Source organism: Anser brachyrhynchus, assembly GCF_964034855.1.
Source record: "Anser brachyrhynchus genome assembly, chromosome: 5".
Lineage (NCBI taxonomy): Eukaryota > Metazoa > Chordata > Aves > Anseriformes > Anatidae > Anser > Anser brachyrhynchus.
The window spans coordinates 29,826,420-29,948,315 of record NC_137699.1 but is presented as its reverse complement, the minus strand read 5'-3'; the positions used below and the strand labels follow the sequence as shown (position 1 = coordinate 29,948,315).

The 121,896-nt window shown below is 43.6% G+C and overlaps 2 protein-coding genes across 16 annotated transcripts; one reads left to right on the top strand and one right to left on the bottom strand.

The window, feature by feature from the left end:
- Nucleotides 1–1,919: 1,919 nt before the first annotated feature.
- On the top strand, nt 1,920–81,034 carry MAP3K9 (mitogen-activated protein kinase kinase kinase 9). 15 transcript variants are annotated; one of them, XR_013952211.1, is made up of 16 exons: nt 1,920–2,229; nt 6,202–6,615; nt 27,791–27,971; nt 34,842–34,990; nt 38,444–38,619; nt 41,060–41,300; nt 42,072–42,194; nt 42,926–43,079; nt 46,727–46,839; nt 47,490–48,305; nt 49,504–49,841; nt 53,904–54,023; nt 60,411–60,524; nt 64,656–64,999; nt 77,110–77,209; nt 79,291–81,034. XR_013952211.1 is itself a non-coding variant. In XM_080595409.1 (12 exons), the coding sequence occupies exons 1-12, from the start codon at nt 1,923–1,925 to the stop codon at nt 53,913–53,915; spliced, it is 3,024 nt and encodes a 1,007-aa protein (XP_080451535.1). In that variant the 5' UTR covers nt 1,920–1,922; the 3' UTR covers nt 53,916–59,792. The 15 variants fall into 15 exon arrangements, 2 of the variants coding, with proteins under 2 accessions (XP_080451535.1, XP_080451536.1); XR_013952214.1 differs by lacking the exon at nt 64,656–64,999 and adding an exon at nt 74,023–74,098 and having other exon boundaries at nt 49,504–50,297; XR_013952215.1 differs by having other exon boundaries at nt 49,504–50,297.
- Nucleotides 81,035–82,094: 1,060 nt separating this feature from the next.
- On the bottom strand, nt 82,095–109,157 carry TTC9 (tetratricopeptide repeat domain 9). Its single transcript, XM_080595464.1, has 3 exons — nt 108,691–109,157; nt 87,896–88,078; nt 82,095–83,247 (listed from the first exon to the last, which is right to left on the bottom strand). The coding sequence occupies exons 1-3, from the start codon at nt 109,049–109,051 to the stop codon at nt 83,168–83,170; spliced, it is 624 nt and encodes a 207-aa protein (XP_080451590.1). The 5' UTR covers nt 109,052–109,157; the 3' UTR covers nt 82,095–83,167.
- Between the last annotated feature and the right edge of the window lie 12,739 nt (nt 109,158–121,896).

Here is a 121,896-nt window from a genome sequence, read left to right as displayed (position 1 = left end):
TTTTAAAGCACAATATCCACTTTGAACTATATTTGTATGCTTTTTTTAAAAAACAACAAAAAAATTATTTTTCCTTAAATATAATTGCACAGAAAAGTATTGCATGCAACTGGGGCTGTTTTTAAATAGGGACATTAAAATCAGCCCTTCAGATTTCATCTCAATCATCTGTTATTTGAACTCCAAAAATTAAAATACAGTTATTTGCTAACCCTCAGCTTCAAAATGCAGGCTGTTGCTGAAAGGGAGAGGACTGCTGCCCCTTCCCCATCCCATCCTACTTCCCCACGTTGTGCTGGCTTTACTGATCGTGTGTATGTACAGTCCTAAAGTGAGTCAGATCAACCTGAAAAGCTGATTGAAATCTCACTGCCTTTCCTTGGTGGCTTAGCTTTCAGCTAGATAAATGAGCTGAAACGACTCTAGAGCCACGCAGTCACTACTGGTGGAATCAGGAAAGCAGGTCAAGCATGACACGGGACGGGGAAGTTCCTTTCAGCATCAGCATCTGAATATGAGGGAACACTTCTCTACCATGAGGGTGACAGAGCACTGGCACAGCCTGCCCAGAGAGGCTGTGGAGTCTCCTTCTCTGGAGATACCCCTAACCCGCCGGGATGCCATCCTGTGCAGCCTGCTCTAGGTGGCCCCGCTTGGCAGGGGGAGGCCAGGTGATCTCCGGAGGTACCTTCCAACCTTGGCCATTCTGTGACTGGGCTCAGTAATATGGGATAAGCTTACACTAATTAGACAAGTCTAATTTGGAAACTAGTATTGAAACATGCCTAAATCCTACATGTCACATTGAAGTGTTCTGAACTCGAGCATATATACTTTTTGCTTTTCAATTCATTTGTAAAATAAGGATATCGATACGTCTGCTTTCTAGGCAAGGTGTATTTGCTTTCTGTCAGAAATAAAGCCTGTTTATTTTGTGAAAAAAAGAAAGGCACTTGAAAATCTACAGTTCCATGCAAGGTTCTCTGAAGTACTTGTTACTAAGTTTCAGTGGATGGACGTGCTTTCCCAGAAAACAGGACTAGCCAATTTATGTATTTTACAGGCACCAATAAGGATTCTGAGTGACATCGCTAACTCAGAGCACGCTCTTCTTAAGGCCCCCATCACTCTGTCAGCGTCAGAGCAGTCGCGGCGCCTCACGGCGCAAGATGGCGGCGGGGGCGAACCACGGCCGCTCGCCCGCCCCCTGCCGGGCGGCCGCCCACCCCCGTGAACCCCCGCCGCGCGCAGGTCCGGCCCCGCCCCACCGCCAAGACCGCCCTGCCATTGGCCAGCGGCGCCGGCGGCCGGAGAAGGTGGCCCCGCCCCCTCGGGGCGCTCCGCCTTCAGCCCTCCCCGCGTCGTGCTCCCCTCCGCAGCCAATGAGAAGCGGCGGGGTGGGCGGGCCTCGGGCCGCTTAACTGACAAGGGCCGCGCGGCCAATCGGAAGCGACGGCTGACGGGGCGGGGGCCAATCGCGAGGCCGCCGGTGAGTGCGAGACTCCGGCGCGAGGGGGGTGGGTGGGCGTGGCCGAGCGGGCGAAGACCCCCCCCCAATCGGCCGCGAGGAAGCGTTGACGGGCGGCGGCGGCGCCCAATAGCGGCGAGGAGCCGGAGCGGCCCCTCCCCTCCGTCCGCCGAAGCTGCCAGAGAGTCAGGTGGCTCCGGGATGCGCGGCGGCGGCGGGCGGCGGCGGCGGCGGCCGGGGCGGGGGACGCGGCCGCGGTGGCGGCGGCCCGGCGGCAGGCGCTGCCCGGCCTCGCCTCTCCCCGCGCTGGGCTGAGGCGGCCCCGCGCCGGGCCCCCGACCCCCGGCAGTCGGCGGCGCCGGGGCCGCATGAACAATAGGCGGCCCGCCCGGCCCCGCCGCCCCCCGCCGCGCCCGGCTGCCGCGGGCGGCCCCCCCTATGGAGCAGCCTGGCCATGGAGCCCCTGAGAGCGCCGGGCGCGGAGGGCGCGGGCGGCGGCGGCGGGGAGGCGGCGGGCGGCGGGCCGCTCTGGACGGCCGTCTTCGAGTACGAGGCGTGCGGCGAGGACGAGCTGAGCCTGCGGCCGGGGGACGTGGTGCAGGTGCTGTCCCGGGACTCGCAGGTGTCCGGCGACGAGGGCTGGTGGACGGGCAAGATCGACCAGCGCGTCGGCATCTTCCCCAGCAACTACGTGAGCAGCGGCGTGCAGGGGGCCGGCCCCGAGCTGCGGGCCCGATACCCGCCGCCCCCCGCCATACAGCGTAAGGAGGACGGGCACCGGGAGCACCGGGGGGGGGTGGTCCCCGTGTGGCCCTAACGGGAGTCGCGGTGGGAGCGGGGGAGGCCCCGGCCTGGCCCTGCCGCGGGCCCTGGGGAGCCCGGCACCAGCACGGCGGGGAAGGCCCGGCCCTTTTCCCACCCCTCCGGCGCCCTCCTGTCTTCCAGGCTCGCCGGTCTCTCCGGGGAGAGCAAAGCTAGATCGCCGTGGTAGCGTTCCGTTGGTGCCAGGAGCTGTTTCCCTTGGTTAAGCGCTGCGTTTCTAGGGACTGGTGAATTTTCACGAAATGAATGAAGCTTCGTGGTTAGGCAGTGGTGGAGGCTCCGGGGGCTCTCCCTTCAAGAACATCCTTAAGGAGACGTTGCTGGATAGGACATGGTTGCTTTCTGCGGTGTTGATTCACTGCTAGTACTTGTACAATATGTTCCTTGCTCCTAATCAAAAGTCATTGTTTTTTTATGTAAAAGAGACCCTATGTTAATTTGTGTTATCAGGTTCCCACTTGACATTTACGTCCTTAAAAAATCTGTTCTAAAACATACCCGAATGAGTCTTATATGAAATTGGATTTTTGGGCCTGACAGTTGCTTGATTAAGGTGTGATGCTGAAGGCATGAAGGGGTTGGCTTGTTCCTAATTTCAGTGTTGTTTTGAAGCCTTTGGAGCCAGGCTTCAAGCCATTTCATCTCTGCTTATTTTAGGTGCTGTGTACAGTTGTGGAAAGAGAAACAGTAAGGAATGACTGTTACTAAATCCTGTTTCTCTATCAATATTGACAATTCAGGCAAGAATAAAGCTTGGGGGGGGGCGAAGATAAATCATCAGATTAATAGGTGGTTCTAGAAAGTGAAAAGAGTAAAAAGATGCTTTGTCCTATCTAGGACATATCTCCAAGGAATACAGCTAATACCTTCTTTTCTCATTATTTGTCTCCTTGAAAGCATTTAAGTAAAAAACTCAGTAATTCATAGCATTGCCCTTGGAACTGTGAAGGGACTAGGTTGGGCAGTGGGGGTGCTATCCTTCCTGCTGGAACAGCACAGATTTTCCTTCCCCCACATGCAGAAAACACCGCAAATGTTTAATGGGTTTTGCCTTTGAGGTAGTTGTGAAGAACCATTTCTTCAGAAATTCTTGAAGCCTCAGCTTCCCTCCTGTTTTGTCTGGTTTTTTTTTTGCCTGCTTTTGCACAGCCTTTGTAAATACAACCTTCCTGCCCTATTACGTTTCTCTTGGCCGGGGATGGTTCAGGAGCAGTTACGGAGTTGCACCTTTCCCCTTTACCCTTGTCTTACCCTTCTGCTGCACTAACAGGAGCGCACTACCTTTGTTCTCTCAAGTCAGCAACCATATGTTCGTGACGGAATAGAACTTGTTCCCCTGCAGTGAGTTTTTAATATGCTAAAGGGCTGTGGTGTTGGTTTTGTTTTTGTTTTTTATAGAAGCAATAATTTGGACAGGTGGTAAGGCTGGTTGCTGTTGAATTGAATTTCCAAGTTTAACGTTATAAACCTCTCTGCCCTTTGCAAGGATTGAGGCTCACTTTAGACCTAGTGTTGTTAGTTTGAAAGCTGTTTGGAGTAACAATCTGCTTGCTCACTGGACTACAGAATAAGAGTCTTCTGTGGCAGTAGTGCAGGGTGTAACTCCAGAGATGTACACCTCTGTGGAGATGCTATTTTTAGTTGCTTACCTAAAGTTTATCTTCATGTCTCATGACGGTGTTGGAGTGCAAGTCCTTGAGATTTTGTTTCCGCTGAGAGCTGTGATAGCAAGTAACGGCGTGCTGTCTTTCTACCATCGGGGTAGCACGCTTGAATCTTCCCTCAAGGGTACCCTGACGGTACAAGTGTGCTCTCCCTGCAGTGCCTGTCGAGGCTGTCAGCAATGGGCCCATTTGGAGGACCCTCATCTGCACTGTGGGCTCTTACGCACTGCAGACCGAGTTAAATAGCTTAATCATACAGTATAATAAATAGCAATTAAATAGCTACTTCGCAGTTGGGTGATGAGGCACTGGAACAGGTTGCCCGGAGAGGTTGTGGGGGTTGTGGATGCCCCATCTGTGGAGGTGTTCAGGGCCAGGTTAGATGAGGCCCTGGGCAACCCGGTTTGGTGGGTGGCGTCCCTGCCCATGGCAGGGGGTTGCAACCAGGTGAGCTTTGAGACCCCTTCCGACTTGAGCCATTTTATGATGTGGCCTCTGGTTCATGGCTGTGATTCCTTATAAGTCCCCAGAGGAGTCATAGCACTTCACTTAAATTCTACGGCAATAAAACCAGCGTGTTAAATGTTCCCATTGCCTGGACAGTTTAGTGCAGCATGTCCGACAAATGAAACTTGAGTTTAGGAAAAGGGTTTTAGTGCTTAGAAATGTGAGGAAAATGAGTTTTTTGTGCGCTAGGGTAGCTGTGAAGATAAAGAAACTAACTTAACATGAAATACCGTAAAAAAAAAACCAAAACACACACACAAACAAAAACAAACAAACAAAAAAAACTTGTCTGCAGATGGCCTGCTTTCCTGATGAAGCTACCCGTGAAGGTGAGGTAGCTGGTCTGCGTTAAAGAAACATATTCAAGCTGAAGCAAAGGGCATGCTTGCATATGAAAGAAATTTTAGAATCATTGCATGCGTTGCAGTGCAACATATCCGACCTCACTTGGAAGCGTAAACCTCTGGCCTTGTGCCCAGGAGTGACTGGGGTTCCTGCGTGCACCCAGCAGGGGAGCGGTGCTCCTGAGGTCCGGTTTGTCCGGGGCTGCTCCCGGAGTGGCTCCCGGCGCTGTGCCCGGAGCCGTGCCCGGAGCTGTCCGTTCAGCACCGCGGGAGGCGGCGGGAGAGCACGCCGTGTCCTCGGAGCCTGTTTCGCCCGGGACTGCCAGCTCCTTTCCCGTGTTTTCGGCGACACGGTCCTCTGGTGTCTGTAGTTACTGTCGACATAGTCTTGTTCTAAAATTTCTGCGCTTCTGGTCAGAACTTAACGCCTTTGTCTTTGCTCAGCTGTAGCTCCTGAGATTTTGAACACCAGGACTCTTATTGTAGGAGCGAAACCTTCTTTGGCTTTAAATCAGTGTGTGTAAATCCTCGGAGTTCAAAATCTTAACCAAAAGATGCCTTCAAGTAGTGGACAAAAAGTGTTCTGGATGGGAAAGGAAGGGTCTTTCCCCTTTTGGAAGACATTCCTGGTCAGTTTTCTACCTTGTTTCCCACCAACCTGTTGTTCGTGGAACACTAAAAGAACATAGGCATCCTTATTATCCACTATATATAATATGTATTAGTCAAAAATGTTTTTCTTATTGCTAGCCCAGAATACTCAGTATGCGCAGTCTGATCCATCTGTTTGTTGCACTATCGTAAGTAATGTCAGAGCTGGCTGACAGATCTCATGGGGAACAAGTCTGCACAGCTTGTACAAGTGTGGAAGAATAAGCTTGGTTTGGGAAAGACTAAAAGATCGTTAGTGACAGTTGAAAAAAAATTAAAATACAGAACAAATGCAGAAGATACTTTTGGGGTCAACTTTCAGCTCTATTGTATTAGGTGCTGTAGTCCTGTCAGTGAAGATTAGATTGTGGGTGTCTCTGGTTTTATTTTTCCGAGTCTTGTGCTGTCGAGGGCAAAAAACTAGGGTTTATCCTTAACAGAGTTTCAGCGTGTTAAAATGATGATATTTGAAGTGTATCATTGACCACTGTGATGTCAAAGCCATCACCATTCACAAGGAATGCTTTGTACTGTTTTTTATGATACTGCAGGATCTGTTTTACCACACTATTTCTTAATGAAAGATCGCCAGAAGGGACGTTTACTTTCATTTCTATTATTTTGAATAAAAATTGGCCCTTCTTCTAAGGGTAAGGGTGAGGTTGGGCAACGCAGACCTTGAGCTGATCTTCAGGCTGCACAGTTGCTAAATGTTTACGTCTTTTTCTTCTCTCTCTTTTTCTAGTCCTGGAGATCGACTTCTCAGAGCTTGTTCTGGAGGAAATCATTGGCATAGGGGGCTTTGGAAAAGTATATCGAGCTGTGTGGATAGGAGATGAGGTTGCCGTCAAGGCAGCTCGCTATGACCCTGACGAGGACATCAGCCAGACCATTGAGAACGTCCGCCAAGAGGCCAAGCTCTTTGCCATGTTAAAGCATCCGAACATCATCGCCCTCCGGGGTGTATGTTTGAAGGAACCGAACCTTTGCTTGATCATGGAGTTTGCCCGTGGAGGATCGCTAAATAGAGTGTTGTCTGGTAAAAGGATACCTCCTGACATATTGGTGAACTGGGCAGTACAGATTGCAAGGGGAATGAACTACCTGCACGAGGAAGCGATTGTTCCCATAATTCACCGTGACCTGAAGTCCAGCAACAGTAAGTGCTACACAGTGAACAGCCGGGGTGCTGGGGCAGGGTTTCAGAAAGAAATAGTACGTAGCAAAGAGGAGAATAATGTTAATTTCACAGTCCTTTCTTGTGAACCACTGTATCCTCTAATTCAATCCCAGAGGGGTTTAGCCCTGTAAAATACGGTGCTATAGACCACAGAAAACAGACAAATGCTTGCACTTCATAGAAGCAACTTTTAAATGACTGGATGCAAAAGGAGCTATAATTGGAGCATGCTTCTGTCATAGTTCTCATATTTATGATGTCTCAGTTTTATTGGCATTTCAACAGACTCTGGTATGTTGGAACATGCTGTTGAAATTAAAATGTGCATCCTCTTTTTACTTTTTGGAAGGATGAGGGCTCCTTTTGGGAAGATGAACGCTCCCAAGCTTTTATTTTACTTGCTAGATTTTGCTGTCTAGATGAGATATAAGCCTGATCTCCTTCTGGGAGATGTTATGCCATATCTGCCAAATGGCAGCTTCTCCCTGTCCCTCATAGAACTGGTGTTGACAGAAACGTTAATTCAGGTAAATTAAATGAACCAGTACACCTATGTCTTGAGCTGATGTTTGTGGTGCTTTACATGGGATGAAGCTGACCCATGAGAGTGTGGGGCCTAAAGCTCTGGTGCTTTTGATTCTGGATTCCACTACATGATTGTAATAGCATTGTTGTCTTCGATCTGAGTATTTTTGGTAATGTATCTATTTTTTCCAAGCTTAAAACTGCCTTGAAGTCAGATGCATGCACAGAACCACTGTGAGTGTGGGAACAAACTGCTGCAGTGACTTAAAGATCATCTCCCTTCCTGATGCTTGCGTGCAGCTGTTTGGACTTTCTTTCTGCTTGTCTCTGTCTAGACGGCAAGAGAAAACAGATCCCTGCATTTTAGTTGCAGTGTGTAGTAGGTGTGCTAGTGAGAACTCATTTTTATTTATGGCTTGAGTTAATAAGAAGTGCTATGAACTTGGGTGGCTGAGATGCAGGCACATGCCCTCCTTAGCTTTGAGGGCAGTAACATCTAGCAAAGAGGTCTGACAGATGGGAATTTTAATATCTTAAATAGATTTGCCAGAGCTAGCATTAACCATTACAATGCTATAAATTTTCGGTCCTTGTAGACTCTCCCTACGTTTTTTTGGCATCAGGTCTTGTGGCAGTGAATTTACGTGGTTTGTTGTGAAGGAAAAAATAAGTATTATTAACTGCAGTTAGTGAGTTTGAAAATAGGAACTCTTGAGTTTTCAAGTTGGTTTGTATATTATTATTTTTATACTGCTAAAGTTTCCCTTTTCATTAAAAAGTCAAGGCAATCTCAATATCTATAAAGATTTCCTGATATCTAACCTTTCTCCTTCCCTTACAAATGACAGTACATATGAGTCTATTGATAAATTGAGAAGAGGGAATGATTGATTGGCTTGATTAATGGAGGTCAGGCTTCATCTGTGAATAAGAAGTAATTGACTGAAGAATGGGGCCTCCTACCCTTACCTAAGTAAATATTTACTGGCTTTTTTCCCTAATAGGCTGTTAAGAGCTTATTGCTAAACGTTTTTGAGGTTTAGAACAAAAGCTATTTCTGAAATAAAGTGCTGTTAGTTCCAGGCATTGCACTGTTTCATTCAAACTAGAGACTGCTAGTTGTAGGAGGGACACGTACCAAGCAGAGTACTAGGCAAACCAAAGGGACACCAGTGCACAGTGTCGCCAACCAAACCCACGTATGGGTGCTAGAAAACATCTGTTTTGGCAGTAACAAGAGTAAATGTCTCTTGTCACGGTGATTCAGCAGTACGTGGTTTGTGCTGCACTGTAAATCCTCAGTGAGAAGTGGAGGGCTTTGCGAAATATATTACTGGAAGTTTTCTCATTTGGGAAGAATCGATAGGAAAAGAAGAGGAACAGTGAGTGGGAATGTCCATGGGAGAATTCAAAGACCTGTGTTTGGAGCAGAGAGGAGAATTGTGTCATTAGATCACAGCGGTGGTGTGGAACTTTTTGGGCTGGCTGTTGGTTTTTTTTTGTTTTTTTTTTGGTGGGGAATTGCACCGTAAGTATATATTACCTATATGTTCAGGTAGGCTTAACTCATGGTTATCTGTAGGATAAACAGCTTTGGACTTCCAACTCTCGTCTTTCCTGAATACCATGTTACTGCAGTGCTAATGTTCCTTTTCCACTGTATATAATGCACATCGTAGGAATTGCTCTGCCTTGTTTGCTTTTTGCAAGTTTTGTAAAGATTAGTGGACCATGTTATTGCATATTATATGTGCTTTGCATTTTATTTGTTCTTCTAATGTACTTATTTTTTTTTCCATTACTGTGGATAATCAAGAACAAATTAGGTTGTTAGCTTTGTGGCTGTAGAATTACAAGCCTGTAGCGTTTTCTTTGGCCAAGTTACCACCTGCCGACTGATAGACACTAATGTGTCTCTGGAGAAGGAACAGCTTCTGCTTGCAAGAACTTGGAAAAGATTCTTGCAGACAACTTCTGTCACATACTGAACATCTACAAGTGCTGCAGAGCTGTCATGGGAACATCAGCTGCATTGGTCTACTGATTTGTACTGCCTAGGTTTGGTAATAGGCACTTGTGTGACTGATACATCTCATCTCCAAGAATCAGCTGGTAGCTGGGACTTGAGCAGTCTGCCTGAAGCTGCGGGAGGAGTCAGCCTGAGAGTTAGGGAACAAGATGGAGGAGTGGGAAAGAACAGCTGCCTTATTTAAAATCAAATTTTCTACTGGAATAGGAGAAAATGAGAGAATGGCTTGCTTTCAGAAGTCTACTTGCATTCAGGCAGATACAGATTGCATAAGGACAGTACTTCGTGCTGAACCTTCTAAAAATATGTTACGTTTTGAACAGTGAAATAAATTAAGTGGGCGCCTTAATGGAAGTCTGAGAAATTACCCCACTATATACATAGTAGGATTTGAAAAAATCCTTTTTAACCTGAACTACTGCAGCTTTATCTGTGGACTCAACTAGTAGGTGCCCAAAAAAGTCTCTGAATAGTTCTCAACTTTTTGGATGGCAGACTATATAACAAGGTTTTGATTGACTTTGGGAAGTAAGTTCCACTTGTATAGAGGCTGAATATTGTGGGGTTATTTGAATATTCCAGGAGGTGTCTATTCCTTGAGCCTTTCTCAGTCAAAAAACACTTTCCAAACTGATTGTCTCTTTCTTCTGTTAATCAAAAATGTGAGCATCTTATTTCTGTTCCACAATTTTTTTTCTTCATTTTTTTCTCCTTTTTATTATCTTGGCTTTCTAAAGGTAATGCATTTACGGTGTAGGAAGTGTCCTGAAAGTTTTAAATGCAGTGTTATTTTGAGGCAGATTTTTAATGTAAACTTTGGAGGTTCTGAGCTGCCTGTTTTCATTGCTTTGTGGATGTTATCAGGAAATGAGTATGTGAAATCTTTACGGAACAAATTGCACACCTGCGATTTATTTTATTACAGAGAACTGAAATTCTTTTGCTGTGTGTCAGTTCAGTTGGCAGCGAGTCTGGCAGTTCCAGTGGAATTACCATTTCACATGTTACTGATATAACTGCAAAAGGGAAAGAGGATAACCCAGGAAAGCTGTTTAGTTCTGCTGTGAGGAGATGATTTTTTTTTTCCTTGGCATTTGATTCAAGAGACTCAATTCTTTTCATGTAAGAAATGAATCTGTCAACAGATTAAAATAGATTAATGTCTGGCTTCTTTCTTCTTTTCATCTGGTGATATTGCTAACCTTTGCCTCTTCACCTGCGTTTCGGTGCTCCACTGAGCATCTGCTACAGAATTGGTAGTAGACCTCTCCCAGTGCAGAGGCTCCTAAATAATGTAAATACTGAACTACAGGAGGGCAAAAAAGAAAGGCAACTGGGAATACCTGCTGAAGTCAGCATCATTGTGTTTAGAGCAGCTCTTGGAGTTCCCTTTTCTTCTCTCATCCGATTTGAATCTCATTTCTGGCCAGTGGAAGGTGTTGCTTAGGATCAGAAAGGGCAGTCCTGTTGGTTTTAGTGAAGTATTGTAAATAGCAAAGCTGGTTCTGTTTGTTTCTGTTTGTCTGTCAACGTTAGATGTGCCAGCATTGCTTTAGGAATAATGCCAGTTAACTAATGCTGCAGAGAACTAGCAAGAACATTTGCTTTTTTTTTTTTTCGGTTGGCTCAGCAAAACATGTTTATTCTTTGCACTACATGGAAAGATTTTGCTGAGGGTGTTCATGCCAGTTAGCAAAATGCATTATAAAAGCCTCTGTTTGTGTTACTCAAAGTGGCACAGAAGATTAGCAGAAAAGTGACATGGCCAAGGTCAAAGAAAGAGGTAAAGACAGAGCTCAAAAGAAAGTCCAACAGTGCTGATTCAGTCAAGTTAGTAGTTTTTCCCTTCTAGTTCTTTGAAGGTGTTTACTTCTATGATTTCTTGGAGCACCAAGGGTAAGTCTGTGGTAGCTCAAGAGTCGAAGCTCAAGCTTTCTAAAGGTCTTCTAAGTCCACTATAGCTTTGCCTATTTCTTTTAAGCAGCTTAAGCCCTTTTCTGTTTGTAAAATGCTGATAGAATTGACTCTCTTATGGTCTCTGGACAGTTGTTCCCAAGTCTTAAAATATTCCTTGTTCTTTTTTACTAGTTCAAATCCAACCCCAGGACAACAGGACTTGAATATCACAAAGCAGTCTTGCTAATGTGAGTAGTTATGTCATTCCTCTCTGCAGCATTTGGATCCCAATCCATTCATAAATGACATTGCTCTTGTTGGTCTTTTCTGAGAAGGAAGAGTGCTTAATGTAAACTTCTTCGTTCTGACAGAAGAGAGGTTTCACGGGGTCAGGTTAAAGTGTGTTGGTAGAGCAGTTTGCGCTCCTGTCGCTGCTGCTAGTACTTGAGTGTAACTTGCTGACTAACTCTCTAATGTTGTACCTTCTACCAGAAAGGATTTCCTTTGTCAGTGCAATTAAATGAGTGTGAGTAATGCTTCATGTAAATCATAGTGAAACTATTTTAAGGGCATCTAAGTGCATTATACTAGGTGCATTATTGATCTGGCTGTAGTTGGTTGATCCATTCTGTGAGAGGAAAGAGAATGTAATTTTTTGGACAACACCAAGGAGATTATGCAAACGTTCTCAGGTTTAGTTCAGGGAGCATAGAAGTCAAGTTTTTTTTTAAGATTAAGAAAGTACATGCAGTAGAAATCAAGCCTTTCAAACAGTCAGAATACACTCGTAAAGGTGACTTGGATGACTTTTCAGGTTCTGCACTTCAGCAATTACCAGGTTCTGTGGACACGCTCCGTGATATTGCTAATGGTGCATAACTCCTAGTTCTGGCTTCCGTGTTCCTTTCTCTGACTCCCCAGAGCATCAGCTGTTGTGCTGACATTCTGCTCGCTTGTATTGTGGTTAACAAATTCCAGAGAACGGGGTACCTGCTGCACGCACTCATACAATGCAATTCATGCCAGTAATATTACAACTTTCTGTCGAACAGAATGCAGTAAAGTATTTCAATTTCATGTGTTATTAGCTCAGAAGATGTAAATTATACTTGAAGGCAATGCTAACTCTTAAGCTATTGAGACATTGAGAATTCACAAAAATAGGGAGACAGTTTACTTTTTTTCTTAGCTTGTCTAAATTAGTGCAACTACTTTTTTCTGAGAGATTTGACAGATGTTTTCATGCTGCAGACTTCTTTCAGTATGTGTTAGCAGGTTTCTGAGTTACAGGATGTGTTTTCATGTTGGAAATGTTTTATTTTAGTTGAATATTAATTGCTGTCTTCACTGTGAATTGCAGTTCAGAAAAGGAGTGATTTTTTTTTGAAATAACTGTAACATCTGCAAGAACACTGTGGGATACTCCTGCCCCACCATGCAGCAAAAAATCAAATTTATAAGTGGAATCCCCTATTTTTGTAGACAAGAATGGAGTTTGTCATTTTTAGAAGTGAAATTCTGCTCCTTTAAAAAAGAAGTCTCAAGGTCCTTTCCGTGTCTCTGTGCCACTGTGTGTATTTTTCTGCAGGGTTCTTTTTCCTGCAAAGGAAAATTTAGCCACATGTTGTGTACCAAGCACTTTCTCCAAATTGTTGGAACCATAGAGCAGATAGGAACAGACTTAACCCCCATCATGTGGGAAGTGTACCTAGGCATCTGTGTGCTGATCCCTTGGCTTCGCATCTGACCATCTGTGACAGCTATGATAAATCCGGTTTTCTGAAATTTCTTTCTAAGCAGTAAGTCAAGAATGAGAACAGCTTTGTGGCATTTCAGGGAAACTAGAATAACTTTTTCAGCTGCATCATTTTGTGTTGCTTCAACATCAATAAACTTGATTTGAATTTTGAGAGACTTCTGTCAGCAGCTTTATTTTGCTTTTCTCATCAAACAATTCTTTCAGAATTTCAACATATTCAAGGCAAACAAACTCACTTTTAAAGGATCAAAAGTTAAGCATGGGTTTGCTTTTTGAAGTGATGAATCATCACTGAAGACGATTCCTTAATTTTGGCAATATCCCATTTTAGAGATGGTGTGTCTTCTATGATGAGCCTAGAAAAGCCTTAAGTTGTTGGGAAGATCACAGGATGTAGCATGTGCTTTAGGTAGTTTCTTTTTGTTACATGCTTGCTTTCTGAGTCTAAGATAGTTTGTTAGATTGGTGTGTCCTTGATTTCCAAAAGGTTGTTGAAGTTAACTGGGATACCTGATAATTACTTATTGTCAGTCTACTAATGGCAAGCTAAATTCAGCCTCCCTAGGCTTTTTCCAGATATGAAAAAGTAATAACAAAAGCATGCACTAAGAGGAGAAATTATCACAATGTATCAGGATTTATAATTACATTGTGTGGTTTCATCCCTGTTTCTTGAATCAGGGAGAAGAATGCTTACTTGCTTAATAGTAAGTCTTTGGATCCCAGCCTGCAGAATAATCGTTACAGCGTTAATGGCAGCATGGTGCAGCATCGTTTCCTCATCTTTTCAAAAGGAATTAGTCAAAGGACAGATAGCCTTCCTGTGATCTGCATGTGTTACAAACTTTCCACCCCCCTTTCTAAAAATTTTCTTATATTACTCCAGCATTTTTTTGTAACACCACTTAGGAGAAAAAAATATTTAAAAAGCTTCTCTGAACATCAAACTTCAGCTTATGAGTATATAGATATCAAGTAAGTTCTGAAATCCTGTGTGTGCTTTGAATACTGTAGTGAAGTCCAGGGTGATACTTTGGAGGTACAAGCCAGGCTCCTAGTTGGCTGTGCCACATCTTCCTCAGATCCTTCCTCGGACAGGCTTCTGGAGTTTGCTTTGGCTGTTGAGAAATGTTAATGGATTAGCTGTGTTTGTTACAACTGGAAATGTTCACTTAAAATCTGAGCATGACTTCAGCCTTGTTGACTTAAGGACTTGCGGTTTGTGTAGCAAATGATAGCATTGAATTGCTCTATGTTACAGTGGCTGCAGGAAGTATTTCTGCCACTATGGTTTTGCTTATTGCAACGCTTGGGGATTGAACTGGGGGTTCCTGCAGCACACCGGGGCGCTGCAAAGAACTGCTGGTACGGATAACGGTAAAAGGGCTGAAAAGCATGAGCTATGAAGAAAGGCTGTGGACACTTGGTCCCTCTAATTTGGAGAAACGGGCCAAGAGACCACGTGATCCATCTGCCTCAACAATATTAAAGGATTTCTATTGTTCTCCTGCTTGGGTATGTGCCTAGGAAAAGATGTTAGAGAGAATAGCCTTTAGTTGCCTTTGACTTTACGTCATTAAATGATGCTGAAAATAAGAAAAATTCTGTAACTTTGATTATAAGTAGAATTTGATGTGCCTAATTCTACTTAAGTGTTATCAATCTTGCCTTTGGATTTATTGATTGTATTTTTTTTTTTTTGCTCCATTCACATAATGTGTGGCTTTGATACGGTTATGGTCATCTGGCAACTGGGGAATGTGCCTAATATTTTGTCAGGGTACTGTGTAGCTCACTCTAATTAGAGTTTAAGTCAGAAATAACAGAAATCTAACAGCTCAAAAAGTGGCAGCTTTCTGATAGTTTTACCGTATGAACTGTTGTCTTGCATGGAGTTGTGCAGCAGTGCAGGACTTTCCTCTGTCTCTGCAGCTGGCAAGGTGTTCTGCTCAGCTTAATGTAAAATTGCAGTACTGAAGGAAGTCAGGATATCGGTGTAGTCAGCTGTAGCTTTGTGGTGATTGTGCCTCTCTGAGCCTTTTCACGTTTGTTTGGATTAATGGCAATATATGTGTGTTTTCTTAATGTTTGCACTAAAATCTGACTTTAAAAAACTTCTCGTGCTTTTTGTTGCAGCCTATGGAGTTTTCAGGTCTCCCATACCGTCTTTGTTTTGGAGAAGTGATTCCAGAAATGAATGAATACTTGATATTATTGACTGTTTCATAGCGATGTCTTAATTGAAGCCAAAGGAATAGTTCTGTGCTAGTTTTTCATCATGGGTTTCATGTTTCTATTTTTTCCCCCTGAACCAGCACTATTATTAATCCTCCTCTCAGAAGGTCTCTCGGGTGACAATTAATATGAATGTCATTCATGTGATTCCTCTTCCCCACTCCGTTTTTGCTGTTGCCTAGTACTGTTCTCATACTTGATTTGTTGCAAGCCTTCAAACTGATGTGATTTGGCAAAGCGTGGTGTTTGGTACAGATTTAATTATATTTTTCCTTGGAGCATTTAACTGATTATGAGGAGTAAAATAACCTTTCTCAGGCATGGGTTGTTCCAGTGTAAGCGGTGTAGTCGGATTTAATCTGAAACCAGAGCCAAACAGCAACATTTTCCCAGGAAACTCACCTTAGTGTTCTCCAGGAGTACTCGGCGTGTTTTGTACCAGATCATTAAAGCGTTAAGGCTTCTTTCAGCTTGGCTAGGGGATGGGATCGATTCTAAATATATCATGGCTCTGGAGGCCCTTCCTACCCCCTCCGCCATTATGCATTAGCTCTGTAGAGTTACTGTACTGCATGGCTTAAAATCCGAGAACTGCTGGGCTGTCACATCCATCACCTCATCTACGTTGATAGAAGAAGACAGTTGGTCAGCTTTATGGCTTTACTGAACCCTCGCATACCCAATAATTAAAATGTTTTTGCTTCAAAGGTGTGTGTGTGTATTTTAATGTGATTTTGCAGAATGGTTAACAATAAAAGCAAAAATGCCTGTTACCAGGGGCAATATTCTTTGGCTTTCCTTCCAAGATGCAAAACTTTGAGCAAGACTTGAATTCTGTGGTGTACGGGATCTTATGCAACATTTAGCCTTCTGCACCACAAACAAATCTTACAACAAAGATGTTTTTCTGAGCTGAGCAACAGAGTACCCAACAGAAGGTACGTGAAGGCTACATGCGGAAAGCCCGGACTCAGTCCACGTGCAGATCTGTTAATCACTTTAAGTTCTTTGAATGCAGGATCAAGAGCAGATTGTTCATTATCTGGATACTTGTGAAACAAAGCTGTGCAGGCTGATTGCGGAAAGTAGAGCTAAAATTGCAGTTTGGATTTTGGCAAACCACTACAATACAAGATTTTATTTTGGAGCAAGTGTTTGAAAGCCTTTCCCAAAAGCTTAGTTCTGTCCTCAGGACAGTATGCCAGTGTACTGCCAATAGGACTTAATAATTAAAGAAAAAACACAACACCTGGCAAGCTTAGTTCCTTGTCCCTCTTGCAGTAACAGTGCTCTTTTTGTCCTGTTAGTCAAACTGCAGACTTACAAGTTCCTGGCTGTGAGACCATGACTCTCAGGGAACACAGCAGCATGAAGAAATACATTAAGGCTGTCCTTTTATTTAATTGTCTGACATGCACTTCCCTCCCCTCACCCCATCTGAGCTGATATTTATCTTGGTTTTGCTTATTCGTGGGAGGGGAGAGTGGGGCTGGAACAATCATAGGAAGTTCAGTGAAACCATCCTTTCCTATGCAAAAGCATTTTCATTTGATCTATAGGTACTTTTTTCATTCGAAAAAGGATTGTTCAAAAAGTATGGGACTATAGTTTATAGTCTCCATTGCTATAGTACTTTTTAAGTAAGAGCCTTGAAGATTTGTCAGAATGCATTGCATTTCTTCAGAGTACAGTGGACGTTTCTGTCCCTTTTTTCAGGTAAAAGCAAACGTTAGAAGACGTAATTGGCCCATGGAAGACACAAAAGATATTTATCTCATTTTTCTGAATTGGTCTCCACTTAATAAAAATAAAACTATATTGGAAAAAACATACTGGAATGAACTTTAAAGACTCCAAGTAGCTGAAAATGTTTGGACCTAAAATAGAGAAGGCAATCAAAGGGACTTGGACAGAGTAAAGTTTATACCTAGATTGTAGGGAGATGAGTACAAAAAATACAATAAACTGAAATTGACTGCCCCAGTTGTAAAATTCCAGGGTGCATGTGTCAGGGAGGAAATTGAAATTTGAGTGGAGGATTAACATTAGTGTTCCTGGACCCTTTGCTAGGAGTGGTACTTTTCAGAAAGTGCCCTGAAAGCTTTCCTAGCTTGGATTCTGTAGTCTGGAAAACAAGTCCTTAGAAAGCACACAGAATTGAGTGAGGAGATTTTGTTCAAGAGAAGGCTTCCTGTAATAGATTGGCATGTTCTGCCACGGGTTAGGTGAGGGGGTTTGGTTCCTGTGATATTAGATTTTTTTTGTCCTCTGGTATTCCTTCAGTTTCAGTCAGCCTTTAACTGACTTTTGAAACTTGTGTATTTTTATTTTTATTTTTATTTTTTTTTACAAACTTGGAACTTCCTTTGGAGAAGGAAACAGAATATCCTCTGTTTTCTTCAACTCTTGCACTTGAGGAGAGTTCTGCTGTATTGCTGACAGGCGGAAGTTTAATTGTAGTGCTCCCTCATAGTGGTCTGGATTGTTTTTAAATCTGTCCATGGAAAAGCCTTACGGCTTTTAAACTGAACCTTGGTCATATTGTGCATTTAAAGATTTCAGACCGAAACAGTATTGCTTTCCGTAAAGGTTTTACTCTGTTCTTTTATTTCTACAAAGCTCTTGCACCTGGCACTTGATGGGCTCAATATCTGATACATTTCCTTACAGTACTGGAATTATCTAAACAGAGGAAGTGAATGGGCTGATGCTTATCCACTATCTGATTAAACTTGTCATTTTGCATTTTGGTAAGTGACGCCTCGGTAAGCTGTTCTGTTTGCGGGCTGGAGGAAGAAATAAAATGTCCGATATTCCCACCCACAGTGAGTGCTCATCTGCAGCAGTGGTCTTTCATACCCCAGCTATTACTGGGTAAGCATTAGTTCCCCGCTTGTAGCTTCCTGCTGACCTTTACTGCTGTCGGAAACAGCGATCATACAGTGACAGTGAGTCAGATATGCACAGATGAGCAAAGGCCTATTGGGGGAAAAATATCTGTTAGTATCCTGTTGTATCTATATAGGTGGTTGAGTTCCTCTGGAATGATTTGCAAAAACATCCAACCGCAGCAAAAATTTGTGGTACTATTTTGAGAAAGGAAAAAATTAGAGCTACTTAGGCAGAGTAGTGTTGTTCTATACAGGTTTGAGTTCCTCTGCCATTTTTCAGCCTTCCAGTTTCTAAGCAGTGGTCTTCTCTCTTTTCAGCCTAAAGAAATAAGAACAGATATGGTGAAACAGTGAGAATAATGGAGAAATCTAAGAGCCCAGATGAGAATCTGGGAGACTAGGGAATACATTTCACTACGTCTGTGTGAGTAATTGGATGGCTACTTAATGATTTAAATATTGAAGTTAAATATTTCTGCATCAAGTAAAATAACAAAGATGGCATTCTGATCTCATTTATAGTCCTCTTAGTAGTGTATTCCACCCACCACTGTTGCTGCCATCTTGCTCTTTTACTGTATAACCAGATGATAATGGCTCTAAGGAGGTAGTACAGCACAAAATAAAGAGTAAAGGCTGTTGGGGATGGATGTGAGTGGGATGTGCTTGCAGGAGTTCCGCTAGAATTCTTTCTTGTGACTTGATCTGATTGCTTTCCTTATTCTTGAGTAAATTTTCTTTTGGAATCTTGGATAGCAAAGCATTCGACCACAGCAGTGCTAGCGCTGGCGAAGACCAAAACAGTACTACAGAAGTGCGCTGGCACCTAAAGGTATTCAAAGATTTCTACAATTTTCAGATATTTCAGGCCTTCTAAGCTCTACATCCCGTAGTTCTGAGTTCGTCAGCAGAGCCTCTATCTAGAGGAGATGTAGTATACATAACCCAGGAGCTACCACTGGCACCATTAACGCCAGTTCTCTGTATGACATAAGTAACAACTCCGTATCTGTGCCCACACCAGGGGATTTGCAGGCATAGTAATATTGTCTACTGTATGTGAATTCTGATAGTTTGCAGTCAGGACTTCACCTTGGATCTCCATCACCCCTCCTCTGTTCCTAGGTCCAAGAGCTCCTTTTAAGTGCAGGATAATCTGAAGTAACTTCATAATCAGTTTTTCTTTCGTTTCTGGCAAACAAGTTTTGACACTTCAGATTTTCTCAACCTGTTTGAAAGCACCACTATCCTTCCAAGCATGTCAGAAACGCTGTTAATGGTAGGCATCTCTTCAACAGCTATGAAGACTTGACAACGATAACGTCAAAATATAACAATAGAACACATGACTTAATGTTGTTTTATCACTAATTAGTAGTCCTGCTGTTTTGTGATCTGCCCAGAACTGTAGAATTTAAGTAAGAGTGGCAGGTCTGCTTGCACTACAATTTTGTGTTGTCTTAATTGGGGAAAAGTGATATGGAAGTTAAATGTGAAGCCATCAATCATCCATCAAGTCAGTGATAATCAGTGTACCCCAGGCAACAAGCCCCGCTTTTTCTGCACCCACAGTAGGGATCCTGGCCTTCTAGCCTCCTTCCTTCCATATTTCTTCCTGTATGTTTTTAATTCATGCTGTACTTTGTACCTCATTTTTTTTTTTTACCTCCTTCACTTAATGATTGTCAGCCATTCCCATCAGGCTTGATTGTTCATTAGCTAATAGATTTCTGGTTTTGTGTGCCAGGCTGAGTAGCGTCATGCACAGGCAAATGATTTGGAGTGAACTGTAAGCTGGACCGTACAAGAGACTGTCTTGGATTTATTTCTAATTTCTCTCCTGTTTCTTAAAAACAGATAATCTGGCCTGGGGAAGGGAGCAGACGGTTGTTGATAGAGCTGTGTCATGATACATGGGGGTGATGGGCAGTTTGCTTATTTACTGTGGCAGTACTGCAAGATAATCTTGATTTCCTTGTTCTGACTTTCAATTTTTCTCTCTGAGGAACAAATTTTTCTATTTTCTTGGTGTGCAGGAGCCCCTTTTCTCTACCTTCACGTATAAATGTGTGGTATTTTTACTGTGAATGATCACTGTCATGGTTTTCCTGGAATGTTCTGCTTTTGAAATGATAAATCAACTTTTAGCACAAGTAAAGGTGTGTTCAGTTCAGCACTACACTGTGCAGAGAAACCAGAAAAAGAGATTACATAACCATATTTTGCTGCCTTGCCACTTAATTTTGACATCGAGATGAAATGAGGAGCCACTTTCTACCAGTTCTTTGATGTTAGGAGCAAATGGATCAGCATGCGTTGAAGTGTTGATTTTTTTCCCACTTGCTCCTAACCAATACTTTGTCCTTCTGGAGAGTAAAAATGCAACTTCATCTGACCTAACTGTCCAAAAGTGTAGCTGGAAAACTCTCCAAACAAGTGAAAAATGTGACAGTGTTACTGCCTTCCGGGGGAAGTTTGTTTGAGAGGTGTGTTCTGCTGGCATAATATGCGAAGAACAGAGGATTAAAACAGCAGCTGTTAATGTGGTTGCCAAGAAAAGTTGGATTGCCCATGTGAAGGCTTGCTGCTTGTGAAAGTAATTTACCTCTTAGGACTTTTCATGGATACTGGAGGTAGTGCAGTGAAGGATGGAAAACATAGTTGTTGTCTTACTGGGGTTTTATAAAGTGCGCGGCATAGAAGCTAAATGAAGTTTTATCATGCTTGTTTAAGCTATCAGCTTGAAAGATTCAGTGGAAATGTTTTTTATCCTTTTTTTAGGGGAGTGTGTTTGGAAGAAGATTTGATGGGTGTGAGATCTGAAGAAAACAAAAGGAAAGAGAGGAAATGTGTACATTCTGGCAGAAGGAAAGAGGTCCAGACCAGCTAGTGCTTCCAGAATAATTGGGCAGAACAAAAAATGTGTAATAGGAACAAGTTGGGGAAAACAGAAGGAAAAATATATCAACAATGCAGTTACTTGGATTGGAACGCTAATGTAAAGTTGAGAACATTCCCAAATCAGTTTGCTCAGCAATTTTGTCCTCCTTATTGTGATGGCTAATAAGCAGGAGTGAATGCTGATGCGTTGAGTGTGATTTACCTAGCCATCTCTGGGTTTGCTTACAATGTATGCAGAATACAATGTATGCAGAATTCTTGCATACAAGTAGATCAAAAATTATACAACTTTATGTCCCTGCCTTTACCTTGTCACTCTATACCTCATGTATTTCTGGTAGATGCATGAGTAATGAAAATGAGTTCTTCCTCGCAGTAAGGTTTCATGCATTTAACAAAGGTACTTACCACTGACTTTTCAATCGATTCAGTGATCATTAAGTGAAGTGGTGCAAGATGCAATGAATTATGACCTCCAGCTGCCAGCATGAGCCTAAGGACAATTTTATTTAAGACTAATTTAACAGTAGTACCATTCTGACTTAGATTAGCCATTCTGCTAATAGAACAATATATTTCTGGAAACTTTAATTTAAAAATTTTCAGGGTGCTGACATAATCTTGCAACGATGAGTACATGAGTTTTCACCAGATGGCTCTCTAACATCTGGTGTTCCAGGCTTGGTGCTGCTGGAGAACTCCTCTAATTGAAATTGCTTCCTTAGGGCAGGCCTAAAGGAGAGATTCACGTGGTGTGAGTCTGGGCACTTAACACAGAAATGTTCCTAGTCAAGAGAGGTTCCTGCAGAGAGTAATTCAGAGTATATATAGTAGTCTTAGGCCTTGAATATTTTTCTGAAGAGGCTTTGTCTTTCCAGATTATCTGATTCCCAATTGTCTTTTGCATATGTGAGGCTATGGGAGGTGTGCATCCCTGTCACGCATGCAAGATGGTATTTTGTCTCAACAAAAGTGTGCATCTTTGGCCTCCAGGGCAGCCCTTCTCTAGTTCTGTAGTTCATAGCAGAGTTGAAACCTTACTAGCGTTTTATCTATGCGTTTTTTTAGATTGTCTGTATTCCTTCAGAATCCATTTGTTCCTCTGTTTTGCCTACTTAGAACTGACAGCTGCTTTGGGGAACTAATACAGGATGTTTGCAGTAAGGAAATTTAAAGCTGCAGGTTTCAGTGTTTTTACTGCAATGATACCTCATTGTGTATGGACACAGAATAGTCCTGGATACATATAGTCCTGGTCCTAAACATTGTAGTGAAAATTGGTAAGTTGCTAGGGAAAGTTCAGTGTTCTAGTGTGAAACCCAACCATAGGAACTGTCCTTAAAAGTCTCATTAGAACAACAGCAGTCTTAAGTCCATTCTTTTGGTAGCTAATCCTGCATCGTCTAATGCCCCATGGAGCAGGCATCTCCGTAATGACTTGTAATAACAAGACAGAACTGGCAGATCCCCCGTACTTGCAGCTATGCGAAGGCTGAAGGATATAATGGTATCTTAGAAATCTCAATCAAGTTGCTTTTTGTATTGCTTTGAATACAAAGGCAGATGTTTTTGTCTTTTGTGAAACACAATAATGGAATCCTGTGTGGAGCAGGAAGAGTTTGTGTCAGTCATACTTCAGGGGGTCCATTTCTGTCATGTCTAACTTCAGTACAAATCTTGGTTTAAACAAAAGCATTTGAGTTGGCCCTGGCTCTAGAAAAAAAAGTGGAATTTTTCTTGGTGTCACTAATACACAACTGTGACTTACAAAACTGAGAACTGTTCCCTTTGGGATCTGTTATCACTGGGATCTGTGTGCTTCTGAAGACTTGCTTACTTTCAGAAAGACTGAAGTTCTCTGTCCTGTCAAAAGCATGCTAGCTCTTAACACATATGCAGAATGTTACTTAAACTGGAGAAAGTAAGCTGGCTTCACCTGACCTCAAGAAGCTGATTTCTGTCACTTCCAACTCTTTGCTAGAAAAGCTGCTAGCCCAGGTCACAAACAAGGATAAACCGAGAAGATCCTGGGTATGTCATCAGTTCCCCTCCCCCCCCCTTTCCCTCTTCCCCCCCCACTAAGAAACCATCTTCAAATGGTACCCGTACGGGATAATTTAATTCCCCATCACTCTTCAAGCAGATTGAGATTGGCATCTGTATCAGGAAAGTCTCTAACGACATTTCTGTTTCCGCAGCTGGTATTGCTTACTAGCTGAAGACTATTGGGCATGGTGCAAGGTCTTGTTAATGACCACCATTCAGGCACCTGCCAAATGTACTGAATGTATTGTGCAGGTAGAACTCTTTCAGTGCTAAAAAACACTGAAAATGGTAAGTGGCAAGTTTTCTTATCTCCAGCAATATGTACTTTTACTTGCTGTCATGTCAGACAGAATAACTAGGAACTCCACCAGACTGAGTCTTTTCAAGTGGTCTTTGTGTTCTGCCAGTTAGTCTGTCTTACGGCCAAACCAATAAATGTTGGCTCATTACCTAACCCACCTCTCTGTTTATATGGTGCATTCTTTTCACTGCACTTCAGGAAGCTTTCTCACAAGATTCTGATGTGAAAATAATCCTTGGTGCTTCTTGCGAGGCACAAAATAAGTTCTTAAAGAATACGTGACAACCTCAACAGCCATTTTCATTTCAGAGAAAAAAGTCTGGTCTTCGTGACCTAGATAAGAGGGGACCCAGTGCTCAATTTGTACCTTTCTGTTTCTCTACTCTGAGCTCTAAAGTGCCTGGCTTGTCTGTTGTCTTTCAGGACTTGCATTTTGCCCATCTCTCAAGAAACCAAACAGTGGGGATGAGTCACTAAATCAATGATTCTTGAGAGTCCTCTGGTAATGAAGTTTATTAATAAAACCCTAGTGGTGGCAATTACCCATCTGAATGGTGTACCTGTGTCTGGATGATCGCCTGATCAAGGACAGGTGCTGCTGGGGATGCCGAGGCCTATTGGGGTCACGTTCTGTTCCTGTTCTCTGAGCTGGGACACCCTCAGATACAGAAGGCTTGTTTGCTGGGCAGCATTCGTCTGACCTGTAATTAATTTCTCGCTGGCAAGGACTTATTTTCTGATGGGCAAGTTCAGAGTCTTTCAGGAATGTATGCAGACGTATGTGAGCACTTCTGGATTGCTATTTCTGTCAGCATGTGTGTTCACAATACCCTTTATCTGAAGTTGCTAGCAGCTAGTTTAAGCCACCACATTTTGCTTCGCGTTTGCATTAGGCAGTGGACATGGTATTGGTGATTTGCTGCTGATCAACCGAGCTTTATAAAGTTGTTTGCTTAGCAGCTGGATCCTCAGAGCTGTCTGTGCTTGCGATACCCACTTCTGTTCACCAGTCCCTTTTGCACACTGCCAGTTGGTTCTCACCTGTGCTACTTACAATTAGCTTTTAACCTGTGCTGTACAGAGAAGCAGGAAAGAAGTGGTTTTGAGTTGTTACAAGCAGCAGTACATAACATACGTTCACCTACAGCTTGACTGGCTCCGTGCATGCTCGCAGGAAGAGATTCCTTGCACAGACCCTGCTGGAGCAGGGAGCAGTGAGCCACCACCACCAAGCTGACGTGCATTCTGCGTGTTCCTGCTGATTCAGCTCTTGTTCTTCCCCAGTTGCCTAAAAACTAGGCCCAGTATCTTGGCTGCCAAACAGCTTCTTTCTTTAAGGCTGGGAATACGAGAGATTTTTAATTTCACTTTATACCTTGCTTTCCTTGCTTTTAACCACTTGCTCTTATCAGATCTTTTAAATCAAGAGACCAGAATGAGAATATTGCCTTAGTAAATTAGCTGGGGTTTTAGGTGCTTTATATCTTTCTGGATTTTGCTAGACTGATGATAAACAATTATTTCTGATAAATTGGCTACTGTTAGTTCTGTCCTGAGTGGTCACATCTATTCAAAGATGGACAGTTAGGTTAACTCTGCAACTGCTGTAAGTGTAGGAATTACCTTACTTATTTGTGTTACATGCTGTGCTGGATTCTAGTAAGTGCAGAAGGGATAGTACTTTCTGAAGAGAACTTACACTAATAGCATTAAATGGAAGGTAATAACCGGTTATAGATCAAGCTCACAAGAAGGAGACCATATTGATTTGCAAGAGTGAAATGCATTTGCCGTGTCCTAGCAACCTGGCCCGTGTTAACTCTAAGGTAGATTAAGGTGGAAACTGAAAGGAACTGATATTTCACCTATTTACAAGATACTTCATTGAAATCTGAATGAACACAAGAGGGAGAATCAAGGCTTTTGGTTTGAAAATCTGAGAGAGAGACTAGGGAGACTCCTAGCAATTGGAAGTGAGCCTATTGATGCTGACCAAGATGAAGAGAACTGAAACAGATGCTGGAGAGAGCTGTAATCCTTAAAATTAATTTCTACAATTTTGGATTGCAGGATTATTATCCCAAGCAGTTATTACAATGAAATAATGGGGAACGTAACTGAGGAATCAAGGGCTTGCAATACATGCAGCTCTTTCATTGTCCTTCCCTGTGTTTTTTTTGTTATGGTAATTTATCTCAGCATACATCTCACAAAAGAACAAGTTCATGGATACAATAGGTCTGTGTAAGTACTAATTATTTTGTTAGATCTTAATGCAAATAATGGCAGTTAGATTTAAATAATCTCTTGCCAGGAAGGTGTGTCCAACCCAACCGTGATATTTGGCGTTCTGTCCTGCTGTTGAGCAGGTTCAGAGACAATATGATCTGCCTTGTGAAGAGCAAATTTGCTTGCACTTGTGATTCTGAATGGAAGCAAAAACACGCCCCAAGCCCACGCTTTTTTGTTTCAAAGTGTCGCTTTACTTTTAGAACTTCATTATGTCTCTGTATCTCTGCAGTTAAATTTAAAATTAGATTATATTATTCTGCCAGTTATTTAAGCACAATGAGTATAGGCTAGAAAGAAAAACTTTTATGTCCTAGGAAGTTTCTAACTCTTGTAATCAGTGAGAGACTGGTTAGCAATATCTGTTAACAATTCTTTGGCTGCTAGGGAAAATGAAGGGAAAAAAAATCTAGCTAGAAGAGACCCAAAGGAAACCTACTTTTGTACCTCTGATTCTTGTGGTCCGCACTGAGGTATGGCTCTAAAAAATGCATCTGGTTTTGCCCAAATGAGGAGAAGGTTAGTTATGCATTTCTTGCAGCCTTTATTGCTGTCAGAAAGCTTCATGGAAAGGGTCACTTCAGCATCTCCTAGTATTAGCTGGTTTCTAGTAATTGACATGTTTTTTTCAAATAATGTTTGTGTTCTCTGTAGGGTAGCATTCAAACTTCTCCTTCCTCTGTGAATAGGAAAGTGGAGCATTCAGTAATGTTAGAAATTAATTTTTCAAAAGAAGCAAGAACCAAGAGCTTAACCATAAGTCTAGTTTATTCACAACTTGAGTTGGCCAACAAAAATCTTTAATGAAGTAGTATTTTGTGAATTGTGAAGTCTTACAGAAAGGGTAGGGTTTTTTTTGAATTTTCAGGGAACATATTCTGTGTAAAGTTCATTACAGTAAATGTAATATTTTAACACTTAGATGTATTTGTATTGTACAGAAGGTGTTCAAATAACATTTATGCTTTTATTTCATTGGAAGTCTCATTTTGATTATTAGAGGGGAGTATGAGAATAAACGTAAGATTATTTTTAAAGAAGCTGTTAGCTTTAGGCTGACACTGGGTTTTTTTTCAAGGACTGCTAAAAATGGTCCTGAAGATGATTACGTACTCTATTTTTGCGGTGCTTTTGCATTTTAGCTGTTTCATTATGGTCCGTGACTGTGGTTTTGTTTGTTTTTCAATTTACACATATACAGTGAACCATAACATCTTGTTGTCCAAGAGCTGGTATCTGTAATGACATTAAAAATAATAAAAGGGTAGCTGCATAATGATGCTGTGTTAGTGGCTTGATTTTTTTCTTTTTTTTTTCTGCTATGAAGTCATTAGACTAATGAAGTGGCTGAAAGTCACTTCGTAGGCTTATGGCTACTTTATGTCTGGAAGTTTAGTAGGCTGTTATATTCTGTTGCTTGATCATTGCTCTGCACTTTGTGTGGTCATTTCATCTTAAGATAAGGAGGATAATAGGTGCTGTTAAAGCAGAACAGATACTTCTGGTTTACACCCATTTCACAGTGGTGTGACAGCCTAGCTTGCTGGATAAAGGTGCCTGTGTGCCTTGTACCAAAGCATTCTTGAGTTCTGCTCCCCACTGTTTTAAATTCTTGAGTGTAGACTCCTTTGTCACTGCAATGTGATAGAAACTTCATTAGCTTAACTAAAAAATGTTTAATAATGATGGGGGGGGTGTAACATGGGAGTGTTTATGGAGTCTTGGACTGGTCATGTTATTACTGATCATCAATTTTTTTTTTTAATTTGCACTTGAAAAAAATATGCGTATGTAGAGCTTGCACTCCTAACTCATTTACTTGAAAGGTGCATCCAGCCGGTGTGTGTACTTGGATTTAAAAAAAAAAAAAAGTCCTCTAAGCAGTTTGAGAAAAAGATTCTATTACTGGCTTGCTGAGAGAGGATTAATTAGGAAATGTCTTCCCTTATCTGGATTTCTAGAAGTTACAGTGGTTTACTTCCTTTTAGCAGACAATTATTATATAGAATAATAGTAGGTACTGCATTAAATCGTTATCTTATTATCTGTTTATTCTCTGGGGTTTGATATTTTGGTTAAATTTGAAGCTATTTGCTAGACAGATGTTCACTTACCACATGAAGGGATTAGCTTGAAATACCTTGTAACAGAGGGCAGTATGTTTGAATAACTAAAAGTCAGGGAGAATTTTGGATTTGGGGAGATCACCAGGAGGATCTTTTTACATAAATACTAGCCTTACTCTGCATACCTTTTGTTCCCCCCCCCCCCCTCTTCTCCAGTACTGATACTCGAAAAGGTGGAAAACGGAGATCTGAGCAACAAGATACTGAAGATCACGGATTTCGGCTTGGCCAGGGAATGGCATAAAACTACCAAAATGAGCGCAGCTGGGACGTATGCCTGGATGGCTCCTGAAGTCATTCGCTCCTCCATGTTCTCCAAAGGCAGCGACGTGTGGAGGTATTGATTTGGTGTTAAGTGACTGGATACTGAACAGTAACTAGATCTGCCATGGAACCTATTTTATGTTTAAGAATGAGTAACAGTGAACCATATATTAAAATCATGGGTTTAAGAAAACTTTATCCACTGGCTTTCCATCCACCTAACTCTGAGACTACTTTGGTATTAATTGTAAACACTTTTTCTGTAGGAAGTGGTAGACCAGCTCCTGCATGCCTATAAATTTTTGTTCTTCCTTACATTTGCATTCAGATTATTTTAGGATTCAGAGCCTCCCTTCAGCTATTGGCTGACATAACCAAAGGCCATAAAACGAAGCTATGAAATCCTTGAAGTTGCTACTTATTTAATGTTTTACCAAGAGTAAGATCATTTTGTTTTGATAGTAATCTGTCACTGATGCTTATGTACACGAGCACACTGTACCTCATGAAATTCTCTCTGCAGTTTCAGCCTGAATGCAATGTTTTCCACATTGATAAGAAGTTTGAATTAATTCTACCCTCCCAGACTTTTGCATAAAGTGATACATCTCTTCTGTAGGTCAGTCTGAGTATGTAGTTCATAAGTAGTAATTTGAATGCGTGTGTTGTCTTCTCCATTCAGGCAATGAGATTTTGAGAATAAGAGCTATTTTGGTAGGGAAGAGCATAAGGATTGCCCCTGTAGACTTGCAAAAATAGAGTTCGAATGTAGCTCTAAGTGAATTGGTAAATCCAGAATTCCGTAAATAACTCATTATTGTTGTCCTAGGATACTGACTTTTCTGGATGCTGTGAAATACAGAATTAGTACTGAACATTGGAAACAAAGTAGTTGAATATTTTTTCCTGTGAGGGGAGAGGTATAGAAATGTCAAGCTGACTGGGTCTTTAGGGTAATAAGAATTTGTCATTGGCCAGCAGTGCTCACACGCAGTGTGTGCATGATGTGAAATCTGTCAGGCTAAAGAAATATCCCAGCTGGAAGAATTGTCTGGCTGTTATGGAAGATATTTGTGGTGATTTTCATTCTCCTTACCAAGTTGTGCAGAATAGATAACGTATTGCCTTGTGGATGAATGTGTGAACTTAATTTGCATGCTAATCGTATGGATTAAATTCTGACTATCATTAAATGTGGTAGCCCATGTAGTTAATCTGAGAAGAATTGTGCAAGAACCAGGCTTTTACTCTGAGTGAAGACTGGTAGAAATGAAAACCTGACAATACTGATTTGTATTTAGCTTTCCAAACTCAAACCTCAGTTTGCACCTCTGAAAAACAGTGCTAGGAATGGCATTTAAAGGAGGAGGGAAGAAGGGAGAAGGAAGGGGAAGGAAGTTACAATCACAACTCCTCTGTGATTGTAACTTTACTGATCCAGGCATGCTGAACAGGTCAGTAGATATTCTGTACCAACATGACCTAATTTTTAAAAAGATAAATAATATTAGGGTCTATTGATGACTTCTGTCATGGTAGTTTAAGAGCCCTATACCCATGCAAATATTAGTTTGGTCATTGAGTTAGGTCGTAAATCACGTAAATATTTTTAGCTTTTCAGAAGAATATTTTCAAGATTCATTCATTGCTTTATTTATGTATAGTTACCAGTCTTTCCCTCAAAATAGGGAAAGTGTTCTTTAAACTTCTCAGTGTTCTTTCTTAAACAGAGGGTCATCACCATTAAGAGAGCTATAATATGTTGTCTCTGAAAAAGAGATCTCTCTCCAAGGTGGCCAAAACCTTGAATCATGGTTAAATTTGCTGAAAAGAACGTGGCATTTGAGGCATGTATGCAGAGGACAGATTCTTGCCAGTGCAGTCACTACTAGCTCGTCAATGACTATGAGTACTGGATTTTATAAAGGCAGCAATGGACATGTATAACAAATCCTGTCCGCCCCCCAAGGATGCAACTTGAAATTCTTAACAGGATGAACTTTTATATCCTATTAGGCTTGCCCTTCCTCTTGTCTCCTTCAACCTCTTGGTTAATTACTGGTGTTGAGAGAGCTTTTTGCCTGATAACCAACCTTCTAAGTTAGCGTGCATACCATCAACAGAAATGGATATTTCTGTCTCTAACATTGACAGACCATTTTATTTCAACACCTTTTCTGAAAAGCTCATTAGAATAATACAGCTGGCTTAACTGTTGCCTAGCCTTTCAACAAGAATCTTGTTCTGCCTGTGTTCTTGCTGCACAAATGCAAATAGCTGCTGGTGAAGATGCTTGCCAGGACTGAAATTTCCTGAGTCAGTCTTTTATTCCATCATAAATAACTGCTTCATGCAATTCCTTTCAATACTGTATCAAGCTCTGTTTTAAAAAAACGATCAGGTTTTTGTCCCAGTCTCAGGAGGGTTGGCAAAGATCTTAAAGAAGAAGAATCCTCTGTGCTGGTGTTTATCACCATGGTTTTGGCCACTGTAAAGCTTGTTGGTGATAGCACTTTGTACATCTTGCTAGTGAAAATCTATAATGCTGTGATTTTTTTTTTTGTGCTGCATTCACAAATTTTAGGTATATAGCAGAACCCTTGTGCTTATATTTATTGCACAGAGAACAAAGAAACTACCTTTTTATTTATATGCAATTTCACATACAATTTCTGTGAGTCTAGTGATGTGTTTGAGAGGAGAGTTAGGAATTTTTGAATTTGTAGGGGTTAAACTGAAGGACAGATATTGCAGCTTATTCAGTGTTGCACCGCAAGCTAATGTTAGTAGGCATATGATTTGAATTTCCATGTCATTTTAAATGCTTAAATACATTTCTTGTTTACAGCCCACTTCATTTTTGACTTATGCATCTTAAAAAAAAAAAACAAAAAACACAAAACATATCAATATGATTGGTATGAAGAAGGTAAGGCCACCATACAACCTTCATCTGCGTTCCCTGTGTTCTTCAGTTCAGATGCTTACAAGATGAGCCTGCTCTGAGACCAATGAAAAAACTAAGAATTAAATTTTCATTTAGGAATGGAATACTAGAACTACTTCAAAAAGACCTGATTAGCAGATCATGATGTTTCAAGCATTCAGTGGTGTAGAAATTTTGGTCATTAGAATATTTCGTAAGTATAGAGGCATACACAGCAGACTGCTGTGATGTCATCTCTGGAACTACCAGTTGAATAACATACAAAAATACTAACTGTTAATTGCTGTTAAAAATATAACAAAGTTAATTTTTTTTCATAACAAAAGTAATATTCTGGTTGCTGTTATTGCTGGGATCTCCTTGTTGTGCTGATAGTCCCTTTCTTACGGAAAGTGCTGGACCTGGGGCACTGCAGAAGAGGAGCCTATGGTACAAATACCATTGAATAATAACGGTGTGAGGAAATTAGTAGTTTTTCTAAGTTCACACATTTGCAAGAGAGGTGGGAAAATCACATGTGAAATCCTGCCGACCTCCAGCCTCCTTCTCCCTGAAAATCCAATGTGTAGGATTGAACCCAGTGTTAAATGGCTTAAGGGATTACTGGATCGCTGGTAGATGGTTAATTATTCATACAAGTGTCAGTTGACTTGAACACGTGGTTTGTATCATATGGTTCTTTTTGTAATCGAAGTCCAAAAATTACTAGTGAGTGCCAGAAGAATAAATTAGCTTGATCAGTTTTTTCTTCCCGGCTGAGAATGAGTAGAGCTCCTTGATTCTTTCTTCCCAGACCTCTTTTTTTTTGTATAAATCTCCTCTGTCTCTGTTCTTTTACTTTATTATTCCCAATCCCTTACTTGAGAATTAATGGAAAGCCCTCTTTTCAGCAGCTGCTCTCTCACTGCTTAATCAGTTGGGGTGTTTTTTGTTAAAATGCCACTAATTTTGTGGAAGTGGCATTCTCAACCTTGAACTGCACATGTGGAAGAGATGGCATTAAGTTCTGCTAGAAATGAAGTAAGCTTTCCTGCCATACGTATGTCTAGTGTCATATTAGAAGAATCCGGATGTTTCTGTATCTTTTAAAAATTACCCTGCAGAAGAAATGTTTTGAACACATCAACAGCACTTTCCTAAATATTCCATTAACAAAAGTAGCTAATATGTACTTATTACTTTACCACCAGTTCTGGATAAACACAACTCTTTGGTGGTTTGGCCTATCTTATGATGCTTTAGTTATACTAAATGATAGAAACAGCACTTTGAGGGCAGGGAACTGGTGGACATACGAGTACATTTGGGAGCATTCAGCTTTTGTAGAGGAAATCATGTCTTGTGAATCTGTGAAATTTCTTGAATGAATTGCCGAGTATGTGGGCAAGTGATAAGATTGCTTATATTATGTTTGGATTTCTAAAAACTTTCTAAAACCTTTTATCAAAAGCTTTTAAAGAAAGTAAATGTGTTCAATGTAATCAAAAGTGATTTTAAAAAGTGATAAATGGTTAGGTAAAAACATACACTAATACCAAGTTATTCGGGATAAAAAAAATAATGTACTGCAGATAGCTGAGGAAAAATTTTACTATACTGAATGATAAAACAGATGAAAGTAATAAATGCAGAATAGTACGTGTGGGAGAATTTCACGTGTACAACAATGGGCTCTAAATTATTCTATTAAGATTCAATAAAAAGATGTTGGAGTTGTTGTGGATAACCTAGCTCATCTTGTAAGAACTCGGAAAGGTAAGGGGCAAGTTAAAATTTAATAGGGAAGAATGAGAGAACTAAACAGGAAATACTATGCCTCTCCCCAAATCAGTCAAACTGTGGTTTTGTCATTCCTACAAAAAGGTTAACATGGAATTAATATACAAAAGACATCAATGTCAAAAAAAAGATGAAATGGCTTCTGTTTGAGAGTAACTAGATTCGGATTTAGCTAGATCAGGATTTGGGGGGCTGGAAAGAAGATTTGGATGGAGTGGGAGCCTTTGAAATTGTGGCATGGAAGGAGCTAGTAGGGAACATACGCTCACTGTTTCTGGCATTGAGAGAACTACAGGGAAACATATGAAGTTATCAAATGGCAAGCTCAAAACAAATAAGCAACTATTTTTTAGCAATGCATCCTTAAATTGTGGAACTCGTTGCCACAGAAATTAGAGAAGAGTAAATGGGTTCAAAAGAGTAGGACAGGTCAATGGAAGAAACGCTTGTCAGTCCTCTGTGAAGGAGCTGTCTCTGGCTAGGGTTTCCTAGAAGCGGAGAGAATGTTGTGGGGTTGGGTTGTTTGAGGGAAGGAGCTTGAGCCACCTGTGACAGGATAGCCAGTCAGTCAATGTATTTACAGTTAACCTGAAGCATGTGCCATCCAGAAGCACAGCCAGATCTCAGCGGTATCTCTCTGCTAGCACAAAAGGGAGAAGGCCATGCTTGTCTTGGTTTCTGCCAGGATTCACCAGGTTTTATGAAGCATATGCACTCCTGCAACCTGGTACTTTAGATGCTCTCTGTCAGGCTGCCGCAGGGGTTATGCTATTGTTGAGCCTTGAAGATTTGGTTCTGTGGTGCAGAAGGGATGGTAAGTTCCTCTTGCTTTACAAACAATAGCACAGCATGTTGCAGGGGTAGAATTAACTAAACAAACCCCTGAACAACAAGGGCTGTTTGGTTAAGGTCTCATGAAATAAATTGCTGAAGAAATTAACATTACACTCTAGGAATTTGTAGTGATCTGATGTTATCTTCAGCTCTTGAAAACTTTGCCTTAAGAGCAATCGTTTTTAATACATAATTGCTTTTTTGACTTTGGCAGCTTAATTTGTAATGATCTTTAAAAATTTATATTTCTGGAGAACATCTTTCTTTTAGGATCCAGATGACGTAAAAGTGCTGGAATTAATATATTAATGTTTGGCACAGAAATGCATGACTACTAACTGGAGAAAGAGGATAGAAAGTTTAAGATGTACAGGTCCATACAGATGATTTTCTTTTTCTTTTTTTTTTTTTTGAAGAATTGTTTGAGAAGATAAAACCCTTGCAGTGATTTTTTTTTTAAAATACGTTGAGCAGATTTACTTTTTAAAATTAACGTATTACTGGCTGACTGGCAATGCCCATTTTCACTTAAGTGTTTTACAGTATCGTATCCTGAATTCAGGAGCATGAAATTACCCAATTTTATGGAGAAAAAAAATGTCCAGTTTTGCAAAGTTTCCTAAACATTGTGACTGCTATAGGAACAGTTTTGGATTGCTCAGAGAAACAGTTACAATGCATGTCTATGCATTAATTCATCTGAGGTTGTATACATGTGAAGACATTCAGAGAATATATTTTTTTAAAGACAAGAAGTTTTTACGTAAGTATCATTTGCTTTGTTTTTAAACCTAAGCAAAGTTAGAAACTGCAGAAGCATACTGTGCAACTCCTGGGCTTAAGAGTGACTGATTTTGAAGAGGGGAGATGCTAAGAATGGATTCTTCCTTCATGACCACAGGATTCCAGAGGAAGAATCTGCTATGTAATCTTACTATCAACCTCCGTGTTATAATTGTTATCGTAATAAAATCAGCAAAAATCCTGCTTCTGTTGCTTGATATTCACCTCATAAATTCAGAATTAGGAATGTAGAGGTGGGGATTGTTGGATTACCGTCTGACAATTTCACTGGAGTTTTTTTGAAAATGTGCTAGCAATTACAAAAAGGAAAGCTAACACACAGCTTTTTACAAATACAAATAAATACACTTCAGGTGACCTTTTATTATTCGCCCCTGCTTCCAAATTTTTTTCAACTAAACACTGAAGCTATCTTAAACTCTCTTATTATTAAAAGGAGGTAAAATAAGGCAATTTACCAGAAAACTGCAAATTCTTCAGCGTACCAGAATCACTCTGATAGGTTTGTGTGCTGTCTTGCTGCTTAACGAAGAATACCTTAAAGTCAAGCATTTACTCTCTTTTATCTTTTCTTGATAGCTACGGTGTGCTGCTTTGGGAGCTGCTAACAGGGGAAGTACCATTCCGAGGAATTGATGGACTTGCAGTAGCATACGGTGTTGCCATGAATAAACTTGCCCTTCCAATCCCTTCCACGTGTCCAGAGCCTTTTGCCAAACTCATGGAAGGTAAGCCAGCTCTAGTGTGAGTATGGTTAGTATGATTTGTGCTGTTGAGTATTGCCTCCTGGTTTTGGTTTGATACCTAAGAGCACAGATTTCTCACATGGCTTTATTCAATGCTTCAAGTTATTGTGGGACCCTGGCTTGGTTGTTAGCATGCTGTGATGGTGAATCTTTTACAACAGTAGTATGTGAAAGAAATTCCCTTGCCACTTTTTTTATCAGCAGGCTTAACTGTGAAAATGGGAGCTATTGTTATCATCATCTAGCTTGTTGTTTTCTAGTAGTGAAAATGCAATGACACCAAAGCTTCACATAGTTGGCACTAGTTTGAAACCTTCAACTTGTTTTGAAATTCATAGCTTGAACACTTTGCTAGGCATTGTCAGGTTGATTTGGAATGAAACCGTACCCTACTGACATTTCAGGGAGAGGTTTTAAATGTGGCTTTGACAACTGAAAATAACCCAGATTTTCAGTCAGAATGGTGTCTTTCTGCCATGCGTGTGGAGATGGTTCATGCCCAAAGAGGCCCATGTATGAATGAAAGAAATCAAATGTCAGCAGAGCTTCTGTAGTTCTTGAAAAGGATTCAGTGAGGTAGCTTTTGGGGTGCACCTTTGTGACCTGGTGTTCTGGAGATTGCAGCTGCTTGTGTATCTCCCAATCTATATGCTTCTGTCTGTCTTCCCTTCCTCATCCTCCCTCCCTCTCTCTCTCTGAGTAGAAAGAACCTTTAGTCTTTTGTTTTTTTCCATCCGTCTAGTCCCAAGGGTTTCAAATGGTTATATATAAGCATTTTTATCTTTAGTTCGCAGAAAAAAAGCGGAGTTAGAGAAATCAAGCACGTTCTATAGCCTTAGTGAGCAAAGAGTGAGATCGAACGTAGAATTTGTATTCTGGGGCCTCTGGTGGTGTTTTAACCCCAAGAAAGGATTTTTTCATGTAAGAAAATGTTTCTGATGGATTTCTCTGCGTTGGGAATAGTTTTCCATTTCTCTGATCTTTTCTGTATCTGACAAGCTTCAGATAAATAAAGTAGAACATCACACTTACAGTTTTGCTGTAAAGGTATCCTACCGGACAGTAGACAGCAGCAGAGCTGCAGGTGTAGTAGCTCAAAAGGAATGCAAAGCAAGAAATTGTATCTGAAACAACTGATGGAATCAACAACATAGTGTTTTGCCAGGGTAGTTTATTTTGGCATGGCTCCGTAAAACAAGGACCCTCAATTTCTTAAACATAAGTAAAGTATCTGCTGATGGGGTTAAAAATAATGCCCTCTATTGGGAAAGTCAGGTAGAGGCGTATGGCCCGTGCTTGAACCCAGCAGCGCAGGGGTAAGCGCACATTTGGCTCTGGAATGCTCAGCTTCTCCATGTGCAGGGAGAAAAGGAGAACAAGAAAACAATTACCTTCTGCCCCTTCACCAAAACTGTTTTTCAGACTGGCTGTTTCTCGTCTGGGTGAACTCTTGTTCCCCTAATGCTGCTTTTGCTTTTGAATTACTGCTCTGGTGGTCTTCACTGAGACAACAAAGCTGAACTTTCCCTCTTCACAGAAAAGATTTGTATGTTACAACTGTCCTCATTAGTGCAAATAATGGCAGATCCAGGCCTGGGAAAATAAAAGCCACGGGCCACCTGCATAGTTATCCTGTTCACTCATTCATGCATTTGGCTGGCTGCAGCATTTTGTTTTACTTTGGGTCATCTTTGCTTTGCCATGCTTAAAACCTGGGCTAAAGGGGCAGGGATTATGCCACTGACAGTCCAGCTGTATCACCCATTGCTGCTAATTGGTCAGCAGCAGGGGACCTTGGGAGCACTCTTAATGTCCTCAATTCTCTATTTTGATAAGAGAAGCAATTTGAAATCCATAAACACAAATGTGTTCCAGCTTGTGCCTCCTGGAACTTGACCAGATACTTAAATACCAGCATCTTGATACCAGCAGTTTCAAAAACAAAGCTCCCAAATGTCAGTAACACTAAAATCAAAGCAGAGAAGATCTGCAAAACCAGGCCTCAGCAGTTGCACAGATTTTGTGAAATGTTATTTTTTTTAATTACAGCCGCTCCTTGTTGTGTTTCAGTCCATAAAAATGATGAGTGCATGCTTTTTAGGACATCGCCAGAAATTAAGAATAATGCCACCTTTTTTCCAACAGTAAAGCCTAGGAAACCTTAGAACAACTTTATAATTCTTGCTTCCGAATGCAGCAATGTATGTCTCGAATCCAGTGACCATTTAGAGCACTGATAGTATAGTATGAGCATACTGAGAGAGATCCATGTACTAGTTACTTCAACTCATACAGCTGTTGTCCCTAGCTGTGCGAGAAGTGTTTGAATGTTAAGTTTTTCTGTTTACTTGTTGTCAAACTTTGGCATATAGGAATCTTGCAGTACTAAAGTGAATTAAGGATATATGTTGAACAAGAACCTGTGTTAAGTGTTAACATGGGACAATATAGAATGAGGGAGTGATATTTGCTACGGGAGTTGAAATAAGGCTGAAGTCAGAAGGAAGACTGAATGAATACACATCTCTTACTCAAAAGTGTTGCAAAGTCACACATTTTGACCTAGTAGCTTTTAAAAACATGATCTTAATGATTTCATAGATGGAGATGTTACTCCACACCATTTTCTATTTCCATATCTGTTTTCAGTGTTCAGTTCAAATGGGTAACCAAAATTCTGTATTTCTAGAGGTCTGTAATTGAGTAAGTCATTGATTGCATTAGATTGTAAATAAAACAAGCTTTTTTTTTAATTTATGGTTTCTCTTAAAAGCAAAAGAAAAAATCCCAATCAAACAATTTCCTCTGAATAGTTAAAAGAATCATAAATGTACTATTTGGTGTCATTATTTACTTGAATCTCCTATTTTCACTCAATTTGCCCAGCATTTTCACTCAAGTATGCCCCGGATGCTTTGCAGGAGAGTTTTGCAGTTCTGTGGAAGATTCATAATGACTCAGCTTAGCATTAGAAAGAGCTCTGATAGATATCCTTTTACAATATGGCTGTTAACTTTGCAGTGGAAGGGTGCTAAAAGAACTGTGTACGAGAGTCTTGCATATCGTCTTTACTCAGCACATATAAATTAAAGCCAAATATTTAAGGAAATTATTTGTCAATTTTTATACAAAATTGAAAATGTAACTGTAGAATTGGTAAACCTCTATTTTAATTGAGGTTTTATTGCAATACAACCTAGTAACGAGGTAGTTCAAAATTTTAAGTGATGTTGGATATAGTATAAGCATGGAAGCATGAATTCCGTACTTGATTTATGATCAGTGAATAGTCAATGAAAGTGAGAAATAGGAAAGACGGGGTAACACAGTGTGCATGCCATTGTCAGCCACTGGGGATCAGTAAAGTACTACTCATAGTCTCAAACCTTCTTACTAAGAGATGCTTAATAGTTGCTTGTCTTTGTCCTGTTCTAGATTGTTGGAACCCTGACCCACACTCACGACCTTCCTTTACCAGTATCCTAGGCCATCTCACTGCCATAGAAGAGTCTGGTTTCTTTGAAATGCCCAAAGATTCCTTCCACTCTCTGCAGGAAGACTGGAAACAAGAGATTCAAGAGATGTTTGATCAGCTCAGAGCCAAAGAAAAGGTAAGTGAGGAAAAAAAAAACGTCCTTGCTTATGTTCTCTGGATTATAGTTCTCCTATTTCATCATTCAAACAGGGATCACCATTTAGTGCATCTCAGCACTAGATTTGTCTGTGCTTTACTGCAACTTGTAATAAGTCCTTATGTCAATAGCAGGTTATGATGCACACTAGTGCAGAATCATAAGTCAAATACATGTCTGCATCTTTAAATACACATCTGCATCCTTAGCTGCTGCTCAATACTGTGGTGAGTATTGTGTCCATTATACACTGTGCAAATTGCTGTGATGAGTTGTCTTCATTGTTTAATACATCTGATAGCTATTTCACTACAGTATCTTAACGAAGAGCTCCAATAATAATTGTTAATAAAAATAGGAGGAACAATTCCAGATTACATACTCCAGCAAACATTGCAGCTTTGATTCTGTCAGGTTTGTGTTTTCTAGGTTGTGGGCACAGCCAAAGTGGATTAACTATAATAAACACGAGTGCTAACAGGGGAATGGTCCAACAACTGTTGTAACTGAAATCCATCTGGGTAAATAGCAGGGAATGAAGGTCCTAGCAGGAATAAAAGGAACTGTGATCATCAATCTCAAGGAGTGGAAGTTAAGCAAAGAGGATGAAGTTCTGTTCTTCAAACGCAGTCAGAAAGAAAGTGCAGCTTGCTGCATCAGTCCATAAGGACCTTAACACAGTACAGTGTTGGAATGAAGTACTGCAGTGGAATTGTTACTGAAATAGTAGCATTTCACTGCCTCTCACCTGAAAACATTCATAATAAACACCCAACTTGATTTGGGCTCAGAAGTTGAGTTTAGGAGGTATGTGTGTGAGGAGGATGATCTTGAGTTTAGGGGAGAGAAGCCGCAAAACAGTTCTTAAAACATTTCTATGCACATACTGTAGTAGCTTTTGGAGGAAAAAGAAAAGCTGATAGGTATTTCCCTGCTGCACAATGTGGTTCCTTAGCATAAATGTGTTGGAACAGTTCTTGAAAACCAGAAACTTCAACAGAGAAACAGATGACAAAAACAGATCTAGACTGCTCTCATATTTTGAGTACTGTGTTCCTCTACAGCAGTGGGGAAAGAGATTTAATATCCTATTCACCTCATGAGTAAAATGAACTAAACCTCTGTGATGATTGCACAGGTAACAATTACATTATTAAGAAAAAAAAAAAGCATCTATCTGATGAAGAGTTCAAATTGAACTTCATCTTATTTTTTTTACCTTCTGTGGTGGATGTAGCCAGCTGGAGATAATTATTCTGAGTGCTGAATTCTTTCGTGCTTGTGGTGAGAGGAGTGCAGTGAGAAGAGCAAAATATTTTGAGATCTCAAGGACCATTTCAGTTGATTCATTTCCTCAACAAAGGAGAGGTCAAAAACTTTGCAATATGATTCTTTATGCTTGAGAAGCAACCATGCTTAGTGGAAACTGATGGGAATGGCCTCTTCACGATGTTTTCTTTATTGATTTTTATGTTAGAGTTGGGCTTTGTGCTATTTTATGATGCATGACTTGGAAAGGTTATTTTTAAACAGTTTAAGTCAATACTGAAGCTAACATACGTACTTACTGAACACGAAAGTAAGGATTAGTTCTTTTCAAAACTAAAAATAAATATTGCAAAATGGGTTCCCATGTACATGGTACTCTCCAGTGGTGCTTGAAAACATGTGCATGTCAGGATATCCAGCATCTTTTCTCATGACCTTGAATTTAGGATTTAGTACCTTTTCACAAAGTCACAGAATGTTTGAGGTTGGGAGGGAGCTCTGGAGGTCATCTGGTCCAGCCCTGCTGCTAAGGCAGGGCCACCTACAGCAGGTTGCCCAGGACCATGTCCAGGCAGCTTCTGAATACTGTGTGTTTTTTGAATAACGTGTGCATGCCCATTGCTTCTTGTACTGTCACTGGGCACCACTGAGCAGAGTCTGTCGTCTTTACACTCTCCCTTCAGGTAATTATACCCATTGGTGAGATCCCCCTGAGCCTTCTCTTCTCCAGGCTGAACAGTCCCAGCTCTCTCAACCTTTCCGCATAGGAGAGGTGCTCCAATCCCTTCAGCATCTTGGTGGCCCTTGGACTCTCTCAAGTATGTCCATGCCTCTCTTGTACTGAGGAGCCCAGAATAAGGGATGGTACTCCAGGTGTGGCCTCACCACAGAGTAGAGAATTTGGACATATATTTCTAAAGAAATTTTAATGCAAAATGTTAATACTGATCAGAAGGGCCTTGAATGGCAAGTGCTGAAGTTCTTTAGCATTATTTTTAGGTTTTTGGCTTTCAGCTGAGCCTTTAAACAGTGGTGCTAGCAGTGCAGTGAACATAAGTCACTGCTGCTGTACCTTCAGAGTGGGTAGTAGTAGCCTAAATGCCCAGATCATGAGGTAGCTTTTCTTTTCTCCTTTCTGATCGCCCTGCAGGAGCTTCGCACATGGGAAGAAGAGCTGACTCGTGCTGCTGTTGAACAGAAGAACCATGAGGAGTTGCTCCGAAGGCGGGAACAGGAGCTGGCAGAGCGTGAGATTGATATCCTGGAAAGGGAGCTCAACATCATCATCCACCAGCTGTGTCAGGAGAAGCCCCGGGTGAAGAAACGCATGGGGAAGTTCAAGAAGAATCGGCTCAAGTTAAAAGATGGCAATAATATCAGCCTGCCTTCAGGTTGGTGAGGCGGGCAGTGTCAGGCGAAATGGGAGGAACAGGTGAACCTGTAGCTTTGGTGCCTCCTTTGTGCTGACACTTATGCATTAGAAAGTATTGGATGTACTTTGGGAGAAAAAATAGCTCTGGCATCAAGAAACTAAGTTTGATGGTCTTATGGCTAGCATTCCCCACAGGCAACAGTTCAAAGTGTACAGGAAAAAAAGTGAGTTTGAGATGTTACACTGTTAGTTGAAAGACTGTATATGGCTCATAGCAAAAATTCTGGTGTTGCAGTTTAGCATGTTACTGCTCAAAATGATCAGTTTAATAAAGATTGTACCTTTTTAAAAAAAAAATGTTGCTGCTCTGGGAATATTTTACAAAATGCAGCAGAAACCGTAAGCTACTGGATTTTTTGCTGCAGGAATCTGAAAAAAAAGTCAAAAGAACATGTTGATAGCTGTGAGACCACAGCACTACGCAGCTAGTTCATATGTGAACTCAAGTTAACACAAAAGTGATCTCTAATACAACCCTGAAAGAAGTGTTAACTACTGGTGAGGTGTCTGGGATATCAGAGTGTCTTCATGAATATGAGCATGTCTTTGTCCCGAAGGAATTGTGTAAAAAATGGGCAGCAATTAGCTGTAAAAGTTTAGTTTTACATGGGTCCTGTAAATTTCATGCTTTGAAGGTTATGATAAATGATTAATTCTTTTTTCTTATATTTAAAAAAATGTAACTGTCTTTCTGCTTATGTTTTGATTTTTTTTTTCTTTTGATAAACAGATTTCCAGCATAAATTCACTGTGCAGGCTTCTCCAACGATGGATAAAAGGAAAAGCTTGATCAGTAGCTGCTCCAGCCCTCCTGCAAGTCCTACCATTATTCCCAGACTCAGGGCCATACAGTGTAAGGAGCTCAATGTAGTATTGAATTTGGGAAATGTGCAGTCTGTCAGCGTGGTAAGATGCCAAGATTCCATATCTAGGACAGGACTGTAAAAAATGTTCCTAAAATGTTGGCCTTGTGCCCTGCATGTATGAATTTAGAGAGAAAAATAGCGTGTGTTGGCAAGTGGGAGTGGGGAGTTGGGTTTTGTATTCTTTGGAGTCTAAGCCTCACCTATCTTCTTGAAAGATTGCTGCTGCGCTGTACAGAAAATACATTCCTTGGGTGTACAGGCTGATCTTTAAAAGACTAATTTGCAGAGTAGATCTGTGAAACATAAGTGAAGATGATTAAGTTACTGATGGAAGGACAGAAAAACAAGGATGGTTGTCATGAAAGTGGTGTTCCCATAATAACAGAATTAGGGAGATAAGTGTGTACTAGAAGTATGAAAGGAATGTTAGCTAATGTGCAGTGTTTGTATCGGCTATCACGACACTTGTGTTTCTGGTATCAAACTGGTATTTCTAAAAAAGAAACCAGTGGAGAAATAAAGCCATAAAGCGTGTCTGCAGCTATTTGAACGGATCTGGTTGTTAGATTAGTGTTGATACATGCTGAGAATTATGTGAAAGAACCCCAAATGGACACTTCCGCTACTATTCTTCTGGCTTGTGTTCTTTGCGTTGTTTTGGGACCAACCTGTTTATCTGTTTTTTCCCATTTTCCCACCATTTTTCCAACTTGTTTAGTGACTCCTGCTGAAAGCAGTAAAACATGGGGACGAAACTCAGTCCTTCCAAAGGAGGAAGGAGAGGAAGAAGAGAAGAGAGGCCAGAAGAAAAAAGGGCGCACATGGGGACCAAGCTCACTTTGTCACAAGGAGCTAGGTGCAGGAGAAGACGGGTAAGAAGAGAGGGCCTGGAATCAGACTGGTGTCCAGGTTCTGAAACTGGTTATGAGCTGGCTCACAGGAGTTTTGCCTGTCTTCTTGCAAGCAGTTTTCTGCTTACAGATTTGCTGTACCTGAGGTATTAGAGATCCAAAACAGAGACCCATGTTGCATTCAGTCCCTTGCTAGAGGTCCAGTACAGACCTGATGCTTTTGCTGTCCGCTATTACCTTATGTCTATTTTTAAGCAGTAGAACTTCCTTTTACGCAGCTCCTTAGCTGTGTAAAACTATTTCTTTTCTGGTTTTTCTTTATTTTCAGGCTCAACTTACTGTAATTTCATATCATGTCTGCAAATATTTATTTTACAGTTCTCAACTATAATTTTTAAAAAGATTTTCCATGATGCTGTTTAAAAAGTATCTGTAGAGCCAGTCAAACATTGTCTTTTCCAGCTTTTTTAAAGGACACATGTACCTTGAGTGAATACATATCTGCAGAAAATCACTTTTAGGACATGAGTTGCACCTGGCCCTTTTCTGTAGATTCTTGTTCTGTGGCACCGTTTTTTTCTGTGAATTATTTCTACCCGTACTCAGATTATTGCTGAAATGCTGCTTAAAACAGAGGAATATTTTAATGATCTAAGACCCATGAGAGGTTTGAATGCCTCATGATTTTTAGCAGAACTTGAAGCTTTCTCCACTGCTAAATTGATAGTTTGACTTTTTCCATACTTTTAGCAGGGATAATAAGATAACTAAGAAGATATCTTTTCTTTAATATTGTGTGTTCAGGTGTGAAACTCCTAGCAAACAGATGTTTATATAATGTATCACCACTGCAGTATTCTTCAGGAGGGCCTAAATCTAAGCATTCAGTGCTCAAGAGACATTAGGATAATGCCCTCAATAATAGGCTTTAACTTTTGGTTAGCCCTGAAGTGGTCATGCAGTTGGACTAGAGGATCTTTGAAGGTCCCTTCTAACTGAACTGCTTTATTCTATTCCAGTGACATTAAACTACATTCTTCATTCTAAGCACTCTTGACAATATGTGTTAACAGGGCAATGTGGAGGAAGCTTCTTTGGCTGCTGCCTGTACTTTATCTGTACTGTAGACAGAGCATTGCATTCTTCAGAATTAAAACATGCCATATTTTACAGTCATTAATTATTCAAAAAAATATAAAAGGTCAGGAGACTACTGAAGCTGATAGAGAAACACTTCAGCCTTGAAGTGTTTTAGGAATTAGGGTAATAAATCTTTTATTCTGTTTTTCTGTTCCTTTCTGTGCAGTCTGAAGAACTGAATTGTTTTCGAGCACAGACAGCTGAAAAGGAGTTACATGCTAACTACGGCTGCTCTTAAAATTATCCTGTTCTCTTGAAAACTGTGGTGATCTGTACTATTCACCACCTTTTCCAGGAAGGCATTGTAAGACCATTGCATTTTGCAAAGTATCTGAAATATGATAGCGTTACTGAGAGGGCAGTGTGGTTAACATACAATGAACTACAACTTCTCACTGAGAACACGCCAGACTGCAGATTATTGAAAAGGAATAGTGTTGCAGTAAATATTAGTACCTTGGTTGATAGAGTGTTTGCTATTCTTATTTTTTTTTTAAGTCTGATTTGGGAGAACAGGGATTAAAAAAAAAAAGTTAATTGAAGAGCTAAACTTAGCATAGAAAAGTCCAGTGTAAGCTTTCCCCATGACACTGCTGGTAACAGCAGTGCTGCTGTTCCATCTGCTTATGCAACTCTGATGAAGCCAACGTGAATCTTCATCTTTAGCATCCCTTTCAATGTATTTTCCATAGGATGTAATCAAAAGTTTAGGCAGGAATTACACTATAGCAATTGCTGTGAAATTCTCTAGCATGAGTTAATTTACCTATAATTAAGCAAAGCTAGTCACGAATTGATTACAGTCATTATTCACCCTTCTGCGTTTATCTTTGAGCATAAGAAATATATACAGCAGCAGAAAGTTGTAGCATATTCTCAAGGATATCCTCTGCACAGGTCTTCAGGGTCTCCTGGTAGTGTTTTATCACATAGCTGAGTGTAGTGTGGAGGGAATAAATTGCAAAATTGTAAAATCATGTGGCTTGTCTTTCTCAACAAGTAGGATTCTGTGTACTGTGCTGCCTGGGTTCAAGTTCATAGCAGGGTACTACATACGCCAGAATGATTAATGTTGGGAAAATGATGAACTTTTGAGACAGGTGAGAACTGTATGGGCTGCTTTTTGTGTAATCTAAAACTATTCCGGAATATTGGAAACAGCGAGAACCTTTGAAAAGTAATGTCTATAGAACGGTGATCAACCAGCTGAACATGTGCTGAATCAAGCTTGAACCTTGTGACCTTGCTATAGTAATATGGTTTGTCTGATGACAAGCATGGCTTCCCAGTTAGGTAGAGAATAGAGGAAAAAATACATACCGAGTATGTATAACCTTGAAATCCTGGCACAGAAGTCGTCTTAGACATGCAGAATGATTCGTGTGAAAAATGAGAATCATGAGAGAGTTCATTACAGGCCTTCCCTTACAGAAAAAGGAGGATATGAGCATATACAAGCTGTCTCTTTTCAAAGAACAACACAAGTTAGTCATGCGGCTAGAAGAGGTCTCTCCTACTAATTTTTCAGTTCTTTCAGTAACAAAGAGATGCTATGGTATGTCCAGTTGGGATCATTCAGACTATCCATAGATATTTTTGTCTCCTTTCACTTCAAGTTCTGACTGCCCAAAGTGCTTTTTAGGCTTTTTGCCAACACTGACGTGTTTCACGTTGGAGTTTGTAGAAAGGCACCATAGATATCCCAGTTCAGAGAACATTAATAACCAAAGAATAAAATGTTGTTGACTTGTTGATGTGTCAAAAAATTGTGCAATTTACTGTGTTTTTTTCTGATGTCATGAAGGTATTGCAGGGAACGAATAGGATGGTGATAATGAAGATCTATGAATAGGGACTACTAATAAGCTCAGGTGCAAAGTAAAATTCCTCTAAACTCGGATGACTTGAAAGCAGGGATTTATTTTGTGTTTTTTTTTGTTTTGGTTTGATTTTTTGGTCTATAACTAAAAAGCAATGGCATGATATATGGTGTTTAGTTACCTATTTTTCCATAATCTGCAGCTTATGCTTTTAACTGCCTGTACTTCAATGCAGTGTTTCCTTTAAAGGAAAAGTGTTGAGTCTTATAATATAGAGGCATCTAACTCTTCTGTTTTACTGACTTCAGTGTATTGCATTCCCATTAAGTCATCTTTGATTTTCGTTGTTTATTTGTGTTTCACATGGGAAAGTTTTTGTAGATATTTTTTCCCTCCTCCTGCTGAGCACTTTTTGTACCTGCCATGGTAGGTTTGCCTTGATTTAAAATGAAAATATCTAATTTCTGTAGTGGTGGTTTTTATTATTCTTAATTCGTAGCCGTTGTTTAGCATAGCAACCAAAAGATCTCTGCTGATATTACAAATGAGGGAGGTGTTGTAAAATGTCTTGCTATGGGAGGACCTTAAATCTATGTAATTAAGGTAGATACATGCATGACCTAAGTAGAGCAGTAGAGAATATGGAAGGAAGGAATGAAAGGTTATTGTCAGCATTATACATTTTATCCTGTCTTTCTGTTATTTCAGTCTAAAAGCTCTGGTAGAAGGATACAAACAGTGGTCATCCAGTGCACCAAACCTAGGGAAAATCCAGAGAACTGCACCTGCTTTTCCAGGATTCACCAGCTTAGCGGAGATGGGTAAAGGATTTCCCTGGACTTGTCATTCTCATCTCCACTTCCGTTCACATTTGAATGAACTTTCCATTTCCTGACCTTTACCTGATATCTTACAGCAGTATTTTCATTTTGGTGGCATCTAGCTTTTCTTTATTCTGTGTGAAATAACTTTCTCCTTCTGGATTTTCTGTTTGTTCATCTCTGTTCTTGCATTTCTTATCTGTCAAGCTAACAAGCTTCTCTTAATTCCCTCTTAACTCCATGTTACCTTTCAACTCCTTTCCTGTTAATATTTAGGTGAGCAGTATGGTTACACCTTTACTTGCTGGGAGAGATCCTTATCATTTTCCTACCTGTTCACTCCTGACTCCCAAACATATAAACTTTAGAAATAACTGAAATGTAGATTTCTTCTCGTATGCTGTTCCATAATTGATCCTGAACAGATCAGCATGCCAGTAACTTCCACTATGATAGCGTTTTCCAGCTACTTGTCTCCGCTTACCTGTTTGGAGAGAGTAGTTTGTGTTTGGCAGTTGGTGAATGATGCTTGTGATGAGAAGGATAGTTGCATCTTCTGGAAAGAAGTTTCTCATATGTATTTGTAAGACGGCGAATTTTGCCCGTGAATCTTATATCAATGCGAAGTATTTCTTGTGTTTGCTTTTCAGATGATGAAGACAGCGAATGTCTTAATGGGGAGGGCAAAGTGCACCCTTCACCTGGGCACAACCAGTCATACCTCTGCATCCCATTTCAGAAGAATGAAGACTGGGATGGGCCTTCTAGTGATGCCAATGATGAGTCCACCCCTGTGAACTCTGCTACTAGCACCCCACAGCTGACACCCACCAACAGCCTCAAACGTAGTGGCTCCCACCACAAACGGTGCGAGATTGCCTTGCTTGGCTGTGGAGCGGTGCTGGCTGCTGCAGGCCTGGGGTTTGATCTGCTAGAAGCAGGGAAGTGTCAGCTGCTGATTGAAGAGGAGCCAGAGCCACCCAAGGAGGAGAAGAAAAAGCGTGATAGCATTTTCCAGCGAGCTGGACGCCCGCGCAGGAGCACTAGCCCACCTTCCCGAAAAATCTTCAAAAAAGATGAGCCCATGTTGTTGCTAGGCGAGCCATCCACATCCCTCACCCTTCTTTCCCTGTCTTCCATTTCCGAATGTAATTCCACCCGGTCCCTGCTGCGCTCAGACAGTGATGAGATTGTGGTGTATGAAATGCCTGTCAGCCCTGTGACAGTCAAGGCTCCCTTGCCAGCCATTAACAACCCATTAGTCAATGTCCAGATTGAGAGGTTCAAACAAGACCCCAACCAGTCCCTGACTCCCACGCATGTGACGGTCTCTTCCCACACCCAGCAAGGCGGGCACAGGCGCACACCTTCTGATGGGGCCATCAAAGGGACTGGACTAGTTGTCAATGGGTGCCCAACCAGTGGATGCCCTTCCAGTAGCTGTTTAACTGGAGCACTGGGAGCAGGTAGGTTTTCAGCCATCTTCCTTTTCCTCTTCAGAAGAAGGGCCCAAACAGTATAATTACAAGTTAGGAAGTAAACGTGTTGCTTATACAGCATCTGTGGTGATGGCCAGTCCACAAGAAGGGCTTGTGGATGCTGTCTTTACACAAATAATGAATGGAGTAATGCAGTAACAATCTGTTCCATTATCTCTACACCAAGGAACTCTGCTTCACAATGCTGTGAGGTAGAGTATGTTGTTTCTTAGACAAAGATGATATCAAGGTACAACTGCTGTTCATTTTCAGAAGTTCCTCAGAATTCCATCTGTTGCCTTTATACACTTGTTTGTATTGGTGTTACTATTTCAAAGCAAATTCTAATCCTTACGGCAGTGAAGACTGAGTCTCTTAAAGTAGTGTGGGGCTGAGCCACTGTTGCTCTTACTGCTTTGCAAGCAAGAGGGATTTTCCTAGGTAGGTAGTGTTCTGCTTGTTGCAGTCTTTAGGAGTGGCTGTGACTTGATAAGTTAATAAATGCTTTCCTGTTTTTCTGCCCTAGTAATTTAGGGAAAAGGAGGACTAGAATATGAAATTAAAGCCTGATTTAATTAGACTTTTCCCAATGGTAGAACAAAATATGAGGTTGTCTGTTGAAAGGCAGTCTGCAGTAAAATGTGGGTTAATGCAGCTGAGAACACTTACTAAAATACTAATGAAAGTATATCTTGTGTTTTAAAAACAACCAAACAAAACCAGGAAGTGTCCACAGTAGATTTTGTTAAATGACTCTTCCAGGGAATTTGTCCAGCTCACTGCAAACAGGTGTCACACATCCTGCTGTGCAAGTGTCTCCCTGATCCATTCAAGCCATTAATGGTAATGTACCCTCCAAAGGATTTGGAGAGTCCTCACCTCTGATAGGAGGCCAAATCCATGCTCTCCAGTCTGAGGATGAAGAAAACAAATCAGGAACGAACAAAATACTTTGCCTATGCTAGGCAAATGAAACGGGTGTTCCACAATGTGTTGAGAATGATGTAGGAATAAAGAAACCAGTTATTCGCTTCAATCTTGAAGATGTGGAGGTTGTAGATTCTGAATGGAGGCTTTCTGCTTTCAGAATATTTTCACAGTGTACATACAATAAGATCTGTTGGAACCTTTTAGCAGTGACATCTAACATGTTTCCCTCTTCTTTCACCTTCTCCGTTTTGGATAGGTGTATTAAAAACACCTAGTCCAAGTAGAGATCCAAATGAGGTCCCTCGCCTGCCAGACCCCAACCTTGTTTTTCCTCCAACCCCGAGACGATGGAATGCACAGCAGGACCCCACACTGGAAAGACCCAAGACGTTGGAGTTCCTGCCTCGGCCTCGTCCCGCAGCCAGCCGACAGCGGCTTGATCCCTGGTGGTTTGTGTCACCCAGCAATGCCAAGGGTGAATCTTCTGCCAACAGTTCAAGTACTGACACTCCGAGCAATCTGGACTCTTGTTTTGCGAGTAGCAGCAGCACTGTGGAAGAGAGACCCGGACTTCCTGCACTGCTTCCTTTCCAGGTGGGTCTTCCTGTAGAGGAGCGGACACTGTTGGACATAGATGCTGAGGGGCAGAGCCAGGACAGCACCATTCCGCTATGCAGAAGTGAACTTAACACACACAAAGCTGCAGCATATGAACTCAAGCAAGAATTCTGGTCTTAGTATGAAATCCACTGGGGACAGTAAGCCTCTCTAAATTCACTCCTACTTTTTGCACTGAGAATGCACTTTGAAGACAGATGAGATGGAGGGATGCTACAGAGATCATATGGTGCTGCCTCTGCTGAAGATGTTGTTCGACTGCCTGATTGTTGTCTGCAGTTGGATGTAACTTAGCAACTCGAAGCTGCTGACCTTTGCTGTGGGGTTTTTCTGTAGTCTTCCCTGTCCTCTTACTGCAGTTTGTATCTGCAGTAAGCTAAAATTATCATATCAAAGTCTTTGTTACTGACCTTATAGGATTTGGCACTTGCAGTAAGTATACTGGTATCTATCCTGGTATTAATCAGTATTTTCAAAACTCAAGTACTATACTACAGCAGACACCAGTGTTTATTTTCCCAAAGATTCCAGGACAGAAACAAGTTGTTATCTGGAGACTACCTTCTCTAAAATGTATCATTAGAAAGGCCTGGAAATCGTGGTGTCCCCACTGAAGGAGCAGAAATAACTATCTTACACTTGCTTGCCCCGTTTTGCTCATGTGCTAGTGCAAGGTGGAACAGATTGCTGAGGAAGGGCATGGCATCTCCATTGATGGAGGTCTTTGAGAACAGTCTAGGCTGTTGGGAATGAGTAGATAAGTTGATCCTGGCTTCAAGGTGGGGTGGGTGGACTTTGATCTCTTGAGGTCCCTCTCAGCCCTATTTTTCCATGACCCTTTGCTGTCAAAATGATGAAGGGGAATAGTATGACCACTCACTCTAGCTTGCTTTTTTGTTTTGAGCTTTAGTTCCATCAGCCTCCTTTTTTTTCCCCCCTATATTGCAGGCTCATAGTCAAGCTGCCTCAGCTTTGGGAAGGGAATTGGCAGGAACTCTTTCTTTAAAGCTGTGTTGGCTTGCAGAAGTAAATTATGTCCCCTTGTTCTTTTTTTCTTCCTCTTCTTCTTTCTTACTCTTTTTAAGGAGTGGCCCTTGAAACCCAAGACTGCTCTTGTGCACACTGATATTTGTTGAAGGCTCTTTTGAAATTGAGACTTGTGTTGTTAGTAGTTGGATTGTGCAAATAGGAATCAGAACATCTGGATTCTGTCTTATTTAGTCGCTGACTCACTGTGTGACCTTGGGCAAATAATGTAACCTCTCCGTGCCTGAATTTCCCCATCTGTAAATAATAGGGTTAATACCTACCTCACGGGGGGGGATGGGACATATGTAATTTGTATAAAGTCCTTTGACATCTTTGCGTGGAAGGCATTATAGACATGTAAAACATTTTTGTTTAAATCTGTAAAAACTCCTAACTCTGGACAAGGAACAGACCCCTCTCTTGCAGGAGGAAGTCACACAACTAAGGTGTGCCTATGATCACAGTTTTCTTTAGAGACTGCAAGTGTGTCTGTGCCCAACAAGTCTATCTTACAGCTTTAATGAGAGCTTCACTCTTGCCCAGTTTCAGCATTATACATTAGGGATGTGGCCTTTACGTGAGATTATTAGGGTAGTCTGCTTTATTGCAGGGTACAGCATATCTATTTAGTTTTTTGTACAGATCTCTGCTCATTCTGCTAATCTGCTAACCATTTGGGTGCAAATGACTGACTTCATGGTACTGCCAGTGCTGCACTCACCCAGTTAGGGAAGTCTAGCCCTGTAGCGCAGGCAGTGTAGCTGAAGGCTTTCTTGCAGCAGCACAGACAACATGATTGTTCAGATGTTTGCAACCTTATGTTAAAAACCAGCATGTGTGGGGAAATACTGTCTTTAGTTTTTTTTTTAATTCTGAGGGCTAAACCCAGCATGTTGCCATTGGTCAAGTGCACCCTTTTATCAAGCAAATACAGTATCTTACCACAGAGAAAAGTCACATTTCTTTGCTCATCTCATTCCATGAAACTTATTTAATGGCAGAATTACTCTTTGCCTATTCGATTGAATGATCCAGAGTTAGCCTAGATAATGTTACAATGGCAGCTGAAGCTGGATGGACTGCTGACTGTGTAGGCAAGGTACTCTGGTGTGGGGCTAAGAAACTTTAAAAAGAAAACTTACGTTTCTGGCACTTGTGTTAAACGTTGGCCTTTAGCATTTTGGGTTTCTTAAAACATGAGGGCGGGGAACCCCATAAACAGATGATTAATTTCCATTGTGCTATAGAAACAAACTCAAGGAAAGAAGCCTGGTCAGAAGTTGGGTCAGAGGGACTTAAAGCAAGAGATTAAAACTACTGAGTTCTCATGGTCTCCCTTATCCTTCTAGAAAGTCTGAAACAAAACTGGATCAGCTGTTCTGAAGAGTTATGCTTTCTGTGCAAAAAGTGTCACTACAAAAGTCATAGGAAGCAGCATCTGCTCTCCAAAGACATCATCCGGAATAGCTCTTTTGTGTAGGAAAGCATCTTCCCTAACACCAAACGGACAGCAAAGGAACTGAGTGGACAAGGTGACATAGAATTTAAGGATCCAGATTAGGGTTTCCAGTTTAGATATTCCATATTACAGAGCTGCCAGAAAGATTGGGTAGGACCATAATGCTTTCCAAATGTTCCTTGGATGCAATTATCTTAATTGAATCTAGCATGTGAAATAAAACAAGGTAGTCTCTTCGAGCATCGACCCATAAATGAGTCTTCCACCTGTGATCGGTCCCTGGACTAGCCTGAGGTATCAGGCACGAGGTGTCTGTTGTAAAACAAAGCTGTAGTCTTTAGCAAGTGGTGGGATATTCTCTGACAGGCAGAGGGCTCTCAAGGCAAAGAGTTGTCAGGTATTTACTGTATGCATCCTGAAAGCTGAGGCCGTGTGCATGTTAAAGCCAGGCAGAACCTTTCCCTATATCCATCTTGGCATGACATCCTGGCTTGATTTCTCTCCTGCCTTAATCTGTTTATTTTTCCATCCCAGCTGTGGGTGCCGAGGTTCCCCAAATCCCCAAAAGAGTGCTTCACTATAGTCCACTAGGTACTGAGAAGAAACGAGCCAGTCAGGAAGCTCAGATCTCTTTTTTACTGGTTATTAGTATTCCCGTTTCTCAGTGAGACAAAAGTTTCATTATTGACATACCTTTCTAGCGGTGTTCTTGAGAAAGATGGTGAAAATCTTGCTATAAAAATAAATGTATTTTTTCCTTAAATACCTGAATAAGTTGCACTTTTTGGCTAAGAACCAGAAAAAGAGAACGCAAGATCATGAAACCACTGAGCAGTTTAAAACAATGAGAAAAGAATGGAATAAAATATGTTAAAGTAATTACAGGGCTCACAAAGAGGAAATGACATTTTGTAACTGATGCTAAGAGTAGTAAGACTGTTGCTGTGAAAAAAATTAAGTTTGGAAATACATATGTATTTTCTTTAAAATAGTTGGCTGGCAATATATGTCACTAATTTATGTAACTGATTTAGGAATTTAGAATATTTTTGCCAACCCTTCAAAATACGCTATCCCTGTGTTCTGTTTTTCTTGTAAAATTGAGGGGAAAGCACAGATGTAGCGACAATGCAAAAAAATACAGTTTTTTACTAAATTTCTACTGGTTTCACAGAAATTGAATGTGGGACATGTAGAGAGAAGAAAGCTTTTGTGTCAAAACTAAGGCGGTAATAGTTATGGATTTTTTGTAATATTGTTGCTTCCTATGGACTGCACAATGCTCTGTTTTGCCATCAAGGAGGTCTCATCTCCTTTGATCCTTTTCAGAGGTGCAAATGTAACTTTTTATAGGTATCTTTTTTCCTTCAGATTATTATTGCAGTGGGTTGATATTCAGTATGGGGCAGGGAACCTCAATGAAAATATTCTTTTTGTAATGGTTTTCTAACAAAATGAGTATTTTCAAAGTGAATTTTTCATTATTGATGTGGAAAGACCTGTTCTGGTTTGGTATGCTTTTATGATGAAGTATTTTTCTGTACCTCTAGGAACGGGAGTAGTTGCCTTCCTCTTCATAGCATGCTGTTATCTTAAGACTTTATGGACAATACTGCGTAGAGATGTTACTTCGATTGTCATGAAACTGGATACCTCTCATTCTGTTGAAGGTGAGGCAGTAATGATTGAGTAGAGAAAGGTCTTTACCATCTGGAGTGTTTTATTAAGGAGAAAATGACAGGAAACCTCCTAACATGAGCCACCTTTCTATCTTTTACCTAACTTTTATTTGAAACTTAATTCATCTCTGTGGGATGAATATGGGAACTGGAGACCCATTAGCTGTATAGAACCAAACTTAATACAATATCCCCAAATTCAGTGTTAGCTTGTTACTTTTGTAAGTAATTTTAAGCTAGTATCAATGTTGGGTTTTTTTCTTTGGGTTTTTTTGAAACCTTTCCTCTTGGAAAATGATGCTTATTGCTTTCTAAGCTTTTCCATTCATTTTGGAACTACTCTTAAGAACTCTTCAACTCCTTGGCAAATAGGAAGTTATATCTTGCAGTGATATAGGTCCTCCTTTCAACTTCAGTTTTTTCAGCATGAAACAAGGAAACCTGTATTTGGAAATGAAGATATCTGATCCTTGTTGCTACAGGATAGTTGCTTTGCTTCAGTATTTATAACTCGCTTAAGGCTATAATTTGGGTAAAACGGGATACTAACTGTGAAGGGAGAGGCATGTGTTAAAATACAGTTGCAAACCAGCAATAAGTACAGCGTGTATGTTCAAACAGAACCAAAACACACTCATGCTGTCATAGAGGATAACGTTAAGGTTTCCTAAACCTTTGGTTCATTATATAATTAAGATATCTTTAAGAAATAGTGTCTTCCTGTGTTTTTCTGTTATGTTTACTATGGTAAGATTAGAATAAGGTGGTTGGCACAGCCAGTGGTCTTGTATCTAGCTGGAGAGAAGGTATTTTTAATCAGATGTTTATCATTTTTCTATTTTTGTATCCAGTATTGTGGTTTAGATTTTCCTTTTTTATTGTGGTTAGCAAACAAAAGAGTCTTAAGAAGAACTTGTGTTTGTTTCCTTAGCTCTGCTTTCACAGTTTCACAAAAAAATACTGAAATGCATTTATAGCTTATTTTGCTGCTCCCTCTTATGAACACACTAGTAGAATGTCACATGCTGCAGTGTTAATGTGCATTTGCTTTTGTTTTTTCTCTTGCTCAGCTTTTTTAAGCAGCTTTGCCATTGGTCATAGATGAATACAGCTTCTGAAATCGCCTACATCAGCTTTATTTTTGTATTTTAAAAACATTCATTCCCAAGCTAAGAAGCATGTGCTTGATTATAAGGTAATTTCCCACTGGTGACTGGGTGGTGGATCTCATGTAGCTACCAGACAACTTCTTGTTCCTTCCTAACAAGTATCTTTTTTTTTTTCACTAGAAAATCTTCAGCACTTCATCAGTGTTGTATACAAGAAACATGTTTCATCTCTTTCTGCACATGAATTAAAAAAAACAACAAAACTTTTTCTGTTGGTTCCAAATGACCAGGAACATCATTTTCCTATTGAGTGTGGCTTTTTGGGCTGGTCTTTTTTAAGCCTGCGAATCACCTACGTGTATTTTAGGTGCATCTGCATTCCTAGGTGCCTTCTGTTTCACATGCATCCTTGCTAGGGCCTTAGGTTGTTTTTTTGGAGGGAACTCTTGGAATGATGTAGCTTTCAGTACTGTAGTGTTATCATACGTCAGGCCAAACACCAGCACTGCAAACATTTTGTGTCCTCCCATTTGCTGACTTGTGTATACCCCTGTGGAAACAAGTGCGCTATAATTAGCTCTCCTTATCTCTTGGTTAGAATTCTAAATACATTATTTCAGTGGCTGTCCCTATCCCGTCTTAATCAGTTATTAATTCTTGATACTGTAATATTATGGGGCCCAAGACAGAAAGCAACACTTGTTTTAGGTGTTCTTTGACCTGAAACATTTTCAAGGTAGAAGCATAAAACTCAGCTGGGGGAAGTGAAGGTGGAAGTTGACAGAAAATAGCCAATATATGGGTAAAATTATTATTCTTTTGTAGTAAAACAGTCAGGATAGAGGATACTAGGTGCTTGGTAATCTCTGGGCATCATAGGTAAGTTGGGTCCTAAAGAAGAATTTGAGGATTGTGTAGTGACTTTGTTTCTGGTTGGCTTTATTTTACCCTGAGCTACCTCATTTGTAGAGATGGAGTGTGAAGAAAGGATAAGGGTGTTGTTTTTTTTTGGGTTTTTTTTTGGCAGGAATTGTTCTAGGTAGGCAGTTGAGGCTGGAATGATGAGAGGACAGAGGAAAGCATTTGTATTTGGCTCTCTGACGCTCAGATTCCTGATGGAAAAATAAAACCAGCAGTTCAGTTTGATAAGTTAAGGTTATGCTTGCTTTTACTATGTAGGTCTCCAAAATAAACAGTAAATGACAAGGCAGAGGGCATGTTTCCTGGTGGTTTTCAACCCATGGAAGAGCTGAACGTCTGCAGTGCGGAAAGGTGGTAATTTCATATTGGTCACTGCTGCTGTTAAAGGTGAAAGTATGTTTTTTGAAACATCTTTTTATACTCTCGTATTCTTTAAGTGAACCTGTATGCAGTCTTGTTTCCCTGTATTCGCTGTTGTTTTCCTAATATATTTGATTTTAATACAGTTCTCATGTCTGAATGCTAATAATGTGCAGACAGTCCAATATAGCTAATACTAAGAAACCATGACACATTTTTAGTGTGTAATATAGTGGATTTATAAGCTTGAAGTGGGCACCTGTTGGGTCTGTAGCTTATGGGTCAGTCAGATGCTAGCCCAGCTAGCAAATGGAGGCTTAGACCAACCAGATCTGCAGGAGGAATGCCAAAGTTGTATTTGCTTAGAATAAGTTACTTGAAAAATAATAATGCTGGGGAAAAATGTTCCTTCATTACTCAGAAGTACTTTTCTAGGATCTTGTCCATGCTTGGAGTTTAGCTTCCAGCTAGTGAGAGCCCACATTGTTTTTAAAAGTAGTTAGCTGAAGCCCCAGCATAAGACCAGGATAAAGTATTTATTTATGCTATTTAGGAGCGATTAGCACTGTCTCTTTGTCCTACCTTGATTGTTCCGATGTAGCATTTTCTTGAGAACAGATGCTGAGGTTGGGTAAAACTAACCTTCTTGCCTTGAAGCAGGAGAGGGGAGAGACACGGGTCGGAGAAAGAAGAAACATTGCTCTAGCCATGTCCTAATGCTTTTCCCTCTCTTAGTAGCAGAGGTTATAATGGAGCAGAAAGACATACCAGTGCTTTTTCAGGCTTCATTGATAAGAATGCCGCTAACATGAGATTTCAGTATATAAACAAGTTCTTTGGGAACCCTTGTAATTGGTTTCTTGTCATTGAGTTTCAAAACAAATGGGGTCCCTGATTACTGTTTGGCTTAGCTCAGTTGCACACTGATCTTCTTGAGTTTAACTGCAGTTGGAGGAGAACTGAGCTTTTTCCTTGGGTTCTTCTGGAATTTCATAGATGTGGCCGCTTCTCAACTTGGGGGTAAGGTATTGGGATGTTTCTTCCCAGGCACAGTTTGTGTCACAAAATGAGTTCTCTTGACTGATTGCCCAGATGTTCATAGTAGGCTTGTATTTCTGTCTTGCATGCTTTAGTGAGCAGCTCTTAAAATGTCAACATGGTTAGTACTCGTATCTGAATAGGGCAGCTAATACCTCTGAGCTGATTTTTCACTCTGCATCTAAAGCAGATGTTACTGCATCAGTTCTGCCATTGCTCTGTTTTCAAGGTTATCTTGGCAACCGTAACATCCAGAAATCCTAGGCTGTAAAGAACAACTCAGCAGCAAAAAAATAAAAAAATAGAAAGCATACCAGTGTTTGCCGGTTGAGCAGTTGAGTTTGGCGAGTGCTCTTTACAGGGAGTAAAAGCCATTTTTGTGCAGCATAAGTCTGTCTGAGAGACAGCTGAATTCCAAGTGGAGAGTATACCTAGGTCTGCTTAAAATCAGTGCCCCTCATAGTTGTCAGCTTTAATAAGAAACCATGTAAAGCTAAGAACATCTAGTGGTAAAAATTTGTATTTGGGGCACTGTCTTTTAACTAGAAGGGCAAGAGGCTTCAGTTCAAGGAAGCTATTCATCTCATAATTAAACATCACTGGAATCAATGGAATGTATCTGGGTCCAAATACACAAGACCCCAAGTCAGCAAAGCTATTCTAATCTGAACCGGGGTGTCTGTAGAGATTAATGGTGAAGGACCAGCCTCTATACTTAGTCAGAGGAAGTTCCTTCACAACTTTCTGGGTTTGATTGCTCTGACTTGTGTGGCCTTTCTACGCCTGCATTTGCCATGCCTGTTTGACTGCTAATTCTTACCATAAACAAGGGAAGCTTTGAGAGAATGTTCTGACACAGGAGGGAAAGAGCAATGACTTTTGCACTAGCAGATTGCTAGCTGCAAAGGGGCCATAAGTGGTGTGTGGAGGTTGTATGTACAAATGCTGGTGTTAAACCTGAGGCCTCTTCTCAGTTTTGTTTTTCCATTTCAAAAACGCATCCTTCCAGGCTGGTGGACAGACCTGACAAGTTCGATAGTGATCAACATCCACCACCATTGTTAGGTTCTTGGGTTCTTGTTTGTCAGCTGTTGGCCCAGCATTTTGTGCTGGTGTGTATGATTTCTTTGCTATAAATGCAGAACAAGCTGGGAATTTCAGAGATAATTTGCGTGACTTAAGTTGAGAGGCTTATATGGAGTGGGGAGGGCAACAGTGGTAGAAAAATCAGGGAAACTACCTGTGCTTTTAACAATGTCTCTTCTGTGGCTTTGAAAGTCCAAGAATTTCTAAGCCAGAGAATGTATTTCCTCCCTCTTTTTATAAGCTATGTCTTTCTTTTGCCTTATTAATTATGGATCTGCTCCTGCTTCTGTTTAAATCCAGCTGCAAAAATCAGTGACCTGACTTCCTAGGTACAATGTTGTAAATCTGAAGAACCAGGTGAGTAGATTACTCCCAGTGTAAGATCATGCCCACATGTCCATTCATTTGAGGTATGGGATAGTTCCTGCTTGTGTTGAAATTCCTTTGTGGAGCGTGTTAGGTACTTCGTAAGAAACTCCAAACTCTGCAGGACTGGGATTCATCTTACGACACTAAGTATTTCAGTCCATTTGTGGAGACCTCCTGTATGTCTTCTCTTCTGTTCATGGTGTTCAAAAGTCTGTTGCTATGGAAGTAGCACCTGAGGGTGTGTTTTGCCTGAAGAACCTGCAATGAAGCAGTTGCGTTAGCAAGTGGTAACGTACCCCAGAGTTGAGTAAACTAATGGAAGCCACCGAGTTTTTCTTGTTTGTGTGATGAAATGTTGTCAAATGAAGTGATTTGTTGGAGCCTTCCTTTAACCTCTGTACAGCAGTAAGCTTAGGGGAAAATAAGATTGCATTATTTTTTAAAAAGCTTTATTTGTGACCCGGCCTTGTTGCCTCTGACCCTCTTGGGCTTAAATAGTTAAATTATATTAATGTCCAGTTTGTTTCACTGTAGGTAACACATCAACTGAATACTCTTGTGCATAATCTACTGTATCTTTCCTCTGTTCTGTGTCAATGTATTATGTGTATTTGGATTACAGTTCTTTTTTTGTATTAAATTATTTTATGTTATAGAACAATATTTAAGCAAAGCAAAGAGCTAATGAAAGTTGTTGGCGTTCTGAGATTTTTTTTCTCTTTGCTTTTTTTTGGATGTACTGTAAATTGTAAACCAAGGATGCCAAGCAGGCTTGGTTCAATGGCTAAAATTATTGTATTACAGTGTAATGCTGATCTAGGCCTTGTCTCAACACTAGAGCACACAGACTTGAATAAAACTGTTATAAAAGTGATCATCTTTAGGTCTGGAGTTCTTGTCTTTGTACTTCAGATAATTTTGAACGGGTATTTAGAAAAATGGTGTCATGACCTTGCTATGAGGAACTCGTATTCTTGTCCCAGTGCCAGCACAGGCTTATTTTTTTGCTAGTCATCTTGGTTCTGATCGGCTGTTCCAGCCCTGTTTGTGCTAAACCCCACACAGTCTAATATCAGACTTGGCACACAGTGCCTGTCTGCTAACACACTTCTAGCTCTGAACAGGGTAATTAATTGCATACCATTTTAATTAAGGTTAATATTTCTGTTCTGTTAGCTTAAGATTTTTGTACTCTGTATTTAGCATCACAGCCAGAAGATGTATCTGAATGCCTGGATCTGGGGCGAATGCAGTAACACATTTTTTGCATGATGACATTTAACAGATGGTTTAGATTCACTTCTGATGCAATGCCTTTGTCCCTGCCACCTTACTGAATAAGGGTCTGTTGCTGGAACCAGCATCCCTTCAAGATCTTTCATTTACTGCCAGTGTGAAAGACTACATGGTTTTGATTCCTAGGTTGTGTGTTTGAGTCGTGGACTATGTGCTGTTGTCTGATATAAAACCATCATTTAACTTTCTCTTTTTTAAGGAATGCACCGATGAAGGGCTATGCACTACAAGAGCCTGTGTTCCATAATTTCCTTTGAGAAAAGATTTTTCTCTAATGTGATTATGTGCAAGAAATCCGACAACCTTCCAGCAGGTATGGAGACTGGAACAATGCATAGATAGTATCACTGACTATATTCTATTCAAACTGCTATAGTGGTGTTTTTTGTGATAGGCTGAGAAGAGAGTGGACAGGCTGTCAATTAAGTTTAGTTGAAAATAATGACACGCACAATTAGTTGCCTTTTCACTCATTTTAACAAGGGTGTCTTGCAATGGATTGTTTCAAGCATCCCCTCCTTCCCTCCAATTCCTGGATGCCTCAGTCTAAGACAGGTTTTTCTACTTTACTTCTGTAATGTTTTGCACAATACGTTTCTGTTGTAAAAGAATCAGATTTTCTAGCTGGATTTGCTTGCCTGTCACAACCATGAGGTTACTGTAATGTTCAGGCTGACCTCATCAAGAACAAAAATCTAGATGCATCATGGCAGATAAATTTCTGCTAGTGAATGCAGCTTTTGTAGAAAATGGCAGGAACACAAAGCAGTGCAGCAGAACATAAAAATAAAGTTCTCTCAGTAGAGGAATCTAAACACTTCTTGCAGAAAGTGAGGATCCTAAATGAAAGCTGCCAGGGTCAGCACAGATGCAAAATAAACATGCCAACAGATGTTTTAGGCTGAGTAACTTAGTTTTTCTTTTGATGATATGTAGGCAAGGGTTGGGTATACAGATTCTATGGCACAGATTTTAGTTGGCCTTTAGCTGTGTATGTATGTATATATATATATATATATATATACACACCCAAGTGAGCAAATCATCACGTTGTGTTACAATATTCCTTGATGACGTGCTGGGAGTAGCACATGTAAGTGGTGCTTTGGAAGCCCACCACATACCTTGATGATACTTCCAGCAGCCTTCCGAGACCATGCGCTTTAATAGGTGTGGAGGCTCTGCAGCTGGGGCTGCTGGAGCAGTGCTCACAGCCCCTGCTCCCCCTGCCTGCCACAACCAGGTGCCTGCTCCCTCTGGGTGTCTGGACAGCCCAGCCTGGGCCTGAGTTCTCATCAGGACAGTGACATGACTCTGGGAAACGACTCTGAGGCTGGTGGCTAGGTCCATGCAGGTGTGCAGGGGGATGGCTGCCTAGCCACAGGTGAATCAAATGTGCAAATTCCCCTTGGTGGCCTTCCTGGGTCTCACACCTAGCTCATATCCCTCAAAGATCCCCTCCATCTGCAATTACAGGTGTGTCCCTGCCTTTGATTTTTAATACAGATCAGTGACACTGCTACTTATTTGCCCTGTGCAAGGAGTGAACAAGGGTTTAATCTGCATCCTGACATCAGGCTAGAGTTGTAGGTATGTGCATTAAGCGTTTTATAGCTAGAGGGACAGACAAAATACATTGTTTTGAACATGCAAGGTGTACAGGATTCATCATCTGTGATAAAATCCGGATTAATTTCATGCCCATGACGCGCTAGGAAAGAGTCAGCACTAGATCTCCCTGAAATTCATCATCCTGCCTCCATAGTTTTCTTCCTTTGTAGTAAGAAGGTGAACATAATGTTGCTGCAGCTAGGAACAGGGCTTAAAATAACACTGAGGCTCTGGCTTGGATTGGTAGCCTCTGGCAGCTGTAGATTGCCAGGAAGAAATTGTTTGCATCCTCAAACTGTAGGGTTCAAACTTTAGGGAACTGATGTTCCTACTGGTGCAGAAATATTATTAATTGCTTTGTGCTGTGGCAGGCTTGTAAGGAGGTGGATTTTCTGTGGAAAAAGACAACCCAGGGGACAGGCAGCAGGTGTGTGCTGCTGTGAGGCTGGATGACTCAGGCTGTGATGGTCTGTGTCCTGACTAAGAACTTGAAGGACAAAATTTGCTGCAATGACTCTTTTCATTTTGTCACTTTAATGCTGGAGAAAATTTACCACATCAACGTTTCAGCACTATGCTCTGTCAGTGACAGGCCAAAAATAAACCAGTTTATTTTATTGCATGGGCATTAGACAATGTGAACAGAAGCCTCACTCAGACAGGTCATTGGTTTTAATTTGCTTAAGGGCATCTGGTAACCAGCCATCCTTCTTAGGCACCGAGCACTGGGGGGCTGTGTGCTGCGCTCATTTGGTTTCGACACACAGAATCACAGTGGTTTGGGTTGGAAGCAACCCTAGAGACCATCTAGTTCCAAGTCCCTGCCATGGGCAGGGACACCTCCCACCAGACCAGGTTGCTCCTAGCCCCATCCAGCCTGGCCTTGAACACCTCCAGGGATGGGGCATCCACAGCTTCTCTGGGCAACCTGTGCCAGGGCCTCATCACCCTCTAAGAATTTCTTCCAAATATCTAACTTAAATCTACCCTTTTTTAAAGCCATTATCCCTTGTCCTGTTGCTACATTTCCTGACAAAGAGTCCCTCCCCAGCTCTCCTACAGACCCCCTTCATGTACTGGAAGGCCACAATAAGGCCTCGCCGGAGCCTTCTCTTCTCCAGGCTGCACAACCCCAACTCTCTTAGCCTCTCTGCATTGGAGAGGTGCTCCAGCCCTCTGAGCATCAGTCACAACACAGAAGCAACTACCTGTTTCAGGTGTAATTGATAGACCAGTCTATCAATTTTTCTTCCTGGAAAAAAAAAAGAGGGGGGGATGGGAGGAGGAGTCCTGCTCCCTCCCAGGAGATGCATGAGGATGAAGAGCTCTCTGTGGAAGCAAGGCATATCTTGTCTCTCAATCCTTTCCCCTTGCTGGTAGGTGTGATGGTGGGTTGTAACTACAGCAGGTTGCATGCTCTTTTTACTGCAAATTGCCTTGCTCCTGGGCAGTGCTGAAGCAGGCTGCCTGGACAGGGCTGAAGACGTCTGTCCCAGGGCTGAAAACTCTAGGACTGTGCACCACCTCTGAACACCAGGAGAATGGATGTGAACACTCCATCTTGTGCAACCTCTGTGGGGCTTGTCTTGGAAGACCCTGGGAAAGCGTGTGTGTGTTGTCTCGCAGCAGATCTGGGCAGTTCCCTGACTCTCACCCCGGACATGGCACGTGGAGGGGATGTTCCTCAGTGAGGGGACGACTCAGGCTCTTCAAAGGGTCACCCAGCTGCATGCGGGCAGATAAGGGCTGGAAACAGGAGTGAGGCTCACACATGCCTGTGTCCCTGATGTCTGTGGCTGATAAAAGAGACTTTCTGATTGTCTTCCTGTCAGCATCCCTGTGCATCTTTGGCAGCTGAAAGATGAAAGGGCTTCTGTGTGTAGGAAGGGAAATATCCAGAGCTCCCATCTGGGTTCTGCAGCCTGAATCATGCTGGAGCTGGTCTCTACAGAGAAAGCTGATGTTATAAAGGATCCTAGGGAGAAATCAGCTCTGGTCCAACCTGTGTCACCCTAGCAAGGTGGTCAGAAAAGGAGTGTGCACTCCGTCTCTGCAGTGGGATTCAGCACTTGCTGCCTTCTCACCACTGGGCGTACAACTTGTGTGGAAATTGCATTTCACAGAAGGCTTCAATTTTTACAGCAGGCATTCGGCAGCTTGCCAGCACACAGCTACTGCCTTCAAAGAGCTGCCAAGTGCCAGCTTTCTTGGGTTCCACTGAGCTTTAGGTGCTTCTTGTTCTTGCATCCAAAGCAGCCTTACACGTAGGTCAGGAGTGAATGGTCCCATCGCAGTCTGGTGCCTGGACATCACACAGCCCTATGTCCCATCACCAACATCAGCAGCTATAAGCTCCCCACGTGTTCCTTGTACACCCTTCCTTTCCTCCTCTTGCTTCCATGAGAGCGTACTCATTTTCCTGATTCCCACCTGACCTTGTGTATACCTTCTCAAGTGCATTTCCAGGGCATCATCTGCTGTCATTCAGTTTTGCAGCTTGTGTAGCTGTACTTTTTCCTTTATTTTCTAGTGGATGAGATACTAATTGCTATAGACCACATCTATTTCCAGCTGAGCTTACTCCTTGTACTTATAGGAGCCAATCACAGGCTGGTAACTAGGTACCAAATGATAATCCAGGTGAGCATATGACCATCGCAGAACCGTGCTTTCCTCTAGCACCTGCTTAAATTTTGATTCTGTAATGGCTTTTCCTCTCTGATTTTCTAAATTACCTTGATGAGCTATTAATTGTATTTAGGCTACCATTGCACATCTTTGAGATGGTAAAGCCATAACACATCTCCAAACCAAGAACTTCTGTTTTCTCTAGATTCAAGGAGAGAGGCAGCTAAGTGCAGATCATCGAAACAAGTTGCCTTCCTTCAAGAAAGGGGGCTGTGCTCATGCCTTTAAAGAAAGACAGCACCCTGACTCAGCAAGGCCTTGAAGCACATCCTTGTTTCTGGCCTCGGAAATAGGAGCTGGTGGAGGCAAAGCAAAGCTGTGTGCAAGAAGGGCAAGAGGTATCTGGCACGCTGCAGATGTGATGATGGAGAGACACCAGCAAAGCATTGCTACCAGTATTCCACTACATGGAAACATGGGAGTGCGCTGCCCTCGGCTCCTTCCCAGCCGTGGGGCTAGGTGATCAGAAGTACCTGGCAACTACACAGAGTAAGTGCATGGCAGGCATTTCTAGGTGCTAATTTCCTTTCCTTTAAATATGTGTTGGGGAAAACAATCATCACCTCACTGTCTTCACAGCTGGAATAGTTTTCTTGAGCATCCGTCACAGATGTCTTTGGCTACCTCTTAAATAAGTGCAAGTAATGACCAAAAAAGGAGGAAAAGCTCATGAGAATTAAAATTGGGGGAAGGAAGATAAGTGAAGGAAATGGTTAAAATGGCCATTTTGGAATAAAAGTATTGTGATTAAGGGGCATAAGAAGTGCAGGCCTACTCTACTGGGTGTGCATGCACTTAGCACCTTAAATCCAGGATCTTTGCAAACACGGTTTATTATTCTGAATAAGCCTCTTAAGTGGGTCATTCTACAATTCAGAAACTGAGGCAAAAGGAAGGTAAAAACCTTTCCAAAGGTGCAAGTGCTAAGCAGAACTGAAGGTAGTGCTTTGGAGTATTGCCTCTTAATTCTCTTCTCTGACCGCAGCCCTCTTCTTAGATCTTCTGCAAGTGTTTTTTTGGTTGAGGTATACGTTAGGCTTAGACAATTATATTCAGTTGTTAGCAAGGATAATTATATTAAAACAAAGCAGCTGGGTATCTCTAGAGGTCTACAAGGAAGCATGTGATGCTCCAGTAAAACCAGCACTACCAGGAAAGTGATGAATGCCATGGCTAGGTATGCAGTAATAGAGCACAAGAACCAGCCTCTTAATGGCCCATTAAGGAGAAAAATTAAGTACAGAAGTTGAGGCTGTTTTTGATAATAGTTTCCTAAGAAAATGTTGCATTCTACCCATGGGATCAGTTGAGCAGTTTGTTTTGACTTTCGTGGTCTCTAGCTAATAAAACAGAGCTTACTGACAGGTGTGTGAGTACAGGATGATAGAACATTTCCCTTGGTCAAAGCTTAAAAATCTCCAGCCAGTGCCAGCATCCCTCAGAGGTCCTGTATGTTTCAAGTAGCATCTCTGATCCAGAGGCTGCCTGTTTGCTTTTCATCCTCTTCCAGCTCTGGTTTGGCCGTCTGCCTGATGTTACTGGCATGGGAGGGCTACCTTCTGGGGGCAGGTACTGGTCCTTCAGTGGATGATACCCACACTGCTTATAGTAGCACATCACACACTTTAGTACCGATATCCAAGGGTCAGTGCTCAAGAACCCCTTCTGATTGAAAAATACTTCAGATAAATTAGGTGGAACTAATAAGTTTGGATATACTGGGAAGCAAAGAGCTACCTAGCTGGGCATCTCAAAGGCCTGTTGCAAGCAGAGGCTGGCCACGTATTTTGATTAAGTGCATCTTCCTTTCTCAGCATTTCATGTGAGTGTAATCAGACCTGCTAAGGGTCAAAGCTGGTAACGCCACTGTTCAAGGGGAGAGAAGAAGTATGCAGATATAAAATCTATGAGCTGCAGAAAAGATATGGAATCAATAACATGAGGTTTGGTGAAACAAATATTGAGGTGGTCAAATGTATTCCCTCTGTACTATATTTACCTCTTGCAGCAGTTTGTCCTAGATACAGGCCATGGTCTGGAGTTATTTGCAGGCGTTTGAGGATGCAGTTTCTATGAAAGATGCCATCCTAAATAAAACTGTATTGATTCAAAGGGAAGGAGTAAGCTTTACAGACATTAGAGGGCAGGGAATTGCTGGTTGAGAAGCAGAACCTCTGAAAGGGATCTGAGGCTGGAAATAGAGTTGCCCATGGATTAGCAAATAATACTAACACAAAAGTGGAAATGGCAAAATACCATTTGGTGGAGAAAGGAGCGTAACCTGAGGAAGAAAATTCCATTCTGTTCTACAGCTCAACACTCAGCTGCTAAAGGAGGTGAGTGATCCAGGAGAGGGGGACTGAAGTTACAAGCTGCAGTTGAACATTGCCTGCCACCGACAGGGAAATGGGTGAGGGGACAGGAGTCCAGGGAATGAAAGTGGCTTTTGCCTTTGCACATGGTGTACCCTGGAAGTGCCCATATCCCGGGAGCTGGTCCTTGATGCTCTTCTGCACCTTGGGAGATGGGCTTTACTTTGTGAAGAACCAAATGTTCCTAAAAGCTATCCTTAGCTGAGGGTATTATTTGAGGAAAATAATTTCTCACCTTCCCTAGCAGGTAGGTGGTGGTTGTGCTAGGTAGCATCCTCTTTTCCCACTGCAGCTGTAGATAGGTAAGGGGGAAGCAAGTCAAGACCCTGGCACAACTTTAAAGGAGAGAAAAGAAACATCTCGTTTTGAATGGTAAGGGGAAGAAGAGATTCCGTCTTCCTGAGCATGCTCTCTTCTGCCTATGCCCTCGCCTTCTCTTCCCCATGTACCTAAAATAAAGACTTCTCTGCTGAGACAGATGATATTCTGAGCCTCACTCCAATACGTCAGGCTCATACCAAAGAACAGCAAAATGCAGGTTTGGCACTCCAGTAACATTGCCTGGGGTATGAGTGAGGGCAGAGTGGAAATAACTGAACTGGTGAAAAATTGGCCAAGGAGATACCTGCTGCTCCGGGACGTACAGGAAAACAGGGACCTATTGGTGTTGCTGTGACACCCAAGTCAACATGAAAATTGATGCACTTGATCTGCATTTGACTTTCCCTCATGTAGAATTAAGATCAGCTTAAGTGAGGGAGCAAACGTCTAAGGAAAGTCTGGGATAGCTGCACACTGAGCTGCAGAGGCAGGATTCAACACTTTTCTTTTGCAGACAGAATAGGGTTGAGGGATATATAAAATACCATGGAAGTGTGCACGTGCTTGTGCATTCATGTCCTTTCCTACATATGCACACCAGTGTGTGTGTGTTGGGGAGGCATCTGCACCTAGCTCAGAGCATAAATTCTTTGTGGCTTCCAAGAGAGTGTTGTAGCCGGTGTCACAGCAGCTGCTAGAAAACAGCCCACAACCACTGCGCTATGCTTTTCAAAAGATCACACATCAAAAAATCATGAATTAAAACAAAATTCCTCATTCCTAATAATGTTAGCACTCTTAGTAACTCCTGTTATAGAATATAATTCTAAAAAGGCAGCTTACTTTTGCTGATTTTTCTACATTTCTAGGGAATGTCTGTTTTCAGGCTGTAAGACTTCATTTACATTAAATGTGATGACAAAAAGAAAAAAAAAAAAACAAACAAGGATGTAGCAGCTTTCTGGATCATGCTTCAGGAGTTTGCTTCCATAAAATGGTGGGTCTTCCTACAGCTAGAAAGGGGCAGTGCAGAGACTGGGCCAATGGAGATGAATTCACCGTGTATCCCCCACTCCTGCAAAGTCAGTAGGGCTCAGACCGAACTCTGGAAGCCAAAAATATCATCTATTTTTGCTAGTGACTGTCTGGGAGGAGCTCACAAACCTGATAGAAAGCCCAAGGCACCCCTTTAAGAAGTGCTCTGGCGGTGGAAGGAGAGCTTGAAAACCTTTGCCTTAGGACAGAAAGGACTCTGGCACTGCAGGCAAAACATGCAAGAGGATCAGAAGGGTTCTGTGTGAGCGAGGGTGCTCTGGGAAGGAAGTTGTCAGCCTTTCAGCGGGCTGCAGCATTTCAGGAAGCACAACCACATTGTGATCAAACATTCTTTTCATTGCAACAGATGACAAGACAGTTTTTCAGCAGACATTCAATTATTGTTCAAAATAGATGGTTGAGTATAAGGGGAAAGTTCTCTTTTTAGATGAAGCTGCTTTTCCCTTGGGACTTCTGCAATCAGAAAATACATTTGTAGCAGCTGGATCCTCCTGCCTCTGAGCTTTCTGGATCTACATCCGAATTTCAAAAGTACAGGCTGCTTAAAATATCTGAGATGCTGGACTGTAATGTCAGCCTGAAGTATGTAACATACTGCAGCGTAGGTAAATAATAAATAACATCTTTCCAATGCTGTCACCTTCTTAATAGGAACAGTAGAAAAAAAAATAGTGCTCCTTTTCTGCTAAATTTATCACCCTTCACTGGCGCCTGGATGAAATCCACCGGTTATACAAGGAGCAAGAATTTACACTCCTCCTGCCTGCTCCGGGGCTCACACGGCAGGCTGGGCCGAGCAGGCTGCAGGCTTGCTGGTCGCTTTCAGGCTGCTTGGAAAGTTTCACAGGGGCTCTTCTTGCCGTGCTGAGGTTGCCTCTGATTCACAGAGCAGAGTGCCCATAAGCCTGCCCTTGGAAGACCATGTTTGGATGTCCTGTATGAGCTATTCCAAGCAGATACCCTGCTTCACCTTTGGGAAGGAGGGTCTCAACTGCCACAAAATGAAGGGATTAACCCCTTCTTGGTCACTTGGGTTTGTCCAGCTTCCTTTTCTCATGTCCATGTTTGTGAGATACGGGATATCCCAATCCTCCAGGCCATCGTCATCTCCAACATGCCATCGTCATCTCTGCAAATCTGCCAGGGCAATGGCAAACCCACGGCAACGTGCAAGCATGGGTCAATGTGAGCAAGCACAGCAGCAGAGCTGGTCAAGGTAGGTCACGATCCAAGGTAGTAAAGCTACCTGCAAGCTTCCTATATTACATGGTGAGAGGCTTTAAGTAAAAAGTCTCCCAAAAGAAGTACATGGAAGAAAAATGACGACAAACCTTTCCAGTGATGGTAAATGCAGAGGTTCCTGGATTCCTTCAGTTGTTTGTGGGATTCAGCAATAGAAACTGGTGCAGAGGTTCGGAGTTCAATATTTGCCTGGAAGTGGATTAGCTGTTTAAGGTATCTCCTGCCAGCCAAATCAAAACAGATTATTCATCAAGCATATGCGTGCCTATCCCATAATACACTCAATTTCTGAGATTTTAACAGAAAAATTCTCACTGCAAAGTCACTGTTTGTGTTCAGCCTGAAATATTTTTCTCTCTTCTGGCGAGGCCAGCCTCTGTGCTGTGGCAGCATGACCTGAGGAGTGCTACAGCACAGGTAAAAGCCAGCCACGTCCTCCGTACCACCCTGAAAGACGGATCAGGGAGTTATGGCTTCAGGAGACAAGGAGATGAAACCATCTCCCTCCGTGTTTCTTGAACAGGCATTACAGGCAACAGGGTGATGAGCTCATTTTCTGTTGTCTCGAATGTAGCTGTAAAAATGCCATCCAAGGGTTTCTTGTTTATTCTTTCTCAGCGCCGTTTCCCCATCAAATGTGTTCAGCTTGCAAGTAAACATTGCCTTGGATCTGAGCAGAAAGGCAACTCAGAAAGTGAAAACCTGTTCAGTCTGCCTCTGACTGTTACCTGCAATAAGATTTCTAATGTTTAGGCTTAGGTGACCAGATTACAGAGCTAAATCAGGATGTTGAAAAGCTAAGAGCAGTTTTGCTGCATTGCTGAGGCTACCTCTGTTTATTGCTGCTGTATTAGCTCCTGCAGGCAGAATCTCGCGGGGAGTTGTTTGGATTCCTTCCCGTTTAAATGCGTGTACGGGTGAGAGTAAATGGATGGATTTTCATCCTGCAGAGCAAACCCATGCTTGCTGAAGGGCCTTTTCTTTCTCTGATATCTAATCCTTTCCTTTGGCAATGTAAATAATGAGACACTTCTGCAGATCTGATTAAGCTCCCGGTCCCTTTCTAAATGACAGAAGATCAATACTATTACTAAATCCATTAAACAGTTCTTCACACTTCAGTTGTGCTCTCTCTATGATATATGAGAAAGAACAGAGGGATATTTTGGCTATTATACAGAAAATGCATGCTAGAGCCTCTTCTTGTGTTCCACTTTCTCTCCCTGGCTCGAAGCCACTCGCATCCTGCAGGCTGCCCAGCCCTCGTGCTCAGCCTCGCCGGCCAGAAGTCACCAGGGAACTGGGATGTGGGAGGGACTTCTGCCTTTCCATCTCCTAAGGCAGGCTGGGATCCATCGGTGGTATCTGGAAGCTCTGTCTTCCAGTTACTTTGTGATGACAAGTGAGCTGAAGTAGGTCTCCATTTAGGTTTTTGTTTTAATGCCTGTTTTCTGCTGCTACACTGATAACTTCCGTGGTCCTCACATGAGAATCGGGGCATCACAGCTCTGTGCCCGTAAATGACACGGTGTCTGCAGTGGTGTCCCCAATGTGGTGTGTTTGTTGGGAACGATGTGCTCTCCCCATTTCTCCCATCGAGAAAGCCAATATTGATGGGACAGGACAGTACCTCCCCGGCAGTACCAGTCTTCTACAGTCTTACAACAGAGATCAGGTACCAAAAATGCTGGGGATACTGAATCCCCTTTCTCCACCTGGGATGGTCTCTCCAAGCCAGGCAGTGCTTGAGAGAAGAATGTGACTTTCTGTTGCCAATGGATGTGCCACTGTTACCTTAACTGTTCTGAGATCAAATGTATTAACTTTGCAACAATATAAAGATATAACTGCAATGTGACAGGTCTACTTTAAGAACGTGAACAGAGGTAGATAGGGGTAGAGACTGAGGCAGCCAGGAAAGGCAGTTTGGGGATGACTGTAATTGGCCTGTGTGTTGTAAGGCGTGGAGAAGGAAAGCAAAGCAGCTCAGTGCTTAACAATGCCCTGAAATCCTAAAATGTACCGTAAGGAGGGACAGTGAGTAGGAACAGGCTCAGGTTCTTAGGGCAGGAGCCAGAGAGCCAGGGCTTGATATTTCTTTTCTGCGCTGCAACTCTCTCTACCACCACATGCATTAGGTTTTTGGACCTTGGCTTTGCTCGTTTGTGAAGCAGAACTGAAAACCTGCAGGGGTGCTGTGAGGATGTAATCGGTCTGTTACACGCGTTGAGATCTCCGAGGTTAACGGCGAAGTGTTACAATAAATCTGAGAATGAGGTAGGCAACCCGACATGCATTCATTCCTGGCTGTGGCGTGACAGCACCGCCAGCCAACCTGAGAGCTCCATCTGCATCCCGCTCCCCGGAACCGCGTTGTAATTATGCCTCATTGTGCTGCTTTTTTGTTCAACAACTTGCTGGCTGTTTCTCACGTCAAATGAATTATTCAGCAGCAGACTGTGTTCTTGTTTTTAACAACAGCAGCAACAATACTTCATGCTCATGGAGTCCCTTCAAAAGTGTGCTGGAAACATTAATTCCATAACCAGCGATGTGAGATGGGGTTAGCTCAGTGCACTGAGAAATGAGACTCAGCTCTGTGACATGGGCCAAGTAACACTGGGAGCTGCAGATCTAGGAGAAAAGTCCAGCTTCTACTGCTCTGCACAATTTTTCTTCCCCTCTGAGCTACTTTTCAGCAATGTTGTCACAAGCCGGATCCTCAGCTGCTACAATCAGCATTATTGCCTTCAACGCCACAGGGAAATGGCAGCTTTTGTCTGGATCCATCCAGCCCACATTTTCAGGCTGAAGTCCCATGGACTTCCCATGGATAACCTGACATTTTTTAGATGTCATTAGCTCACTGCTGCCATCAAGAGTGGTGAGTGTTTGGATTAGTTCCTCTCTGGGCAGAAGCTGAACCCCAACAAGCTGGCATATGAGGACAGGCTGAGTTTGCACGTGCAGCAGGTTGTTCAGTGAAGATGAATGATGCATGCTTGTGCCTGGCCACTTTACCTGCACTTCAGAGGTACTCTTAGGTCTCATGCTTGCCTGAAGATCTGACATAGTGGGCTTTATAGCATCACCGATAGTCTTGGAAAGTCAGGGACTTAACTACCCTACAAACAGTGATCTGGACTCAGCAATTAACGCCTTTAAGCATGAACCCAGGCACAGAGCCTGCAGTAGGTAGGGAGTTCTGGCTACATCCTACGGCACAGTTCAATGTAGCCAAGCAGCTACAGGTTTGAGTCTGTTCTTGCCATGGGTCTCCTATAGAGTATCAGATCCAATTCAAAGCTGGCTTTTCCCTGGGCTTAAGATACTCAATGATATTAGATCACTAAGATCACATCAGAGTCCTCAGAAACCTCACATTGCTTATGACTTGTGCATGGCACGTTTCTTTGGTGTTTTTAAAGAAGGAAACACTGGAATGTGTGTATTCACATCCTACAGAGTACCAAGCCCAGTCTTCAGCTGCACACACTTGATGTTGTTGAGAAAGAGCAAACGGCAAGCAAATGTCTGTGGTACCTACTACCTGTGAGTGTGGAATAAAAATCTGTGAAGAAAAAAAAAGAGGATGCAGAGCATAATCTTCACTGGAATCTGCACAAATGTTGATTAATGTTTTCCCATTTTTCCACTTTTTACCCTTAATCATCACTTTTATCAAGCACCTTCTGGTTTTCTGTTGGTGGTCAGGAGCACGAGCTGCTGACAAAACAAGACACCCAAAAGAGCTGGGGGTTCAAACCTGTGGGTCTCACTGCCTGTGCCTTCAACTGAGAAGTTTTTTGAACAAAATATCTATCTTTTGTCTGACTGGGAGATGCGGGGGAAAGAACTTGCAGAACACCACACTACCTCTGGATTTTTGTACTGTTCTTAAATGCTCACATTTTGCTCGGACTTTATTAATCCTGCTTGTTCTGGATGATCTGAATGCGCCTGGCTCTGTAGGTGATCTAAAAGAGCAGTAGGAGTTGCTTTGCCTGGTGAAAGACAACTGCAAATGATGTTCCCAACAGACTGTGACTCTCAGCCATCAAACAGTGTTTTTCTTAAATGCTGAAGGACTGCAGAGACCTTTTAAGTGCAGATCTTGTTAGCAACACTGCAAAAGTGGAACAGATATATTGATTCTCCCCACCCTGCCCAAAAGCTGGTACTTTATGACAGAATCTCACTTTTGCTTTGTCTTAAACTTTAACTATGTGTATCCTTTAAAAACAGAGAGATACAGATCTGTTCATTGTGTAGAAAAAGAATTGTGATTTCTCATTTCCTGGAATGTAATTGTTTCTCAGTCAAATAGGATGCAACTCAGTAAGGAGTATTAAAGACAGAATTAAACCTGGATAAGAAAAGCAGTTTGGGGTGAGACTTGAATGTGAGCCAAAGTTGTCTTGCTACTGCAAGGAATGCAAAACTTCTTACTGGAATGTATAAGGAGGCCAATCGTATACAGGACATCTGAAATAATGTTTCTGCTCTGTCTTGTGCTGGAAGACCCCACCTGGAGGACTGTCCTGTTCTCAGCACCGCACTCCAGTAAAGATGGAAACCACCTGGAAGAAATCCAGAGGTGAGCCAGGAGAACAACCAGAGAGCCAGAAAACTTGCTCAGTTGAAGAAATGTTGAGAAAAACTGCAAGATCAGAGTTCTAGAGAAGAGTCTTTCACAAATATCAGAGATTTCTGCAAAGAGAAAATATACATTTGTTGTATTTGCTGTAGCTAAAACAGGAATTAATTGGGTTAAGTCACTGCAAAGGAGACTTATTTTAAGCTTTAGTAAAAAGTCTCTTAACTTTCCATCTCTGAAGGCTGTGGTATTCTGTCACGGGAGGCTTGTAAGAACAGGTTAGACAAACATCTCTCAGGAGCAGATTAACTTAATCTGACCTAATTGCCTTAAGGCAATGGGGTGATGTAGATGCTCTCTTGAGGATCTTTTCCAGTCCTATTTTCGGAGTTAGTATTGCCTCAGCTTTATGGTGTGAGATGACATGGCTTGGCTGGCACATCATCAACAGAGCTGTGGTATTCCTGCAGGGAATCTGTATTACACTGCTGATGAGTGAAAGGAGAGATTCCATCTTTTATTAGAGAGACCTCCTTTATTAACTAAGTCCATCTGACATTGGATCACAGAGATGTAAAAATTTGGGATCCCTAGAGCTCCAAGTCAGTCTCTAGACAAATAACAGTTGGAATAGGAAATGGTGCCCCAGATCACTGAAAATAAGAGAGAGCCCTTACTACTCAAATTTAAGGAGCTTCTCTAAACAGGGACCTACCCCTACCCCAGGATGGCTGTGTAGTCCCAATGACTGTGAGAGTCACAAACTGGGAGTCAGCAATGGGGATATGGCAGTCAGAGGTCACCCCGACTTTCTCAGCCACCCCTCCAGCTTGTGGGGCTGGTGTCAGACACCGGCTTCTGGATCCGTTTTGTAAGCATCCTGATCTCACCGGAGATCTAAAGAACCCTGTGAAAGGGCTTGCAGCTTGGTTTGCTACGGTTATTTCAGGGAGCAGGCTTATGAGTTCTCCCTGAGTCAATGCTCAGAACTTGCCAACAGGCAGCCAAGCCTCAGAGATAACCTACTGAAGTCGGCAAGCTGTTGGTTGGATCTAATTCAGCCCCAGCAAGATGCAGGAGACCAGCTCTGAGTGAGGGAATATGCCATTTACATGTGGCCATTTTTCTAAGCAGGAGTTTGTAGGAGGCAGTATGAGACAGCTGGGTTTTATCTGATGCCAAAAGATTTGCTGTAGCACAGTACTGCTACTGTGTGAGGAGAAGGGAAGATGCAGTCTGCAGCTCTGTCAGCCCTTTTCGGAGAGATTGTGCCACAGTCCCTTCAGCCTGTGACTATCCCCTGAGCCCACTCCAGGCTATGCTAAGCTGCCTTCTCTGGGTTGCCATCAATGAATGAGAATAACTCTGGCAGCCAGGCTGGCTACAAACCACCCATTGTTGCTTAAAGGAAGTGAAAATCCTCATGTTCCCAGCTGTAAATCCCCCATCTGTCTTTGATAAGCACAATCAAAGGAACGCTTAGTCCATATGTGTCATTCTGGGTAATCTGAACGTGTACTTTTCCTAGCAACCACTAAAATACATTTTAATTGAGTATGATAAGCACAGCAACAGCTTCTGTCTAGTTCAAGAGTTGAAGACACTGCTGCAGAAGAGGAATGAGGTGGGACTGAATCTGAGTTTGAATCACTGCTGAAACGAATGACAGCAAAATTTTCTCCCCAATGAATTGGAACAGCAGCCAGCTTTATGGACAACTTTGGCAAAAGGGCTGCAATCTGAAGTGATCAAGGGAATCACACTCCTTGTCAGCCTTGAAAAACAAAGCTCTCATTTGGTTTGTTTCAGGTCCCCAAATGGTTCTGCCCTCAAAGCAGATAGCAAAGGTGGGTTACCACTTCCAGACGATACAGGTTTTAAAATAACAGCCTTTTGCGTATCTCCTCACCCCAGTGCTGCTGCAATGTGTTAAAAAATATAATAAGACAAGGCAAGTTGGTCTGTCTCTTGGTTCACCATGTGAAAAGCAATACAAAGGCAAATGAAAGGGTTCAGCATGTAAAGATCCGGCAGACAGCTGCTGCCTGAGGTCTCCTACTCATGTCCTCAGGAAGATGTCAGTCTGCCTCACTCCAGGGTCTCAGCTATGGTAGGGTCTGGTCACCCAGATGACCAAGTCCTACTTGGTGGGTAAGTGTGTCACAGATGGGAAGACTTGCTGCCAGGTCCATCTTTGCATTTTTTCTACCATGTTTTGCTTCCCTATTTCCTCTCTCTCTTGTGTTTTACTCCCTGTTGTCTCCTGTTCCAAAATTCCCCTTGTCTGGGAGAGAGGATGAGGCTAAGGCTATTCACATTGAATTGTCCGGTTTAGAACTCAATAGGCCTTTGGGACATGAAAAAGCAGTTACTGTGGGGAAACGTCAGTGACTGGATATTAACGTCTAACAATGACCCCCTATGGGAAAGGCTTTCAAAAAACAAAGCAACAATAAAACTTCCTGCACTTCAAGACTTTGCAAGGATGGCATTTCAGCTCAAGATTTTTGTTGCTTCTCCGTTTGCCTGAAAAATACTCCTTTTATTTTACAACGTGACCTTATCTGCTTGCAGTGACTGCTGGGCTCAGCCCTCCCTACAGAGCGGAGGGTCTGTGATGCTGCCACCCCTCAGCAAGAGATGTCTCCTGCTGCCTGGTGTCCGCTCAGTGCTTGTGAGACAAAAAGTTGTAGGAGACACAGAAGAGTCAAGGCCACATTTCTGGCTGTCAAGCTGGTTCAGCTTGCTTAGGAAACGCCATGTGGTGGGACGGGCCGGGCAGCCTCGCAAGGCCTGGTCCCGCTCTGTTGTGTGCAGCTCTTCCCTCAGGGCTGAGCCCACAGCCACCTTGTGCCCCCACACACATAGGCTGGGGAATGCCTCCATAAATGATGGAAACAACGTAGTTGGGCGAGATGTGTTCATATTAAACCTAGTTTCAGTTACACGCAACCAGGTCTTTTTCCTTTCCCTCATAAGGCTTTTTGTTTTGTTTTGTTTTTTCTTGGCAGAGTTTATGTAAAGCTTTTCTCCCATCTTCAGTGCCCATAGTTTGCATTATGGATGTCAGCATTTCACAGCAGTCAACAACGAGCCTTTGACAGCACTGAGGTAAGCTGGGGCCTGGTACAGAAAATGTACAGTTTCATATGAATCACAGTTTTGATTTGTAGACCTGACAATAGACAAGAGAACATATGCTCAGATGCTTCTGTTAGCCCAGCTCTGAGGAGAAAACAGCGTAATGAGGAGAGCACAGTGGTGATTCACCCTTCCTTCAGCTCATCTTCCCTCACTGCTGCAGGCTGTGGTGGGCACCAGGGAGCTCTTGTCAGGGCGTGTGACCCCCTCGAGTCCCAGCCAAGTGTGGGACAAAGGCCTGTGTGTGACAGGACTCTGAGCACGGGCAATCACGGAAAATCTGGTGGCATGAATCATATGAGGATTCACGTGGGCTCCACAGTCCCAGCCAAGTTCACCTTCTTCTCCCCGAATCCCCTCGCCAGCTCCAGCTGGCTGCGCTCCGGGTTGTTTCCTCACCAGCGACGGGCCGCTACCAGCTGGCAGGGGTTCACAGGCCCCGGCAGGCAGAGGGAGCGAAGGGGAGCCCTCTGGAAGGAAGCAGAAGTTGTGGAAGTTAGTTACGGCAGGACTGCAGCTATTTATAAAACTTGGCTGGCGATGAAGGAAGGAGAAAGGCTGTGGGTAGGGCCTGTGAAGCCAGCTTCTCTGGCAGCGCGTCTTCCTTCTCCCCTGCCATGGCTGGATAGCACAGCACATGGGGCTCACAGCTACAGCCACGGCATTTTTCCCCACCTAATACCATTAGTAATTTTGCTACCTAAGCCTGGCAGAATCATCCCCGGCATGTGCTGCTCATTGCAGAGTAGAGGGGGAAATTTGGAAGGGCTTTCTTCTGCTCCCCATTTCTGGTGGCAGGGACAATTTGTTAAACCAGTCCCTGTATTAGCAGGTGAGAAGGATTTGGGAATTCGTTCAGTGAGTTTGCTGCTATACAGTTGTCCTAAGAATAAGGAGAAAAAGGCGTATTGTGTTTCTTTCCAGCCTGCCTCATTTCCTCTCCTCCCCCTTGCTCTCTTATCTGTCCATGTAACGCAACAGATGTTTTCCATAGGATAATGAGTGGACAAGAAGTGAGGGTAGCAAGGCAATTTCCTGGGCACCACGCAATCTATTTGTTTCCTGATTCCCCACCATAACCACTGCTGGAAACAGTTGCTGCAGGCACAGCTTTCCGAACTGAACGAGTTTGAGCTGGTCCCTCGCTGTGACAAAGGGAGATCGGTCTCTGAGATGCAAAAAAAAGAGTCTTATCCCCTCCCTACACCTGTGGGACCACTTACATCCCCTTCCGCCTCACAGGCTGCTAACTGCCTCAAAGTCGTGTGTTGACACAGGTTTCGTCTCATGTTCTTATCTGCTATCTATGAATTTACCTTCCCTAAACTGTAGCTGGGAGAGGACTCGTGCAGCCAGGAGGGTGGCTTGCCTTTTCGTCACCTTCACTGAGGCAGCAGGGAGGCTGCTGGTGTGGCAGCACGGCCTGCAGCATTTAGCAGCTGAGGAGCTCATCAAAGATCCGCTTAGAACAACCTCTGGAAACCTTCTCATACCAGCTGCAGTGATACAAAGTCCTACTAATTGGTTATGCAAATCCATGAATAGTATTAAGGAACCTTATAATTAACTGCACCCTCCCAAGCATCCCATCTGGGTGGCATACTGGCCTACCACTGTGCCTCTTTATTTGAATAACTCCTGCCCAAGCATCTCAACCACTGCATGGAGCTTCACAGAAGCAGCTCGGGAGGAACATCAGTGTGCTTCAGGATGCAGAAGCAAAGCTGAGTAAACAGGCGGAGAAGCAGGGTAGTCAGCAGGTCCTGTGTGGATTTGGTGTGAATTCCCATTGCCCACACATACCCATCCCCTTCCCTTCTCCAGCTCTCAGAAATAGAAAATAGAGGGTAAGATCAAGGGATTAAGCATAAAGAAAACAAAGCAGACAAAGCCTCTGGAGATCTCACATAAACTGCCACAAGAACACAACTGCTTTGTAGTCAGCTGGGCTGAATTTTGGGGACATCATTCACACAGATGAAACTTGCAGAGAAATTCTGGTAAAGCGAAATGGAGATACACTGCTCAAGATCTTCGTTTTCATTTTACAGGTACCTGGGTTCTCCAGCAAGCCAGAACAGCCAGACCTTTGCCTTCCCATCAATCCTGAAAACCAGTCATATCCTCTTTATTTAAACAAAGGTTTCTGCCTTGTCCAGGCCACTTTTTCCAACTGCAGTGGTTAACACATATTTGGAAAAATTCTGCAGCCAGCATGTTTGTCTTCTCACAGTTTCAAAAATGATTTTTGCTGGAGGAAGGAAGCCTCCCCCTTCATTGCCCCCTCCAGCTGGAAAATCACCTCTAATCTTACTGTCCTTTTTCCTGCTATGTATCCTGCCAATTAAATCTGGGTCTTGTTATTAACTGCAAATAATGTGGCTAAGCCTTTGGTAGGTTTTTTTTTTCTTTTTTTTTTTTTTTTTCATAGTTTAATTCTCATTCTGCCCATGAACCTGGGTTTGGCTTGTAGTTTGCATCTCATGATCAGCTCAGCCCTCTCTCATTTCAGCCTCAGCTCTTGCTTGGTCTCAGCTTTCGTCCTGCTCAGCCAGGCATCTGCCATGTCGTTTTGTTCCTGCTGTTTTCACATGTGATGGGTGTATGGACTCATTTCCCATCGCACCGGACACATTTTAATCCTGCTGGGTACTTGGAGGGGCCTGTGTTCATTCCCCCATGTACTGAGGGGGAATGTTGAGGACATATGCATATGCCACCTGGCTGAGCTGGAGCATTGTTTGCTTGTTTTGGCTTTTGGGATTTGTATTCCTACGTTGCCATTTGACTGTTCAACATAAAAATACCATCGACTTGTAGTAGACATTGCCACCTTCAACAGAGGTTTTCTGTTCATGGTGTCACCAACTCCCTACAGCTGTGGGTGGGAAACTTGGGTGGGGTTGGGTGGCCCCTGCCCATACATCAACAGCTGGCTGGTGAGGACTGCTCACTGGAAAAAACTCTACAAGGCAGAGCCGGCTGCTGTGGGGAGAGTGCAGTCCACAGAAGCTCTGTGCCCTTGGTGGCATTGCTGCTCTCTCCCTCCTGGACATGCACAGGGCCACCACATGGAGTGTTGTGCATGTTTCTTTCAAGCTCTGTGTTACTGTGGAAGCACACAGATGGTACGTAGCTGGCAAAACAGTCCCTGACTCTGTTTTCTTTCTGTTGACTTCCTTCTTTTAGCTTCTGGTGTGAGTGTGCACTGGTTGGAGGTACCAAGTGTCAAGGTACATAGGGACAACCATTTCCTGAAGAAAGTAGCTTCTTGTGTAGCACCTGGAGACTTGTGGAGATCTTTTTCATATGCATGTCCACAAATTTCCTACTTTCTCACATACTTTGTGATAGTCCTGGAGAAAAAGTGGCTGAGAACTGAGGAGTCTGTACTTTGGTGTGCTGTGCCCGCTTTATACTACCATAAGCTTGGGACTGATGTGGTGACAGTATGCCATTGAAGCTAATGCAAGGGCTAAAACTGTTTCCAGACAATGTGACAGGGCCATGGACCTCCATCTCCAGTGACTGGAAAATGCCTTTCCTCTTGTATTACGGCCATGAGTGATAAGCCTGCCTCTGCTCGCCTGCATTTTCCTGGGGCAGAGACTGTGTAGGTGGTGTCCTCTCCCCTTACATGGCCTGCAGGATGAATCCTCAGGTCAATCCTAGTGGAGAGAGACCTGCAGCTGTGGGATGATCTGTTGTGAGCAATGTGACGTAACGGGGAGCCACCTCTATTTGAATTCGCTGCATGCCATGGTGTCTATAGGATATGGAGAACTTCATGCACCTGAGAATCAGAATCTTTTTATCTCTGTGTTTTACACAGTACTATATACGCCTTGCAGGCACCCAAACACACCGCTGCCTAATCTTTTTTTTCTAGTTAACAATCATTTACAGAATTTCCCTCATTGTCCTTTGTCTTTAAACTAACTGTTGTCCCGGCAGCAGCTGCAGGCTCATTTATAGCTTAGACATGGGTAGCGGTGGGCAGAGGCACTTGTTCCTGGCAGAAGTGTTATGAACCATGGGCTATCTAAAGAGGGTGCTGGTGCTGCCCCCAGTACACAGTCCTGTCCTTCACAGTAGCTGCACACAGCACTCCCAGTTTTGGGAAGCAGCTGCTTTCCACCACCCACCCGAGAAACGTGAACTTCTGGTGCCATCCTAGGTAGTACATTGCACACAACTGAGGTAGGTCCACCTTACCTCAGAGACTTAGATATCACTCGATGGTCCCTTCCCCACCTCTGGTGTGGACTGGATGTGTCCCTGAGCTAAATAATACAAATTCACTTTTTTTTTTTCAGAGACAATGGTAAAGATTTGCCTTTTCCCTTGATGTTTCTCGATCAACTCTTTCAAATTTTGGCTGGAAAAAATTGTGGCAAGGTACCACAGCAGGAATGTGGATGCCATAGCTGCTGGGACCAGAGCACGCAGCACTCAGCTGAACTTTGCATGTTCAGCTTTCTGTGTTTCAGTCTGCACGTCTCATCCAAAAGGGCTGATTGAACTATGGGTACAATGAACTTCACATTGACCACTGATGAGAGCACGCATGTTCACCCTGCAGCTGGGAGCAGTTCCCTGTGGGCCACTCACGGGGCAGTCACACTGGAGATGTGTTCGTGGCACTTACTGATCCCATTACTGACAGTTCCAGAAAAGGATCCTTGAGCCAAGGAGCCTGAGCTCTCAGAATTGATTAGACTGCTGCAGTAGATCTAAAAGGCCGTATGGGCTGCTGAAATAGCCTCCAAAGCTGTTGGTCCTGCCCTGTTTGTCAGCACCATGGTCTGTTAAAAAAGAGAAGAAAACAGGACACAGGAAGCACCAACACGAGGTGGGAGAATCGAGACCTCAATCCAATGTACTAATAATACTTTGCACTGTACATCACTGTACTGTTACTTACAGACATTAACTGGTAAATCCTCACAACACCCCTGCGAGGTAGGGAAGTATTATTATCCCCAGTGTACAGATGGGGAAACCGAGGCACAGAGAGGCTAAGTGACTTGCCCAAGAGCACACAGCAAGGCATGGCAGAGCCGATACACGAATGGAGACGTCTCTGTTCCCCACCCTATGCTGCCCCCGCTAGACAATGTTGCCTGTCTGGATACGGGGAACCCACAGGTCCCTTCTAAAAGCAATGGCTGGACTTGTTGCCTATTAATAATTTTTATTTGCCTTTAATGAATTATTTCACAGTTTTTCCCTCATACTGTACACCACGCTTTCACAGTCTGTTCAGCCTTCTGTGGTACCCCACAGCCTTCTCCTCCGGTACTGGGACAGCTTCGGGGGTACTGTAGGGTGCTCTGTGCTTTCGTTAAGAGGATGTTTAGAAACAGTTTCACTGGCATTGGATTGGGAGCATGTGAGCTCTCACTGGAGACTGGTAGCACACACTGGAGAAGCAGGCAGGGGGAGCTGATGTTGAAAAGGCATTTGCTATCCCCTGTGAAATGACCAGTGGCTCTCTTGGTTTCTTGGCTCTTCTAAGCTCCAGTGATCACCCGGAGTAGAAACTGCTTGTCTCCAGCTTGCCTGGCCAGGAAGTAGTTGCCTGGGGGTTGCTTCCCTACGGGTAGTAAGCAGGCAGCTCAGGACCAGAGAGGTCCCCCAGCGTTGCCTGCTCCGGGTGTGTGACGCTGCCTTGGAACAAGGCTGGCTGTAGCCATTGTGCTCTCCTGCCATGGGGAAGGGGGATTACCATGGTTGGCAATGGTAATTGCCGCAGCCATATCCAGTGTCTGAGTCTTTTTTTTTCAAAACCAGGATTCGATGAAGAACAAGGGAGAGTGGATGGATGAGGAGATGGGGATGAGGCAGAGCAAACAGGAAAATCCACCAAATGGGCTTCTAGGAAGGAAATGTTCCCCTTTGGGCACTTCAGCTGAAGCAGCTTCATTTTCACAAGGCTTCCTTCTCTCTCTGGGAACATCTGCTGAGCTTCATCTCTGTCAGCTGGATATATCGTATGACATTGGTATCTGCAGGGAAAGAGCACACACACACATGCACAGTGGTTACAACTCCCTGTGAAAGATGGACACACCGCACCTTTCATCCGTGGTGCACCTCCGGTTCCTGCCTGCAGGAACAGCTCCAATGGGAGGCGGCTCTGAACCAAACCCTGCTGCTTTGGTTTTGGTGAACCTGCTCTGATTTGGGCTCACCGTCCCTGTTGCTCATGATCCTGCCTCAGCCAGTTTTTACCTTCTCTTTGGCTACTCTTGGTTGCCACAATTGAATTCACACAGGTGAAGCCATCCCGGTCATCCCTGCCTGTTCCTGTGGAACAGCATCTCCACTGGCTTCCCTGCCCTCCGTGCTTGGACACAAGACTCCAAAGGCACCTTGTTTACAGTTATGTCCTGCTTCTTCACCCTCCTATTCATTTTACAGCCTATTTCACTCTTCTCACAATTTTCCATGATGAGCTGATGTGGGAAGAGCACTGTTCTTTTAGTAACCTTGCTCTCCTTAAATTTCATGTTTGGGAGTCTTTCCACCATGACGCTGTATCTGCATTTTTGTCATACACTGTATGCTGCACACTGCCTTATCCATCCTAGCGAAGTTCCTGGGGGCAGAGAACCACGTTTCATCTCTGTACAGAGCTGTGAGACCCCAATACTGTGCAGGCTGTAAGCTCAGCCCTCTTTTTCCTTCCAGTATTCCAGTGCACTAGCACAGTGCACACACAACACGTGAATTTTGCTTTACCTCTGGGCCCTTGCAGGGAGGGAGCCCGTTCACCCTGCGGCACAGGCTGATGTGCAGGATGAGCGTGTGTCTCCAGACAGACCCCATGCTTCCGCAGCCATGGCCACCCCTTTCTCGATCGTGGTGATTTACTTTCACAAGGGCAACTTCCCACCAGCACGGCATCCACATGGTGGAAAACACCATGTGGTATCAGAAGCAAGCAAGCATAAAAAATAACTGCTTTCACTTATGTATTAATTTTAAAATGGTTCTTTGCTCACAGCCTTACTCAGAAGGCCAACCAGGGCCAGCTTTGTCCATTATAAGTTATTAGAGCTTCAAAAATCAATCTGATGCACACAGCAATCCGTTCTGCCCACAGTCAGGGAGCAATTTCACCTCCTCCTCATCCAAATTTCCCCACACCAGCTATTAAGTAAGTGCTTGAGCTTCCAAAAAGATGAGTGCGTTACTGGTCACATGCCCACTGCTAGCAAGCACAGCTATTGCCCCCACCAGAGGAGTTGTGGGTGCAGAGTTTCCTATAAAAATGAGAAGGGGATGCCTCTGTTGTGCCATCAGCTGGAGCGGAGGCAATGGAAGATGGTTCAGCTTCCCTTCACACAGAGCTCTGCACAAACATGTTGTAGCAATGTTGCTGTCACTTCCCAAACTGTCCCTGGTGAGGTAGGTCTCCCTGCTAAGTCTTCTGCAGGTTCAGTGGCATCCTCCTACTCCCTTCAGAGGGTGGCAGTCAGTGATTAAGATACTTGCTCCATTTGGGGGATTTTCAGTGAATCGAGGAGTTCTGCTCTCACTTGTGTTAGACAAGGAGCACCAGCATCCTGAGCTGGTGAGGCACTAGCACTTCACACCAGCTTAATGAATTTTGAAGGAGCCTTTCTTAACAGAAATGGTTTCACCTGTGCAGCCTCCAGGAGTGGAGCAACTCAGCTGAGGGGTTGGCCCTGAATTTTTGACCTCCCTGCTCCGTACCCTCCAAGCACCTGATGGGCTGCAGCACAGGTGAATGTCCTTGCAGCCGTGTTTCGCATGTCGGAGGCCTGCCCCGTGCAGGTGACAAGCAGTAACTGAGGAGGCATGGTAGGAAATTGCACCTGCCCAGGCCTGCAGGGACTCTGTGCACAGGGACAGAGGAGGAGGAGGTGGGTCTTGGTGTGGAGTGGGGCAGCAAGCAGGAGGCTGCCAGCTGCCTTTGGCCTGAGGGTGAGGCAGCTCGCTGCTGATGGCACGGCTTCACTCACCTCGGAGATTGCCACATGCACGGGCAGCCAGGGGCAAAACAAGGTGCAGCTGACAGGGGGCGGGAGAAACTCTGATTGCAAGTTAGCAAAAAATCTCCCGGCAGGTTTGGGCATGTGTTGTTTCCTCTTTGAGGGCTGCTGCTTTACCAGAGAGGAGTGGTGAGCAGCACTTTGCTTGTGGAAGGAGCCCTATCTTTTCCAAGTCTTTTCCATAAAATGACGCTGTGCCACCACAGCTCTGTCTGCAGAAGTATTTCAAAGCTAAATATTAATGAGCAGAAGGCTCTGGTCTCTCAGTGAGGAAGTGCTGATGTGGGAATGGCAGGTAAGGACAGCTCAGTAAGTGATGCTGGCAGTGCTGCAAAGGGAATGTGTCTCCTAGCTCTTTTGAGTGTTCCTGTGCCCTCCTGCTGCATTGAAGGCTGTTCCTGCTTCTCCCAGTGGCTTCAGAGCCTGGTTGTTTATCTGCTGGGCAGGCACCATGGTCTGGGTCTTATTCCTGGGGACTAGGAGTCTGGGAGGCCAGCTCCTTCCATGCAGCATGGGAAGCTTAACAGTGACTTTTCTCTCCCTGTCCAAGATGCTGCTCAGTAAGGAGTGCTATACAGTTACCTTGTATTCTTTCCACCTGCTTTTGTGATTTTCTGTTGTTTTTGTTTGGAGGTAGCATAAGAAATGGGGCCAGACCCTGCCCTTGTTGCTGACAGTCAGTAAATAGCCATAAGGAATTTCCTGTGATGACAGAGCTGTAAGCCCCTTTGCTAACTAATTCCTCTTTACCACTTAAAATTCCCCCCAGCAAAGAGACTGCCAGTGATTTGAGCCAAAAACATTCCTTATTAGAGGAGGGGAAAGAAAGGCAGAACATGACTGTGATAGTAACCTACTGCTTTACCAGTGAGCCTAGCAAAACCTCAGATAACAGAAAACAATTGCATTTTGCAGATGGAGACACTGACTTATTCCTGGTCACATAGTAATTCTTGCTAGTGTCACCTGATTCCTACTGCTGCGTTTTAACAGCCACATCCTTTCTTGCTGTATGCATTCAATTCTTTCCCTAAGTTCTCAATAATCATAAATAAAACAGTGCAACAATGGCCTTGGATGGTCTAACAATAACAGAGAGGAGTCTCTGATGCAGAGCTGAAGGCCAGAATTGTTTTTTGTATACGTTAAGGGCCTTTGGGGACAGTTTCTGGTATGTCTTTGCAGTAAGCAGCAGTATTTGAAGCTTTTGCTGTTGAATACATTAGTATTTATTTCAGGAAGGAATGAGAGATACCAAATAAATAGTATCACTGAGGGAGAGGGGGGGAAAAAGCATAAAAATACATTTTAAAAATAGAACCAAAGTGGTTCAGCTAAAAGGACTTTTTAGCATCTGAGCCTCATCAGAACCCCAAGGTTAAGATAGCTTCTCATTTTCCTCCGACTATTTTTCTCTGCATAGGTCTCCCCATTCCCTGGTTCTGGCGTAGGCTGAAAGCAGAAGGGCGCGCTGTAAACTAAACAGGCTAAACTGAGCTTTTAAGCACATTTGCTCAGCGAGTGCGGGGCGTGCAGCTGTGCTGTCAGACTGCCCGGAGCCTGGGGCCGAGCACAGCAGATGGGACCGGGTGCCTGTACGGGAGGTGGGAGCGGAGTGCGATCCCGGTGCTCCTCCAGGACGCCATCACCGCAGGAGCCCAGTGCCTACAGGACACCACGAACTCTGGCCACCTCCCTCACCTCCTCTAGCTTGAGGCATGCCAACCCCACTGTGTTTGCTCCTGTTTCGTGCCCAGCTTTCTCTCTCCCTGCACACACAGATGCAGGTGGAAGAGCTGCTCTGTGGGGTTCCCCTTGCGTGTGACTTCTGTTTGGCTTTCTCATGGTCCTTTAATTTTTCTGCATGTATTGCAAAGTTCCTGTAACAGAAATTGGTTGAACAATTGTGTGGTTTTATCTCATCAGGCAGTTTTCTACAAAAAATCAAAGCACTGTCTCTGCTTTGTGGCCTTCTACCTGCCCTCTGAGTTTGGGTGGGTTAGCATAAAGGTGGTTGCTCTGACCGGGCTAAGTTGTTTGCAAACACGATTTCTTTGCTGCCTGAAATGAATTATTTTTGTTTTGGACATATGGATGGCAAGTACTTGAACAAGGCATGTGACTGCCTTCGTGGCACAAGTTGAAGCATCCTGTTGAGAGCTTTGTGAGTACATGTCTGTCTCCTTTTATCGGAGAAATATACTATTCCTTTACTGAGATGGTGGAAAGCATGGCTGTTGGGGACTACAGTCTACTCGTTTTTTTAAGTGGAAAAAGTATCTCAGATTTGGAAAATATAATGGTTGGGATGCGCTCTTCCTCATCCTGCTTCCTTCTTGAAAAATAAGACGGGAAGGGAAAGAGGTAGGATCCCTTCCCCACAGACAGGATTCCAGCAGTACTGGTACCACCCAGCTCGTGCTGCAGCCTCTGCAATACTTAGTTAACAGATAATGTCTTAAGGCAACGTCACTGCGAACTTGCTGCCCTAGGGATGAGTCCTTGACAGGGAGCAGGGCTAAGGGTGCAGTCATGCTCATCCCTGTGGAAACCCATGAAAACAAATCAGGGACAAAGTCTTGTGTAAAGAAATGCCCAAGCACTCAACGCCAAGTCAGGTTCCTGCTCCCCATACCTGTTGGCTGGCGGGATCTTGCCTCTTTCAAGTAGTAGAGTGCCTTGTTGTAGTCACCCAGGTGGTAAAACGCAACGCCTGACCGGTAGAGTGCCTTGAAGTTCTCTCCTTCTTTCTGAAGCACCTTGAGGCAGTACTCCTTGACGCGCTCGTAGTTCACCAGCTCGGCCTGGAGCAGGCAGGCTGCAGGGGAGAGAGACAGAGCAGGGAACGTTACTGCTGCCTTTCTGCTCCGGCATCTGCGCGGGTGAGGAGAGCAGCCTAGGTGAGGGAAGTGACTCAGACTCGTGATTCAGAAAGGGTGCAGTCCTATAGATTGTTTGCCAAATCTGATTGTTCACAATTTAAATACCCGTGCTTCTATTTCTGGCATTTAAGCTGATGGGATTGTGTTTGTTCTGGGGGGAGAGAGCAAGAACACAAACATCCCTCTGGAGCTGGAGCTCCACGTGATCCTGTGGTAGTGACTGTCGTAAAATCACCTCTCAGCTGAGGACTAGGGCTCAGAAAAGTACAAAAAGGTGGTCACAGAATAGTTATCAGGGGGAATTAAATTAGCCCAAATTTTGTATTGGGGTTAATGATCCAAAGGTGCTGGATTTACAAACATAATGTATTGCCGTTTATGCAGGAGCTCCTATGTGGTGTTTTGCTGTAGGAAGCACCAAGGGTCTCTGCTCTGTTGGAATGCACTGTTAGTAAACCAGAGGCACCTGGAGCTAAAACACGGGGTAAAAAAATGTGCTAGGCTGCAGGCTTTTTGCAAAGTATTGCAGCAAAAGTTCAGCACCAGGTCAGTTCTGCTGACTTCCCAAAGGAAAAGGTAAACAGCAGTGAAGAAACAGCCTGCTGAGGGCTCTGTGCCCAAGGACGATTGCTGCATAAATGTCAAGGAGCTGACAAAAATCCCCAAAGTCAGTTTCCCACAGATAGGTGTGGAGTAAGGGGGAGATCCCTGAGACATGCTTTACAGCCACACTTGCCTTCACTAGGAACCAGAAACACCCTTGCTGGCAGTGAGCTTGAATGGGAGGCAGGAATCCCTGGGCTAGGGAGGACTGCATGCTGGACATGCCTCTGGGGCTCACTGTAGTGTGCACTCTGGGCTAATTTTTTTTTATGCTTACTGGCTGTTAAGAAAGATTTTGGGGAACACTGATGAGAAAAGGACACACTGCAGCCAGTCTTAAGGGAAATGAAGAAAGCTGTTCTATTCACAAGCTCTTCTGGTGCTACAATCCAAGGCAACTTTGGGAATGACATGATTTGGGGCGGAGGGAAGGGGAAGGAAGGCAGGATGCTATGCAAGGATCTGTTCAGGGGCTGGCAGTGTCAAGTGCCAGGGCATGGAGAGAAATTTCCCATGGCAGGTGGTGTTACTCAGTGTGTCTCTGGCAAGGAGGAGACTTGCTGCTCCTGGAAACCCAAGCCGTCACAGTTCAGATGTCACCAATGAACAGCCAGACTTCATTTTTTGCATGGTAACTGTTGCTGGGAGGATATGATGCTGGGTCAGGAATATGATAGTTCTCAGTCCCCTTCCCCTGCACCCCTAAAGGGAGCTCTGCACCCTCTCTGTAGCTCGCTTTACATTTCATGGGCAGGAGGGCAGCTTAGATGACCTCCAGAGATTCCTTCCAACCTAAATTAGTCCGAGCCTTTGATCAGTTAACATGGACAGAATGCATCCCTAACCCAGGCATGCATTCACAGCTTAAATAGCTAACTGGAACCAACCGCAAACAGCCTTCTGCCAGTAAAGAATTCACGGTACAGATGTGTTGGGCGAGGACTGCAGAACTAGCCCCGCTGCTGCCGAGTTCGGTTAAGTGACACAGCACTTACAAATCAGATCTTTGTCCCATTTACTTTAATGAGGGACTTCCTAAGTATTTTAACAGATTCTGACACTGAAGTGCATAGGTATTACAAAGGCATCTGGCTGCTCACTGTTTGATTGCCAGTTAAAAAACGTGTTTCTAAAAGCTTCGTAGCCTTTCCTTATCCAGAATTTGTCCCCTCCTATTTGTCAAACATTGATTTTTCTCGCTCTATTTCTAATGGAGCTTGAAATGACTGTGCTTTTGTTTTCCTTTATTTTTCAAAGCTATTAAAAAGATGGCTGTGTAAATTTACTGCTGGCTTCACAGCCCTGGAAACTGGATTGCTTTGTTTGTCTGCTGACCAGCAGCAGGTACAGCCGTGGCAGTAGCTTTCTGCACGCTGCCAATCTGCTCCGGCCTTTCGCGTTCTGGGGAACTGCCTTGCAGAGCAACTAGATGGGGGATTTTGGTCTCTGTTTGTTTACTACTTGGTATTTCCAGCTATAGTCACAGAAATTACCCTGAAAATGACAGGCAGTCAGACCGTGCATATTAACTCAATAATTCCATATTGGACTTGCTTCATGGATTGGTTATAAAATATCCCAAATCCTGCTAATTCATAAGCCCAAATGGGCTTCCAGATATCCAGCTGGGTTCTTTCTGTGACTCATTTTCACAGTAAAGGCTCTGCAAGGCACTGCTGTAACTCTGCACGTGGCAGAGAGAAGTCAGTACCACACAGCTAGCAGGAGAGATGCGTTTATCTGAACAAAACGAGCAAATGGATGTGCAGGAAACAGTTACGCTGGAAGAGCTGGCCATTTGGAGAGCCAGCGTTGGAAGTGGCTGCTGCAAATGAACCTGGAGGGAGAACCTCACCTATAAATATTTAGAGGTGTGTGCTTTCAGTTCTTCGTGCACTGAAATGACCTTAATGGACTGTGATTCACTGTGAATGTAGAGGCAGTTAGTAATTCAGCTCTCAAAAATGGAAGATACATGGCACCCTTGTACTTCCTAGCCAGTTCAGTCAGAAGAATTGTTTTGAAAATGTGTCACTTTCCTAAACAGACACGTATCTCTGGCTGGTAGTGTTTGTTTAGCACATCAAACACTTCATCACCCTCCTTATCAGTTCATAATAGGCCCCCAGTGAATCCTTCTGAGGAGCAGAGCTAACTCAAAGACCAAACCAAGAGAGGCTAATCCAGCTTCTGCTTTCTTCAAAGAGAATGGCCTTGATCCCACACAGCACCATCTCTAATGGCTCTTTGGCAATTAGGAGGGTGAGGAGGGTGCCCTTCACAAGCAGATGCAGACCTCCAGTCACCCAGTCCCTGCAGGTTTTATCCTTGTAACGCAGCATCCATCCAGCAGCTATATCTCTCCAGCTCAGAACTCAGGGTGTCCTGTTGCCTCTCAGCATGTGGTTAGTCCATCGTACTTGGTTATTGTTCTCAGTTTGGTGAATGATTTACTGTGTCAGCTTGAGCAATAATTAATTCCTAATTTTTAAAACTATGTTGCATAGTGATGAGGAGCCCCATTTGCTGTAAAAACAAGCAGTTTTGAAACTGCGTGAAATGTGCTATGGGGAGAAGAAAAGGCTATTCCTTTTAGCTCCAGTGGAGGATCCCTGTCCATCTCACTTCCCAGCTGACTGCTGATGTTTAAGCAAGGAAATAGGTAGTCTGGCTGCTTTTCTTCTTCCTCAGAGTACTAAATCCAGGTTTCTAAATTTTAATTCCTGGACTGAATCTATGCCAGCCAGCTCTGAGTTGCAACTATTTGAGAGATGCAGCACAGATCTGTTATCAGCAGAAAATGGTACCATAAGAGCTAACTTGCGTGACCCTGTTTAGCACCAGGTTAGACAAAACAAAGATTAAAACATCTGTAGAGCCAAAATACATCTACTCCTTTAACCCTTAGCTGTGGATAGCAGTGGTGGGAAGTTTTTAATGGAATTCTTGACAGTTCAGAGGTTTGGATACTAGTTTGTTTTACCCTGAATTAATTCTGAATTCCAGTATATCTTTTAGGGAGGTAACTCTTAAATAGCCTGCATGAAGAAGTGCCTGGAGCTGCTTACTAAAAACCTCACGTTTCTCAGCTTTCATCACTTGTATAGCTGTTGTGTGAACCTTCAAAATGAAATTCAACTGAAAATGCTGTTGGTTAGCATCTTGCCAGGGAAACCTCTCCTGTGTGCAAACATCTCCAGGTTATGAAAATAGCTCAGTTTGGCCCAAACTTTTGGCTTCTAATTTTGGCTGGACCAAGATCTAAGTCTGGAAGTAGGGTGTACAGATGTTAATGTGGAATTTCAAACAATATGAGAAGCCTTGCCTACCTGGAAACTTTTGCCAAAAGGTAAATCTGCGTGCTGGAACATTCCTCCAGGCACGGTTTTATACCAGTGGCCAAAGTCCTACTGTAGGCAAGGCTCAAGACCTATCCATGCTACAGAAAGCTAAGCCAAATTACCACACAGGCAGTGTTAGCGCGTTCCTTCCCAGCGGCACGTTGGTTTGGTTCAGCACGTGGTGTTAGTTGTAACAGGAATTCCATTCACAGCTTTTCTGGGGGATGAGCATGCCCTGGCCCTTCAGGAATGTCTTGGGTTGCAAGTTTGTATTTCACAAAGTCCAGTCTCGTTTGCAGTTCGTTGTCCCCCAGGTAAGCTGGTAGCACTACCTGTTCTTATGATTGCCTTGTCCTTTCCATTTTAGGGGAGAATCAACTGCTTATAACTTCAGTCTTCTAAGTTTTTGGACTAAAATATTCCATATGCGACGTCTGCTTTTGATGTCTGCTTTTAGAAAATGTCAGCCAAAACTGTTCAGGTATTTTTGAAAAGCAGGCTAGGGAAATGTATCTTATTTTTCCCTTGTTAAAGATCTCTGGTGACTGTCTCTTTGGATTTGTCTCATGTCCTCTCAACGTTTGGCTTTGCAAACTGAAATCTGGCAGATATCATTTGTGTCAAGCAGGTGCCTTCTGTTATCCCTGGGGTAATCGAGAGCTGGCCAACTGATAACTTTCTGGAATTAAAACCAATATAGTGCTGCGTATAGTACTCAGAAGAGGTGCCTTAGAATTTGCTACCCAAATCCACTGAATATTCTGTCTACCTTGGGCACAACCCACTCTAGGAAAAGTGGGAATTTGAGCCAACAGGAGAAATTTCCTGCTCTTTCCTCTCAAGAAAGAGGAGCGGGAAAGTGGAAATCAATGTGAGAGGAGCTGTTTTACCTATGACAGAAAGACAAGGAGACTGATGCTGGCAAGGCGAGGAGATTGGGGCTGAGAGATGTGTGGGGATGAAGACGCAGAACGGCTGCGGTGGTGAGAGGGGTGTATGAGTAGGGGGCTGAGGTCTATCAGGAGGCAAAGTCTGAGGGCAGAAGTGGAGTTAAGAATTTGGGACAAGGTGCTGAGGATACAGAGGTTCAGGGTAGCTAGCCTGAGGACCAGCAACAGCATCTTTAATGGTGAAATTCAAGCACAGGAGACTAGTCTCGCTAGGCGTGTGTGACAGCAGCTCCTCTAGCAGATGACTTACCCACCCTTGCACTCCTGTTCAGAATTCTTTCTCTGTTGATTACACAAAACTGAGGGATACTGATCTGCAATGCCTAAAGCTGGCCTTTGCCAATATCCCCTGGAGACTGGAGCAGGTGTCCTGTGCAAGAGCTAATAGTAAGTCTTGCGGTTGAACCACTCATATACCCACGCAAGAGCCTGAATCCAAATGATCTTCGTTTTCCACTCCTTAATATGAAAATTTAGGGAATACTAGATTTGTCTTTCAAAAAAATGTGTGAGTGCATTTGACCTACTTTGAGGAGTTTACCATTAAGTGAGCAGGGCAAATGATTCTTCTACAACAATCACTGATTCAAAAAAAACCAACACAAACAAACAAAAAAACAAACAACTTGTATTGATTTGTTTGGTTTCAAAGCAGGGAGAAGGAGCTAAACCCATTGCTGCTCAAACCTGATGTATTTATTCCTTCTTTGTTGTATTTATTTTTGATTCTAACATTGGTGTTTAACAGCTTATGTGTGGATTATTACTCCTTAACAAGTGCTAGGTACTCCAACCACTATAAACTCGACGTGTATTTCACAAACTGACAGTGTCATTCCCAGAAATAGCCATGATTAAACTCTGCAAAATACTTTGCTTTCCGATATGATCTCACCCTAAGTATAGCAGCCAACAGCTCACTTAAAATCTGTTTAAATCACAGGAAGATGGAACATATTCTTGTTCTAGTTCTATTTTGGAAAACACATGATTGATGCTTTGATATAACTACTTCAGGGTTTTATTCAGACATATGATTAAGACCTTGATGTATCATTGAGCAGGCTTCGTCCTCTTACTTCTTTAGGACTCAAAATAATAGGGCAGACTACAAGAGTCTCACAATACTTCTTTTATTTCAGAAGGCTTGGCATCCTTCATAGTGATGCTCTTTCTCAGAAGAAAAAACATGATAGTGATAAATCTTGGTTTAAGTGTTTCGGAAGAAAAATTGTTGAGACATAACTAAAAAATCAGGGATTTTTTTTAAAAAAAAAAAGGCTTGCTTTGGAATAGACAGCAGTCTTCTAATCATGCCCCTGACGGATGTACCATTAATCTGCGTGCTGGAGTCTCTGTAACCAGTGTTTATAAAAGCATGTGGAGTATATGGTGTCCACTGGAGGAATTAAAGGGGATACCATTACTAAATGACATTGAAAATTTCAGCCATGTGTTAGTAATTTAAATTATAATTAACTTCTAATATCAGGTAACATGTCCATCATAAGATGATGCTGAAGATGTAAAGGTTTACCTGAGATTAAAAGTCACCTTGGAATTAAGCTACTTTAATTTTAATGTACAGCATAAAAAGATGTAGTCTATTGGAATACTTCAATCCAAATTTCTCTGATGTTGAAGTTACTGATCTAGAGGGTGCAGACTGCATAGGTAAGGTGGACGGCACAGCAGTTTTTAGCCTGTGTTAAATTTCCCTAATTGGCACTGAAAGGAGCTGTATAATGTGAGGGAATGCAGGAAGCCTAAACCAAGGAACAAAACAGGTTGTAAACCATCCATATCTGCACCGAGCCCCCTGTGGGCTGTGCCTTTCAAGAATGCAACCCAGTGTTCCTCCAAAGGGGATGTTTGGAAGCATCTTTTTTTCAGAGAAATGCCGCGTACAGTTTCACTACAGGGCTGAGACACTAATTAGGATCTGCAGTTTCCAAACAATCTCTTCCATGAAATATTTCTTTTTTCTCTATGGTCCAAGCTTGCAAACAAAGAGGATTTTCTGGCTTCTCACCAATAAGAAGCTAATTATAGACAGCTTGATAATGTCTGGCAATAATCTGATCAGCTGACTCCCAGTTCCCGGACAACCTTAATGGGATGAAAAGGGAATATCAGAATGACAGCACAACTTTACAGTCAGTGGCCCTCATTTATTCCTCTCCAGGTACGAAAAAGACCTAAATATGCCTGTATGTTTCTGCTTGCAGGGAAATATGTGGAAAATTAAAAGCTAAACTGTATGACAGGCTGCCTCTCTCTGTAGGGAGGGATTAATGCTAAATGAGGTGTGGATCCACAAATGTTTGGAGAGCCCAAAGCATCACCTCTTCCAAGCAGCCTTCCCCTTCTTCTCAGCCTGACTCCCAATTCGTAGACAGGTGCCAACCTTTCCTCCCCTTTCTGCCGCCTTGGCCATGCTTTCCTTTCAATACACAGCATGGTCTCCTTCAGTTCTCTGCTGCCCCTGTCCTTCACACCTTTTCCAGGAGAAGGACCCCGACTTCACAGCACAAATTCTGTCTTCTAGGACAGAGACACTGGTAGTGACTATGCTGATGCTTCCACTACCATGCGCGTTAAGAGGCATCTAGCAGCTTTTGTGGGAGCTGCTAAGCCTCTGTGAGGCCTCTTGTGGCTGACAGCCCACCCTGGGACCCTTCCTGTTGCCACCCCTTTAGAGGCTTGGAGAGCACAGGGCTGACAACAAGGAGATACCTAACAGATAATGTGAGCTGTCAGAACAAATCAGTTTAATTTCAGACTGATGGGGCAATCAATCTTGAAGATAAAGGTGAAACAGTAGACGTTACATATCTTGGCTTTTACACTAGTCAAATGACAAATTCTAGTGACATTTTCTTAAGCAAATTGAGGGAGAACAGTCTAAATGAATAGACTTAACTCTGTTATCAAAGCAGAAGGCAATACTAAGTAGGGTTCTGCACTGATCTGTCCTAGGTCCCATGGTATTTGGTGTCCTCAATAAAGACCTCAATGACTATGACTGCAGGCTGCCTGTCAATTGGCAGATAACACCAAGATGCGAGGAGTGGTTGGGATATGCTGGAAGGCAGGGCTGGAATTCCAAGGGGTCCTCACGGACTGGAGCAGTGTCCTGACAAAAACAGGATGTAATCTGGCAGGGGCAAGTGAAAGGTACTAAAGTTAGGCAGGAAACAAACAAAGGAACAAATACCACTGATAGACAGCAGGAATGTTTGGCTGAAATAATTCTGCAGAAGATGATCTGTGTTACAACGTAGATCACCAGATAAAGTTAGCAAGGCTATATTGTTAATGAAGAAAAATGCAAACTAGCACGTATGATGAGAAATTTGCAGGAAGTGTGAGTACTATGTCTGATTTTTGGATACCAGTCTTGAAAGAAAATGTGGATGGATGCCAGGAGGACCCTGACAATAACAAGCAGAATGGAGAACACAGACTGTAAGCCCTAAAGAAGACGGTGATGGAAGGCAGGCTTACAATGTTCACATGTAAAAAAGAAAAAAACTGTCATGCAAAGTAGGGCATAACCAGAATGCAATCTGTTCTTGTACTCAGGAAACCAGAAGAGGGCTTAAATTTCATCAGGGAAGAATCTTACTGGGAAGAACTTTCTAATAGTGACAAGGCAGAAGCATTGATGTAGACTCTTTGGGGAAGCTGTGGAGGATCCTAGCTTTGGAAGTGTGTAAGAACAGCCTGAATAAATGTTAGCTGGGATATACGTTATCTATACCCGTGTACCATGCAGTGGTATGGATAGAAGACTCCTGAATTCCTGTCCAGCTCTGCAGTCCCGTTACTGATTGTGCTGTAACACCCGGGGCATGAACGGTCCTTGGTTCTCCCTGACAGCCACCATTTACTGCAAATTCCCGTCAGAAGGTCCTGTTGAAGGATGTTGCTGTGACATCCCCCAGGCTAGGCATTTGAATACATAAGCACTTAAGTAACAGCAGGCATGAATGATTTCTGCCTTTGCTGTGTTTATGTTCTCATATCTCACTCTTTTCTAATTTTCTAGAGTGCAGTTCTTTAGAAGTGTTCATTATTTCTAAATGATTCTTAAGCTACTTTAAGGCAAATTAGCGGTGATTTATGCTTTTTTTGGTCACAAATCCAGTGATATAATACTGAAGTTTCCCTTCAAAGGGACAAACCTTTGGGAAGCAAAGAACTGCAGACAATTTTTCATCTGATCATCATAGCTTCTGTTTTGAAAGAGTATTTTGACCTACTAGTTCCTGTAGTTCTTCAAATTAATACCAGAGTCTTGCTGAAAATTCTTAGCAATGGTAAAATTAAAGTAGTTAAAGCCTAGATGTCAAGCAAACAAGAAGTGTTTTCTGAAGCTAGAATCCATCCTCAGCTGTGGATCAGCAAATCTTTACTCAACTGAAATACAGAGATCTCCATATCTCACCTTCTGATCTCCATGCCTTTGATTTTCCCAGCCAGAAGACGTAGGAGCAAAGTCCTAGCAAACCATTGGTGGAACAAGAGCTTCAGTCAGCTTTTAATGCCTAGATCGTTTTGATTCTGCAATCTCCATAAATGCTTGCTCCTGCTGCAGCCGCATTAGGAGAGCTGGGAATCTGTTCCATTTGTTTTTGCCAAGGCTGTTATTGTTGATCTGCCAGGTTAAATCCCCTGGAGGTTTCCTCTGCTCTGACTTTGTATTTATCTAGTGGTCTTTGACCTGCCTTTATCTCTTAGAATCAGTACTCAACTGGCCCAGTCTGGTCCAGTCAATGTGCCTTTAGATGTCTGACCTTCAGATCTGCTGTTCCAGTTGCTATTTATTCCACCGCCCCTTCCTTGCTGTTTGCTTTTGTCGTGCCTTTCACCTTGCATTGCTTTACCCTCGCGCTGCCATGCCCTCTCCACGTTGGATCTTTCCTCCTCTGGCCTTCTGTTGCTATCAACACCCACCAGAGGAGGAATCTGGTCTCTTGGGTCGTTTGCACGGGGGAAAAGTACACGCAAGTGTCTCAGAGATCAGCAATATGGGATGCTACGCAGTGAAATTCAGGTCTTAGTGGAAAGGTGTCTTCTGTAACCCTGGCCGTGACCAGGAAGGTATTTCTGTGAGTAGGGAGAAGCTTTGAAGGAAGTGCTGGATCTCAAGCTGCTTCTCTGCTGAGGGGTGAAGCCTCTGCTCGGGGAGGCTCACCGAATAAACAACTGACAGCGGGAGCATGAAATGCAGCTGGAGCAGCTTGGAGGCTCTCAGATGAAGTCACTGACAGTCGTGCATGCCACGATTGCCTCCAGCCTGGCTTACTGCAGTGTGCTCAGTTCGGGATGAAAGCTAGTGCTTCATCCTGTGCCACGGCAGGGCCGGCTGACGTGGCTGCCTAACATCTGTGTGCTGTGCCCTGCGGTGCTGAGCCACAGCTCGCCTCCCGGGACACGTGGAAGAGCTGACAGCTGCGGAGTCCGCTATGGGGCGGGGAGCCGGCTGAGGCCACCACCTCGCATCCTCACACCATGTATAATTGATAGGGACTGAAATGGTTTTTGTATTTTTCTTTTCCTGAGCTCTCCCTAGCTGAAGACTCTTACTGGCAAGAAGGAGAGGCTGAACAGGGAGGAACATTTCCTTCATTACTATAATAACCCCATCAGGTGTTTTATCCAGGTCCCGCGTAGCCCAAAGCCCTTCCATTTTAATGATGTTTTGAAACAGAAAGCAGCCTTTATGGCCTCTGAGGGAGGGATGGAGAGAACGAGAACGGGCAGAGGCAGAGGATGCCAAAGTCACCGTTTTCTAACTAACTGAGGAGTGAGAGGTATTAATCAAAGCTCTCAAAACTTTAGTGCATTTTTAAGGAAAATAAGGAAGAGTGATTTGTCAGCTACAGAGCCGAATGATCCTGGCTATGTCAGGCTGTGTCACCTGGCTGAGCTCCGATTGCCAATGCAAGCTGGGCTTAAGCTTTGCCCTTTTGTGTGGTTGGGCTTCTGGTGTCCTTGCCTCTTCCCTGCCCTCTGGTTACACCGTATGAACTTGGTACCTTTGAGACATCTGCCTCTCCATCAAATCCAGCTAGTCAACAGGTTTGAAAGTTACCGAGAGTGGACTGACAGTCTGACTACAGGAAAACATACTTGCTTATGACTCATTTCCTTTGGAAATCAGGCTGAAAACGAATAAACTGAAGACCTGAGTAATGATTCAGTGTATTATTTGCTTGAGAAGGCCAGGGTTTGAAATGTGCAGGAGCGTAAGCTGGTCCTCTAATAAGATGCCTGCTCTTTAATACAAGTTGTGGCAAAGTGCTTCAGGTAAAGTTCTCAGATCATTCCCAACCCTTCCATAAACCAGGTCAGTGCAGTGCACTGCTGGGTGGAAGAATGAGGTAGGACTTTGTGTCTGATTTTAAGTATACAGAGGGGAACCTCTACCCCAGGTAACGAGCTTGTTTTCAGACACCAGGAGCATGAGAATCATTGTAATGGATCAGGCTAATGATACAGTTCCTTGTCTCGACTGTGCCTTTTCAATTAAGCTAGAGGATATGAAGATATACTAAGAATTATGTGATGGCTAAAGAATTTGTAGTGGGTTCTGCTGACACGCATATCAGTTAGAGACCACTAGAAGAATACTGCAAGAATTAATTTCAGAATTGAACTTGTCTAATGCTTCTATTAATTGCCCTGATGTAAAAGAAAGAGCACCTACTTGCACTGTGAAGTTGGAAGGTATCCTCAAAAAGGATAAGGATGGCAATGTCGTATAAAAAGAGCTACATCACCTGGCGGACAGCGTTAAATTTATTTGGGATGGAAGTCAGTAACGCAAAACTTACAATCACGCTCTTTGGGATTTAAAGCAAGAATTTCTGCTAGAATTTATGAGCTCATGAGCTGGAAATAGCCAAAGAGGAAAAGAATCTGAATATGCTAGTTGGTCACAGGATGACTGAGTCATTTATGTGACATGGCCGTGGACAGGGAAATTAAAATCTCTGAGAAGTTTATTCATAAATCCAAACCAGTTAGCAGTGGTTCTCAAGCATGAAAATGTAATATTTGCTTTACAGTTTTTATCCTATCTAATATAGCAGTGAATGTGCTGATTAGTTATGTGTCTAAGCCTTCTTTTCTAACCTTATTAGGGTCTTTAACTCCATGATACCTTCTGGCACTGTGCTCCAAGTTAATCAGCCCTGGGTTTTAAAAATTATTTTGTATTCATCTACTAATTTAATTTACCCTCCACCCCATGAGCAAAGCTCCTGAGCTGCCTCAGTTTGAGCTCCATCACGGTTGTTAGAGAACATACAAAGGAAAGTGAGCATATTTACTCTGTACTTGCAGAATAGGTGAGGATCTTGTGCTGCTCTGGTTTCTTTGCAACATGAATGCACTACTGCGTCTTGAGCAATTAATCACTGCAAATCATTTAAGAGGCTAGTAATCTAGGATTTGAATTATGCTAGTATTAAAACATATGGTGACTGAAGAAAGCGCTGAGGCTTTATTTTGCACTGTGCTGTCTGATGAGAGAATCATTGCTAGTGGCACAGGGCAGAAGCTCTGATTTTTATTTTTTTTAGAAATATAAGTGGGGAAAAAAAAATAGGTGCTATTGCAGAGCAATAGCTAGTCCAGACTTACAACGATCATCCAGGAATAACAGACTCCTTCCCTCGTGCTTCTGCTTTTGCAAGGTTAACTGGTGGCCTCCACAGGTAGCTCCTGTTTGGGAGAGGCTAAGGCTGTTGCATGGAGCCCACCTGTTCTCTCAAAGAGTGGAAGAAATGTAGGTCTTTGACCCTCCCCCTCTCTGGGAGCAGGAGCGGGGCAAAAGAATATGAATTCTCACAGCTTCTTCCCTGCAGTTGATTGAAAGATTGTTCTTTATATCATAAAGATGCTGTTCACATGGGGTTAGATGGTGACTGTAGGGATGGCACTGCACGCTGGAGGTAGAAGTTGGTTAGTCACACCAGCCCAGGAATAGCCAAAGGAAGTGCTAAGGGTCTAACATAAATTTTCAAGTCCCAGACACCTCCTCTGCTTTTAATTTGCTTTCGGGAGTAAGTTTGTTCTCCCACACACCACACTGGGGAGTGTGCAGGACAAAGATACACTAGTGCATGTCTTCTATTCTCCCCTCCATCTGCTTCAGGTAGCAGTAAACAATTCTGCTGCCTGGAGTCGAGAGTGAAGCCTTTCGAGTCGGAAAAGACCTAGGGCTGGGCTGACCTGAGATCAGTCTGTGCATGTTAGGCTGAGCCTCACAGACAGGTCAGATGGGTAGCGAATCTCCACCGCTGCATGATGAGGCTCTACCACGAGGGCCCTCAACGCTCCTGCTTTACAGGGCAAGGAGACTTGCAGCAAGGTAGATACCTCACTTGAGTTTCCTCAAGTATGAAATGAGCCATTTAGTCCCTGATGTCCCCAGGCCAGACTAACACCAGAAGCATGAAGACTGACAGCTGTAATCAGGGCATCAGAGGAGATTTGGAATCAAAATTTGAGGAAAACAAGTTTGGTGGCTGCTTGCTGGCTGACCCAGCTGCTCCTTTCCAGCAGCTCCTAGGAAACCAGATCGACGGCTAGATTAGCGGAGTTTTGCTGCCTGCCACTCCGCTATGAAAGGAGGTGCTGCTGCCGTTGATGCAGAACGATCTACATGACAGCCCCCTAAACTGGCAGCAAGGAGATGCAACAGACAGTGCTCCCACTAAAGCAGGAACGGGAATGCTGAGCAGTGGCTAGGAAAGTATTTGCTTTAGTAAGGCAGAGGTTTTTACCTGTCAAAAATGGGTGTACTGGAGAAGGTGTCACAGCAGAGATGGGTCTTAAGGAGAGCCAGGGAGGAGAAAAGGTCCAGCCTAAACAACTGATATACAATAGGTAATAAAATCAGCTCCAATGAATCAGGTGCACTGCGATGCTGTGGGGCAGAGCCCGAGAACACGGGGGATGAGAGGGCAATGCTGGCAGAACAGACGGGGCCTGGAAAGGGCCATGACTTTGCCTGGGAGGTCAAAAAGTCTGCCACAGCTGCAGCGCAACTGGGGGAGCGAGCAGAGGAACTCGAGTAGAAAAGGCACTGAGTGCGTAAGCAGCCCCGGCTCCTGAGCTGAGAAATGCAATGGGAGAACTGGGTACACAGGACAAAGCCAAGGAGAAGCAGATGGTGCTGTGCAGCCCTATGAGCCTCAGGGTGATGGCGTGTCAAGAATTTTGGAGAGTGGAGAGAACAGAGTGGATTTTGAAGTAAAGATCATGACATTAGCTATTGCCTATGGACAGTAACAGATGAGCTCTGGCACGTCAAACTATGACAGATAAAATCATCGCTCCCAGCTGTCCCTCCTGCCATGGGTTACTGCAGAGAGTAAACGTGACTGTGCCGAATTCGCTCCATGAGTTGTCTTAGTATGGTTTCCAGCATGCTCCTAGGCTCAGAATGGCTGTAGCGAGATGTGACCCCAGCTTCCACGGCTGCCAAGTGGCCACTGAGGCAAGTGTACAAGAACGGGACCAGCCACAGTGCCTTCCTGCTACCTCCCAGCCTCACACGACTCGAGCGTGCCCCAGCTGAAGGTACCGCCAGCAATTCCAGCCAGGCTTCCAGAAACCACACCAACCCTACAGTCTTGGTTAAAGAAAGAGGAACACTAACACTCTGAGCCACCACAAGATTTACCTGTATCCATCTATCAATGTCTTATGTTTACTGTTTCCCATCCAAGATGCAGTGCAGAAACGAACAAAAGGAGACAGATTCCTGAGCAGCCGCGAGTAACAGCTTCCTGGTTAATGATGGTTCACAGTGACTCTTTTTCAAAACATTTTTAACCCTCAGGATTAGTCACTGGCATGGTTACCTGAGTAAGCTGAAATCAAGACTAATAAACAGTTGTCTTCCTTCTACATCAGTTTCTTACCCATGAAGTAAGAGAAGACAAAAAAAAAAAGCCAATAAATTTCCTCAAAACCTCATTATGTAGTTCCTCCCTATCTTAATTGTTTCCTCAGTTTCATACTCTGTCATACGCTATTTTCTGTAAGATGGCACAATGTCAAGAAGAAACTAGGATCTGGCAACATTTAGACCTCCCCTTTTATTTATACCCCTTTGTTTTGCTGTTTCTTTCCTTACAGCAATCTCCTTTAGTGGGTGTGCAAAAGATCTCCTCCTAAAATCCTAATGTGAAATCTTCTGATGGCCTTCCATACTTGCAGCATCAATCCCACTGCCCACAGGACACTGAGGGGGAAACCAGGGATGCGCTGCTGAATTGATAGGCAGCTCTAGGAGAAGGGCTGGAGAAGCAGGTCTGGAGTCAGGTTAGTAATTTCTGGGTCTGAACCCAAGTGAACGGGAGGAAGAGAAGGATGCTCCACCTGCTGAACCATGGAAAGGTGGCAGAGCTCACAGGAAAAAAAAAAAAGGTAACCACGGAGCTCATGGGTGTATTTAGCAATAGATCGGGAACCAGCTGTGATTGTCACACAAGGCATTACAGAAGCACCTGAACCATCTCCAGCACAGCACTGATGGGAACCTGGGGAGGTGTAAGAGGCTGTGATTCACTGTGGGACTCTTCCTGGAGGGAACTCCAGGACAGCAGATCAGAAGGGGATGGAGTAAAGCTAGCAGGAGGTGCTACTACAGACCTCTCAGAAAGCGTATCAGTGCAAATCTCAAGGTGGAGAACAATCAGTACTCTTTAGGTAAACAAATTAACCACTACTCTGTGTTCTTGAAAAAGCTTTCTGATTTTTCATACCTCCTGCTTCACCTCCAGCGACGCACCTTCTTCTCCAAATGATGAACTTTGTTCCCCAAAATAAAAGGGAACAGGCAAATACAGAGTATTTCACAGACTAATTCATTGCAATGGCAATGCGAGTGAGGGTTGGGCCTATTGCTAAAATGCTTCGGTCACCTGCATTCACTCTCTGCACCTACGTGGAGCATCAGGCCTGTAAAGCATATTCCCATGCACTGTGGCTGGGCAGATGCATCTAAAACAAGAGTGTCAGGAAGCTCCCACCCCAGCTAGTAAAAACGAAGGCCACATCCTGCCGTCACCTGCTGCTGTCTCTCTTTCCCATTGCATGGCATCCTTACAGAGCGTGTTTTTTGTTGATGCAGCACATAAAAAAAACCAACAACTTCACATCAAGCAACAATCCAAGCCTGCTTTAACACCCACAGCACCATGTGCCCTGGTAGAGTGTGTACTTGTTAACTGCTATATGCTGGGATGGGATTTTAGAAACTCCTTTTGAGGAGTCCTAGTGGGTGGTCAGCGGAGACGAGTTTTAGCAGCTTTTCTGCTATTTAGTCATATTTTCACTTGGATTAAGGCTCCTTGCCTCAGTGGGACTACTCACCAAAGTCTGTACAACTGGTGACTGCTGGGAGCAGTACCGACAACCCCGTCCAGAGCCCGAGGGTGCTAGCAAGCTCGAGTGCTGCGTTTGGTGGGGCTGTGGCTGTGACCTTTGCATAGTTTTGAACGGCCACCTTCTGCCAGGGCAGGCGGCCAACCTGTGCTGCCCAGGCTGAGACCTACCTCGGACAGCTATGTTTTGTAAGGCTCTGCAGGTACGTGTGCCCTCCTGCCGAGGCTCCTGTACAAAACCATGCGTGTTTGAATGGGGGTATAAACGTGTTGCGTTTAATTGACATTCGTGTAATTAACAAAACCTTCCAGCACTCCCAAGAGGTCAGAAACACAGATGGATAAACTGAGGTTCAAAGGATGAAAGATTTGGTGAAGACAATACAGTTGGTCAGCACAGAGAGGCAGGATGAAAAATCTCAATCTCCCAGCATCGCTCCTCATCCCCGGTTCTGTCTCCGGTTCTGTTTTTCGTGCCAGGATTAGCTCTACTATTTCTGCGTGCTTAGGAAAACTGACAAAGGTTTGCTTATCGCACTGCAACATTCCCTCATAAAAAATAAAAAAAACCTTGAAACTCTGCTTACCCTTGGCATTTTGCTGCTTTGGAAGGACCAGGACTTGTTTCTCTGCAGAGCAGACACAGTCCTTTGATCCTGTAAACTTTTAGGCAGTAATGCTGGAATAAAATGATGATTGCATTTAATGAGGGTAGTGGTTGCGTTAGTAGCAGGTGGATGATCCCTACCTGCTTGCAGTTCATAAGGCATTTAAGTTTCATCTAGATACAAGATGTTATATGAGTGGAAAGGAGACGTAGACATGAGTGGTATTTGGCCAGCTTGTTTTTCTGCAGGCATTGTTCCTACGTTCATCTTTATTTTCTAAGAATACAAACCACCGACTTGGGAAAACTCGGTTGAGTGCACCATCGGGATCAGATCGTGGTTCCTGTTCTTTATTTTTCAATTGGGCTGAGAGAGGCAAAAAGAGGTCAAGTGACTTCCTCAAGGTCAGAGCCCGTCAGTGAGTCATAAAGAAATGACTGTTTGCCTCACAGCCCTGCATTCATTCTGCGAGGCTCTGTGCTGCTGGTAGGATTTTTCTCTGCCCACCCCAGCGATTTCTGGGGGCCCAGACCACGCTGCTGCCCTTGTATCTGGTGACATTTATCAAAAGGACTTATGGCAAAACGAAGGGCTATTGGCGCGCCCGTGCAAGAACACAGCAGCGATGGATTTTGCAGATGTGAGGGTGAGTGCCTTTAAGGCAAAACTCGTGGAGCTTACACGGCAGCCCAGCTAGTGGCTTAGCGAAAAAAATGTGAACAACACTGCCAATGGCAAGCGGAGAAAATCCTACGCCAATTTAAAATATATAAAAAAAAATCACAAGAATTTTAAAACCAGCACATTTTGGAATCCTTTGCAATGGGCTAAGGATAGTTTAGGTCATGGGGGTGCCACACGGTTCACTTCAGAAAATACACCGAACATTGCGGGGCTCTGAGTAAATACAAGCGTTAGCCACCCTGCTTCGTGGTATGAGAATTGCCTGTTGAAGGTGCTCCACAGAAGAAGCAGAACTAAAAAACAATCTGTGTTGTAATTTACGTTCTGCAAGGCAGTAAATGTACTGACAACAGATTTGTGTTTGTCCACATGTTCTTACTCATGTAATCAGTCAGGTTAAAACAAAAACCAACCCCGGTTGTACTCCGCGTGTGCACAGCCTTCACCCGTAAGACTGCCCCAAATTCCCTTTGGGTGTGTATTTCTTACCTGCTTATTTGGCTAAGTGCATAGCTAACTAGAGTTGATGCGCTCCTCTGACTGGATCTAAATAAGTAACTGTGTGTGTGTGCTTCTGTCTTTGCCATGCGAAACACCTCTGACAGGTGAGTGTGTGGTGGCCACGTGAGAACAACAGCGCAAAACCAAGGTGGGCTTCCTAAATGCTAAGCTTAGGCAGTACGCGGAGGTGCTAAAAGAACTCGGTAATAAGGACACTCAGATGACAGCTGCTAATGCTATCGGATATAAATCAGAGCTCAGTGAAAAACTGCCTTCTCTAGAATTAACATGCATGGCTGTTATGCTCTCTGCACTAGGCAATGCAGATTTATTTATTTTAAAGACAGCTCTAGGCATCCAGTCAGTGCTCGGAAGCGAAACGCCCTGCATCTCCTCTCTTCCCCAGTCAAATACCGCTGACTTCTGCTCCCACAACAGGCACTGGTGCCTGCGCTAGAGCCCACCACGTAGAGAAGCTGGTGGCTTCTGCTGCACCATGCTGTTACGAAATAGTCTCACTGCTGCACCCCTTGAAGTTCCTATTAGAAAGGCGTACTAATTATTGTGACAGTTGTGGAGAAGCTCCCTCCCATCTCTTTCCTCTCCTTCAGATGCTAATTCACAGATCCTCCCGCTAGAATGGGAGCTCTGGAGCTGGGCTAGGAGGAGCAACGCTGCGGTTTGTTTAACTGCACGCTCCCCTCTTCAACGAACAGGGCATTGCTTTAAAATTGCTCGCAGACAGAGCAGCAGACACACACAAAGCTCAGCGTTTCCAAGACCAATCCTGTTCTCCGCTCTGTGCCTGCCCATCTACTGAAAACACACAACAACTGAGTGCAGAACGACACCTTGACCTGCCTTGAGGTTATCTCAGGAGAAGCACTGCTCGCATCTCCAGGGTTAATTACACTCATCTCCTCTTGTGTTCACACCAGTTAAATTTAGGTGAAATCTGCTCGCATCTAGGTTGAAGATGGAGCAGGTTTCTCACGCTGTCTGACTGCTACTGCTGGCAAGATCAAATACAATCAACAGTGAAAAAAGCTCCCTGCTCAAAGCAGCAGCAGTAAATAAACACGGTGGACAACGGCCATTATGCAGGACAGCTCTGTCCGCACGGGTGTAAACATTTCCAGCGAGTGGAACTTGTGTACGCAGCAGGAAGAGCCACAGAAGCAGAGCCCATCCCTCCCTCCCACCTCATTTACCTTCTACCACGTCCCATTTGTACCTCAGCACCGGGGGCTGGCAGAGACATTTCCTGCGAGTGCTTGTGCAAACCCAGAACCACTCTACGCTGTATTGTTCATAGTATTGCAGGCTCTTTGTATAACCCTGCCAATCTAAATGAGCCTTGCCAGATACAATGGATTTTAATAAGCCTGCGAACAGAAATTTTGAGAGAGACAAAATTACAGCTGTGCAATTATGCTATCACTCTGGGATCTCACCTGCCTCTCCCTCCACAGGATTTCGACAGGCTTCTGAAGGAAGAATAGTTGAAAACGTGATAAAATCGTGCTCTCCATTACATCCCAAAAGCCACATTGAGGTTGGCATGGATTAAGCCAAGGGAAGATCCTGGCTTGGCGTTTCAAACCCCATTTGCTTTATTCTGCATCCCTTTTTAGCCCCAGACAGCAGGAAGAAAAGCTAGCCAAGTGTCTCGAAAGCCAAAAGCCAAGCGATGGTGACAGCTGACACACCAGCGTCCTGATTTTTGCCATTTTCCCCCCTCAAGGATATAAAGGGTAGCGAGTGACCCTTCATCCTTGTGGAAAGCAGCGGAGCTGTATTGACGTGTCATTTTGTGCACCTTCTCCAGGTTATGAACCCTCGCTACCCCCTGCAAACCCTCCCTACCCTCTACGTACGTAGGCACAAGTTTTTGTTTCGGAGCTGCGTTCGGGCTCGGAAAGAAAAAAAAAAAAAAAAAACAACGCTTGGGACCCAAAATAACCCCCGGTCCCGCAGTTCTCGCCTGGGCAGCGCTCCTCCGAGTCAGCAGCAGTCCTGCCTCGGCACCGGGGCGCCTCAGCCCTACCCCTCCATCTTCCCCAACGGATGGGAACAGGGAGGGATGCCCAAACGCCCACCGGCGCCTAGCCCAGAGCCAGCGCTCCGTCCGCTGGCAACTTTCGCAGCCAGGAGGCCGAGAACACCTTTTAATGCCGGGTACCAGCCGGGGCCGTCGCCCAGCACCTTCCTTCCCTCGGGCGGCGGCACACGGAGCCCGCGCCCGTGCCCACGGCGAGGGGACCGGGGGCTGAGGGGGAAGCACCCGGGCCTCCCGGGAAGGGCAGGGCAGGGATGGGAAGGGAAGGACCGGGGGGCGCCGCCGGGCCCTGCCGCCGGGCTCCAGCCGCGCTCGGGTGCCGGAGCCGGCGGCGAGAAGATGGAAGGCGCTGCGGGAGGGGAAGGGAGGCGCGCGGCCGGGGGTCCCCGCTGACCTGCCAGGCTGTTGTAGCAGTCGACCTCGATGGCCTCCACCGCCTGCCGCTGCTCCTCGCTCAGCCCGGCGCTGGCAGGGCGCTGCCCGCCCGGCTCCTGGCTCAGCAGCAGCAGCAGCGCCTTGAGCTCCAGCAGGGCGCGGTGGTACTTGCCGATGGCCTCGCGGAATTTCTTGTCCTTGTAGCACTGCGCCCCTTCGCTCTTGAAATCCAGCGCCCGCCCGATCAGCTCGCCCGGCTCCGCGCCTCCCGCCGCCGCCGCCGCCGCCCGGGGCTGGCTGCCCCCCGCGGGGCCGTGCCCATCGCCCGCCCCGCGGCCGCCGGCGTTCAGCTTCCCCGCCGCCGGGCTCGCCCTCTCCATGGCCGCGGCGCCGCCCGCCTCCCGCGCCGCCCTACGCGGGCGCTGCCGCCGCGCCGCCGCCCGTGCCCCCGCGCCGCGCCCCGGCTCCGCCGCCCGCTCCCATCCTCCGCCGCCCGCCGCCCTCCGCCGCCCTCCGCCGCCGCCGCTCCTCCTCCTCCTCCCCCGCGGCCGCGGGGCGACCGCCCCCGCCCGCCCCCGCCGCCCGCAGCGGGCGTCGCCGCCCCCCGGCAGCCCCACGCGAGGGGCGCAGCCCCGCGAGGCCTGGGGGCCGCGTCCTCCCTCACGGTGCCTGGCGCTCGGGGCCTCGGGGTGCCTGCCTGGTCCCCTGTGCCCCTACCGGGCCCCCTGTGCCCCTACCGGGCCCCCTGTGCCCCTACAGGGCCTTCTGTGCCCCCCTCAGCCCGGGACCCCGTCCTGCTACACCCCTCAACCCCACTGCCACCTCAGCCTTGCTGCCCCCTCAGCCTCACTGCCAACCTCCCTCACCTCACCCAGGTCCCAGCGGGGTGTTTTGGGGTACATACCCTGCGTCGTTGTGTCATGAGCGTGGTGAGAGCCTGGCCCCAGCAACTCGGCAGCCCCCTGACACCTGCTGCTCAGGGACTTCGCTTTTCCCCGAATCCGTTTTTCCCATGTGCTTCAGAAAAATGGGTTGGTGCTTACTGGTGCCTGGGACATTTCTAGGTTTTGGGGAGGCAGTGGGGAGCGGCCCTCCTCTGGGAGAATAACAGAGGGAACGCTCCTTTGGCAGGCTGAACACTGCTTGCAGCACATATAAGAGAAGTTTGGTGGAGGTTGGTGCGCCATGATGCTTTGTAGGTTACACCTCGTGCCTAAAAGTCAATGGACAGATGAAAATACAGTGAGATTTTGTTCCCTAATAATGTATTGGGAGGCGTCTTTTCATTAGCCATGTAACTTTCACGTGTTAAAGCTGCAGATGAGGTACAGTGTGCTTGTTCAAGTTACCCTTCACAGCCTTGAGGACATTTTAAAATGGAGACCTGAGCTTCTCTTTGACATATGCCCAGCCAGGTGTGGTGGCTGGTGGTGCAGTTCTGGCTAAACAGCTCCGTGTAGAGGCACTCCGTGCCCTGGAACTGGTGTCTGGATAATTCCTCGTTAGCAGGGCTAATAAGTCGCGCTTTATGCCTCGGTGTTGTGAGTCTGCTGCTGCTAGGCTTCTGGGCCTCACCAAAGCTGTGGATGCTGTGGGGTACAGACATCTACTTGAATCCAAGAGCTAGAGCCTCAAGGAGAAGCAAACAGCGGCATACTTGTGGTAAAAGCATAATCTTGAAAATACTTGCATGAGAGAAATAAGATATTCAGACATGATTAAATGATTTCAAGTGTTTTGATTTTCAGGTGCCCTACTAGACACATCTTCGTGAAGCCTCCCTTTCGGAAAATGGATGCTCAGCATTTTCAGGTACCTCAAGGCAAGAATAAGATAAGTCATTTACAAATCTTGCTCAAAGTACGTGTGGTCTAGAAATCAGGAAATCCTGGGAGGCAGGGAGGAGGGATGTTAGTCACGGAAGCTAGAGTGGAATTTATGTGTGGAACCCAAAAATTCAGGAAGGAAAATTCCTGCTGGGTAATTTTTGTGTGTGTCTGCTAGACATATTGCACAATGTGAGTTTGAGTAACTGCAGAGGTTTCATCTTACCGATATTGATTCCTGTTCAGGAGGATTCACAAGGACAATGTGTGTCTTGTGCTGGAACTCTGACTTTGCCAGAGGAAAGGGGAATGGTACAGACATTTGGTTCCTCAGATCTGAGAAGCTGTAGAAGCAGAGAAGGGACTTGTCTCTCGGTGGGTGTGTGGCAAAGAGGGGTTGGGAGTTGATGTTGGTGCCTTCTTTCAGAGTTGGCCTGAACTCATGGACATATGCAGTCTAGGGGCACTGAGACATGGGTGACTGTTCCTTCTCTTCCTCCCTACGCATTAGTCTTTAAGGAAATCTTTGTGATTTCTTCCATTGCTAATCAGCAGATGACTGAAGCAAGCTATACAAAGCTGAATCGTTTCTTACATAAAAGTCTGGTGGCGGTCACTGCCACTATGGGTGCGGGTGTGATTGGCAAAGCTCACAAAATGTTGATGAAATGGGGTGCCCCTCTCATTATGAGCTGTACTGGGTATCCTGAGCTGTGGCTTAGTCCCGAATGTTGCCTAAGCACCCAAACGAGTTTTCCATCTTGTAGTTCTTCCAGAAATGTCCAAGCTCCCTTCCTGACAGATTGCTGGTGAATATGAAGAGGAATGTCATAACTGTGTAAATCCCAAAATAGACAGTGACAGAAGTGTCTGAATGATTGCTATTTGTTGTCCAACTTAGACTCTGTGTTGATACCAAACAGTATCCCTCAGCTGAGAGCTGGATCTCTCAGCCAGATAATTTAAAGCTGCCGTAAGATTTGTGTAGGATGACTGGCAAAGGTCATTGTAGCCCATCAGCTCTTTCCACCCAGAGAGGAACTAAGTAATGCACTGGCTGCACTAAAATATCTGAGAAACACCATGGTGTCAGTCAGAGGGTCACCACACAGACCGTTCTTGTGAGGGACTGTTTTTGTGTGTTTCTATTTCAAGGGCAATGCGGTCCTCAAGGGAAAACACAAGAAGTTATCACCTTCCCAAGTCAGGCATGATTTGTGCGTGAGAGATGCCTCACATTTCATTTAATATAGGCTGTGATGTCCAGATCCCGATTTCAGCTGCCTGGATCCCATTAGACTCCTCGTACAGCCTCGGGGATGGTCAACACCTCTACTGATAATCAGCTTGCAAGTCTGACAGGAGCCTGAGAGCGCCAGGAAGAGTGGCTTTATGTGTCACCTAGATGCACTGCACTGTGAAATGAGGCATACTTTCAGATAAAATGGAGCCGGTTCGTAGTCATTAGCGGTGTGCCGTGAGACGAGGTCATGGCACTGGTCAGCATCCGCTCCTGTGCCTGTCTTTTGTCCGTCGGTGGGGTTTTTGGTAGGAGCAGAACGTGCTTATCTGTCTCGTGCTGTGAGCTGGGGCGTGCCTGTCTGCCTGGATGCCCCTAGGTGCCGCGAGTGTCTGCGACTGCCTGGGTGTGCCTGTCTCTCCTCCTCCACACCGTGGAGGATTTCCTTAGCACATTCCAAAAGCGTACACTCGCATTGCTCTATTATTATTATTATTATGCAGCAGTCACGTGCTTCATAGTGATATTTTAGGATCTCTGACTCACTAAACCGTAATTTCCTGCTCACAGCTCACCTGAAGAAAATTGTCTTCGTGGGGTCCCGTTCGCAGCGGGGAGATGTGTTCTTGGGTGAAACTGTAAATACCGAGAAAGGAACTGGACACATAGCCACGAGATCTTCAGACCTTCCTCTAGCTGTGATAGTTTGTCTCTGGCCAATTGGATGGTTAATTTACAGGCAGATGTAGGACAGATCCCTCACATTTCAGGACAGAGCTATAAAGAACCAGGAGGGCTTCTGAGGAGAGCTATGCAGGCAGGGCACCTGGGCTTTGTGGAGGCGTTATTCTAGCTGGATGTGAATTTGCCATATCGTTTCTGGTGTTGGGTTAGATTTTTACCGATTACAACTTTTAAGGGCCGCTACGAGGGCTCAAGTCTATATACGTTTGAAAACAGATATCAATTTGGAGAGTAGTACAGGCTGTACGGCCTCAGTCCAGCTCTCCTTGTGCATTCACTGACTTTGATGGGACTGTTGGCGGTGCAAGAATTGTTTCATCAAGTCCTTTATGAATAGTTACAGAGGCAAACCAGAAGCTTCGCCCTTTTCCAAATGGGCCAAAACCAGATTGTGCTGAAAATGGTGTCAAGCCCTTGTGCAAGGGAGAAGAGATTCCTGACTGCCTCCATTCAGCTGGAAAGAGAATTCCCAAGCTGCAGCTAGCTTCCAGCACACACAGCTGCTGCTGCTGCAGTCTGTCACCAGCTTAGTCAATCATCCATTATTTATTTCCAAATCGTATGTAAAGCTCTACACCATAGCCTTCAGTCCATCTATGGGGAAAAGAAGAGACAGAGCTTTTGAAAGAACTGGGAAAACAAAAGCAGAGAAGCCTCTGAAATCGCTTGCTTGGGAGATTGTCACATGTAGTTACATCTAAGGAAGAGAGGAAAGGGAAATAAAATCATATGCAAGAAAAGGTTGCCACCTTCGTACGTATTCCTTTGATCTCTCCAAGTCATTTGTGGTAGTCAATTTCTTTTAGCACAAGAGATCCTTTGTTTACAAGTGCTCATCAGATGCAAGGCACTTCACTCAGAGTCTATTTATTGTGCATGTGTTTTCTTCCACAGCCTGGGCTGTGTGGTTGGTCAGTTGATCCTGCCGGGCTGTTTGATGCCTGCTGATTGCCTGCTCAAGAACAGTTCATCAGGACGACAGCGAATTTCCCAGCAATAGTATACAATCAGGGAAGAATAGTGAACAGCAATGTTTGCAGGCAAACAGGAGCATCTCTGTGACAAGCCATTCCTTAGGCGTGTGTATGAGCAGCATCTTTGTCACAGAAATGTTTGCTGATAAAAAATATTAAGAGGTAGATGGTTAAACCGAACAGCTGTTCAGAGTGAAGATGAGTGTTCCAAATTCTGCTTTAACATACTGGATTCTTTCTTTCTTTTTCATAAAGGCGATGGCAAAGAGCTAACTAAGAGCCTTAGCTATGGAGGCTAACGGGCCAAATCAAACTCTGTATCATCATTCCAAGTGTTTTATTTTGCACTTTAATTATAAATGAGTACTCTGATTTGTAGAACTGTTCAGTTGCACGGGAAGAGAGGGGAATGTTGCTGACAAAGTTTGAGGAAGGCTTTTAATCTCTTAAAAACTGTTGTTGACAGCCCATCTGCAGGCTGCAGTTATAACCTGCCAAGCTGGCCCCCGTGTTCTGGGAAAGCTCTTGCACTGTACTCAGACTGGACTGAAGAGTGGCGGGGTTGATTCCTCTGTTGTGTGTAAAAAGTGTAGATTTGGGGGAAAAAAAACACACACACATCTGTCTTACCAGGCAGATATTGAGAATTACAGAGTAGGCACTCCTATCTCTTTCAGCCCTCATTTTTCCTTCACCTTATCTAGCAGCATCCAAGACTGTCCTAATTCTGAACATCCACGCCAGAAGAGCATGTACATCCACGCCAGACAAAAGAGCACGGTGTGAGGTTTTTGAACTGGCAGTGACCTAGATCTGAGTTAAGAACAAAGGTTTACTGAGACCCTAAGGAAGCAGACCCTCTCTCTGACAGCTATTACCGCCCCAGGAAGACCTGCAGAACTGCTGGATGTTACGCCACGGAGTATGGATGCACGTCACCATGCATCAGCTTCTCCGCCACAACTGGTGGGGTGCCTGCTTGGCCCTTCACAAAGACGAAGTTGCTCACCCCTTGTTCCTGCAATGTTGAAAGACTGCGTATTGTGCAGCATTAATGGGGAATAAGAGGCTGCACAGAAGCCATTCCTGCAGGGCTGCTCTTGCCAGGCATCCTCTGACTGCCCAGGTAAATAAATGGTGGTTCAATGCTGGTAAAGATCACGTCACTGTAAGAGGTGGACCAGGTGACACTTGGCATTCAAATCTGTACAGGAGTGAGGAGTAAGGTACTTGAGTGCATCACACTCGGACAGTATGTGAGTATAACTGGCGTTTGAATTACTGAACAACACAAAACGCATTTTAAAATTTACTCACACCCCATAAATCTTGACCTGCTGGCACTCAGAAGAGAGATGCCATCCTGTGACCACCAGCAGTAAAGCCGACTCAGTTTACACATCTGTGTTGGGACTGTCTCCTGGTCTTTACATTGTGCTCACACCTTCAGGATGAAACAGTGATTGCAACTGCACTCTAGGATATGCGCGTATTTTTCATTACTTGCCTGTTACTAACATAACTAACACCAGAACCACTGGGCTTAATGCTTAAGTCTGGCTGTAACTCTCATTCAGCTGAATTCTTCCACAGTTAACATACAGGCAGGAATCAAGTGTACATCAAACTACCCCTAAGCTTGAAGAAGGTCCCTCTCACTTTTGTGGCTCAATCCTATCTCTGTTTATGAGGTTGAAAATGAAGCGTGGGAGCAAATGGGGACGTTTGTGCTTCTAATTGCTTGCTTTGTGCGGCAGCCAGATAGTGCGAGGCACAGCTATTCAGAGCTGATCTTACAGCTGAACTGCAAGGGGAAAACTGTGAGTGCTAATTTTATGGAGCAAGCAGACCTGCTAGGGAAGCGACTGCCTTTTTAATATCAGTCCCAGCAACATGTGAAGGAGTTAAGATCTCACAACAAGCAGAGTTGTCTGGAAAGTTCCTAGTTTGGCTAAGTCTTTAAAAAAATGGGGTTTACGTGAATTGTCTCACACATGGCCTCTGTTTTTATTGTTTTATGCCGTGGGGTGATCCTTGCTAAGGTGAAGATGCAGTAGCTAGCCACTTCGTCGTGCCCGACTGCAAGCAAAGCAGTGGCCTCCGGGAAGGCTGTTACTGTGCTAACCGTAGCTGGCTGGACTGATGGCACCAGGAGGGACTCCACTGCTTCCCTGTCTGTTCTCAGAAGTCCCTGCAGGTCGGAGATGATGATCAAATGAGCAGCCTCCAAGGAAACACAGGCTATTTCAGGAAGTGTGGCTGACGATGCAGTAAATGGTACTCTCCCATAAGTGAGTGCTTAGCCAGTCTATCAGCAGATCAGGAGGCCCTGCAGTTCAGTTAGCTATGCTATCTCTGGGAGAGAGGTGAGATTAAGGTGTTTTATGCTCCCTACCTTTAATGCACTTGTGCTGTTATTGAGTTTGAAGTGTAGGCTGCATGGCCTGGGTCAAATTTCCGTGTAAATGCATTCCCATTTGCTTTTCCAGTTGGATACAGTTAGCCTGCTTGCTTTCCTCTCTATCCTAACATGCTGCGGGTGCTGCAGTGCACAGCTAAGCAGATGGCTCACTTCAGCCTAGAGACAGATCCATTTCTGAGCATGGAGATTCTTGTATCTAAAGAAGTGCTTGAGTGAAACCACTTGAGTGTAAGCTGCAGTGTAAACTGGAGATCTTTAAGGTCATTTTCCACATCACATGTATGGGTGATCTGCTCACAGGAAAGCAGCAGAGATAGGGAGATAGGTTCCAAAAAAAATCATTCATCATCCTGCATCAGCATCTGGGGTCTTCCTGAGGACATACAGATTTGCTAGTAACAAATTTGTGAGGTCTGGGGAGCACAAAGCCCCAGACAGCATGGTGACAAGCTTACCATCTCTGCAGTTCACAGGTGAGGTTCTCAGCTTTGTTCTTCTGTTGCAAAAACGGTTCTGTTCCCCACCCAGGCAGCTTTCCAGGCCAGACCCCATCTCCCAGGACACTGCAGTGATGGAAGGTGGCCAGTACAGTGTGGTATCAGTTTAATTCTACGCACAGCAGGAGCTTAAGTGAACATTAAGTGAGGTAAGATCATTGCTTCATCTTGCAAAGAGGATAGAAGTTCTAATGGGCCTTGGTCTATGAAAGGCTTTCAAACTCATTTAGAGGGGCCACGTGATACTGCAGATGTAAGGTCCCAGTTGTGGGCATGTAGAGATTAGCACTGTCACTACCTAAGCAAAGCTCACCGAGGATTTCACTGCAGAAAATTAGCGTTTATTTCGTGATTCCTGCAACATGCTGTTGTTGCATTGTTATACTGATGTTAAAGGTATTTCTCCTCCCATTAGCTACTGGGCACAGTTTATATACGCAGGAACGCCCTGAGGAGAGTCAGAAGAGCAGCCTTTATGGCCCTACTTGATTGAGCCTTGCTGTCACAAGAACTTCTTAGCCCTAAGCAGGAATGTCCTGGCAGCTCAGAAAAGGAAGGCTTCCTGTTGTTGAGAAGATTTTGGCTGCTGTCTTGGCTTTTGCACTTTCACTAGTGTTTTGAGATTTTTCCTTGTTGCTGCCTGCCTTGGGACTATCATCTATGATTTCCTCAGCTATTCCGTGTTTCCCAGACTTCCTGATTTTCCTCTGCCTTGCCTCACAATTCCCCAGTCCCATCCATTTCTGAATTGCTTGTTAGCTAAATTCCTGATGACAGACACTAGTCCTCCTCTTCTCAGTCCTTTCAGTGGTCCATGGATCCTCACATCTGCATTTTCTAGGACACTGAAATGATCCTTGGCCTGATGGTTTGGCTCCCAGATGTCACTCACAGGCAATGTGCAAAGACTTTGGTGGTATGTCTTTGGTGAATGTAGAAAAACAAGTCTGCATACATACAAGTGTATGTGTGCATACACACACAGGAATTAAGAGTCCTTAGCTAAACTGCTCGCAATAGGATTACAGTCCAAAAACTTTGGTTCCTAATATAAATGGTTGCCATTATAAAGTGTCATTTTTCAGCGTTACTCTCATGCAGCTCTATCCGGGCTGTTTCTGAAGTAGGGAGCATAGAAAAGTCATGTAAAATGTGGGCAAACTGTAGCAAGAGTCAGTTTTGCTCTAGAGAAACAATTTTGTACTTACTTTAAGAAAGTATCTTAATATCTCAGATATTAAAAGGTTAAATGGCACAAGCTTTGGAATACTGTATGATTGCTAGGGCAGTATAAAAATATTTGATTGGAATATGCCAGGTAGAACAAGGTAATTTCAATTCAGTGTTTCCAAATTTCTCAAAAAAAAAATGATCATTGTGAGCTATATTCACGATCCTCTTTCCCTACCCTGCACTTGCCTTGGAGTATGAAAATCCTTAAAAATGTAGCAAATGCTGTCAGAGGACTCTGGGAAGTTGTTGCTATGAGCATCTCAAGCTGGAAATTCCTTTGTCTTGGACTGCAGCTATAAGCTTCCTGTCTCAAAACATCAATAACATGTTTCCTCCTTCATAATGTCACATTTTAAAACTTTAATATATACAACTTCTACTAGAAACAGAGATACAGTTCTGATATATGTTGGATGTAGAGGATGGAAGTAATTTTTTATTCCAAGCTTCCAATGTTTGTTTAAAATACTGCATGGTATCAAGGCAGATAGCCTTCCCTAGCTAGGGAAAGGAGCAAATATATTTCCAGCAGGGATTTTAAAAACAGGAAATCAATGGTCTTGAGAGCATCAGATGTGCCAGTGAAGGAGCTGAACAGGTGCTCTGAAATCAGAGGCAGTGAGAATAGGGAAGAACAAAGATAGAGTGGAAAAAGGAAAAGAAGAAGCAAAAGGATGTCCTGGATGAGGAAATGAAAGGAAAATTCTACAATAAAAACAGTACCTGTTCACTTCAGGGAGGAAGCAATGGATGTTTGAAGATGGAGATGGTGCAACTTCTTGAAAGACAAGCTGGTGACTGGATCCCTTGTGCAAACTTTGGTATCTAGAGTAGAGCCACAGCAGCACAGGTGCAAGGAAGCAAAGCTGAGCATCAGTGGCAGTGAAAAATCCACGTTGAGCCATAAATGGGCAAAACGTGCAAAACTCTTTTATCTGTCATTATTCTACAGGTAGCATTTGGTATCTAGACAACTGTTATCTGGAGAAGCCAATTTAATCCTAAATTAATTAAAAAAAAAAGGCCAGCCTTTTTTAGTAATCCTTGTGATAGGAATAGCGAGCAGAATTTCTGAGCCCTGACTCACTGTTTTCTTCAGACAAATCTGTGAAATTGCGTTCAGTGATTGTTTTCCAGATTGTACCAGAAGTGAATTGTAGTCAAGACTCCAAAGGCATGGATAACTGAAAAAAAAAAAAAAAAAAGTAGATACTATTCCCAAATAAGTAGCCAAATTTACCAAGATGGGTACAGTGCAGAGAGGTGGTTAAGGAGAAAACCCATTTTCCAAATGGGGACAAAGAGCTTCAGGGACTGAAAGGATCTTTGATTGCCTTTTTGGAAAACCACGAATACATGTAAGCAGAAGTACAGAATACCTATTTTTCTTCTACTGCATATGTTCTGAAGTAGCAGAATAACAAAAGCACAGTAATAGCAGTCCTCTAGTTCCACCACATCTGGTCCTGACCACATGTAGAGCATGGAGTAGCATGCAGCCTGATTGTTCATTACTGTGGCTTCATCTGCTCCAGCTAAAGTCAGTAAGACACTACTTCTGCAAAAAGTGGACCTGCAAAATCCTTCCTGCATACATTCAAAGGTCTGTGCGTATGATAGTGAAGTATGTGGGCATATGGGACAGACTTTCTGGGAGCCTGTCTGCAAACCTGCCAAATCTACAGCAGATAACAGACTTTGCAGCTTTCTAGGATTTTCTCGTGCCGAGGTCAGGCGCAGCTTATGAGGAATTCATCTAAAATCAGACTGTAAGCCAAGAACAGGCCTGACATTAAAACGTGACCTTTTCTTGTTCTCATTATTCCCCAAACTTATATTAACCAAATAGACATTGACTGAAGAGAGAAAAAATGGACACTTATCTGCTAAAATTAATATATATATGTTAATGTAGATTATAAAATTGCGTGTATGACCTCCTCAAAATTTGTAATGCAGAGTCTTTGGGCTGATTTGGCACTTGTCAAATCTTGGAGATCAAAAGGAAATGATGTCACTAAATCACCCCAGACAATAAGCAATGGGTAAAGGGTAAACAATGGGTAAATAAGCAATGTATTCCCCATTTTTCAGCACACAACTGAAACTTTGTTTGCAAGTGGTAATATTACTCAATGTACTGCATTTCATATTCACAGTTATATAAGAGAGAATACACTATTGTGGTCATCTGCTCTGATTTCCTTTGTAACACAGGTAATATAATCTTAACTGGTGATCTGTGATTACAGTTTCTTACTTTCATTTGAGCTCTGACATATATTTATGAAGACATTGGGTCCTGACAAAATCTTCAAGGAATGGAAAGTCTTCAGGGGTTCTTGATGGCTTATTCTAGTTGCTGATTACCATCATTTTATTTTACCTAGTTTGTCTCCTTTGAGCTTCTAATCATCAGATCTTGATGTATTTTTTTCTGCTAGATTGCACAATCAACTACTGTAACAAAAAATCTTTTGTCTTAACAGCTATTTGTTGATTTATTGTGGTATACTTGTGGCTTCTTTTGGTTAAACTGAATAGACCAAGTTACTCTTGCTGAATCCCTTGCTGAAAATGGAGGTTTTCTAAATTACTGATCAGTTCTGTAGCTCTTTTCTGAACTCCTTTCTCAAACACCCTTTAAGTGCAAACACTCCAACTAAGCTCAGTTTTCACCTATGATCTCATTATTCCCCAATTCTTCCCAACAATCCTTGCTTCAAAATCAGGTATTACACTCACATTTTTTTCTTTTAATGATCCTGGACAGAACTGCTTTTTGCATAGTGTTTTGTTTGTTTGTTTATTGTTGTTGTTATTTTTATTACAATTTCATAAAGGACAAACATAAATGCCGCACCAGAATATACAGGTGGTAAATAACACTGATCTCATTTCTCAGCCAATTTTGCAGCTTCTTTAAGAATCATACCAAGTTTGTCTGGAGAGATTTCTTTTGCAACAAACCAAGTTGACTGGTATTGACCATGCCTCTGTTTGTTTCTCTGATTTTGTCTCCTGTCAGCTAGCCGCTGATTCCACTGGGACCAGGGTCAATCTAACTAGTCTAGAGTCACTCTGATACTTATGTCTGTCCTTTTTAAGAACAGACAAAACAGGACTATTCTTCAATATCTAAACACTGTGGAAATTCAAAAAGATCTCAAAAGGAAAAAAAAGGAAAAAAAAAAAGAAAAAAGGAAAAAATCAATAGTAGTAGCGCTACTAGCTCTTAAGTCAACTCATATAATAATCACTTTTGATACCTTGGAGAGTAACGAAATCAGACAGAAAGCAATACAAGCTTATGCCATAAAATACCTTGTTAGGACTCACCACTGTGACAATGAGTCGAGTTGCTATAATCAAAGGTGTGACTTGGAAACACATCCGTTTTCATTTTTGATTCTTAGACTGGTGGCATCCACTGAAATCTCAAGGATTTCCACAATTCCAGTCATTTGTGTGTGTTTCAGCTATGTGGTACCAAAGCTTGAAAATGAAAAGAAAGGTCATTTCAGTGACTTCAGAGAGTTTCTGCAATATGTGGAAATATATATTAATTTAGGAGCATAGGACAGGGAGGATCAGTATGAGAAATAGCTTCAGTGTCCAGATTTCATTTAATTCTTAATCCATTGGTTTTCAATTAAGGACTGTTTGCACATGAAGACCAGCCTAGGAAAATCTCTCACTGGGCTGTTGCCTTTCTTTACGAAATTGTGTAATTATTTAAGAGCGTTGTCATCACAATGCTAAGCTGAGAAACACCAGTACTGAAAAATGTAGAGCCATTAGAAAAATAAGCTATGCTTAACCTTATTAGCAATATCACTCATTCTGTAGTGCGAGGCTTTGGGGATGGTGGGAATTGGGCCAGTCTGCCGGGAGTCACGGGATGTGCTGCAACTGTCTTCTGGTTGTTTACTTGCTATGCCATTTAATACTTTAATACTTAGTTTATTGATTATTCTTTTTTTCTTTCTGTTTAAGTGTTCTTCCTACAGTAACTCATCTACTTATCTATCTAAATAAATATATATATATATATATATATTTGGGAATGTGATCTAGGTCAGGTGACAGAGGCACAAGATTAAAGTCCAACCTCTTAGCAACACCTCTGTGTTTTGCAACCAAATTATCTTCTCCACTTCTCTCCCCTGATTCCCACTTTTCCCAGCAGACCCAACCCCTCTTGCATATCCCGTAGCACCACCTACTGGGATGAGGATTCCCAGATGAATCTGGTTCAGGAGGCTGGGGATAAGGTCCACTATCAGCGG

What these genes read in the sequence shown, in the direction of transcription:
- MAP3K9 (XM_080595410.1), top strand. Translation starts at nt 1,923, where the DNA reads ATGGAGCCCCTGAGAGCGCCGGGCGCGGAGGGCGCGGGCGGCGGCGGC. An exon ending in TTTTGCCAAACTCATGGAAG is followed by an intron (nt 34,991 to 38,443) that starts GTAAGCCAGCTC and finishes GTCCTGTTCTAG; the next exon opens with ATTGTTGGAACCCTGACCCA. An exon ending in AGCTCAGAGCCAAAGAAAAG is followed by an intron (nt 38,620 to 41,059) that starts GTAAGTGAGGAA and finishes ATCGCCCTGCAG; the next exon opens with GAGCTTCGCACATGGGAAGA.
- TTC9 (XM_080595464.1), bottom strand. Translation starts at nt 109,051, where the DNA reads ATGGAGAGGGCGAGCCCGGCGGCGGGGAAGCTGAACGCCGGCGGCCGC. An exon ending in CTGCTACAACAGCCTGGCAG is followed by an intron (nt 88,079 to 108,690) that starts GTCAGCGGGGAC and finishes TCTCCCCTGCAG; the next exon opens with CCTGCCTGCTCCAGGCCGAG. An exon ending in AAGATCCCGCCAGCCAACAG is followed by an intron (nt 83,248 to 87,895) that starts GTATGGGGAGCA and finishes CTTTCCCTGCAG; the next exon opens with ATACCAATGTCATACGATAT.